Genomic DNA, 144,179 nt, shown 5'->3' on the forward strand with positions numbered 1-144,179 from the left:
AGAATTATTAATATCTTTTTTTTTCTGTACACTGGTCATATAGACTGAGAAGTCTCAGACTACAGGGTGGTTTACCAATCTGTCTGTCTCTCTCACATATAACTTGCAATCTGTCCGTTTCCTTTGCTATGAGGCCCTCCGCTTGCCTTCATCTTGTCAGTATAAGACTGGAGATCAAGTTCTACTCCGGCACTGAGCACTTCACTTCGCGGGGTGCTGTCAGTGTATTGCACTGTACACGTCCGTGCATTTTTGTTACCGTTTCCCCCTGTTTCTCCTCCATCTCCCTGTGAGCCCGAGATCTGCCCATGACAGGACTCGGGCCCGTCCCGGTCTGGTCAGCTGGCGGGGCGTTTCAGGACCTCGACTGATGGCGCGACAGCATGGGTGTCAGATAAGGATCTTGTCCAAACACTGTCTCATGTTGGATTTGTTTTTGTGATGCCTGACCCGCAACACACAAAACATTTTGCACCGGTGGCATTCCTTGCAGTGATACACAATCACAACAAAACTCAGGCTGGAGTTGAATTCCAAATGTTTTCAATATACAGTATACAGTATATGCAGTACATAAACAGTATAAATTATATGTAATCCACACACAATACAAAATGTGGAAACGCGAGGCTTCTATGCTGTGAAAGCATTCTGGTTAGAGGCAGTGTGTAGACCAGTTGCTGAATTTGTTAGAGATATGTTTGCGTCAGACCAGTTGATACATCTGATCCCCTGACCGATCAATTAAAAGTCACAAGGATTGATAATGTGTCATAGCAGGTATAGTCCACCAGCCTTGGGTAGAGCCTGAAGTGGTGGACTACATTTCCCATCAGGTCATCTAGCTAAAGTTTTGCACACCGCACTCACACCACACTGCTTTGTTCGGAGGGCTGAGGTGATTCTGTAACAATACTGATAATTTGCATAGTACTATAATCTCTGTCTAAAGGTATGTATAAACCACATATCTAATGCCTATAATAATACCTATTAAGAATGTTTTGCTTCCCGTAATGTGATATCATTTTTTTCCACAGAGGTCTTAGGTCTCCAAACATTAAATTCACTGTATGCCTTGCAGAACAGCAAAGCTGATTTGGCCCTTGTGTCTCATGTAATAACTGTGTCTGCCTAACTGCCAGATCCTTTATCTTTGTGCTCTGAAACTTGGCATAATGGACTCTGAGGATATGTTTTTCAGTGCCATGACCTCAAATAAAAGTGCATAATACATCAAGAAGTGGCAATAAATTTAAATAACTTAGTGAATCAATTGTGAAATATAAAACTATGCAAAGTTAAAGAAAAGGTCAATGAAAACCATACAATGTAATTCTGTTTGCCATTATTTTAGCCTTTAAAGTTATCTCCTTCTTCTCCAGTGTTTTTATGTGGATAATATACAGTTAGAGTTACCACAAGCAAAAACATGAGTAAAGGGACATTCACAGCAGTATATCAGATGTATGCTCCTCATTGAACTGTTCTGTGGTTTTGTGCAAGACAACAGTTCACACAAATATATTAAGGTCAAACATTTTATATACAGAGCACAAATGCTATTAGCAATTTTTTCCTTTGCTGTTCAAGGATGCAGGTCTTCTTGCTGTGATGTTAGAGTCATTTAGTAATTAATCATGTCCTGATTTAAAAAAGAATACCACTGCTGGTTAAGAAATTTCCCAGGTGGTATCAGTGTCCTCATTTGACAGAATACTTTGCTGTTGCCATGACACTTGCAGATATTATGATTTGCAAAGGTTCTATGTTAGCAAAGCACATACACAAAAATGTATAGTTTAATTTTACACTCATAAATGTTGGTGGCATTTTAAATGGAAACAGATAATAGAATAAATAATTCTCAAGAGACTTTGTGTCAATCAAAGATGCAAACTAGAGTTTTGTGGTGGTTCTCCATCTCCTCATTAACTGAATGATTTCACAATCCCTGAAAGAGTCAACAAAATGTTGCCTTCTGACTGTTCATTAGCAATGTTATGGTCATTTCCTCCAGCTAAGGGGTATATTTGCATACAATAAAGGTCTGTTGCGAGGCAGGCTAAAGAGGCACTAAATGAATGAACAGACTTTTTATAACTGGACTGATTTGTCAGAATGTCCATGTGTAAAACACCAAGTTCACATCAGTTTTCAAGGGTTTTTTCAGTTAGTTGAATACATTTGAGTTTCCCACATGTATCAGAGATGTGGTTATAGCCGAAGAGGTGGGTCACTCTCTGCAGTTAGTGATGGGGCATTATTCTCAGTGGGGGATGAGTAATTACATCACTGGTGGGCCAGCGGGTTGTAGGTTTACCCACAATTAGCATCTGATTTACATCAGGACCATCAAGTGAGGTGAGGTCACTTCCTACACAGCCATTGACCTCTGCTTAACAGTTCAGAGTTGGAGTCTGAAGTGAATCCAGTAGGACAGTGTTTCTCAATCCTACTCCTGGAGGCCCACTGTCCTGCATATCTTCTATCTATCCTTGCTCCAAACACACCTGATTGAAATTAGCGTGCATGCTCTTGATTAAATCAGGTGTGCTCAGCTAATCAAAAGTGCCACTGATGAGTTCAGTCAGGTAGGTAGAGCAGGGAAAGATGGAAAATGTGCAGAGCAGGGGGCCTCCCGGAGTAGGACTGAGAAGCACTGCAGTAGGACCTTTGGCTCCAAATGACAGATATTGCCGTAAATGTATTACGCTGTTGTTGTCTTCATAAGACATCCCTCGTGCATGTTTACAATAAATGTCAGAAAGCCCAAGTAGCCCAGTCTTCCCCAGTCAGAGTAAAGTAGACAGCTGTTACTATACCAGGAAGAGACTAGGATTTAAGCTATGCCACTCCTAACATGAAGAAACTGACAAATAGCTCTGTTTAGGTGAAGGCATGGATGACATACTTTGTTGCAATTAAGTTAGCTGCACTCTTTTTCAAAGTGGGGATTTATGTTTTGGGAACATTGCTAACGAATTGAAGGTTCACACTCTCCACCATGGGCCTGGAATGTGAATTAGTGCACTAGAGCTGGAATTCGGTACCACGCTTGTAGGTTTCACATACTGTGATAAGCCCTGCGTACATTTCAGTAGCCGCTTTGCCTGCTGGTTTAAGATATCAAACCTCTTTCTTCACATAACAACTGTCAGATTAGTAACGAATGCTAAAGCTGTGCATTAGTTTCATATGGTGCCCCCAGCACAAGCCCACATGGGAGAAACACAGTGACACATATGGCATCAGAACGTCCGGATGCAGAGATATCAGCCCTTGCGAGTTTATTACATAATCCATGGACCGGCATGTAAACGAGGCGTTCAGCCAATTAGGGCACACTGCACTAATCTTTCAAGCGAATGATTATCATTTATTATTCGATTCTATGCACAATTACAAAAGAGGGGGCCAGTGAAAAACACATGTTGTATATCTATGTGAAAATTCTCTGCATTTGTATCTAGACAGTGTATTTTAATGAACACTATCGTGCTCATTCTGAACTGGTAGGTGGAATGGGTAATTTCTAGATCATGCGATGAGCACAATGAATACAAATGAATAAATATTTGGTGACCGTGCTGTATACCCAATACATTTACAATTAGCTCTCTGAAGATAATCTCAGTGGCACTTGAGCGGGTTGGTGACACTAGCTCATTGGAAATGCAAACCACCTCACTGGGTCACATTCGAATGGCACATGTACGCCACAGCTAAGGCTTGTCAGTAGAAGCACAGCTATAATTATGACATTCACAACGCGCGGTGGAAGTGTTTAATTTTTTCCGCTAATGCTGTAGAATTCAGATTCACATGTTTACTCTTAGAGTGTCTCAAGCATGTACTGCATAATACCTACAGTCAAGCAGGAAATTTATGTAAATGCATGTAAGGAAACATAATTAATTTACTGCAAACAGCTGCACTGTCTCAAGGAAGCGGATATTTGAAACGGTTCTTGCACAGAAAAATTCTGCAATATTTTCCTCACCCCTCAAAGCGTACAATGAATAATTCTTTTTTTCAGTAACCTTGGGAGCATGGTTCTTTGACAGACAGAAGTTCCTCTTAAAGGGGAGAGCATCTCAAACAGGACTGTGTGGCCCAGACTCGAGTCTTCTGACGGAATGCGACCGCGTTCTCTCAATTCCGGAACAGTGGCCCGAGAGAGACTGTAATCCCATAATCCCCGTTTCTTTTTGCTGTTTACATCAGGGCGCCGAGATGAGGGTCACGGAGGGCCACTCTGCGCTGGTATTCATTCACACCAATTCCAGAGAGGCTTCCTTCACCTAATTATTCAATTAGCAGGATGTTAATGGCTCTCTGCTGACTTTCCACTGACAAAAGATCTAAATGTATTTCTAGACCATGCCAGGGAAAAAGACACGGACTCTCAATGAGAGCATCTGTCAAGTGAGCCAATCATTAAAGCGGCCATAGAAAATACTCTGTATTAAGCTTGTTGCTATGTTGTCGTATGCAGGGCAGAGTACACCATTCATTGAGTCAATCCATTGGCTTGGTTTTAGGTATTTTTTTGTTAAACTTCAAGTAGAATAAACTCTACTCCATGCTTAAGCTTCAGCGTGACATTTAACCAAAATCGGCCGATATATAATTACATTCTCAATAATCCACATCTATAATTTAGAGATAAAAAACAGATATTTGACCTGAGTAGTGACAGTGCCTAGAGAAAGGTAAAGCAGTTATTAAAATAATTTCAAATTTCCCTGTATATCTGCTACTCCTGAGCACCCCCCAAGGAATGGGAGCTCATGAATGCACAACTGCACTCAGGTTTAATATTTCATTCAACACATTTTAGAGCTGATGTGGACTGCTACACGGTGATAGCTCACTGCACAAATGTTAGTATGCCTTGTACTGAAGTAGAGGCTCACAGATTGGCCAAAATATGCAGGGTTTGATGATTTTAAGAGAGGGGAGCCTGGGAAAAACATGATACAGAATTATACACCCTTCATATAAATGTTTCCCTTGTACCAGGTTAGGAGGAGTCCACGAGCGGCACACCACAATCCTCAAGCCTCCCTCTGATTAGCCTGTCTTTACACATGTGGAAGAACGGAATTGGAATGTCAGTATGTTTAGTGTGAGCAATACCCCAATTATGCTGAGGATTTGCAAAGCGCTCTTCCGTGATGTTGGCGCGATCAATTATACTGGGTGTTTTGTTTTATTTCAGGGAACATAAATGGCAGATTGAATCTGGGTTCACATATAGTGGTGTCACAGTACGAACTTTGCCTAATAGAATCGGCCTCTGATTGATTATCATCGTGATGGAAGCCATGCTCTCGCTTTTATCTCACTTTGTCTGTGCTCTGTGTGGTAGTAAGAAAACATTTACAGGCTATTAGTCCTCCTCTGTACATCACCAATAGTGACCCATATAAATGGCAGCGATAACGTGTGTAATTGCTGCAGAAAATCTGAGGCGGCTGATGCTTAAAATGCACGCATGTGCGTGGGTGCACCTGTATTTCAGCACCCGGCTCAGCGCAATAATATTGCGCAGTGCCAGAAAGCATCTGGGTGGTATCTCACTGGCACCAAGGCTGCAGAGCAAGAGTGGAGGAAGACTTGATGAAGTACCGCTTCAGTCAGCAGCATTCCAGTCCGCTTTCATAGCCTAATTTTCCATATATGCACATCTATGGTGTTTATGGATATGTGAACACATCTGCTGTACAAACTGTTTCTGCATACAGCCCAGGTGCAAGAGGCAGCTGTTTCCATAGCAAAATGTCCTACTGAAGTAGGGCATTCATGTACTGTGCCTATATATGTAGAGGCTGCTGTGATGAACCCTGTGATATGTCCTGCACACAGGTCCTCTTGCATTATTATTATAACTTGCTCCAGAATTAAATGTGAGAGCAATGCAGCAGATACACCTTATCCACTGTTTCGTAAATGTCCCTCAGTGTGGCGTAGTCTGTATTTAAAGCCACTGAGGAGGATCATACTGTCCAGGGTCACGGGTCGAAGATCCAGTGTCTGAAGGGACTGCTCCGAGATGCTCTCTGACAAGAACAAGAACCTTTTGTGCCGGCACTGTACCTCTCGAGAGGCGCATCGATTCGCCCCGAGGATCACAGAGGCCACGGCGCGTAGCATTCCTGGACGTCTTCTCCCTGCCCCCGAGGCAGTCGATCAATGGGGTTTCTCACAGGCCAGCCGGGAGATGAATTACCTGCTACTCAGCGGCCGTAAACGGAGGCGGTTGCCTCGGCTCACGGGTTTATTTAGAGAGGGCTTTCTCACAGCGGGACGTCTTGTTATGTTAGGTGCCGTAACGTGGAAGCGGCAAGCACGCGCGGTCTGTAATCGCGTGTTTGTGTTCTGAGGTGGATGAAGTGTTTTAACAGTGTTGTGTTCTACCTGTTGTATACTTGGCCTGAAAGCCAGGCTTTTTCCCAAACCGCTCCAGTTGTTTGATCTAATAACATCTCTTCAAAAAGAAAAGCGCTCGTTGTTGCCGAGCCGCTCCTGTGAGTCTTGGTTGTTTTTCCCTTGTGCCGAGTTGTCTGACTGCGGAATTAATGCCACAGAAACTACTAGCTGGCACAGTTTGTCAGCAGAGACTGTTCCTCCTGCTTTCAGTCAGCAGACAGGAAGCTGATGTGCATTTCATCTCGGGCGTTTGAAGCAAGGCGCACCGCAGCTATGCCGAACATCATCGTCAGTGTTGGGGGGCACGTGCCCCACTCTGTGACAAGACGCTGTTCCAGCTGCAAAGCTAAGCAGCTTAAGTAAAACTGCCTACACGCTGCACTGCATATCACATCTCCCGTTTACATTAATCGCGGGTTTAGAAATGTACAAATGAGGAAAACCCTCAATATGATCCTCGGCCAACCGTCAGCAGTTCCCTCTGCGCATTCACACATTGCATCGGGTCCTTGGACTGGGTAAATCACCGAGGCATTTATCTGGTGTCTCTGGCAAGGTAAAGGTCACTGCATCTCAGTCCACAGAGAAGTTCGGGCTGATTCTGTTTGCACTTTGCAGGTGGTCGGAGGCTGAATGAACAGGGAGACAGGGTCAGAAAGTCCCTCAAACTAGATGAAGAGTTTGTGTGCCCTTTCACAGTGAAAATTTGGTTTTGGCTTGGTTTTTGTTACAGGACATTGTTATGTTGCACAATACACAATAAGTTGCTAAGAATTATTGTTCAAAGTCTGTTGGCACAAAACAGTCCTTTGTAGCACTAAATGTGTCTGTTTAATGGCCAAAGTTCTGTATAAGTGTTGTTTAAGTATACACTGTAACTCACTTACTGTAAGAAAAATTCTCAATTTATATAGTAACATGTATATAGTAACTGTACTGTCTTAATCTTTTCATTCTGTTGCTTTTTGGAGCCCAGCATTTTTGGTGCACTGATATAAGTTTCAGTAAACGTTTTAAGACTTCACCTCAGTTTAAACAGAAGTAATTGTGTCTTAAATATAAATAGCTCTCATAAATACCATTTATATTAAAACACATAAATAAAAACTGTTTTGCATTTTCAGCTCAATACATGTTAGTGGCAAGCACCACAATGAGAAATAAATGATTCATTTATTTCTTTGTATGTTTTTCTAGTAACAATACACAGTGTAAACCTCAAATATGGGTACCATATTATTTACATATTTCTTTCAGAATGCAAAGTTACATGTCAAATGCATGACCAACGAGTTAAATAAACGAGATGTCTGCATTATTATTATTTTCTTAATTACACCAGAACTAAATAGCATGAATATCTGAATATATCCTTGGTGGATGTTTGGAGCATTCGCCATAAAAGCATAACAGTAGCAGCAGACCCTCACAGTAATTGACCGTTACTGTGAGTCTGTCTACGAGCTTATGTGGAGCGGCCCTGATTGGCGTTTGTAAGCCCTGTGCCAAATCCAGCCAGAGGGGGGAGCACTTCTCACTTGGAGCAGCTACTTCCAATCGGCCGCCACAGACTGCGCAGGGCCCCCCCTCTCTATTCCACAGCTTCCCCAGCAACCCCGCTGTCATCGGCAACCGAAGAGAGCGCACTCGCAGCGACACACGGAGCCGCACCGGCGACCGCGCGCGCGCGCTCACGCACCAGCACACACACACGCGCGTACACACACACACACACACACACACAGAGCGAGGATCGCGGTCCCTCAGCGCTCGCACAGACGGCTCCCAGCACAGCAGTGTGGAGGAGCGCGGTATCTGGAGAGGAGAGGCGCATCTGTTTTATCTGCAGCTGAGGAGCCTCTGCCCTGGGGAGATGATCACCATGAACCCAGCCCTGGAGAACAGGACTTAAACTTTGCCCGTCCTCCTTATAAACACGATCGCTGTCCTTTTTTTTTTTTACCCCTTTCTTTTCTGCTACAGCAAACAAGGAGAAATACAGACGGAGACAGATTCTTTTTGTCACCTGAATAATTCCTCTTCTATCTCTATTTTTTTATTTTATTTTTTTTTTAGAGTTATTTATTTATATTTTTTCTTATTATTCCTCTGCTGTTTTCCGCTTGACTGACGCCTGCCATGCCGGGGAAAGTGGCGCTCCTGTTCCTCTACTGTTGGGGGCTCGCCTCCAGCCAGCCCCCTGCGCCCGCGCCGCAGCCCCAGTCGGAAACTTTGGATTTCGGGTTCGTCCCCTTCGGAGTTTACGAGACGATAGCCCATTACGAACCCGGACCTATAGGGATCCTGTTTCACATGGTGCACGCTTTTCTGTACGTGGTTCAGCCCAACCCGTTTCCCACAGGTAGGCTTCCATTGACGTCCGCTCTGTTATGCGAACGCGTTCCGTGTGCTTCTCCCAGGTGTGCCGCTAACCGCTCTCTGGCGAAAGCGCCCCTCGGTGTCTAAGAGACTGCAAAGAAGTGTGGCCAGGCATGCATGCTAAATCTAAACCGAGTCCCCAGAAGACAGGTCGCCGTCCTCGAACCCGTATTGCGGTTCTGATGATGGAGAGACCAATTTGTTCACTGTATTGATCTTGGGGTCTCGCCCATTTAATACGAGCCGTCAATGAGAAGCTGTATATTTTTTACAGCCCATTATAAAATGAGTTGCTTCGCCTGTTGTTGTTGCCCGAGGATGTCTGCAAATCACTTCCAGAAGACCCCGAGAGAGTGACGTGCCTGTAATGTATCGCTATAGGAATAATAACATAAGACTGCAGTTGCAATTAGGCTGGCAGGCGATTGTAGACCGTTATTAATGGAGAATGATTCGACGTTCACACGCTTCTGCTACCGCATGCGAGTTGGGTCCATCCTTCTTTAGTTTCTTTGGGTGCGTAGCAGTTGTCCATTTGAATTAAGGAACATGTGATTTGTTTTGCCTGTGTGGGGAAGGTGTTGTTTTTCATAAGAGAAAAGTGCGGGGGGTCACATTGAAGACGGGAAAAAGGTACAATAGGATTGATTTTAAGTCCGTACCATTTCGGTGGTCATAATCAATTAGAAAATCTCGCGATTAGGCGTGGCCCTCTGAGTCACCAGCTTAATTCGGTAATCCTGTAAACTCCAGTGCCATATGTCGCTGCGCTTTTAGTTTCCCTTTACAGACATGGATGCTATTTGGAAAAATCTAATATTACCAAATAGAAATTAATTTAGAATCTCTTTAGGCAGATAAATTTGCATGATTTCAGTTTTGAGCATTGTAAAGTGATTAAAAAGAACAGGATATATTTGCCTTTGCCAAGTTGCCAAACACCGATCTTACCCTGTTCAATTAGAGTTATTATTTTTATTACATTTCTTTTCAAGGATTTGTAAAATGTTTGAACAAATAATTTCGAAGCAACCTGAAATATGTATAGACGTTGTTGATGTACCACTAAAGATTCCCTGTTCTCTCATTTGAAGGTGGAGGGTCGCATAATGTGGTAGCCGTGTTGTATTTTGTACACTTAATTGACTTGCTCAGGAATAGTGAGGTATTTCGAACAAAGCATGCTATTTATAATCTTCAGATAGTCATCCTTTAGATTCTGGCACTTAAAGGAGATCTGTTTGAAATTCAAAAAAAAGATGACTAGCATAAGACAATCAGATTGCAAGAAGGATAAAATACTTAAAATAATGAATGACAACAGCTACAGTCATAAGGCTCTACTGGATTATAGGATGTGTCTTGCCAATCAAAATTACATTGATACATCACATGATAAACCTGCTACCTTGGATTGAGAGTGCTTGAACACATTTTGCCTAAAGTATTAGAGGCCAAACAGTAGTGATTTGAAACTAGTATTTATCTGATTATGGAAGACACAGGTATTTTCCCTTCACAGTTAATCACCTAGTGTGCAACAGTGTTTTGTGGTGAGGTATATGCATGAAAGTCCAATGTGATGTCAGAAGATGCAGGCACCATTGTTTAGCTATGAACAAAAGTATGCAGCAAGAGATTTTTTCGCTCCCATTGATGTTTGCCATCAAAGACACAGGGACCAACAAAAATGCCCCTATGCCGATTTACATGTCATTTAGGTGACAAATAATTGGACATCACCATGGAGTTACCATTTGAATTGATCATCTGGCCACGCTTATCCTGAAGCAGGTGCACTCTCAAGATAGTGCCTATCATTGACGCTGTTGCAGGGCATGAAATATGCCACACTGCTTCCTCACTGAACACTGTGCAATCTGGGAGTGTTAGCTGGATGGACTGTTTGTTCTGTGGAATCAGCCCTTAACAGGTGCTTCACAGATCTACTGATGCCTATATCATATGTATTGGCTGATCACACCACATAGACACATCTATATAAGAGACAGATTAGTTGATATGCTCAGCGCCTGCTAGGAAATGGTGCCCAAGAACAAATGGATTGCGAAAGGTGTGACATCATTTACAATTGAATATGTAATTTACATACTCAGTCTTATTGGAGGAAACACAGAGATCATTCTGCTACCATTTTTCATAGTAAGACAAGGAAGGTTTTTTTTTTAAATTTATTAAATTCCTTTTATGCCATTTTTACAGTGTTGGAAAACAATGATGTTTATGATGCTTACCCAGCACACCACATTCTTTTCTCAGACAACCTGTTGTTTGTGGTTTTGTCGTGTATAATTTATGTAATTGAGTCTAGTAAAAGCTGTCTTTCTTGGAAATGTGGCATTTGTCCCAGCTGGTCAGATCCGGTATCTTGCACAATACTAATTGTGCATTCAGACATACATAAGTCTGATTTAAGTAATTGTGTTTCAGCTGTAAATGAGGATCCGTAATGACCTGCTTCCTGCAGGTATGTAACTCGGCACCAGCAGGTTAAACTGCAAGCACAATGTGATAGCTGCTGAATGTGCTTTCAAACAGCAGCCTGTGGCTGTTTTGCCGTTTTCTGGAGGCCTCGTGGTTGTTGTGATACACCAGCTAAATCCTACAACAAACTGACCACCAGGAATCTAATCATATTAGTCCATCTATCCTCCAGGTCACTTTTTTTATCAGACAAGAGTCCATTCAGTTTTGAGGCTTCTTGGAGGAGGAGATCCCTGGACAGTTGAGGGCTTGATGGAGCAGTGACCTGAGGCTTTGGGAGCCAGCTACTGGAGTATTTATATCAGTCACTGTGCCTTTAGCTTTTAGCATGCAAAATCAAACTCCTCCTCCCAGTCTGAGCTGTTTAAATGTATTGCCCTCCTGATAGCTATAATGAAGCAAAGATAATTGATCTGGTGTGAGCTATGCACAAAAGGGGGCATTTATGTCATCGATTATATGTGCCAATTACCACAAATGCAGTGGCATCCACTGTTCCCAAGCTACGCATTATATGAGAGAGTTCCTACAAGACAGTACAGCCTCACTGGTTTGGCAACCGTGGTTTGTGTGTTATAAACATATTGATCGCTCCATTATCAGAAACTTGGATCACATGGTTTCCTCATGGATGTCTTAGTAAAGTCTGCTGTGGGTAGAACTACAGATGCTGTTAGATGAAGTGCCCTTACAGTAGAGGGGTCTTGCTTTGCCCCCAGACACTTCATACCATTCCTCTTGAGTTGAAACACTTTAATTGCTACGCAGTACTTTGATGAACTGCAAGCAGGGGTGAGCACTGTATCTGTGGAAGACACCTACATATGTCTCTTTTAGCACTGTCAGATTATCTCTTTACTCTTGGGCTATGTTTGACGTAGGGATGGAGCATCTTACAGGATAGCGTCTCATGGAAACTGCAGGAGTTTTCCTGTTCCTCCTCTCTGGGGATAGAACATGGAGACAGGTGTGATATTGATTCTGTGGACCAGAGTAAATGCAGCAGCTGCAAAGAAATGAAACAGTTGCCTAGGAAACAAAGCCCCAGGCATCCCCAGGTAGATCTGAGAAAAAAAAAAAAGACATCCATGCGATTCCATTATTTGCATTGCTGCGCTGCATTTGAACGGCGCGTTGTATGAAGTTTACACCGAACGAGAGTCAGAAAGGAAGTGCACCTTTCAACTGCTTTCACTGTCCTGAAATCCCACGGCATTGTTTGCCTGGAGGTAAAGCTTTACCTCACAGAAGAGAGCCTGTTGTGCTTCTCTGTGCTCTGATGAACAGAGGAATTCGGTGTCCTTTACAGGGTTTCGTACCACTGCTTCCCTTAATTTGTCCATTAAAGTCATTGTTGGAGCAGGAAGTCACCACACCTGTTGCTAATAGTGTAAATTACTTGCTCATTCAAAGGTAATTCTAAAGACCTGCAGGACTCCAGCCCTCCAGAAGGGCTAGAATCAGCCAACCTGAACCTACAACCTGTTTAGGTATAGAGTTGTCACTGTGTTTGTGCTTCACTGGGCAGGTGTTCAGTGGAGTTTTTCAGGTTTTAGCCATAGTAAGACAATCTGTGATAGGGAGCATTCACCACAGGCAGGTTCATTGGTTCTCCCTGAGGTCTGCCCCTGGGTTCCTCTATGTTCTCCACAGGTGCTCCACACCTACCCTGGGGAGCAAGAGTGTGTGGTGTCCATGGCCCGACACTCCATGTCCAGGGCTTATTATTACAACATATTATACCGTTTGTGGTCTCTCACGTCACCAAACCGCTCCAGCTGAAGATTTATTTTACCTATCTTAGGTATATGACCCATCTTTCCTTATCTGTCTTTCTAACCCCCCCCCCCCTCATAAACAATCTCCTTTCACTGCAATGCAACAGTAGTGCTTCTTTTTCCCAGCATTTCTAGATTGCCCCGGGGTCTACTTCATAAGGCCAAACACATGGACCATGGTCCTTATGCATCAGTACAGAAGGAGTATGAGTTTTTTGACATTTCAAAAACCCAAAAGGAGAAAGAAATGGTCTCCTTTCCACACCTGTAGAGACAATATTTTGCATACAGTCAAACTTTAGACATTTCACATAGTTATCACATGTGGCATTTAAATTTTTTTTCCACATAAACCTAGACAAAAGCATGCCAGAGTGGATGGTGTTGTGTTGTCATAAGACTGCAGATCTCCCACTTCAACAGCTCTGTTAACCTGAGTGCAGATTACAGGATTAGGGGAGATAATGTAAAGTGGGGGACAGGCGACAGTCTCCCAGTCAATCAGACAGTGTCTTCACTCAAGCCCCTTAAGAAACAGGTCAGCTGGTGTATTTCATTAGGCCTGTTGGCTTCATGTAAACCTACAGTGAAGGATGAGTTTGTATTTCCATGATGATGTTTTAACAATTTTATCTGACCTCAAATGATCTGTATCTTTGCTCTCTGTGTGGAGGTAAATACTGTATGTGTCACCTATCTGGAAAGTGAACTGCATCACTGAAACTGAAAGAACTGTCATGTGGAGTCAGAAGATATATACCACAGCAGTGTGCATATGTGTTACCATACAGAGAGGGCTGGGCTGTCCCTAATGCCCTTCTCTCACTTGTAAAATGACTTTTAAAAAGGAAAACAGCTGGTGTGTAAAATACAGGAAGTATTCTTTATGGTCTTAAAAGGGTTAAAGGAAGTGAAAGGAAAGCAGCAATGTGTTCTTAGGCTTTCTTCTATTTCATCATTTTAACCCAAAAATAAACAGTCAGAAACTAAGCAGACACATTAACGCATAACATAGCATCAAGAACATATGGATTAAAAAATTAACACAAGTGTAATTTTGAAGATTAAGGATTCCTTGCTCAGTATTTATTAGTGTCTTAGCAGAAGCCATGGAAACCTAAATGATCCATTTATACAGCTGGATACACTGAAGCAATTCAGATTGTGTATTCTGCTCAAGGGTATAACAGCAGTGCCCCATAAGGGAATTGAACCCTAAAACCTTGAAATCTCAGCTACTTAGCTACACCACACAGCAGATACAAAATAGCACATAAGGTTTCTGTTTGAGGACTTCTTAATGGCACTGGTAGGGAATATTCAATTTTACGCCTCCCAATCTGTAGCTGCTTTTATCTGAATCAGTGATACAGCAGTTTAATTCCTACACACACAACATGTTGAAGGTAGTTCAACCAAACAAGACCACTTTGAGAAGATTACCCACATGGCGATTCCAGCTAATGGGCTGCTTTGGAAAGGCATCCTTCAGAATTGATTCATAATTCCTAGCAAGTGATTGGACAAATGCTGAGAGTTATGGCCGCCGGGTAAATTCGATAAATGTCAAACGCAGTCTGTTTAAATCATGCCAATGAAGTCACTTCAATGCTGAAGCTCTCTAAAGGAAGAGACAGAGTGATCTGCGTGATTCACTTGTCATAAAACCTGGAAACACAGTGATTCATTATATTACCTATGAGAGATATAAACACTTTCTCTGAAATTGGAATTATGGATTATGATCTGAATTGGCTTTGAAAACAGTGTAACACAAAGCTAAGCTGCTCAGTGTTGACAATGAGGGTGAAAGGAAAGTACCAAGAATCTGCTAGGATTTTTTTCAGCAAGGACTTCTGTAAATTACAGTCCTTCTGACAGAGCTCTGGCCCGACACGGTAGCTGGGTGATATTACCCTCCCCCTACCCTGCACAGGACTACAGGTAAACTTGGCAAACAGACTTGAAACCCAAGCAATGCTACACACGGTGCCAATCTGGCTGTTTAGCTAAGTGAGAGATGCCATTTCTCAGAAGTACCCTCAGGTGGGGTTGCCCACCAGTAATGTTACTCCACCAAAGGGGGGTATTATTGGTAGTGTGCTCAGCTGCAATGCAAACATAGACACAGACAACATAGCGACTACGTACAAGAAGTACATTTTGATGAAATCACTATTTTATATTGCTGTTTGTATATTTATTTACTTTTAAATTGAACTCTAGAAGATCACTTCAAAGAATACATAGTATGAAGAAATGTGAAACATATGTATTTAACCTATACTTAACTTACAATGTGAACCCATCGAAGGTACAGTATAGGGTGATTGCATGAGGTGGGTGTAAGTGATGCTATGTTTGCATGCTATCATTGATCATTTATTTACACTCAGGAGTATGAGCTGTTCTACAATTTCGAACAGGATACAAATTTCAGAATAAAAAAGGAATAGATGAAGTCAATCTCCCATCGCTTAGTTTGGCCAAAAGAGACATCCCAAAGGTTACACAGTGCGGAATCCCGTGCCTTATTGCGTGGCTGTGGATCAAAGGCGTTTCTTTACCTTACCTTGCCGTTTCAATGCGAGATTAACGCTCTGTCCGGTCGGCAGCTGCACGCTGCGTGATTGGGAACATTTGCATTAAAAATCCAACTGGTGGCTGTGTGTGTGTCAGCTCGGCATTAGAGGATATTGGACAGAACACCTCCAGGTATTGGATTCCCGGAGGGAGGCAACCGAATCGCTGTTTTGAATAAAACGTCTATTTTTAGAAGAACTAGATTCTTCTTGCAGAAATATGGGTTGGATTTCTCTGGCGAGTGGTATAGAGAGCGAAAGTCAGGGAAAGTAGAAATCGTGAGTCCGTCCTGTAAATGCGTGTTATGCGGCAGTGATTTTTACATGGTGCTGTGCTGTGGCTGGCAGCTTGAATACGACAGATTTAACAAGCGTGTCAGAGTGCCTACTATGGAGACACCAACCACCCTGCCACGATTGATTATTAATTATTTGATGGAAATGCGAAATAGCTCAAATTTAGCACAGTAATGAAAAGGCACTTGGACCCATTCTGAAATTCACATCTTACAAATACAGCAGCCTATCTCGTTATTACAGTAGGCTAATACGGAATTTGCCATTCCACATCACAGTGTGAAATGATGGAGCAAAAAGTCTGTCGCACACCAACCGTTCGTCTGATTGACACTTTCACAGCGTGGAGAAGAGTATAGCAGTTAAACTGGGTTGTCAAGGATAAACACGAACAAGCATGCTCTGCGTGGGCATGTTGACATCAGCAGATCCTTAAGGCTGGTGTCACTAAGCAAGCTTAATGCTGCATATCCATGGTTACATCAACGAACATAGCCATTTGCAGAGAAAGTACATCAGTAATTTAAATGCAAATTAACTACTTGAACTTAAAAGTTGACTTCTAGTCACAGGCATATTAAACTGAGTCTTGTTGAAGCCATTGATAAGTGCTTGTGCTGTAATTAGTCTTAGAAATGCCGTAGCCTATAAAGCTATTCATATCGTTGATGTGCTAAAGAAGGATGAGGGCTTGCATTTCTGGTATTTTTGTGTGATTGTTGTTGTTGTATTATGGTATTTATTAATTATTACTAAATTATTTTTTTGTTGGTTTAAAGAATACAGTGTTTCCGATGAGCCCATTTTTAAACACAACAAAAACAATCTGTGCTATGTGTGCGAACACTACCTGGCTGCAGTTGGACTCCAACCAAGGCAGGAGGTGCCACCCATAGTCAGACATGTTAGTGGCCAGCCATGAACTTTAACCCCTTTTGATTTTAGTCAATATGAGAAAGTGGAGAGAGTTTTTCAATAACCCTACCATACTTTGTGTCACAGAGAACAGAGGGAAGTTTATGAATCTTTGGCTGTGTCAGCCATGTAGTGTGTATTTGCACAAGAAGAAACAAGAAACTTTATACATATTTGGGGATTGAAGTTTGTAGTGCATGTTTGAAACCTGGGACTACATATTACTTTGCTTTGGTGCTTTATCAATTATACAGTAAAACCTGAATAATTTTGGTGATGTCATTGGGTGTGTTCAGTTATTATTAGTTAAAAATGTGTCACATTTTAAGGCACAGAGCAACAGCATGTTTTATAAAAAAAGTTATCCTGTATTAAATTTCCTTTGTCTGAAAAGTGAAAGAAGCTCCTAGAACTTTATAAAAGCTTCAAAATACTTTTTAACACCTGGTATGAAAGGGGTACTGTAAAAACTGAAGACAAAGGGTCATTGACTCCTACAAGTTAGATGATGGCTGTATAAAAACAAAAGAATAACAGAATCTTGACCTTTCCACTATAGTGTCCACTAACTAGAAATAGATTAGGATTAGAGTTAATACCCTCCTTACTAACTACATTGCCAGAAAGGGAACAGAAGAAAACAGACTGTGGGGAAAGTGGTTTAGAAGGAAAACTCTAATTCAATGGCAATAATCAGATTTTACAGAAAGTCATTGGCACTATATGTAAATTACTACCATTCCATCTTGACTGCACAGTGTTTAAAGCAAGAGCAGGGACCTCTTCAGATGCCACAACACAAAGACTAGCAGCTCACACCCATCTAACTACATCTTAGTTACCACAGGACCATAATTTGCGGTTGGATGAAACAAAAATTCATCTTTGAGGACGTGCTCATCAGCAGTATGCTTAGAGCTGAAAAGATGGCGCTAATGTTGAGAAGAATGTCACCTCCTCTGTGAAATATGGAGGCAGGCCTGTTTTGCTTTAGGGCTGATTTACATCTTCTAAGGTGCCCTTTTCAGAATTGAGGGGAAGATGGGTTCAAACTACATTTGGACATTTTTGACCAAAAACCTGGTTCCTCCTGATAAGACGCAGATGCCTGGGCTGTACTTAAAAAATAAAAATGAGAGAAGTCTGTGGTTATAGTGTTGTTGACCTGAAAAATAAGCAGTTTTCTCAGAAAAACTGTTGTATTGCATACTGATTTTTACTGCATGTCGGTATGGTATAGCATTTTTTTTTACCCTCAGCCCAATTATGCCATGGACAGCTCTCAGTCTTCTTCAAACTGGCTTCCACTCCCCTGGTGTTCATTGTTCATGACTGTTTGCTTCAGGTTGTTTTGTCAAGCTCTAAGATCCGTCATTGCGTCTTTGGTTTTGCTCACATTCTGTGATGGGAAAGAGGCATAGCATTCCCCTTCAGAGTCACTTGTCCTCACCGTAATGCAGTAACCAAGTATTAACAGCGTCGTCTGCGGGCGCAACACTTTGTGTGTTTTGATGTTGGATTCTGCAGTCCTCTGTGTGCAGAATGTAGAGCAGCAGGGAGAGGAGAGGAAAATGAGGAGAGCCTGCAGATGACAAAACTTCCTCTGACGTGCCCTCTTTTTCCCCTGTGTGCCAACCGTGCAGAGAAGGCTTCATGAAACGAGCTATGGTCCTACAGGTACCGAAACGGCACCTGGCGCTCTTCTCTGGTGCTTTTTTCCATCTTAGGCTAACACCTAAGTTTAAGTTGAACATACACCTGTGTAACAGAATGGAAACAACATCTGGAGGTTGCCACCCTGTATTTTAGTAAATACAGACTTTAGGTGAACAATTTTTGACTACATGTAAGTTACGTAGCTTAAATGCAGTTACAGAGGTGGCATCACTTGCTGGTGAAGTAGTTACCATGTAGTTACACAGGTGTATGTGCAATTTGATGTAGTTTTGAAATATAATTTTATAATCTAATATATGTGGAGCGTGAAATCAGTCAGAGGTTGAAGTCGAACATGCCTCGAAAGTTTCTAAGCTACATGTTTTACGTGCACACTAAGCCAGTCGTTTTTACATGTCTGCTGTAGAAATGCTCGGTACTGTACTTCCAACCAGACACTTTCCCTGGGATCCCAAAGGGGCGTTGCTCTGCAATAGCCTGCTCACATTGTTTTTATATAACGAGCCCCTGGTCTATGGCTGAGAGACACCAGCAGACAGCAGGCTGCTCCTCTAGAGTCTCTGTAGGAAATGACTAGTAGCGAGATGTGTGATGCGTGATGAGAGAGTCCTCTGTTGTCCTTGAGTGCGGTTTTGCTTGCTGGTCCTCAAGTCCATTGATACGGTAGGCTGATTAGAGAATGTGGATTAGGGTATCTCTCCCTATCAATAGGGGTCTGCTTATTTATAGCGGCTTGGCTGCCATTGTCACTCTGCTAGCCCGGTGTTAGCCTCAATAAGCTGATCAGGGATTCTGCTACTTGCTTGATGCGCACAGCAAATCTTCAGCTTAACACAGACGGCCTGTCTCTGAGCCCCCGACCGCCCCACCCCGTCCCTCCCTGCCCTGTCCCGTCCTGTCCCTCACCACTCTCACGAGATGGCCTATGTCCAACTGACCCCCATCAAGGTTTAACCCCGTTTGTTCAGCCTCTCATCCACGCCTCTATAAACTTCTCTAGACCGCACGGGGCACTTACAGTACAATTCCCTGGAGTCAAGCTGCTTTTGTGGTCCCCTTCCACTCCAGAAAATTCGATGGCGTGTAGGATTCTATGAAATTGTGAAAATACCCATCTGTAACCAAACAGCTGACTGTTAGTCAATAAGAATGTCCAATAAGAATGGCCTCCCGAAGTGTGTTTTTGTGCATATTTTCCACATTCATTGTTTTGTTTCTAGGATGAAGCTCATTCATGGGCGTATGTCTTATTTATATAAATCTGCACAGCAAACATGGTAAGATAATTACTATGCTGTAGACTTTATGATATAAAAAACTATTTTACAAGGTTATAGTAATAGGTTATAGTGATATATATGTAACTTTGCATCGGATTTTTGATGATGTGTAGATTTTTTAGGTCTTTATAAATATTTTTAATGTTTCACTTTTGTCGTTGGTACAAACCAGCAGAAATGTTATAGTACCAAGCCAAGTTGGTATTATTAGATAGTCTGTTGTGTACCCAGTCAAAGCAAGATTTGCACAATTTGAACAAACATTTGAAAGTTTGAAAAATCTGCTCGGTTTTGGCCTTGGCAGCTGAAAACTAGAAGCTAGAAATAATTACTTCAGCCCACATAGCTACAACCAGTACATTAATAAACCTCAATAATGCTACACAAACACTGTGTTTTTCATGCAAGAAATTCATCAAAATGTAAGGACACACAAACTAAGTAGTAGCTACGTGGCTCTGATAGCTAGCTAAGTCGCAACCATCCTTTAGGCTAGAGCTAACTAGCTAGAGCAGTGGTCTTCTTGGAAATATGGTAATGTAATTTGGTCTCTAAACACCGACCCAACAGCCATCAGAGATTCAGGAGCGGGGGTTCTAGGGAACTAATTACTTTCTTCACAGCACAACATGCACACAGGCACGTGACTGATGGTTGTTCCTAGAATCCAGTCTACTCAGGGACAGCAAAATAAACACCTCGGAACCACAGGAGGTGGTGAGGCAGTCCTTTTAATCTTCACAATCCAGGCTAAATCAACACGTTTAGGCCCCACACTTCACACACTGCAAACAACAGATGTGATGGGACAGCAAAGAAGGCAAAGTGGTGCTGCATGTACTTGGCAATTATCTGAAACAGAGGTACGTATAATGGTGTAGTTTAAAACAAGAGGCTACCTATGTACTGGTGTATTTACATGGGTATCTGCATAGAAGCCCCCTAAATTTAAAGTTATTTCGATGTGACTCGGTGTCGGTCACCTCGATGTTGTCACGTATCCAATAAACGTCAGCCTTTTCTGTTGGTTTAATCTTGTTCATTTTCTCGCTCCGAAAATGCATGAGTCACAGAGCACGTAACTACATTCAGTGTGCGGCAAAGTGGGTTCCCACCGCTGCCAGCAATGCTAATCGGCACTGTCTGTTTGAATGTGTCAGGTCTTATCAGTGAGCCGCCCCATCCATTATGGGCCTGCCAATACGTGTGCCTATCTCCAGCATCAATCTTGTTCGGTGACGTTGTGTCTTGGCTAAATCTCTTTGTTATTTTCTTTCTGAGCTTGAGCTTTTGACCCCTTTGCCAACAAGCTCTGACAAAGCTCCCCTCACCCCTTTGTTGAGCTCCGTTTTAAATTTGCAGCTTTACCATACTGTCAGACTCCAGCAGGTGATAATGTGAAGGTCGAGACCCTGAGTGGGTTTCGAGCACATTTCAAGCTGGGTTGTTGAAGTGGGGAAAGAAGTCTCTTTTTGGCTCTTACATGACAAATGGGCTTCAGCGATCAGCGCGCAATTATTTCCAGCTCCACTTTAGGCCAGAGTACTACTCTGAAACTCAAAGCAATTTTCTTCCCTGCCTTTGAAGTGCCAAATTCATGAATCTTGTACTATTTAGGTTGTAAAGGGTTTGGACGTATCGAATTGAACAGGCAGTTAACGCTGGTAATATAAAATGCTTGATTTATCAGTAGGTGACCTGCTGCTCAAGTGCTCCAGGGAAACCAGGCAGACTTAAATGCATCTTTAAAAGCCTTTAAAATATTTATTTTGGTGGAATATTTATTTTTATATGTATTTTAATGATAGGCACATCATTTACCTACAGCTTTTAGCTCATTTGTGCGATTGTCAATGGATCATTCAAGGGCAGTAAACGCGGAGAAGCATAGTAAAAACATTTAACTACCATGGCGAAATAATACAAGTTGCAGTACAAGTCGTTTTGCTACTATGCAGTAGAGTTTATGTGTCAGATATAAATATGTCATTTTTATGGCTCCAAAATTATTTCAGGGGGAAAGACTCAAATGCGAGAAAAGTCCTTTTCCTTTCCTTTGTTCCTTTAGTCAATGTTACCAGATGTCCATGTCAATTGGATGTTTTTCAGGTTATTCATCTGTATGAGTGCATATTTAATTGAAAAAAAATCCACTGAGAAACAGTATAAACATGTAACCCTCTGATTGCAAGTTACTCGTTGCATAAGGACACTGCCACACATGCCTAGATACAACTGAGAATGCAATGGAAAATTTCTAATGTATGGGTGTGGAGCTGTATTTGCTTGATAGTATTCACCTGAGACCTTGCCAGCCAACCACCATCCTCCCACCCTTGGATGCAACCGTCTTATTGGTTTGTCCCTGTAATGTAATGTTGTCGTGGGCTACAGAGTGTTGTGCAGGGAGGGCTAAGAGCATGTCCCCTCCCCCTTTAGCATCAACGCAGCGCTCACCATCTTTTTGTCAGCACGTGCGTGCTGTTCTTCGCGGCGTGGCGTTCAGAAGGCGGCCCGCTGGGGGATACATGAAGCGATGACATTTCCAGCTGTTCTGTCACGCGCCGCGCGCCGTTTCCTGCAGCGACGTCGCGTGGAGCCGCTCTGCCGCGTTCGGAGCGTTCCCTCTTTTGGGAAGGCCTCGCGCTCTGAAACGATACCTTCCCGTTGCTCTCCGTGCTGCGCTCCCACGCGGCGCTTTACGATCAAATGAATCAAACGAATGAAACGCATTAATTACTGTAAAAAAAAAAAAGTAAAACTGCAGGGCTGCAAAATGCTTGGGGGCGTTTCCAAATGGATTTGAGCTTATTTGATATTGGGGAGAGGCTGCGAGAGTGAAAGCGAATGAGGAAGACAGGGAACGGTCTGCCATGCTCACTAAACAGCCACACTACTGGAAACAGGAGGGCTGTCTTGGGAAAAAAACCATGTGAGGTAACGAGGTAGACCAGTAACAGAGTCCATCTGCAAGGTTGATCATGTAGATACCAAAGACATAAGAAGTAATCCAGGCGTCATAATATGGAGAATATATAACCCACTCTTCCCTTGGAGAAAGAATGTCATGTTCTGAAGTCATGTCATGAATGAAGTCGTGTTTTGCATTATGCGCAGTTTTAATAGCCCTTCATTAAACAAACGTAACACCTCATAAGCGCGCCTGTACTAGGTGTACTTCATCACCTCACTCTTACAGAGCATGCTATGTCATTGCAATTTCCCTCATGAAACATTGCATTTGATTTTGAATGGTTTATGAAATAGCCCATAAGGGTGTTATGTAGCCTTATGAGGAGAGGCTTAGGGCCGATTTCACAGAAGTGAAAAGCCTAGTAAGCCTAGCTGAAGACTAAGACATTTCTTATAATGGAAATTTCCAAAGAGATGAATTAGTCTAGGACTAGGCTTAATTCCTGTCTATGAATCTGGCCCTTAATGTATTCCCACAGTGTGAACACCCAAAAGAACTACATAGTAATTTGATTTTTTTCAAATTCTGAGGAATTCTGAGGAAAGATGGTTTAATGTATTGAAAGTTTATTCTTCTTAAGCTTGGCTCTCATTTTGAATAGGATGTGCATGATGAATTTGTATTAGTATTTGAAATTGCACTTCTTTTCACAATGCACAGCGGTGTGATGGTGTGAAACTTTCATTAGCTGTGCATTTGCCTCACACCTTGTCAAAAAGAAGAACGTGATCGCCATCAGAATTCAAATTTGATTCAGCCATGCAGTGTTTGCTCAACCAATATTTCAGCAGGAAAGTGTCCCCTCAGTGTAGGGACCTGTGCATTTGGATAGTCAGTGTTAACATTGAATTACCTGAGAGAAACTCGTAACTCTGTCAGGCCATGTTGACCTGGGTGCAGTTTGTTTCTTGGAAAAAAAAGAGATAATAAAAACGATGATGTGAGTCCTCATATCCCATTCATGCCTGAAACAGACAGGACCGCAGGGAAAGGTTTATTAGTATTTCATAATTCATCTCAGGAAGTATTTGGATGGGACTCCAGAGGTGCGCATTCTCCACTCCTATGCTGTGGGAGGGTTTATTTCGGGTTGAGGAGGTACTCGGCGTAAGGGTCATGTGTTTTATGAGAACACTGGAGTGTATAGCTACTTGTGTAGCTTACAATTTTTCCATTACCCATTTTTACAGCTGGATATTCTCTGAGGTAATTGGGGTTAAATACCTTGTCTAAGGGTACAACAGCAGCGGTTCACCTGGGAATCAAACCAGCAACCTTGGGGTTACCTTACCATTATGCCAAACTGCTGGCCTCACATAAATTCATTTTCTGGACAGGAATGCTGAACAGCATGAACCTGTGATATGCAATAGAAGAGTTTTACTCCACTAATTTCAGTGAAGGACATTTACGGATATTTGGAGAGCACAGTGTTTTTAGGGAGGAATTTAGAGAACACAGCCTCATTGCTAATGTGGTAGTGTCCCCTGCGCGAGGAAGCGCTCTGATGTCCTAAGCCACGACAGGTGGTGACCTGAGTTACCCTGTGCCCGCGGTTGGGGGGGTGGTCTCTTGCTGTGCGTGAGCGCTGGCATCCCCTCGCCCTGCCGCCCGGCAGCTGTTCTGACCTGTCTCAGCCGGGACAGGCTCTCGAACCTGCGTCCTGCTCCTGCCAGCAGCCCTTTCCCCTGAGGGGGCCATCTGAAACCGCCCTAATTTCCCTCTGATAAGGATTGACGTGATTACTGAGGCTCAAAGTAGAAAAGGGAAACTCAGCATGCTCACTGCATGGCTCCACGGTTTATTTAAGACATCTGTGATACTGCTTCAGCTGTACCTGCATCTTCATTTAAATAATGAATATGGTTCTGATGAAGACCTAGGTACAGTTGAAATATAGATATATACTTCTTAAACAAACTTTGGAGCAATATAGTAAGTGTGAGAGTTTTTCTTTGCTACTTTGGTGGAACCCTTCATCATGACCCCTTGTGCATTTGAACTTTTGACTGAGAGGCTGATATTCAGAAGAAGGTAGTATTAAGCTCTGTGAATACAGCCACCTAAGATCTGTAACCTGGTCTTGCTACATTTCCAGGTTCTGTCTATTCTATCTAAATGGTTAATGGTTGTAAATTATTCTGTATTATTTTCATTGAAACACATTTTTTGACAATTACGGGGCCAACTCAAATATTTTGAATCTGCTTGTAAAAAACTAGAGCTTGCAGGACTGGTGAAATACATTGATATAAGCTATGTTTTTCATTTGTTTCAGTCTGATCTAACTGAATATTTTGCTCCTGGAATTACTGTTCACAATTCAAAGCCTTGCACAGCCTTTACATAAACCCACACCAGCAAACCAGAGTTTTTATTATTGGCATAGATTCACAGAATCAAATGCATAAGATTGTGCATTCCAATTAATTCAGAGATCAAATCTGGTCTTTATTTATCCATGAAGAACTGCAGAGGTACTTTGGAGAGCAGTATCTCATGATTCAAAGCGCATGTGAGAAATCAAATATTTGAAAGCACTGGAAGGAAATCATCTTTTTCACACATAGAGCCACTGCCTTCCTTTACTGCCTACTGTATTCTATTCATGGTGCTCCATACACCCACTGCTTAGCTCTTGGTCTCATTGGTTATCACCAATAACCTCTTAAACACGGAAAAATACAAAACTATTCTGCCTGAGTTGAACACTGTGTGTGTGTGGGTGGGGTAGGGGGGGGATTCATCATTAAAGTAAACAATGTAAGGATCAGGAGCAGGAAGTGCTGCTTTGAGCGCTGAAGTGAGAGAACAAACATTTGCTTTGATGAACGAGCACGAGTTTGCTGGCAGACAGAGGGCTCGGCTTCTTTTTCACTCTGCAAGCACGGAGGCCAGGCCAGACATGAAAGGAGGTCAGGGATTGGCCCGCTTGTGCCCCAGTCTCTCAGACACAGGGACCGTGGGAAGGGTTCCAGGACAGACCCCTTCAGTATTAAACGGTACCATGGGCCACTCTCCAAAAATAAAATCATCACTATATTCAACAGAATACTTTTTAAAAAGCTTTGTGTAGTATCAGTGAAGCTTGAATTTGATATAGTTATCGAATCTACCCGGAAGTTGTTGTTATTAATATGTTATTATGAAGTTATCATTATGCTATATTACGGTTATAGGTAGTACCATTTTCTATCAGAAGACAAATTCCATGAAAATTTTTCTTGTGATCTAGACAGCGATTATTTCTGCTGTAAATGTGTGGGATATTCAACCAAACACTTTTGAATGGATTTTATTTTCTCGTTAAAAAGAACCAGCATTTCTATTGGTCTGGTGGTCAGCATAGCTTATAAATACTTTATGGTGATGATTTATGACATGCTTTTAGGATGTGCACTCTGCTTCTGCCTAAGGAACACCTCTGTCTAAGGAACTAAAGTTCAGGGTTGAGTACCCGATGCAAATAATACGGCCAAGCCAGTGGGTTGTCGTTCACATTTTACATTTGCACACGATCATTTCGCAGGTGCTCTTATCCAGAGGGACTTCCTCTCATTTCGCAAAGTCCTGAAATAGGCCCATGGATGCCCTGTTCTTTGATCCAAGGACGCAGTGAATCCTTGAGTGACGTGTGAGCGCTCTTGTGCCAGTTGGAGCTGAAGTGAAAGAACACATGTCACATGACCCCAAAAGGCTCTTGGCTCCTGAAACTGTCCCACCTCAAGGGAGCTGGCTCCTCTCCAGTCACACGACCTAGCGACTAGCGGCTAATTTGCGCTGTCACCTGCAGATAGCTTTCTCTCGCATTTTTGTCATTACTCGGAGCGACAAAGATTGGCTCAGCACTGCCAGCACAGTAATATAAATGTCAGGGGATAGATGAATAGCCAGATCCCTGGAGGGGTCTGTTTGCACTCTCTGTGGGAGGCTCAGCTAGTTTTACGGTTCAGCAAGAACGACAAGTGAAATAGGCATCCATGAGAATATGAAAATATATATTAATTTTTTTCCCCCAGCAAATCCATGTGCCATTATCTATTCATACTCCTCCTCCAGGCTAGCATACAAGTTTATTTGTAGAAATATCAAGTTAGTGATACGTTGGTGTGTCCGGTTGGTCCCTGTTGGCTTGATGTTGTGTCGCTCTCAGTTGGATAGATACAGTTTTCCATCACAGAGTGCTCAGGCTGGGAAGCCTTTGCAGAGACACCAGGATGGTGAAACCAGTGCCAACTCCCAGCGCTGCAAAAGCGGGCTGCTTCCATCTCCTGAATCAGTCGCCATGGCGCTGAGAGGTCCTCCATGTCATTTCTCCACCTCCCCGCCCACTTTCTCAGGAAGGGGATTAGGGCAGAGGAACGCTGGCTTACATGTGGCGTCAGACCTCTGCATCCCTGGCAGGCCTGCGTTAAAGCCCTTGTACCCGGACCAGCTCTGTCCCTCGTCCGGTCTCCCGAGAGACAGTGAGGAGCCAGCAGCCGGGAGGCCACAGAGCCCGTGCTTAGAATGGGCTGAATGCAACCTGCTGTGTCTTTTAGAACTGAGACTCAAATTTCAAATGGCATTCGGCATGCCTCACTTCCCCATGCATTTCATAAAACTCCCTGCCTGTGAATTACGTCTGAGGTGTGACTTTTTTATCTGTGCCCCAGGTGTTTGCTCAGCGGGCAGATAAGTACTCCAAAATTCTGCTCATGTAGAGGTACTGCTAATTCTAGACATGCTCCTGGAAACAACTTCAGACAAAGTATATAGACAAAAAAGACAAAGTATAGGATTGCTTACATATGACTCGTGAATTTAACTTTCAAAGTCTTATTATATATACAGTATATGAATACAATAATAAATATTCAGTCAATCAAATCTTTTTGTTTATAACTATGAATCCTCTGGTTAAGGTTGATGGTAATATGGCAAAGCGTAGTGATAATTTGACATTTTTAATTTCAGTTTTAAATCTCCTGCCTTTTTAATTGAGACAGATATTTAGAAGGCCTACCCAGGTCGTGCATGCATAAACACCTATATGTTGTAATTGTATTCACATACATCATCTGGTGCATGTTTAGGAAAAAATGCACTCATGTATCTGAAGATGTATTTTTTATTCTAGAATTTTAAAATTTATGCTAATTTTTTTGCTTTAGGATGTATCATAGTAATTAGCATGGCAGAATGTTTCTGCTTCTTTGTTACATGGCCCTCCTGGTCTGTGGTGTGATGGAGCTTTGGAGGCTGGGTTTGTGAAGGATCTCAGCTGCGCCATTCGCAGCGCAAGTGCACTCTACCCAATCAGCACTTCCACATGACTGTGTCAGTGCTGAAGCCTGCTGCTCCTCTCCTGCAACAGCTGATACCTACAAATACACACACACACACATACATACACACACAGGCACATGCGCATACACACACACAGGCACACACACACACACACAGGCACACACACACGCTCATCCACACATAAACACACACACGCACACATACTCAGCCACACAATAACACACACACACACACACACACAGTCATCCACACATGAACACACGCACACACACACACGCTCATCCACACATGAATACACACACACACATACTCAGCCACACAATAACATACACACACACACAGTCATCCACACATGAACACACACACACACACACACACTCATCCACACATGAACACACACATAAATACGTGTACACATTCACACACATACACGCACACACACGCGTTCACTCACTCAAACGCACAGACATGAGCACACACTCTTGAGATGACCTGTTTATCTCTCATCCTGCAGCAGTCACCTTAGATTTGAATGGGGATGGTTGCATTTCAGGCTGTGGGTTAATGTGCTGAGTTTGAATGGGGATGGTTGCATTTCCGGCTGTGGGTTAATGTGCTGAGTTTGAATGGGGATGGTTGCATTTCCGGCTGTAGGTTAACGTATGCTGGGTTTGAATGGGGATGGTTGCATTTCAGGCTGTGGGTTAATGTGCTGAGTTTGAATGGGGATGGTTGCATTTCTGGCTGTGGGTTAATGTGCTGAGTTTGAATGGGGATGGTTGCATTTCTGGCTGTAGGTTAACGTATGCTGGGTTTGAATGGGAATTGTTGCATTTCTGGCCGTGGGTTAATGTATGCTGGGTTTGAATGGAGAGGTCGTGGGTGAAAATCCAGAGAGCCTCTTAATGCCGTTTTTATTAGCACAGCGCTGCCGATGCACATGAAAGGAGAACGTGAGCTTTTGTTCCTGCAAGTTTAGTCTGTTTGTCAGGCAGGATTCTGCGCTGCCTGGGTATGGATTCCACGGCTACAGCAGAATCCTCTCCTCTCTGGCTGTTGTAGAGCAGTTTGTCAGTGTAAACACAAATATGTTGTTTCGGCTGAACCTTCTGTTGGAAAGCGCTAACTTGGCTTTGCTCCCTGGTGTTGGAAAAGCGCACTGAAACTGTGTAGCTGTGGACGCTTTTTTCGCCTCGGTTGGACCTGTCTAAATGCGGCGGACAGATTAGATAGACTGACAGTGAACAGACAGACTGGTTCTGTAACACTGACACTATTAACTTTTAGAGCAGTGGTCCATATTGATTCTAGTACCGCTGGTTCACACATTCACTGCTGAAGTGGCATCCACCACACCTATGTTTTATATTCAGATGTTCACCCCAGCTTTATTTCTCAGTAGCTGATCATTGTACACATTTTACACAAAAAAGTCCCCTCACACAGTGGAGTTTGTACGAAATGCTGAGCGAATGAGCAAAACCAAGAGCAGCTCAGATAATGACGGAAGTTTAAAAATAAATCTTATTAGTCACAGATCTCCCTGGGCGTCTCGAATCTGAGCGATATTTGAACGCTGTTTGTGCAACTTTGTGCGCTTGATTAGTTTTACTCGACCCGGTGTTTCCCTGCCTCGGCGTGTGGGGCCCTTTCATGTGTTAATTTGGCGCTGTGTACGAGATTCGGTATCACCCCCAACACCCCCACACGACCCCCCCCCCCCCCCCCCCCCCAAGGCTGTTTCCTCGTGGGGCGTCAGATAGAGATATCGCCGAGAAGCAAAGCGCATTTCCAGCACATTTCTCTCGCTCTCTCTCCCTCACTCTCTCACCGCCTCTGATAGTAATTACAAAGGTAGCAAGCCTGGGAAGGCCTGACAGTGCTAGATTGCGCCCCTTTCTCCATTTCAAATGAAAGGAAAATGAAATCATTAACTGCTCAAAAAAAAAACGTAAGTACTGAGTACTGGCTGGTACTCCTGGCCATATCACTATGTGATGTGCATCATGGTTTCAGTTGCCGCCACCCTCCCAAACTGGGTTCACTGTCTCGCGGCAGCCATTTTAAGGGTGGGAGCACATTTCAGAAAAGGAGCGTTTTTCCTGGAAGCAGAGAGGCAGACAGGCAGAGTATGAACAGAGTTTGAGTCTGTGAGATGGTGTTCTTACTGTAGCCCACCGAGCCCTCTGTGTTTTTCAGGCTTCAATTAATGCCACCAGTTTACATTTCTGTCCCCCACTACTTCCTGCTGCCTGTTTAATGACTAAATAAAGTGATTGGTATTTACACTCTCTTAAGTATTCCTGAAAGGTGTTTGTGATTGGTATGAGAAATGAATGGCAGTTTATATCACTGTTATCAGTTAACAAGGGGACGTTGAATTGGAACTTGCCGTTCATTTGAAGTTTTCAGGGGGAAGGTCGCTCAGCATTTTGAAAGGGTGGAGAGTGTTTACAGATGCTACATGCACCAGGCACCCCCCCATGTAAATGGTTCTTGCAAGGCTGATTCTTAAGTGTTTGGGTTGCACAGCTAATTATTACCACCTAGTTTAATCTGCCATAGAACCAGCCCTGCTGTTTTTCGATGGCCTCCTTTTCCCTCGGAGATACACCCTTCACAATGGAGGAGATGTTGCAGGAGGAAAAGCAACACCACCAGCATGCGTGCTTTCACCTGTGCTAGAGGACTGTGTGCCTCTGCTCCGTGTTTTTCGGCTCGGGCGCGCTCTGTGTGAGAGAGGCGCGTCTGCTGACCTTGCTAACCTCCAATCCTGCGGCACGCACCCTCCAGCGCATTTCACTTACTCAGCAGCGAGACGGGCACCTGGGGGCTGCTCTCTCAGACTGTGGAGCGCTGTGAATGGAGCGTGTGTGTGTGTGTGTGTGTGTGTGCGTGTGTGTGTGAGACAGACAGAGGCGTAGGCTGGTAGCTTCCTTTTTGAGCATTTTTGAGGTCCCGCTGGTGCACCACAGATATGACAGATTTTCAGCGTACGCCCCTCAGCTGATGTAGTGTCTCGCACACAGGCACACACAGACTCAGACACAGCACTGCCCACCATGTCCAAACAGATACACACTCGCTCTTTCACTCTCTTTGGCTCACACAAACACACACATACACATACTCATCCACACATCAACACACACACACACACGCACGCGCACACACACACATGCACACACACACACGCGCATGCATACGCATACACACAGCGTGACACACTGTGTCAAAACAGATACACGCTTTCACACTCTCTCTCTCTCTGTCACACATACAGACACCAAACTGCCCATATGTCCAAACAGACATACATTCTCACACTCTATCTATCTTTGTCTCTCTGTCACAGACACACACACACACACACACACACACAGACAGAGATACAGCACTGCCCATCAAACATCATGTCCAAACAGATACTCTCTCTCTCTCTCTCTCTCTCTCTCTCTCTCTCTCTCTCTCTCTCTCTCTCTCTCTGTCTCACACACACACACACACACACACACTCACACACAGAGCCCCTATTAACAGCCCTCCCCCTGGGAACCGTGTCCCCCTGGGCTGCTCCTCACGTCTTGAGCGAGTCATGGCATCACAAACACCTCGTGCAGGTTGTCATGTCCGGCCAGCTTTCACTGTACATCATCACTAAACACAGAGGCCGCTCTGAAAGGACCAGACAGACACACCCTGCAGAGGACTGGAGTGAGTCTGTCTCACACGCACCTCAGAGTCAATCTGCAGCATCTCAAACCAGCATCACTGCAGTTTTACACTCACCTACACAGTGTGTCTTCACTGCCTCCACCTGGCGTAGCAGAAGCTTCACACCTGCATGGCAAAGAGGACACTGCTTTACCCTGTCACCAAAGGAATGGCATCATTCAGCATCAGTTACAAAAGCTGGCTATCATTTATTGATATGAATTGGTCTACTTTTGTAGTTTTACTCCACCCTCTCTGACTTTTTCTTTCGTATTGTATTTTTTTTGTTTTGTTTTGATTGCTTAGCAGATATTCTTTGCACGGCTTGTAATTTTTTTGTTTCACATGCTTTCCATTTATACGGCTGGTACTTACTGAGCCGCAAAGACATGCTCTCAAGCCCAGTGAGGATTAGCGGGTTAGCATGAGAATATGTGGCATTTCGGTGGCTTGTGGTGCTCTTTGCTACACAGCCGAACCGCATGGAGGAGGGGTTAATTTCCAGATCGTGAGGGTGCCGTGGGAGGCAAGCTGTGTGTCTTGAGTGCTGTGAAACCGTGAGATTTGTTTCTACCTTCACGGACAGTCATTTATGCACCCCGAGTGTGTGGATACATGACAAAACAAGAGGATGTGTTGCACACCGCTTCGATCGGTTGACTGACTGAAGAGGAAGCCTCATATTTTAAATGAATGAGACAGGGGCAGAAATGAGGCTTTGTCTTTTTTGTGCCGTGTAATGTAAGACAAAGAGATGTGTAAACACATTAATTTTGTCTGTGGCTCATGTATTTAGGGCGTGGAGTTTGTGTCTGTTCAGACATGGTGTTTGATTGGCTGTGCTGTGTGTAAGATATGGCACTGATAGTGAAAGTGTGTGTGTGTGTGTGTGTATCTGTGTTTGTGTGAGTATATGTGTCTTTACCGTGTATATGTGCATGTGTTTGATGAGCAGGGGGTATGGAACAGTGTATGGCATATGCTGTAGGCTATAGTGGTGTCTCATTCCTGTGGGGGTGCTGCTTTCACCCCAAGCCCACACACAGCCAGAGTCTCCCCCAGGCCTTGAGCTGATCCTCTCTGCTCCACACCACCCACTGATCACAGAGTTCCGCTAAAATCACACCCAGGTGGTGCAGACCCAGGGCTCCCCAGAGATACCTCTCCCTACCTCCTTGTTTTTCCATGTATCACAAGCTCTGAGATATGCTAGAGCCTGATTATTGTGTTCACACTGAAGCAATGCTGTGGGACCTACTGGTGCCTGTCTCTCTGCCCTTCTGTGTTCCCTCATCAACGCCCTGGCTCTTCACCTCCCTCTCCCTCCATCTATCCTCTTTACTTTTCCTTTTCTATTTCTGTCCTCTCCTCTTCTCCTCCTCTCTAGCTATCCTCTCCTCTTCTCTGCTCCTCTCATTTCTTCTCATCTCTTCTCCTCCCCACCTCACCTCTCCTCTCATTTTTCTGCTCCCTTTCTTCCTCCCCTCTCTGCCCTTCTTCCCTCCTCTCCTTGTTTTGATGTTGATACACCTGATGCTCGTTTTGACGCGTAGCGTAGAAACGGCTTATTTTATTTGCTCCTGGAGCTGTGTACAGCTGGGACATTTCAATAAGGCTGTCTACGTCCCAGATCACAAGACACGGGCAGGATCCGGGGGGGGGGGGAGTATGTCCGAGGGAGCGACAGATGTAAGACCATGCTACGCTAACTCTCCTCTGTGATTTGATTACCGCACGGTTCACTGGCTCCTGGTAAACACGACCGCATTGCACTGACATCCAGTGCGCCTGTTGTAACAAGGAGAAAATCAGCTGAAGTGGCGTATTTTCTCCCTCTCCTTTTTTGAGTTCCTTCTCATAATACCAAATAATAATCAGTTTATTTTAATCCCCCTCTTAATTAAAGGCTCCAATACAATAGCCTCCTCCTTTCATTTTTAATCATTCAATTAATTGCATTTTTAATAGATTATAGCCAATTAGCCATAACATGATTTGTTTTGGGAAATGACATTTGAAAGGTGTGTCAAATCTAGCTATAAGCATTACACAATAAGTGTACCATTGTATTTTTGCGCTTCGATACACAACATTCGTGTAGTTCTCTACACGTCTGCTGTTCCTGCATGACCACATACCCACTGTCTATTTTCACTGGTACTTCGTTTAACCCTAAGGCACCTATGTGGATGTGTGCAGAAATGAAACTCAGTGTTTGGACATACCAGGCATTCATACATCATTGACTAAGAGACGTGGGAAAATGGTTTTGCATGCTTATGTAATTTCCCCAGAAAGCAGAATTAATATTCCAACAAGATACGCTCGCTTTCGTAAGCGAGAATTGCCAGTCAAGTGTAAAACAGTTGAAACAAAACAGCGAAAAAAGCTTAGAAAAGATGAGAACTGTCAGTTGCAGCCTGTGATCTAATAGGGCTTTCCAGCACACTCTGATTTGCTAAGCAGTATGTTACTGTGGGCGGGGTCACTTCAGTGGGCTCAGGTGAGTGGGCTGATGGAGATTCAAACGTTCTCTCAAACAGCCTGTATTTTTTAGAGGTGCACAGTATTTCAAATGCTAACCAGACTTGTGATGTACAGTGTGTGGGATTGCAATGTAACAACAGAAATATCACGATATTCTAACTTAAAGGGTCCACAGACCCTGGCCCCTTCTTTATGTGCAAATTGGGCTTCATGTAGTTGATAAGGTGATCTGAGGGATGGGACACATTTAAAGGACACACCTACAGCTCCTACAACAGGTGTATGTGACGAATTCCCAAACTCCAGTGATTCACGGTCACACCCACTGCTCTTTTCAGGACATAACTGCAGATTAAACCAATATCAGCACCTAAGCACTCTCCATGTAATTGCTGCCTAGTAATACAATTACCTTTTGGTGCTATCTAAGGGAATATTTAATCTTCAAAAAGCTTTTAGCTACGGCAGTAACTAATGAACATTAATGACTAATTCAGCGTCACATTAATTTTTACAACCTGTAACACAACCTTTTAATTGTCCAGCTGTTCCATTTTTTAGTCCTCAAAAAGTAATTCTACATTAATTGCCCCAGTCTATTTTTCATTGGACCTGTATCTAAAATGCATGAATGTAATTGTGTGCACTCCGGGAGGCACTGTTAGCGTCCACTGCACTCCAAGGCAGCACTGTGTGCAGGACGCTGCAGTAATGTATGTTGAATGAGAGAGCCCTGTCGCGGGGTCGGTTACCCTGTCCGTCTCTGCCTGGGGGCTTGAGCTGACGCAGTGGCAGTCAGCGGACTTGGCGGAAGCGCGCGGGGGTGAGGCTCCCCCGGGTGAGACAGGAAGCGGGCGGCGGGTGGGCCCGCTGGGGCAGATGGCGGCTCTGTCACAGGCGCTTAGGTGACGGTGAGCGGAGGTGGCGTGGGACCCTAACATAGGTGAGCCCCCCTCTGGGACAATCCCATTAATGTAATCCAGGCCAGGGGACATGAGTGCGTGAAACACATACTGTACCCGCCGCGGCGTCTATCTGGAAACCACAGCTAGCCCCGCTCTCTGGTACCACCACACCTCCAGGCCGAAAGAGACACGAATCACGTTTGTCAAAAAGGGCCAGCACTCAGATGTGCAAATATACTGTGGAGGCTGTTGAGTATCTATCAGATTTGTGTAAAACTGTGTAAAAACATCAATTTTCATGTAATGCATTAAGGCTGAAAACACACTGAGAATGAGAAACAGATGCTTACTGGGATTTCAGTGTTTAATGTTGCTATGAGTTGCAATTTACATACTAGCATATACATTTTATCAGTATAACTAGGATTAAGGACATAATTATGTGCTTAATATCTATGATTAAACACATAATAATACAATTAATAAATATATAATGAATTATTACTCACATATTTGTTTATTTATTTATATGAACTGCACTAATTGTACCCACGGCCATTTTCACGGTAGTCTCTCTTAATGATACTGTGATAAAAATCTCTGTCACAGCTATCTGTGAGAAAAGCCAGTCACACCCCAAGCATCACAGAGAACAGCAAAGCAAAATAATAATAAAAAAAAAAACTGCTTTCCTTTGCCGCTGTCGTTAAAAAGCGGGCGCAGCTCTGAGGCTGCTGGAGACGAACGCGACAGGACAGCCCGGCGCCGAGCCCCGAGGGAGGCGCAGTCATTTCATACCTGTTACACAACAAGGTAACGGGAATCAAGGCGGGATCAACGGGCACAAAGAAGAATAAGACGAAGCAGCAGCGGGAGGAGGAACCCCGGAGCTGAAAGCATCACGAATCATTCAGAATCACGCCTCCTCTCCGCTCCACTGCGCTGCTGAATAATAGATGGCGGATCTCCGCGCGTGTGCCCGTCACAGGCTCGTCGTTCGGTCACGGCTCTTTATCGGTTGTTTGTTTATTGTGGGTTTTTTTTTTCATCTCAGTTCAGAAATCCCCGCATTGCACCAAGGGGGGAATCCCTCGTACGTGCGCGCTTTCCGCTACCGCCGATGACAGCGCCGGCAGGGGGTCGACGCGGTTCCCGCGTCTCACGACATGGCGGAGCCGCACGCCCCGGAATGGGATTAATTAACCTCACCCGAGAAAGCCGTGTGTGGCTTCAGATCCCGCGCCTCGAAGACTGCTCGTGTCAGCGTGGTGTAACGGCACACGGTAGCTGTGGAAAGCCCTCTCATTCAGTAAACCCCGTTACCGGAGACGTGAACGAGGTCTCCTAAGACTGTGTGGTCTCTTTAAGTTACTCTGTGCCTTCTGGCCCCAGCCTTAATATGTCTGATTCTCTCTCTTGAAATAAATCAATTTTTTTGTTTTTGTAGTCACTTCTGTCCATACTTACTCACTTTCCCTTTTTATAATTCATAGATACCTACAAGAAACTGCTACAAGAAAAACACTGCATCACCACCACACCATAGTAATTCACTGTGCCTGGAGCTACCGTTTTATGCATTTGTCGCAAGAGGCCCTTGCTAAAACTCTGTGGGAGCTCAAGGGCTGTTGAGCTATCTTTGCATTGACCATTTCAGCCACTTTGCAATCAGGAGACTTGCAGAAGTATGCGTGGTTAAGAGATCTTATTATATAAAAGCTAACTACAGGTTTTATTAGGGGCGGGGGTGGCATCTGTACGATGCACTGTATATTGTACAATTAGCCTATATGATTTCAAATTCTGCTGTAGTCACTATTCTCAGTCTTGTGTTCTGTGTGATTTGATCTGCTTGAAATACTGTACATATAACAAAAACAGGGGGCAGTATTTCAGAACGGTCAGCTTACCAGAGGGTTTCAGGTTCATATCCACAATGGGGCTGTATGGTTGTTTTCCCAGGCCAGGATCCTGCCCTGATGTTTTTCCAGTATATATTTGCAGCTATGTAAGTTGGATAATATGTCACAGTAAACCGCCCTGTACACATCTGACTGCTTGGCAAATGAAGTAAATACAGTATTTGCTTTTTATGATGAAATATGGGAGGGGGGGGGGGGGGGTTAGTGTGTGTGGTTAGCATATCTTAAATTGCCATGACCCACTGCCGTGCTGCAATTTGTTTAATGTTATTTGTTTCTTCACCTCTCTTTTTCAGATCTCGTCACCAAAGTGGCCCAGAGCAAATTCACCTCGGTCCAGGCCGAGTATCAGAAGGTAATTGCATGCGCTCGCCGGTGCTAGCCGTGACGGATGCGGTTAGCCGCTGAAATAGTGTCGCTGTTAGGCATAATCAATACCGAGTTAAGAAGGCACCCGCCGCCCATTCCACAACCCAATTAATGGCTATCGGCTTTCAAGGTGAGGCGGTCTCGCTTTCAGTGTGGGATGAATGGTAATGACTGCCGGCTGTGTGTTCCCTGACAGACAAATGGTAAATAACTATTCTGATGAATAACTGGATGTAATTAGCTACTAGCTGCTACTTGCTTCGCTTTTAGAAATAGCGTCAAGGAGACAGCTCTGTAATGGACCACATATTCATTAATATTAAAGGGAACCATTAGTTGTTCCCCGAAGAATGAACCATGCTTGTCACCTCTGTTATCATTTATGATGCACTGTGTATAGCAGGGAGAAAACATTCATTCCCTATTCTCTGTAAATATTCTTTGAAAATTAGAGGAAGAGTTTAGTTGGCAGTATGTGCTGTAAGTATGTGTGTTTGATTAATGCTTGTTACATAAAGCCAACCATTTTCCTTGAATTTAAGAACATTTCTACTTGACCTTTAAAGGAGTGGGCCACAGAAATCTGCACCACAGTAATAAAGCGAAGACACAGTTGTATTGCACTTTGTCCTTTAATTCTGAGTGGAAATTTTAAGCAGCGTTTGTGCATTTTCTTAGACAACATCTTTTCATTGTTTCCACAGTCAGTAGCATTTTAATGTTGTGCAAAAATAGAAATTAAATGTTTTAAACAAAGTGCGGGGAGACGTGCTTTGCAGTTAGATTGATTCTGGTCCTTACGTGCGAACTGTCACACGTGTGAGGATCACAGCCGCAATATGCTTCGATTGAGCATTAACATGCATGTAAGTGTCTGTGCTTTACGAGCCGTCGGTGTCCGTTGGATCTTGCCGTGTACGGGCTTGTCCTCAGTAATGACTCCATGCTCTGTCTTTGTTTTCTGCATGCCGCTTCTTCACTGCATGCGCTCTCCATCTGCTCTGCCATCTTTCAGCCGGAGAACGTTGTTCTGACGCTGCAGGTAAAGTCTCTCTATCTCTCTCCCTCCCTCCCTCTCTCACTCTCTTCACCGCCTCCCCCTCTCTCTCCCTCTTTTTTCTCCCTCTTCCTCCCTCCCCCTCTCCTTCTCTCTCCCTCCCTCTCTGTCTCTCTGTATCTGGTACTCTCTTTCTCTCTCTGGTACTCTCTCCCTCTCTCCCTCTTTGTCTCTGTCTGGTACTCTCTCTTTCTCCCTCTGTTTCTCTCTCCCTCCTTCTCTCTTTCTCCCTCCTCTCCACTGCCTGTAGCTGCTCCCCCTTCACCCCCCTTTGCTGCCCCCTCTGGGATGGGAACTCTGCACTGAGACGGGGGCGTGTCCTGGGAATGGAATGCATTTAGGGGTTCAGGATACGGTTGGGTGTCTTTCAACAGCAATATTTACCAGTCTGCAGTCTTTGTGCCAGTTCAGAGTGCAACGGTTCTGAATGTAACAATTCTGAATGTATGTTCAGAGTACTGAAACAATGCTACAGACTTTGTTTGTGCTCAGAGAACACTAACCACTCTGTGTAAATTAAAAGTAAAGAGCCCTCACTGAACGGGGTTTCCATAGCAGCTCAGCTGCATTGAGCTGTCCAGCCCTGGCTCCTCGGGTTTCCAGGTAGACAGGTTCTGGGGTTGCGCTCGCTGATATGAACAGAGATTGAGTGATTCCCATGATACTGAGGCCACGCTAGGGTGAGCTTTACACAAGCACAGCCTCTGTGCTACATTCTATAGATTCCACACCATTGCTGTAAGTCGAGGGCTTCACATGATCCCAGAGAGGCTCTTGGGATAGCTGAACATCAAAGATTGGCTGTAGCTTTTTGGGAAGACTCTGTATTACATTACATTATATTCATTTAGCAGATGCTCTTATCCAGAGTGACTTCCCGCACAAAAGACAAACGTGTACCCACTTAAGCTGAATGAGCAACAGTGTCAGACCATGTGGAAAAAAAGCATGAATGAACATTCTCAAAATGAAACTCACCAGGTCTCCTGAAAGGGTGAGGACATTGGGTCTAACCTGTGCTCTCCTCTGCTGAAATGTAGGTATTTTTAGACAGTGTGACCAATTAGAGCAGCTCTGATAAGCATCTGATTAGATGGTTTTTATTGGTGGAGCACAGTGTTTCAGGGAGCCTTTGATCTTTTCATATTTAAAAGGATCTTAATGCCATTGTGACAGGTTACATTGATCATGGCTATTACAGGTGCCAGTTCAATCTTTTAAAAGACATTCGTAACATTCCTTCAAAGCTAAGGTACATCGAACTGATGTAAAAAAACTTTTACACCTCACAGAAACATCGACATCAGAAAGACAGGAGAGTACTTAACCATCAATTTCACCACATTCAAAATATATTGTTTGACAGTTTACAAGACTCCCCTGCCGAGTGAAAATGAAATTGGTATAATTTGACATCTAACCCTCATTTTACATTCCGTTTGAACTTTTACTTTTTTTTGATGTGGGCGTGATATTGAGTGAGCTCTTCTCTTTTCTCTGCATTTTCTCTGAAGACTTACAGAGACACATTGATGCATTTGTTTGTTTGTCAGACCCTAAAATGTTTTCTGTGCTGCATAATTTCCTATAAATCACAGCAAGAAGAGCCACGATATTACTAGGGGCACTTGGAGGTTTCAGTCCTGAGTAGAAATTACACCCCTCTTTGATCATCCCTCATCCCCGGTCCTGCAGACAGAAGCCGTGAATCATTTAGAAAGCTTTCTTTAGCCTCCTTCACAAGATCAAGATCTTCCCTCATATTAGTTGATCTGACTTGGTGATATCAGGGTCATTAGCACCACCACGTTTTAGTCTGGGAGCAAATTTCAGCATCATTGCATGTTGTGTGATGCTGGCAGTCTCATCACATTTACTCACAGTTCGTTTTTACTCACAGAAGTTGGCTTTTCACAGAAGCTGACTTTCCCAGATACTTTGTAAATATTATTTGACATATTTGAACATATCTGAATATCTGAAACTACTGATTGCATATTCAAACAACTGGATGTGTTAGTGATTAGTTGAGTGAACTGTACAGTTTATAGTCTGTGAAATTCAAGAGCATGCTTTGTTAATTGGGTGTGGTTTACGACAAGATGTTTCGCTATTTTCTATACTTTGTAAAAGTAGAAAAACTCAGTGAAAGAAACACATTTTTATTTACACAGTAATTTAGCCATAACGATATATTAATTACAAGACAGTGTAATTAACAATTTGTAAAATTTTTGTTGGATTCAAATATGTTAGAATATACTTGAAGATGGTATTTGTATCTCATGCATATATACTGCTTGCTTACACCACACCACAAATATGCCCTTCTTTGTGCATGTTATGTGATTTGTTCTGTTCATGGTAAGCATTACTTGGGTCAGCACAGCTATGAAATTGACATCGGCTTGTTTCATTATTGCATTTATATGGTGGAAAAAAGTGTTGGTATTGAATAATACATGACGCGGCTCAGAAATGTTCCCCTGCAGGCTGCAGTCATGGTCTTTGTTTCACAGATACTGTACAAATAAAGAACACACATCATTAAAGCTGTGTCAGTGCTCCTTAAACATGCAGGAATGCTCAGACTCCTGACCATAAACGATGAGATGGGGTTCCTGGTGTTTGCTTCTCCCTCCATCTGATTCCCCTCTGGGTGGGACCTCTGCACTGAGGCAGGGGCGTGTCCTGGGAATGGAATGTATTTAGGTGTTCAGGATATAGTTGGGTGTCTTTAAACAGCAATCTTTAACAGTCTGTAATCTTTGAGCCAGTTCAGAGCGCACTAACAATTCAGAAAGTACTGAAACAATGCTACACCCATTGCATATACTCAGAGAACACTACCCATAGAACATAGACCATATACTATGAGGTGGGCTTCATCATTGGGGGCCCTTACCCTAACCCTGACTCCTCCCTCTGATTCCAGACCATATACTATGAGATGGGCTTCATCGTGTGCGCGGCGATCGGCCTGCTCTTCGTCTTCCTCGTGCCGCTGGTGGGGCTGTGCTTCTGCATGTGCCGCTGCTGCGACAACTGCGGCGGCGAGATGCACCAGCGGCAGAGGAAGAACGCCGACTGCAAGAGGGCCTTCTTCGCCAGCCTCCTCTTCACCACCTCCCTCTTCATGACGTGAGTTCCCCGCCCAGCGCCCGCGAACGTGAATGATCAGGGAACTGACCTCTCCTGTCAGAAACTGGCACATTGAGTTCACGTCACCTTCTACGAAGTGTCACAAGGTTTTTGTAAAACACACATAATACTTCATAAGCGTGGAAAGGACTGTATAATAGGTGACGCAGAGTTACAGTTCACATGATGCGGTTGGCAGCGAAAAACAAGATGCATCGACCCCTTTTCGATGTCTGAAATACTGCGTCTGTTTATTAATGCTTTATTAATAGCAATGTCAGGTAAACTCAGTTTATGTATGGTTTATGAAGGCCTTATGAGAGTAGACTGGGTACAAAAGGTGACCTGTGTGCTTAATCCACTCCTAACCCACTGGTTGGTAGGTCCAAGAGCAGACACACGATATTTTGTGCGATGGCTTTGTCATTAAGGAAACTGCCTGCGCTTAACTGAGGCAGAGCCATATCCATTGGTTTCGCAGCCAGTCGCGGCCCCTGGGCGTGCTGTTCGGTTTCTCTTGGCAGGTGAGTTTTTATGCCTTTGCTTTGTGTGGCCTGGTGCTCGGCTCCCTTCCCTCAGGCGGGTGATTGAGGGGTCTGAGGCATCTCGGCCTGCTTTGTTAGTGGACTTTAGCAGGCCTTCTGCAGCGGGGTGCTCGCTGCTCAGAGACCCGCAGCGCTTTCCGCAGAGACAGCTCAGAAGCCCGCAAGCCTGCAAGGCCAGAGAATGGCGGTTAATGGAAGGGGGGGGGGTTGGGGGGGGGGGGTCATGCTGCGTGGGATGTGGTGTCTGCATCGCCGGGGCCCTTTACCCGTCAAGAAGACAGAATACCACCTCTCTTTTCTCTTTTCCCCTGCTGAGAAAAAAAAGCTTGCCTGAAACGCTTCAGACATTATCTTTGTAGGTCTGTTGTTTGCACAGAGACAGTATCTGTGGCGGTGCTGAAGGGGCCATTGATTTCACAAAGGAATATAGTAGGTACAAAATTATGAATGAATTATGAATGAATAAACACAAAGGATACATAGAAATTATATTGAACAACTTTTTTTTTTTACAGAACAGTGGTTAAATAGCGGATGACCAAAACCCTTATCCCTATTTATCTACAAAATGACCAGTGAAATCAGAACATTGCATTACCTGTCCACTTTCATCACTGCTTGCTCAGTATGTATTCAGAAACAATTTTTGTGATGACCTACAGCCCTGTAGCCCTGACTGAAGATGAGGGATTGAGTATGCATTGCAGAAGGTGCACTCCCTTTAGTCAGCATAAGAGTACAGTTGGCTCCCTTTGCTGGTGATGCTGGGTGATTAGTTTCACTGACTAATTGTACCTCTTGGTTGTGCCGTAGGAATGAGAGGGTAGAGGTTCAAAACCAAGGAGGGCGCAGTGCTCCCATGCCATATTCATAAAGATGTACAGCACTATTTCCATATAGGCTGTCTAACATGTTGCTCTAAAACTAATTTGACAGACAGGAATGACCCTGCGAATCAATGACTTCAGAGCTCAGCTGTCTCAAAGTTTCTGCCTTGGGCTCCACTTACAGTTCACTGTAGGAATTCTGATTTTAGGATAAAAGATGATGGATGGCTAGAGGCTAAACATTAAAGAGTGGGTATACCTGCACATAGTTTTATTGCCCCCAGCTTTAATTTTCATAGATTTGATCAAGATCCCCAAGATCAAAGTATTGTTTCAATAGACTGTATAGTTGAAGTATTTCACCATTTAATAAACTTTCAAGTAAAAACATTACATTGCATCACATTCATTTAGCAGACGCTCTTATCCAGAGTGACTTCCAGTACAATAGAACATAAGTCTACATACATAAGCAACAGTGCATAATATTATAACTTGTGCAACCTGACCTGACATTACAACAGATTGGAGGCACATTCATATCTATACCATGTCATTTTTTTTTACGGAGTGCCTGTGGAAATTGGTGGATGTGCGAATGTCCTCGTTTATCTTTCAAACACAGTATAACCTCTGTCTATCTCTCATGAGCAACACAGACATTGCAGGGCGTCGACCAGCCCAGTAGTCCAGAGGCTACTGTGATCTGCCACTGTCCTAGTGAGCCCAAGAGAATGGGCCATAACAGTGCTGTACCTTTAGTGACATTTTCTCACTTGATTTTTCACAGCGACTTTGAGTTAACTCAGTTTTGTGCTGATGCTGTGTTTTTTTTTTTTATTCTCTAAGATGTTCCCCCTCGGGCGTGCGTGCTGGCTGAATGAGTAAAAATGACCTAATTAATGTCTTAAAACAACCCTTCCCTCCTCTGCGCAATGCATTTGGGGTGATGGACACGCTCTGGGCCTGGGGGACTCGAGGGGGATTCTGGGTAGTTTAGTGACTGACCCTCTAATGCCACTCCTGTCCTGTGATGAATGACTAACAGAATTTTACCCGTTTGATTTCATGTATGGTAATCATTGCCCCTCAGCGGTCCAAATGAGTACAGTAAAGATTGAGTCTGATTAATGCTATACATAATGCATGTTATGTAAAATGCATATTTCTGCGTCCACGAGGGTTTGGCGAAGAATTCTCCCTCCCACGGTGTGAAAAACAAAGTTTGGGTCGGTATCCACACTTCTGAGCCGCTGATAAGCATAAGAGAACTGATATCTGGTGCCATAAATCAAATCGGCTTTTGAACACCAGCAGTCGGAGACAAGCAAGGAGACAGCAGCCTGTGAACAGCCAGTCTAAAATTAGTTAAACAAGTCTCTCTGTGATGCAACGCCCTTTCCCGTTTGACAGCTGCAGAGGGGAAGGGGAGGGGGGGGGGGAGGGGGGCGGTGGTGGTAATGTACGGTGAGGCTATTTTTGAACATAAAACCCCCCTAATGCTGTGGAAGGCAGCCTTGTACCGCAATGTTGCGCCGCTAGTCGGAATCCTCTTCTGGTGGGAATCCAGAAAAAATATCTCTCTCAGCACAAACCGGCACTGCGTCTCACATCACGCCAGATCGATACTGCACTGGGTGGGGGGTGGTTGGGGGGGGGGGGGGGGGGGGGGCGGTCGCTGACTTCTCTCTCTCACCGTTTTTAGCTGCCACAGTATTAACGACACAGGACTTGAGCCTTCTTGTCCCGGCTTAACGTCTTTTCAGGGATCTTCAAGCGAAGCTCTGAAAAAATGTTCTTTTTCCCTCTGAATCAAAGCACAGGGCAATATGAGGCTGAATTTGATAAACGTGAGGATCGAGAAGCACAACTGAAAGTAAGGGGTGAGGATCATCCACACCTTCACCATAGGAAGTAGGAAGCGGTGTTTGGTTAATAGCCTCTGCCAAAGGTGTCCAGCCTGACCTACAGTGTGAAAGGGCTTTTGTCTGTGCTGTAACAGTATTTTAAAGGACCCAACGCTAACATTTTTGACCATAGCATTGATCTAATTTGTAACACTTTTTTCCTATTCACTCATGGGAGCCCGTTATGATCCCCGGAGATGTCGGGGGCCACTGTTTTATCACTCCAGCCCTGTGCTACCTTTGTTTAAACCAGTGCTTGCGGTGTCAGTGATGCCACACAGCGTGTCCTCACCAGCCCCTGCACCAAGGACCGCGGAACCATCATTATTATTGCATTGTATTCTCTCCACGCCGTCTGCTCGAGTGCTGAATTATGGATTGGTGGATGAATTGCTTAAGGGTGACAGTCTTCTACCATTTAGAGGGGCTCAAAGTGCGTCACCGATGCAATATACTGGATATCCAGTGAGAAAAATGTGAGAATAGCTTTAGTTTTATCACCACGCCACCCATTTTAAAAGCATACTTTTTTCAGTAAACAATTGGACAAAAAATCGGAGTCATAATGTGATTCTGTCAAGCTCATTTCCCTTAATTGTATGTTTGCAAAAAAAGCTTACTTTGTTTCAGGAATGTTTTTACATTAAATTTAGTTAACAGATACTTTTGTCAACAGTGAAGTACATACCTTACAATTTCTACATGTTTAATGAGGCAACTTTGGTTAAGTACCTTGCCAGTGGCCCACCTTGGAATTGAATCAGAAACCTCTGGGTCACAAGTACCACCTTATTGCTGCGCCACACTGCTGCCCCCAAAAAAGAGGTGTTTTCAAATGGTTATGACCATAGTCGCATTTTAAAGTTAAGTGAATTATAACAAAACAGAAGGCTAAGGCTGAAGAGCTGCAGAGCCAAGAGTATACAGTTCATGAAGAATTTTCACAATTTCCTTAAAGGTCACGGCAGTGGTGTGTCAGAAAGCGCTTCTGCACTTCCACAATTCATTTACAGGGGTCATCTGGTGACCCAGCACACGCTGTGCTGTGATTGCACCGACCGGGAGGAACAGTGAGGAAGCGAAACATCTGACCAATCAGGTGGGAGGGGTTAGGGCTGTGGAACAGAGTGGTTTAGTGTGTCTGTCTAAAACAGAGCTCGCTCAAGCATCAACGACACAATGCCCAGAGAAGTGTGGGGCAGACAGATCATCAGCTTGGTGTAGGATCCACCGACATTTATGATGGAATAACATTTGCGTTCACATTATGTTGGTGGGGTGCAGCATGTTACATTCACTCAGCACCAAATAAGGAAAAATGTCTCTAAAAATGTAACTGAAAGGCTACTCAGGAAAATTTACTCGACTGGTGGGGCCACTCTGTAAACTGGATTTAATGTCAGCTGGGCTCAATTATTCAGGTCATGAGTGTTTTTTTTTTTTTTAATTCAATATTGATCTGGATCTGTTATCCATGGATAGACATGTGCCATAAATTCACTATATTAATGTCTATTAATGTCACTATATTAATGTTTTTGTGCAACTAAAAAAAGGCAAATTCAGGGGAGAGCCGCAGTTGTTTAATTCTGTAATGCCCTATAAAAATCAAAGCAGCGATTTGTTCACCGTAATCCGGTGCAGCATCTTGAATTGAATATGTATTCCTGGTCGAAGAGATTAAAGTTCACGAGCCCAAGATGACTCATCCACTGATTAGGACCTTTTCAGCTACATAAACACAGTTTACATTTTTCCCCCACAACTGACTCAGATGTCAAGCCCAGGTCACCAGTCAAGCGGTGGCTCAATCGGCCGTGATTCACCAAGCCATGGTGGAACTAAAGCCAGCTTACACTGCGTTTTTACCAGGACCACGGTAGACAAACACTGCTCTAAAATTAGATAGGAATTGCAAGGCAGCTCAGTTTTCAGCATGAATTATGTCGGCAATGTAATATTCAGTTAAAAACTACTGAAAATAAAATCAGCAGGTGCTCTTTTTCTCCGCTCTCAGAAATGCGGGGATCATAAAGGAAAAGGAAATGAGTTTTTTATGATGTTATGCTCCAAGACACACAGAGCTGTATCATATTTAACAAACCCCATGTAAAGGGTGATTTCTTTGCTCTCAGAAGAAAGGCTGTTCTCTGCATATCAGAGGGAGCATCTGCTTTCATCTGAAAACACTGTAATCACTCCATTTCGCTTATTGCACTCACAGCATATCATTTCAGTCATCTCTCCTTTTACATGCCAGGGAGCTCTTTGCACATCTTCAGAAGAAGTAGGTTGGTAATATTGACTATATTACTTTTTCAGTGTGTTTTTTTTTTATTGGTAAGACATCAGTGAGTCAAGACTGTGTCAATCTTCGCTTTGCCCCCAATCCTCTTGAAGTATGTTTCAGAATTAATTTTGATATTGACAGTCCTCCCTGTCAGCAGTGGGAGAGGGAAAAGAGCTCTTTAGAACAAGTAAAAACTTGTTAAAAACTGTTTCCCAGACTCGCCATTCTGTTTGAAAAATATAAGGACAACCCCTGCAATCTGAGTGTAATTCTTTTTTTTGCTGATGTCACATAAATCTGTTTGTATTGCGCAGCTTCCACAATAAGACTTTGTGACAGTGGTTGTCTGTGACAATCATTCATTATCATCATCTCTCATCACCATGGATAATAGTTCCTCATGTTTCTCTGTGGCAATGACAGTCACGTCCAGTCCTGACAAGCTGCAAGGGAAAGACTCACCTGTTCTGCTCTCATTCTGCAACGTATGTCCCTCCCCAGCACATTACAGGCATTGTCGATTGTTAGTGGGGAAAAACCCAAAGGGGCGCAATGGGAAGGCCTTATTGTGCAAGGAAACCGGACTCTGAGGCACAGCAGAGGTTAGAGGAAGGCTTGTGCTTTTTGTGTGTGGACCGCTTGGAAGAGGGTCTCCGCTTTGGTCTCGCACAATGGAGGGCGCATCTTATGCGCAGCACGGAGAACGAGACAAAGACTCTGATTCAAGAGGCCGCACATCGCTGCTTGAAAAAGCGACCTATATTTTCAGGCGCTGGGAGAGCGTTTGTCTTTTTTCCCCTCTGAGGAACAGGGGAGGGTGCCGACTGATGGACAGATAGTTTTAAGTGAAAGCGTCACTCGTAGTGTTCAGCCGAATGTAGTTTAGTAGGGGATGTACATCTGCACTGTATAGTGTCATCATAAAGCCATATACCCCACCATGCCAGCTTGAGTTTGTATTCATTTTCTTCTTAAGTATCATCTCGTCATCTTGCTCAATACAGTGCAGTCCTACCAGGAATAGCACAGTACTCCATACAAAAACAGGGTTACCTACCAAAATGACAGTTCACGGAAGGTAACAGATATTTTAGGGTGCATTTTCTCTGAGAGTGACTTGCTCACGCACTGCTTTGCATTGCCTAACCATTTGTTCAGATTGATACCGTGCAATGCGTGTCCTCAGATGCTTGTCTTGTGGTCTCCATTTTGAAGGCCACGGTGCACACGTTTATCCACCCGGCTATCATTTCTCAGAGCGGCCCAGCCGGACCGAATCTGACTCAAGGATTACATTTTCCTTTTCGGTACGTTATTGTGCTTTTGCGTGCGCTGTAAAGTCCCTGGCTTGTTCAGGGCGCTGGTGCTGATAGCGCCTGGACAGGCGCGTGAGAAAGAGAGCCTTTCTGAGTGCACCGCAGAGTGGCGAGCGCTCTCCCTGTGATCTTCAAAGCGCCTTTGTGCACCGACGGGGATTGTGCCGACCTCGCTCGGCCGCGCTGACAGCAGGCTCCCAGACAGCCAGAGAGAGAGAAAGAGAGAGAGAGAGAGAGAGAGAGAGACACAGAGGGTCTACAAAGGGCCTTTGTGACATGGCAGCAGGGACTGTCCCCTATTGTGAGGTTCTGCTGCGCATCGAAATGGAGGTCCCACACCGTCCTGTCAACTGCTGGCCACCCCAGTTAGACAGAGACCTTCCCTCGCTATCTGCCTAAAATGCAATTTACCGAGAGATAATGTTAATTGTGTTCTCTAAAGAGGCGAACTTGACCCGGGCAGCCCTTGGGTATTGGCAGAAAAGATTATGTCGGAGCTCAGAGCTGAATCTGACAATTACTAGTTGCTCTGTACTACAAGATTTCTATTATTCAGTGTCATATAAAGAACAATTACTAGCTTACTAATCAAAAGGTAGACATGGATGTTTGATTATAATGCACTCTGTGTCCCATATCCTCTCCCTCCACCCCACATAGTACTGAAAATTTGTGTTGGATTTAGTTAAGGGTTGACTTTTATAGAAACCCTTTTACACTAAACAAGTTACAAATTTGTGTAAAGAAGTTTCTGAATGTTAATTCTTTTCAGCAAGTTGTTGAAGAGTGAACACTTGGAAACACTGCAACACTCCTAATTCCGAGCGCCGGCTGAAACCGGCTAAAGAAGCTCTTCCTAAGCCTATGTGTAGCTTTCAAGAGAATAGGTGACCGTTTCGTACATTTATCTGGCAGAGCTATTTGTTGCCATTCGTTCGTGAGGGCGAGCGCGGAGAGTGAAGGGACCGAGGAGGTGTGTCTGCTCACCCACGCACGGTTCGCCCGGCCTGCTTGGTGTGTAGCGTGTGAGAACGCGTCAGTTTGTAAGCCACTAGTCTCAGTGGGTAAGGCTGCGTGTTTGACGGGTCGGAAACGTCGGGACCGCCCGGCCCTCCGCTCCCGCCGCAAACTCTCCTCCGTTGTCTGACTCAGCTCGCACGCTCGCAGCTGTGGCGTACGTCCGCGCAGTCCCTCCGCTGAGGATGAATAATTCAAAACCGAGCAGAGACGAGAAGAAAAGATACGCCCGTGTCTCTCAGAAAATAACCGGGGAGGGCTGAGATTACAATTAGCATAATACGGTGTGCCAGTGCGATACCAGGAATGAGGAGAGATGGTCCCCCGCTGGCGTAATGCATGTATCTCCATCGCTGTCATTCTATAGTTGTGTGTGGCTAGCGAAGTGCCTTTGTGAACAACGTACTGCATCTGCATCGATTTGCTTCATTGAGTCTGCCACACATGCAGCGTGAGCTGTGCTGAATTACATGCATTTCTGTAGATAAGATGCACTCTGTCACTCTTGGAAAAAGGCCGGCTTGTCATGGGTTATAGGAGGTTCTTAGCATTTTGCCCCATATTCTAGGAGACAATGCACATGGAAATTGTATTGGGCACAGAGCAATCTATAGCCCAAAATCTCTAGAATTTGAAAGCGGTAAAACGTTGCATTAGGTGGGAAATAAACGATGATCTGCAATAATTTTTCCTCCATTCAAATACATGGGCATTGGCTGGTAGAGAAGGCAAGGAAACATTCACTGGTACCTGAGGTTCATTAAATCCCCCTCAATCCCTCTATGTGTCCCTCAGAAAACAAATTACAGTCACAAAAAAGGGGGGTTACCCCCAACTTGGCAACACCGGACAGAGGCCCGTTTGAGTGTGGAGGAATTCATCAGACGCGCAAGCGGGCTGAATAATTTGAGATGGCCACATAACCCAGCCACTGAACCGTAAATCAGTTTGAAAACAACTCCCCATTAATTATGCTTGCTATTCACTGGCAGTTTAACATTGCCCGCCCCACAGGCAGATACATAGTTTGGGATACTGCCATGTGACTTCAGTGGGGCAGGCTATCTATGGTAAACACACAAACCAAAGAAAGTTGGTATTTCCACTGCAATAGTATATTAGAGCTCCTTGTTGTGTAATACTGCACTGTACAAAGACTGTAATGTAGACCCTTTATGGCTGCATAATTGCCAGTGATCTTAGAGTAGCAGTAACTAAAGTGGTATGTCAGGGGTCCTGAGATTAGGCGAGGATTAGCAAGTGTAACCTTGTTAATTAAAATGAGACTTTACCCCAGCCAGACCTACCACAGATTAATACCGCCTCCCAGGAAAAGATCATCATTGAGAGTATGGGATAGCTCTTTTCTCCCAAGAGCTGCATTGTGATTTATTCTGAAAAGGATAATTCATTCCCAATGGCTTTTATCTTCCAGAGTAGTAGTGATAAGGAAACGTCCATTGTGTTGCATACGAATATAATTTGCAGAAGTAGAATCTTATTCATTTGAACTGTCCTCGGAGCACTGTATTGAACAGGCATCCCTGGCAAGAAATAATCACTGTGACATGATTGCTGATGGCATTGTGTTGAATTCTGTAAATCCATGGCCGTCTGACTGCTGAGGACAGCAGGACAAGTGACCATTTCTGCGCTAAGGCAAACACTGCCATCTGTTGGAAAGGAGCAGTACTGCCATGTGCGGAAAAGCAGGGATTTCAGTTATGATTCCTGTGCTGTATGTCAGCCTTCAGCATGAAAGTGAATAGAAGTCAGTCCACAGATATGTGGATGTGAAAGACAGTCAGTATGGCTTCCTTAAATACCCCTACAGACGTTAAAAAGAGGTAAGTCCAAGAGCAGAGTTGACACTACAGTGCACTGTGCTGAGGGATATTGATCGGACCATTTCATGATTATTTAATTAACTCAGTCTGGCCCCCAACTTATGTAGTCCAAATTAGGCCAGACGTCTTGCTATGTGAGTGAAAATGGATTGTCTTGGTCAAGCCTGACTCATCTGTCATTTGTGTTTCCTGCATCCACAGGTTGGGAGTGTTATGTGCCTACGCGGCCAATCAGAACCTCACCACCCAGCTGAAAGGCGTGAGGAAGCTGGTCAACACAAACATGAGGGACCTGCATTTGTTTGCCAACCAAACTCCCGCGGTAAGAGCTGAACAGGATTAGCCTGGGCTTTTGGACTTTTCACTTGGTTATTTTTTTCATTATTCCCCATTTTTATAATAAGGTTTTCTTGCACTTCCGGTGGTTTCAAAGACGGTTTGTCTAGAATATCTTGTGTTGTGTAAAGCAAAGAATAACCACTATTCCTATCTTATGCGTGTATCTGTGCCTCCATGTGTGTGCATCTGTATGTCTGTGTGTAGCGCAGTGTGTGTGTGTGTGTGTGTGTGTGTGTGTGTATGTGTGTGAGGGACATCAGCCCCATTACCTATCTGATGGGTTGCCTGATCCATGTTTGACTCGCTTTTGAAGAAAGAAATGTACATTGAGAAATATACAAGAAATTCACCAAGACCAAAACACTGCAATACTCTCACATATGCTCACACAAAATGTATACTGTGAAACAGCAACACTGCTGCATAAGTAGAGTGTAGATGGGTACTGTTATTACATGCTTCTGTTTGATGCCGGCTTGCTTCTGTTTCAGCAAATCGAGTACCTTGTATCACAGTACTCCACTGCCAAGAGCCAAGTCATCTCTGACCTAAATAGTAAGTACAAGAGCGACACCTGGTGACCTTCACCTTCTCACCTAAACGCCTGCATCTATATCTCCTGGTGGTACAAATACTGAGCTGCCTTTCTAAATGCTTGCATTAATGAGTACCACAGCATAATAATGTATTGATGAAAGATATCACGTTGCTACACTTTAACAGTTTTTGAAATGGGCTTGGCTTTGTCCACTGACCATTGTGTTCTAAACTCCTTTCCTTAACAGACATTGGCCCTTTGCTGGGGGTTAAAATTCACGAGGAGCTGGGAAAAGAAGTGAGACCTGCCCTCGATGGGGCGTTAAATATGGCTGGAGGTACGGAATCTGTTTATCTTATGGATTTTTCCGTTAAGATTTCTCTGCTTCATTATAATTCATGGAATATTCTCTATTCACGCAATTCTTTTCATCATGTTGTATGTCGAAACTGGTTGATTCATCAGCTTAGTTTATTTACTGAATATTGTATTTTTCTTCTCGGCCATTTCGTTTTGTTTGACAAAAATCAGATTATATGGAGATTTCTTTCACATCCTCCTTCATTATTAAGATAGCATAAAACTGTATTTTCTAGCGCAGCAATTCCAGTGAAATTCGAAAGGTTTCCAATCCAACAATGAATGCATTTTCAGTTAGAAGACTTGCAAAGATATGTAAATAAGATCCTACTGTATGGCTGCTTTTTTTTCCAACTCCACTGGAACTGATATATTTTTAGCATCTTGGAAAAAATTGCATCAGGTCTGATGTTGTACTGAATGGTATCTAATTTAGTATTAAAGCAACTAACAACACCTATCTCCAACACTCATACTGAAACACACTCCTCTGATTGGATGAATAGATATGCATTTTGGCAAGGCATGCTGGGAACTCTGCTGCCCCCTCTGTGTATATTCTCCAGAGTGTTGTAATACAAATTGAGCCTTTATGCGAGTTTGTCACACATATCTCTCGTCCCTCGGATCTTGGCTCAGAAGCCGTCTCACACCAAAGCAAACTGCAAAGCTCTTCCTGCTTTCTCTCAGATGGGCCTAGCTGTGCTGTAGGATTAAAGGTTTAAAAAGCAGGAGCAAAAAACGTTGGCAAGGGTTTGAAGTAAATTTTTTTTCCTCCTATAAAAAGAATCACATTGTGACGTGTGAACGCAGCTCCTGTGTGAGAAACGAGGGGTTTCAGTACTCATTCATCACGTGACTGCATGGGTCTGTGGGGTGTGGAGATATAAGCTTTTTCCAGCATCAAAAATAGACGAATCACTCATCCACGGAATATAATGGAGAATGTAACTGGATGTAACTCCAGTGTAACTCAGCCACATAATGTCCATGTACATATTTGTGCTTGGTACATCAAACTAAACCACTTTCCTGGGGTTGATTTTCAGATATATATCTTATTATATGTCTTATTCCAGAAAACAGTGAAATACATGTAAATTTAAAATGCAATGTGTAGGATGCAAAGTAAAATGCTTTGTGGTTTTTCAGACAGCCATAGGTGCCCTTGACAGTATCCTTTCTTTTACCTCCTGCGAAGTCGATCCTTCTCAGGAGGAGGCGTTGCTGTTTTCCTTCACTCTTATGATTTCCTTCATTTCTCCCGCTCCATCCTTTAATTTTGCCTTTGGCTCCAAGTCAATGTGGAAAGGGCTATCAAAGGTAACAGTGGCTGATCCCAGAACAGTGCTCCTCCTTGTGGATCCACCCCGGTGTCACTGTCGTGATTGATCACGTACTGTTCCTTGGCCCTACCAGAGTGGAGTCATTATAGACCCTTGTGACTGTATCCTCAGTGTGGATTGGTTAAAACCCATGGCCTCAGTTCAGACAGGAAATAATATCCATAGAAGTCCCCAAACATCAGTTGGTTTTACCTGCAAACTTGAGCCAGTTTATGGCTTAAGATGAAGCCTAGTACTATGAATTTAACATAGACGCAATGGGTGAACTTGGAATTCACTTGGTGTGAAATTTATCTTAGAGAATGTAACTATGTTGGGTGACTTTTTCTATCTAGTACTGGTGCAGAAATCAGTGCTAGAACCATAGCAGGGATACCATACTCTTGCTTTTCTCATGAACATATGGTTCAGATGCACTCAATTATTCATTTTTTTGTAGACGCACAAGAGAGTTGGCTTGTCCCAATAGACCAATATCATTGCTGTTGACCTCCTGCATTAAGGAATTGCAAAAGGGGTTAATATTGGCAGGCACCTCGCATCCTGAGTCACGTTCTGATAGAACCAGACAATGTGATGTAATGACATTCAGTTAAGAGGTCAAGTGATACAGTGATGCATCTCTTGACTAAAGAAGTCCTGTTAAATCAGTTTTGTTTAAACAAATAAAAAGGACTAAAGTGTGAAACATATATACTTTTACATACCTGATATGCCAGAGTAAGTCTGTTTTGATTGATTGATTTGGTTCACTTTGATCAATATCTGTGGAGCTGTACTGACAGCAGTAGAAAAATGACATTAATTGACAGGGAAGATATATCCGTAACACCCTCTGTAAATATAGATGATGGAGATGGGGATAGTGTCTCCCTGCTTGCAGGGGTTTGTGGGAAGGCTGAGGCTTGGTGGGTCTTGACCAGCAGTGTCCCCCAGAGAAAGTGAAAGAGGGTGTGTGTGTGTACGCATGCCTGTGTGTTTGTGTGTGTGTGTGTGTATGCGTATAGGCGTGTGGTGTATGTGTGTAAATATATATGTGTGTGTGGTGCCTGTGTGTAGACTTGTAAGCATATGTGTGGCAAATTTATGTCTGTACACAACTGAGGTGTCTGTGTATATGTGAATACGTGTGTGTGTGTGTGTGGTGTGCGTGTGTATATATGTATATACGCATGTGTGGTGTATGTATGTATACAGTGTATGTATATATGTGTGTGGTGTATGCAGTATGTGTACATGTGTGTGTGGTGTATGTATGTATACAGTATGTGTATATGTATGTGGTGTGTGTGTGTGTGTATACGTGCATATGTGTGTGGTGTATACAGTATGCGTATATGTGTGTGTGGCGTATAAAGTATGTGTATATGTGTGTGTTGTATGTGTGTGTATGTGTATGTGTGTGTGTGTGGTGTCTGTACATACACAGTATGTCCATATATGAGTGGTACAGCACAGGCAGACCCTAACACTGCCCTCTGTTTGTGCAGCCATGCGGGAGACCAAGGAGGCGCTGGAGAACGTGAGCGTGACCCTGGAGGTCCTGCAGGAGGGCTCCAGCAAGCTGGACTTCAACCTGAGCCTGGTGCGCTCCAGCCTGAACGCCACACTCAACGACCCGGCCTGCGCCGTCGGGTCTGCTGCGCCGGTCTGCGCCAGCATCCGCGAGTCCCTCAGCCAGCTGGGCGTCGGTGCCAACTTCTCCGGGGTACGCCATCCGCCTCCCCTCGCTCACCGCGTTCAGTCCCACCGTACTGTGGCGCCTCCTAACAAGCTGCAGCCTCCGCATAATCCATCTCGCCTTCTCTTCCAGCTGCCTGATGTGAGCGAACAGCTGGCTAAAGTCAACGACGTTCTCAAGACTGACCTCAGCAACATAGTTCAAAAGGTGGGGCTGTGCGTCAACTCTCTTTCAATTTATGAACATGTAGTTTGGTGTGGAGTCCTCCGGAGAGGGTTATCTTTTGTTCCAGCGTCACCACTTTCTAATGTTTTGTACATTAAGCCTCCTTGTTGGCAGGAGCATTAAGTAGACTCTGATATGGTTCCCCTCACATTGTATTAAATGAACTGAATTAAAAATTGTAAATGAATTGTTTACATTTTATATTGAGTCAAACAATTTGCAGTGCCTTGATCAGCCAGCTCCTGGCCAAAACCTTTCTGTAAGGTTCTCCCATCTGGGTAGCTGAATGTCTCTGATTGCAAATGACTCCATTTGTCTAATGCGTCTTCCTTTCTAGGGGTATTCATCATTTAATGACACCCCTGCCATGGTGGTGGCTCAAACAAAGAATGTGGTTACAAGTAAGTGAAAGGCCTTTATGCTCACACCACACTGCTGGCCTGAGCTTTAAGAAGCATGATAAAGGCTCTGTTTCCATCTGTCAGCTGTAAAATCTGTTTGTTGTCACTTATAGCTAAATCTCACATTTAGACCTCAAATCATGTCTGAGATATGTCTGATTGACGCTGAGTTGTCTTCTGCTTTATGTACACACTCTGGATTTTTTGTAATAAAATGTAGCTTTTGATCGGGATATTGTGCAGACACACACACATTTGTGACAGACTAAAACCATTTTCACGTGCCATTTGAAGCTTTGAAGTTTGCAGGCAATTTGTGGCCATCGGTTTTTCACTATTCAAAGAAAAAAGTATGATAATTTCCAAAAATACACTTTGCATGAGGTGATTAGCTCCTGCTACCTTCGCACCTTCTCTACTGTGAGTTAACTGGCACACATGCCCCCTAGTGGTCACGAAGGCCCACCTACACCCTGTGTGTTTCCCATCTGTACAGATATCAAAGACATGTTGGATGGCGTCGGCAAAAATATCACAAACTTCTCCAGGATGTTTCCCGTGGAAGCCTCCCTCTCCAACTTCACTAAGTACATCATTCACACCCAGTCGAAGATCGAGGACTTTTACCCGCAAATTGACCAGATGGACTTCTACAGGTGCTGTCATCAAGTTAACCAGTCTTTTTTACAATGGTCACTGGAGGCTTTGGGCTTGAATGTGTGATTTTCAATCTTAGACCGTTTCATTTTAGTTTAACATGAGGCTTATGGGATTTTTGTGGTGCTGTGTATCAATGCAAGAATCATCACTGTCTCTATGACTCCCCCCGCAGGTGGATATGCTGCATTGCACTCTGCTGCATGGTGGTGCTCATCTTGGCCTTCAACTTCCTCGGCATGCTGTGCGGTATTGGCGGCTACGACAAGCACGCCTCCCCCACCACCCGTGGCTGTGTCTCCAACACAGGGGGCAACCTGCTCATGGCGTGAGTCACCGCTGCCCTGCCCTGCTGCCTTCCACTCTCAAACTCCAGAAAAGGAGAATAAAATAACTGGATCCTCTTTGGACTATTTAATTATCCTTTATAGTAAAACTGTTCAGACATGCAGGGTTTCTGGAAACATCTGATCCATTCATATGTGCAATTTTGGTTCATTTACATTGGAACTTTGCCCTAGGTTTCCAATATGTAAGATTCAAACCCGCAACCCTCTTTGTACAAAGTCAGTTCATTAACTTCATTGCTGCCCTGCTGAAAAGATTACTTTTTCCCTGTGTGTCAGTGGTGTGGGCTTCAGTTTTATCTTCTCCTGGGTACTAATGGGCGTGGTCGTCGCCTCCTTTGTCGTCGGGGGCAACCTGGAGAAGTTGGTCTGTGAGCCCTTCGAGACCCAGCAGCTGTTCAAGGCAAGTTGTCAGGGACGGGCATTCTACATCCACAGTATGGGCATCATGTCTGCATGCGCTCCTTATGTTCCAACACAGTCAAAAAAGCTAATACAAGATGAACATGACTTGACAAGACATTTAATATCATCTTCCTAAATGTTAGAATGCAGAAACCAGAAGGGTCTCGAGGTATGGATGGGTCATTCATGAAGTAAACCCCAGACACTGATTTGAAGTGCCCTTTGTGGAAATAACAATGACCTGGACAACCAACTGCATTCACAGCCTTGTGCTTCTGACTGACAAATGATGTCATGCTTGGCAGGTTGTGGACACTCCATACCTGGTCAATCCGGCCTGGAGGAATTTCATTCCTGGTTTCCTGTACGACAATTCTGAGATTGACCTGACGGTGGAGAACCTTTACAGGTAGACTTGAATATAAAGCAGCTATACAATACACATCCATTTCAGGACGTATGGACTTCCTAAGACCCTGGTGGGGCATTAATTGATCAGACAGGGCAGCTAAAGGATAGGACTGAGGCGCTGAATGTTGACCACAGGCATCTCCCAGTTCCAGTCTGGTTCACTGGGAGGCAGCAGAGGTGCCTAAATGCACAAGATCAAGCACAACAAAATCGGAGCTGTTTTCAGAGCTGTTAGGCTGTGTGTGTATGTGTGCATGTCCACTTAAGTTGTCTTTGTCAGGTTTTTTTTTTTTCTAAGTGTCCTTCATTTGCCTCACAGAAACTGCAAGAAAAACAAAGGCATTTACTCTTCGCTGCATTTGGACAACATCTTCAATGTGACAGCATTCTTAAACTACAGTGTGGTGAGTGTTAGTGCTGCACTGTTTCTCATGCTCCAGTGAGATGGCCACCAGTACACCACTGTATTAAACTGCAGTATCTGGATTCTGGAGTAAATTTAGATTGCAAACACAGACAACAGCAACTTTACCTCACTGTAATTCTAATTCACCACAACTGGTTTCTCAATACAGCTTGAGTACCCTATGGAGAAAATGTGTTCCTGCACAAATAAATAGTACTAGTACTACTACTACTTCTACAATTGACAAGAGGAATACCATAACTTGCAGTCAAGACAGCAAAAGAAAAGTTTTGCTAGTGAGCTCACAGAACTGTACTTTACTTTACTGTTGTATGCCCACACACTTACCTGCCTCTCAGTGTCGGTCCTCAGGTCCCGTGAGTCTGACCTGTCCAAGTCTAAGCACCAGTCATTTACCATCAATTAACTCTGGAAAGCTGAGAAATGCACGAACCACAAGGCATGACACACAATATAGGACTTCTAGCTCACTTTTCCAAACTGTTACTGTGATAGTCTGTAGTCTTCTCCTGCACTAGCTAGAATAATAATCAATAGTTTGTGGATATTAACTAATAAATTGGGCTGTTTGCTGATATCACTGTATATTTCCGGAAATAATGCTAGTTTCGCTGCACCCGTTAACTGAACGGTTGAGTTAGATGCGTCCAAAAAACCACAACAAACAAAACCAACGTTAGAGTTGATGCGCCAAGGACGCGTTTTTCTAGCAGACATGAAATCAGCTTTCCAGCTAACGACAACAGAGTAGCTGTTGCGGTGTGTTTATCTCTTTAGATCCACTTTGTTCCAATATCACCGCGATTTTTGCTAGCGGTTCAGCTCATGCTTCTAAAACGCCGTGACATGCTAGATCGTTGGTGCCCAGCTCACACACCGAGTTCTCACACCCTTTGTGCTGCGCAGCGCCATTGCCGACCACGGACCATGCCAACAGGATGGATTAGTTCTGCCCGCCGGTGAGTGGAGGGTACTCAGCTAAGAAACCCGCTACTGTCCTCTCACTCGCGAGTGCAGGTTTACAGTCCAGAGGGAAAGAAAGGCTTCTCTTTAAGAGCGCCGTCCATAATGCGTACTTTGTATTGATCCGCGCGGTTGCCCCGGCAGCTAAGCCACTTATTTTGAATTTTAAGGCGGCCACACGCAAATTTTTTTTTGTTGCCCCATGGCAACGCTTTACCGTGAAGCCCCGCGGAGAGGAATGTGCGGACCGGAACTCCGTGCCCATTATAGAATGTTTTTATACGCTCTGTTTCAAGTAAGCTTTCAGAGCGTTTTTTTTCCATTTTCTTTCAGTCTGCGGTTCCTCTGCACATACATACATACATTAAATGACATAGCATTGTTTCATTAGCGCAATTAAATAGCAATTCTCTCATGCGTTTCAATACCCATTATTCATTTTCCTCCTTGAATGCGATCCTAATGGACATGGTTGTATGTTATGGCTTTTAAAAAAAACTTTTTTCACTCCTGCAGCCTCCTGACACCTCTTGTTGAAATTTGTGCAGTGGTAGCGGATATCTTGGTGTCCAACATTATCTCTCTGCCAGAAGTGTCAGGTGTAATCGGTCTATCGGGCTGTTTTGTTTCAGTACACGGAGGATGTGTCCCGGGCGTTCAATGACATCAGAGTGGACCTGAGCAGTATAGTCCTGCTGGAGTCAGAGGGGAGGCACAACCTCATCAGCTTCACCAAAACGGGCATTGTGGAGATAAACTACGCCCTCTACACAGATGAGGTGCTCCCCCATCACACACACCTGCTGGCTGCACGGTCAGCTGTGAGACTGAGCCAAGACAGCACCTGCATAATGCCCTGCTGTACTTGGGAACAAGGATTAGTCTCCTGTAAAGGCACTTACTGTACGCAACATGGATCTGTAAAACTCCATCTGAGAGGGAGTACATCTGTGCAGCAGCTGCCCATACATACACATTGGTGGGGGGGGGGGGGGGGGGTTGCCCGTGTGCCAGGTTGGATTATGTTACTGAAAAATATGTAATAATGTTGCTTAACTACATAGCAGCTAATCAGTTTTGTGGTGTTCTTTATATGGTGAGTGAGTGCGTGTGTGTGTGTGTGTGTGTGTGTGTGTGTGTGTGTGTTTGTGTGTGTGTGTGTGTGTGTGTGTGTGAGTGTGTGTGTGTGTGAGAGAGAGAGAGAATGTGTGAGTGTGTGTGTGTGTGTGTGTGTGTTTGTGTGTGTGTGTGTGTGTGTGTGTGTGTGTGTGTGTGAGAGAGAGAGAGAATGTGTGAGTGTGTGTGTGTGTGTGTGTGTGTGTGAGAGAGAGAGAGAGAGTGTGTGTGTGTGTGTACTGCACATATATGTATGATTTAAATGCACTGTGCTGCATGTTGTCATGTACATTTTTGCTCATTTGCAGCTCAGCAAAGCGGTAACAAAGGTGGACTTGCTGTCATTCTCCAATGAACTGGATGCTCAAACTGACAAACTGGTGAGCTCCCTTTGGAAACAAATAAAAAGTTGCTAAAACAAAATAAACTGGATACAGATCTATGTACTCTGTGTCTATTTTGTCAGTTTGAGCGGCAAATTACTTTATTTGATTTATGCCTTATTTGCACTTCAAATTTGGGACACGGCACATGTTTGCTTGTCTTATTAAAGCTGGCTGTAAAACTATGCAGAAGTAAGGTGGTCAGCGGGTCTCTGGAAATGTTTTTAGCGGGCTGGTCTGCTATTGGGGGCATTGGTTGAACAAGCCACCCATTCATCCTGAAATGTTTCATAAAACCCATGAAGAGTCCTCCAACATGTGCTGGCCATAACTGAGAACATTTAAAATGCAGAGGCACAGCTGGTCTGGTCGTGCTGCAGGGACCGATATCTGGCTATCGAGCGGCTCCCGTGCTGAACGCTGCGATTTTTTCGGGGGAGCTGGGTGAAATGGTGGGGGGGGGGGGGGTGTTGATTCTGGGGTAAAAGTGGAGGAGGCACTAGCGGTCAAGATTTGCGATAAAGTAGTTTTGGGGTGTGGTTGGCAGGGGGATAGAGTGGATTTACGGTGAGGTTTGGGGGTAAATTGGTTTTGGTGTGTGGGTTTGGGGTGTAATTGGTGGTGATTGGGGGGGGTGGAGTGGTTTGTGGCTGGGATGTGCAGTAGTTGTGAAATATTCTCCCTGTCCTTCCTCTGTCTGGCAGCCGCGGGGAGCCTTGGAGAGCGCGCTGAGGGGACACGCCAGCAGCATCCGGCAGATCCACAGCCAGCAGGTGGTCCCCATGGAGCAGTCCATGGTAAGTAACTCCCCCCGAATCGGCTCTGGCCCGGCTTGTGACAGCCCCTCATTAGACCGGGGGGAACAGCAGTGGCAGCAGCAGCTCCGAGCGCATTGATCATGACAGACATCACAGTAACCCCTGCGCTCAGAAACCACACGCGCACAGAGCTGTTCAGCCAATCGGCCCGTTCCGACTGTGCGTCTACCTGCATGGGGTCTGGAACAGCTTTTTCATCCATCACCGCAGTCCCCATTTATAGGGTGCAGTGCAGAAGGTTGGCAGGAGCAGAGAGACTGTGGAAGCACACTTACATAACGTTAAGCTAACTTACATAATGTGTGCTCCTATACAGCGCTGACATGCTAACTGCTCCAGTCATAGCGTCCTCTTTTCATAGGTTTTGGAGGTGATTTAAATGCAGGGATTTGAATGGGCAGGGTTCTGGCATACTTTGAAACAGTTGCTTTCCACTCACACTATTAGTTCCAGCTGCATGTTCAGTTGCACTGTAGGCGATGACAGCACCAAGCATGAATAGGCCATGATGCACAGCTAATGTAAACCTTACGTGGCTCTCTGATTGTGAAGGCTGATGTTTCTGCAATGGTTATATGTGACCGCCGCTCCTACGATCACTCTGGACCCACTGCAATAGAAGTCTGTCTTATGCTTTTCTCTTTCGGCTTTCCCTACACTCTCGACCTCGTTTTAAATGGCTGGGAAGAAATATGTTAGAGCAAGGGTAAGCATGCATGTCCAATCCTCATGTTTCGAGTTGTGAAAAAAAAAACATTGTTTTCCAAAGCTTTTGTGCCTGTAAGTCACGTGGGGAACACTTGTTGTGGGTGGGTTTGCCGTGGGTGCTGTGTTTGATCTTTGTCCGTAAAGCTTCAGATGACAGGAGCATGTATTATGACTGCACCACATTAAGAACTGGGCTCCAGCACAACTGTTTGAAAGGCACCTAGGGTTGCTCCCAACATAAACCCAGCGCAAATTCAATTTCCTGCCTTCTAAGGGCCATTCACTTGATGTGTCCTTGATGAAGCTTACTAAAAGCCTTCCCCCCGGGATTCATTTTCGAGACTATTAGCATTCTTTCAGAAAACTCTGAAATCATCCCAAGCCGCAAGCAGATATACAGTATATGGGAAATGGTGAAATGTAATTAAAAGGTAAACTACGAGTAATTAATCAGTGAACAGTCCTAGGTGCTCTTTAAAGCCAGGCGGAGTATCTGTGTTCATGTTCATTATGAAAAACAGCACCACTCTATTTGAACAGCATGTTCACTTGTATTAAATGGGGTGTCTGCAGTCCTGGGCCTTCCTGTTCTGGAGTCTCTTCTTCCTGATAACCTCTCTGGTGACATGATCAGCAGTAGACCATAAACACCGTGAATGAACCAGTACCTGCTCTCATTTTGGAGAGTCTAAATCTGTGATTTAAAGAGACACAAAAGCCCTGCTTGGCTACATACTCTGGGGTCCAGGACTGGGGACATCTTGTGAGCCGATTGATGGTTTTTTTTTCCGTATCTGATGACCAAAAGCTGTGAACATTCAGAACCGGGCTGGCAAACGCCATATTATGTAATACATGCTCTGTGCCTGAAGTAGTTGTAAGCTTTCATCCCTTCCAGTTTGCTCTCATTTTGTATTCAATTGTGTTTTCTTCATACATATGTTGGTTTCTCCTTAAAGAGCACTTTGAACCAGAGCATCCAGCTGCTACAGAAGACTACCTTCGACCTCCCTGTAAGTTAGCAGCCAGCAACCTTTCGTGGCCCCAGGCCTTCCCTGGCGACTGCTTCTCCAGTCTATTTCTGCAACCTGTGTCATTACAGAAGCTAGCTGATTGTTCTGTGCTGCCCCACACTACAGTATATGCCAAAATTTAGCATGGCAGAGTTTTATTTCTGAGATATTGTGAAATCTCATGTTTTTACAGAGTGCCATCTTGTATGTAAAGGAAAATTTAAAAAATTAAAATCATTGTCTTCACACACAATGAGCACTCGTCTGTGATTGGCTGACACATGTCACATACAGCATTGAGATCAATAAGATCCAAAAAGATAGTATGAAGTTAAGAGAAATGTAAGTGGGTGGGTAAAAAGTGCCAACCCTATACCTATACTTGTCTTTTACTGTCTGTACATGATCTTGATCTAGATGTTTATAGAAGGGGACTCATTGTTTAAACTGTGTATTCATATACTATACTTGTGTCTCATTTTTCGCTGCCATTCAGAACAAAGTCAATGATGTGCTGGACACCATTGACGCAGCGCAGTTCCTCATCTCCAAAAATGCAACGCACGTCATCAATCAGGTAACTGCCACTCGGCCTTTTCGCTGAGTCCTGAACAGGAAGTATCCGCAACCCACAGACCACAGCGTGACCATGCCCTGCAGTATGACAGACGGCTGTCTCTTCTCCCTTTCTGCAGGAGACCAACAAGTACAGGCAGAGCATCGTGGGATACTTCAAGCAGTACACAGACTGGGTGAAGAATTCGGTGAGCACTCTGGCCTGTTTGCGGCGGTGGCATTGTCTTCTCCTCCCTGCGTTAGCTCTGTGGCGCGACCGCGTGCATGTGCAGCTGTAATGTGTTGCTGGTATTGTTCCCCTCTTAGCTGGAGATGGATGTGGCTGCTTGCAAGCCCTTCAGCAACATCATGGACACCGCGGAGATCGTGGCCTGCAGCTTTATAGTGGACTCATTGGTAAGCCATAAAGGCTCTTTTGAATCCTGCACGTGGGGTACGGGGTTGGGTGGGGGTGCAGGGGTTTGGGGGGTGCGGCCAGTGGGGAGGGGGTGGAGGAGGAGGGGTTGGGGCTACGCATGTGCTTTTACAGTACGTGTATAGCTGCGCTCAGCATTTTCGACCTCCGCAGACGAACAGGTTCCTCACTGTGGTCCGAACCCCGGGAATGTGGAGCAGGAAGCGGGGTGTTTTTCAAGGCGGGGGCCGGGCAACAGCGGCCGATGTGTGCGGAGGCTCAGAGGGGGTGTGTCGGGGGTATGCTGGGGGGTTGGGGATGCAGAGGTGCAGAATGGAGTGGGGGGCTGGTGAGGGGGGCAGGGGCGAGCCTCAACAGAGCACCATGTGTTAGAGAATCTGTCTTTATCGTCCTCCTCTCGCGCCGGTCCCCAACAGAATTTGGCAGGCGCTCGGAGCGGTTCTTAAAGCCGGGCCGCGAACAGTGGGGTACCCGAAATAAGCACGGAAGAAAAGAGCAGGAATCAAAGTGGGCTTACATAAGACGCAAATGTCCGTCCCGTCTGCTGGGGTGCTCGTTACCGCTGCACTTAGACGGCAGGAAACGGCACACCTCTAATTAGAGGGAACATGTGACCCGCTGCTCAGAGCCGCAGGTTACAAAACAACATAATTGTCCTTGACTTTCAACAGGAAGTCTGCCAGCCAATAGAACCAGCCTCACATTAAAGTCAGGGACGAGTGGGGGAGGGCTATTGATGGTGGTCCAGGGGCATGAGCACAGCGCAAGATAATGTGTTCCAGCCCTTGGACATAATCCAGACTCATAGGACTTTCACTCGGGAGGTCAAAGCCCATTAAGATATGTCTGACAAAGGAAAACCTGAATGAGACCAGTGTTAACCAGTGTGTAAATGTGGTTTGAGACCCCATCCTAATTACAGTACAAGCCAATATCCCCTCAAGGTATCCACCCTGTTTTCATTGTCCAGTAAGAAGCAGGTTCCAATTCCTATCTGTATTGAATTGTGCTGATGAATGATGCCTCATGCATTTGATAACTGTTTGACTTTTCTCCCCAAAGTAAATTTTCCCCCTCTGTGTGTTTCAGAACACGTTCTGGTTTGGACTGGGCTGCTGCGCGTTTTTTCTCATCCCGAGTATAATACTGTCAGTGAAGCTGGCCAAATTCTACCGGAGAATGGACACAGAGGACGTCTACGATGAGTAAGCGCCTTATGCATATTCAAGGAATGCAGCACTGTTTGGTGAACAAAGCAGACTCTCTTGCAAACCTGACCAGCACCGCAAGCAACACGAGTACTGCTTTGCCTCTCCGCTCCCTTACTGATTCTTGTAGATTTCTCTCTCTAGCCTCCTCCCACTGCCTCTTTCCTTTACACTTGTCATTGTTACCTGTAACTCCGCTCCTTTTGCGTTTCATGTATATTGCAACCAGTCCTCTCAGATTGTCCTGTGCTTTTCCTGAATGTACATTGCAGGCCCGGTGCTGTGGGTGCATAGGGGTGCACTGCACTCCGTATATCCCAAAGTCTACATACTATTTATGACTTTTTGTGCACCCCCGTGGATTGCAGTTGCACCCCTCTGTATTTTCTCCTGGCACTGAGCCTGTGTACATGTATGCTCCCTCTGTCTGTCCTGTGTAAGTTCCTTTTAGTAACCAGTAGTAACCAGTATCTCTTTTCTTCCCTGCAGTTCCTCTGTCTCGGGAACGTGGCATTTTACTTTGTGATAACCATTTCTACTGTTTCCATCTCCCCCCCATCCTGTCATTTCCGCCTCAGTCACGCACTTCGCACTTTAAGTAGAGCGGGCCAGAGCAAGGCGCTTTGGCCCGCCCTTTACCCGTCTCACTGTCTTCTCTGTCCTCGCCCGCTCTCGCCCGTCCGCTTTCGGTTTTTTGCGAATGAATGCATAAGTACGCTTCCCTCAGAACCTTGCCGCCAAGTGTCTTGATCAAATCGGAGAACTTGCCGCTGACACGCGGTCAGCTGTCTGTTCAACCCTCTGGTAAATTTCAATACTCGAACATAACGTTAACATTCTCGCTTCTTTGTGTCCTTGTAGCATTGAGACAATACCCATGAAAACGTAAGATTTTTTCCCTCCCGTTTTTGTCTTCCTTTCCTCTTTTTAAATTCCTCTTAATCAATTAAACTGCAGTTTCATAGGCTTTCTACATGAACTACATGCAGTGGATAATTTTGCACACATTTGTTAAAAGCTTTTTTTCGGTGCTGGGTTTTGCTCTATGCTTTGGAATACGTCTTGGGTGAAGGGTCTGGCTTTTCTTTTCGTGCTATAACTTTTATGGGCTTTAAAAAAATCTGTCCCTTGTAAAAAAACTAAGGGCTCTTGTAAAGATAACCTATAAAAGCAAATGTTTATTATAGTCTATGTAATATCGATTTGTATTATAACATGCTAAGATTTGTACTTGGGCTATTTTGTACATATCTGTATCTTTGTACAGTATAACAGTTAGATCATACCCATTTTTTCACAAACATGAACAATTCACTTTGTTGTTTGACAGCACGCCATGTTTCTCACATCATTTTTTATTACATTTTTCTTTCATATGTAATGTTTTGTTTCAGTATGGAAATGGGTAATAATGGTTATCATAATGAACATTTACAAGGTATCCAAAACCCTGTAATGACAAGGTAAAGACCCTCCAGAGCTATTTAACTGCATGCATTTTTATGGACACGGTAGCTGGGACACGGGGCTTTTCGGCGGAGTACTTATAGAGGGAACATAATGAGGTCTGTGGTGAATGCATGCTGAGACGGTCAGCGGGGCTGCGCGCACATCTGGAAGTGAGCAACGAAGTTGCTGCCGCCCCTGCGCCGTATCATTTGTACTGCGCTGTGCACGAGACACGACCCGCATGGCTTGATGGCTTTTGAAGTGCTCCGTGATTAACCCTTTGTATTCTGTGCACAATGCCTGCGCTAGAAGCCGACCCGAGCCCGCGTGCATGCGCGCTTTTGCGTGTGCCTATCTCCGATCTCAAGCGGATAACTGTGGGGTTCGCGCTGGCCTTTTTTTGCAGCATTTTGCACGGATTATATCACGCACGATTGCATGCAAGTTTGGGTCTGTCCTTCACATGTCAGACTATAACAATTAGGTGTGCTCTTCTAACCGCATGCCTCGCGGGCACTTCTTTGTAGAGCGATGATTTAATCACCTGAAACATTGTTATGTAACCTGAGTGCAACTGCTGAGGGCAGATTTCCCACAATGCACAGCAGGGGCTTCCAGACACATGTGAAAAGGGCTCTACCACAACCTCCTTCTGCCACATTTTATAGTGGTCAGTTTTGAATCAGGTGAATCAGTTGTACAAAGCCTGTATGTTGGAAGGCTGCAGGATTACACTACAGGTATTCATTTGAAATAAAATCTCACTGAATATATCTGTAACTGTAACATAGATTTAAAAATCCTGCACAGACAAACAAAAATGAATTTTTCATTTTCCTTCAGTTTAATAAATTACACAGCAGGGGTAAAGCTAAGTCCAAACACTTAGTTCTTTTTGGCACTACTCTAAAAATACATGGAATTGCAAAGTGTAACGATCTGAACACTGATAACGTCTGAACCGTAGGCATTAAGAGTGCCATCTACATGTCAGTAACAGTGTCAGTGTCAGCAGGTAAATCAGCAGGGGTCAGTATCAACAGGTAAATCAGTGTTTTGGACACACCCATTAGTAACAAGGTTAATATTAATAAGGAATGTTGAACAGATGACATCACATAAGTATAACTTTAACTTTAACTTTGTCTGAATGGCAGAATGCAAGGTCATGTCTCAGTTACGTCTTAGTGCTATGCCATTACTTTGGCGATGCCATAAACTCCACAGTTTTAGCTTTGTTGGCAACTCACACTACGATATTAAAAATGAAGATACTAATAAAAATAACTGCACAGGGATAGCAAATTTACATTTAGCCATCAGATGTTCCTCCATCTCATTCATCTGCTAATTTAATGTGCTTCAACAGCACATTATGGCACTAGTTTATAATGCAGGGAGGTGTGGCCTCAGCAAATGATGCACGGTATGTGTGGCATGTCAAATGCTTGCAGCTTTCCAGTCTGAAGTAAGAATGCCCTGGTGGAGGGAGGTTTGTGAGAGTGACCCTGGGTAACCTTGACCGGACTTGTTTTTGCACCACTTAGCGTCCCCTCCTATGACACTATGACTCGCTTCCCGAGGGCCTCGGCGCCGCCCAGGCACGGAGACTGGTGAGGCAGCCCCGGCTTTTACTGGGTCCAGCAAGGTACCGCCGCCAAAGTCCGCTCGGACACCTCCTCAAGCGTCAACGACTTCTTCTTGTCTCTCGCTCTGCTGTTTTTTTTTTTTTCTCCCCACTTTCCATCTGTTGGTCAGCCGCACTGAATCATGGGAGCTCCAATATCCCATGCGCTCTCAGACATGCTGAGGAAGGCCCTTTGTTTCATCCTGTATTACTCACTTCTCTTATCAGCTGCTGAAGTCTCTTACCTCTCACTCAAGCCTTTGTTTTTGCACTTCACTGCCGTTCGCATTTTTGTGGAGTCATTTTTGCCCCTTCCGCAGATAATCCTAACTCCTAACTTTTGTTTAGCTGTCTTTGTTGAAAAAAAAATCATGCTGCAGGTAGGGTGTTCATTGCTTGCTGTTGGAGTCACTAACGAACTGCCAATGTGGAGTCTGGGGTCAGCCATAACAGTGTGGAATTATGGGAGTTCATGTGACCGCTAGGGCTTGCTGTGAATGGGAGCTGAGACAAAGCTATGCAGTAGCCTCTGTCTCCCTCCTTTCTGTTCCTCCTGTAGCATACACACAGCTTCCCAGCTATATCTCCTGTTTTGGAAATAGACTCTTGTCATATTCTTTGCACAGAAGTTCTTTAGCAAATGTTGTGCTACCTTGCTTACCAATCATTATTCATCTGAAGCATATCCTGTATATATTTGGCCAAAAGCCATAATGATAAAATTGTAACATGCAATAATAGTACTTTAACAGAAATGGAAACCAAGCCTTTGGCATTTACAGTAATGGCTTTACTGTGGTGGCTGTTTATTTCACTGGACCTAATGTGACCGTCTTACCTTTTTCAGTGGTATTGAAAACTGGAACTGAAGCACCCTTGGTGAGTTATTTATTGTTTTGAATCTCATAATGTATCATAAAATAAACCACTTAAAAGGCCCATTGGAACTGAAGTTTTTTATGTACTTGTATTTATGGGTATTGTTAACATTATGCATGCAATGCATGAATGCAGAAATTACTCATTCCAGAAACGCAACACACTTCAAAAAACAGATTTTCTCAACATTGCATTGGGTGCAGAAACCACTACAGTGTATGCTTAAAACACTATCTGCCATACATGTACAGCAGCCATGTTGCGTATAGTGCTATTAAAAGATGATTGTTTCGGAAAATGTAAACCAGTTCGGTTGAAAACCTAATTGCCCTTATGAGGACCATTGATTGGGTGTTAACTTTGAGCGTCCAACCAAATGGTGCTTATGTTGAGATACTTTATGTTATTTTGGAAATTTCCACCTGGACATGCCTGCGAAATACTACTTGCGAGGTATACTATTTGGAAATACCTGGAAATGATCTCGTTTTTCTTGGAGAACAGTCTAGTCCATGATGCATGTATTGTTCTGTTCATTAGTTTTGTATTTGTTTGTTTGTTAGAATACTAGGTCCTGTATCTTGGACAAAATGAAGTTCCAGAAAGAGTTTCTCACCAGAGAGGAGGATCTGCTGCTGGGGCAGTATCTCGGAGCCTGTGTTCACCTGCTCATCAATTCCCCTTCCTCTGTCCACTCTCATACTCCACATTCTGTGCATCCTGCCCTTATATTCCACTCAGACAAAGGTACTGATAAGAATACCAAGTCCTAAAAGTCAATTAGATGCTCAATTGATATTCCATTGATTAAACGTGTCAAAATTCGAAGCCAATCTGAGTCGCACTGTCCCTCACCATATGGGCCGAAGTCCGCACTCACGCTTTTAATCATCAATAATCATTTCCGACTAAAATCATTGTACGTGTAAAGTTCCGATTAAAGGAGGCGACACAAAGGTGTAAATTTTGTACACTCGAGAAACTTTGAAAGTTTTATATATTTTTGTTGATATTTGTTTTATAAAACTGTCCGGTTTGTTTGTTTGTTTACTCGTGTGTGCATTTATTGCCGGTTGGAAAGCAGCTGTAGCATTGCCGTAGTCGCTGGTAGTCTCCGGGTGTCGCGGCGGAGGGTGTCGGCGAACATCGCCTGCGACCCTTTTTGCAGACCGCAAATGGCAGCGGACGCAGCTACGCGGCGACGGAGCTCTGTGTTCAGGCAGACGCCTATTCTCGTGCCGTTTCTATATGTGATTGAGAAACACGGGAGGAACGGCCTCTCCTGAGAAATAAGGCAACAAGTGGAAACTGTCCATGTGGGGACCAAGCATGCTGGTAAATAATTGACTGTTGCCTTTTGAATACATGTAACACTCAGAATGACTTCATTTTGGGATAACTTGAGTATATACAGTCGTTGCATGATGAACATAATATCTTGACAGAAATTGTCAGGTAATTTTCCTTCCATGATATGATTTTAAAACCCAGCAGTTTGAATTTATAGATGCATAAAACACTCCTAGTTGTATAATAATGAATGATATCTCAGACCTGATCTATGAGATATACTAACAGCTACAAATGATCGATCAATATATTTGGTATTTTAATAATGGTGAGAAAGAAAAAAAACACTGTTAAAAGCCAAAACATTTCCTTCAGTAGCTCTCAGGTCATTGTCGATCAACTAGGTGCTCACAATAACAATGCAGAATACGTGGCCACATCGTTTTTTGGAAAACCACTGTAGTAATTAGGCAGGTTTGAAACAATGAAAAGGGCAAGCATGTCAGTGAACTAACTGTATCTGAGAGATGTATAAAAAACATTTAGAGGACATGCTGGGTTGCTTGATCATGTTTAACATTCAGTTGTTCTTATACAACAGAAGGCTACTCAAATAAAACCAGTTTTTTTTCAACATGTTCTTGTTTGCTTTATTTCAGTGTCTTGTGTCTTCTTCTTCTTTGTCCATGTTGCCATGTGTAGGGATTATTGCTGATGTACCCTAAGAACTGTAATATATGCCATACACATTCCAATGGGTGCTGAAGACAAGCGCTGAGAACATCAGTTGTGGTTGCTGGAACAGTCGGTGTGATTATGAAGAAGCGTCATACAGCACAGTAGTGCTTGCAATTACTACATGAAATATGAACTAGAGTGTACAAAATGGTAATACATTTTTCATTGTGTTATTCTATGGTGAAGAACACCTTTTTATAAGCAAAATGTGAAATGTTTCATGAAAAGAAATAATTTTATTTGAAAGACCAAGAAAAACATATTTACTGGTGCGCACAAAGAAATTTTTACAAAAAAATACAAAAATTTGTATTTTTGTTTTATGAAATTTAACTTTAAGGAGTATTTGATGGACAGCAAGCCAATGGCACAAACTCCAGTGAAGTACACACACATAATTAGGTGCACAACGGATTACAAAGAACATCATTCAGAATCATTGGAATGCAGGTATTGGAAAGTCTGAGAGTGCTGTGATAGGACAACTGTTATCCAATCATAATGACACTGCAATATTCCCAACAGTTCAGCAATCTGTATCACAGTATCTGCAACAGGGGATATTTCATAGCTAAACATAATATTATCAGCATGAATATAAAATGAAACATTCTACTTCATGAAAACAGCACAAGACGGCTTTTGAATACTTATAATTGTCAGTGTTTCATTGACATATGAAAGCAATGAAAACCTCAGGCAGAGGGAACAAAGGCTCGAGTTTAGTTTTTCCAAATAGTATGGTTTAAATACAATTAGTACTGATACGATAATTTTACTGTTTGGGGGCATACAGAAAGGGCTTAGCAGCAGGTGTTGAAAGTGTATTTGCAGTCAAAATATGACCATGTACAAGGCAGCTTTTGACAAACCACAGGAAAAGGGCTGGGTTTGTTAATAAAGTGCAGCTAAATCTCACAAAAGTCACCACAGTGGATTGCTAGAGTTATATAAATTCATAAAAAGCAGGTTCTTCAAAAGTCTTGCACTTCAAGTCTTGTAAACATCTTGTATTATAACAACCAGAAAAGTACCATTCATTTATAGATAATCAGAAATTGTGATATATATATATATATATATATATATATATATATATATATATTCATTTTGGAAACCACCTGCTTTATGGCCAGCTGTAGCTGGCTGGAATCTACCACAAACAAAATCATTTTGCACCAAGCATGCTCTTACAGGGCCTCGCCTACTAGTAATGATAAATCCAGAGTACATGATATACAGAGTAGGACAAGAAAACAAGAGAAAGCCACGTGAACAATGTTGTACTGGCACAGTGTTCCCCTCACAGAACACTTAAGAGCCAAATTAGCTCAAGCTCTTTTCCATCATTCAGTAACATCACCAAAAAAAAAAAATGTGCCGGTGATGGAAGCATTTTCTATAACTCCTATATATTTCTTTACAGCCGAACGGATAAAGGGATCGGACCCCTCTTAACGAATCGCTTCTGGTGGGCTGTGTGGCGTGATGTCTGGGAGTCCTATGGCCCTTAAGTTATTCAAATGCTTTTTGTGCGTGGACGAGGAGCCCGGGCCCCTCTCTTGGCTCGGCTCCATGAGGCTCCGGCCTTTGATTCCGCCCAGCGAAGCAGACCTGCTTCGGATGTTTACATTAGGGACCCCGCGTCCGTCACAAGGCACCCTTTCTCCTCCTCAAAGGATGGATTGCTAAGTAAATACAGCGGCCGAGAAGTATGCGGCCACCGCCGCTCAAACGCACCTCTCTCTGCATCTTCTCCTATCGCTCACCAGCCGTGTTACGTGTGTGCAGGCGCACCCAGGCAGCAAACTCCCATAATGCCAGCATCTGTTCTTTTTTGCTTCGTGTGCAGTTCCCAGAGCCAGAGCACATGCCCAATATGGTCACTGCATTTTGTTCTCAAAAATTTCATCCTTCCTGTTTTATTTTGAATCTGCATGCAAGGCAAGGGCTCTGATTGTTATTAATTTTTTTTTGTGCACCCCATTGGTATTTCAATTATGGCACATGCATAACTATACAGGACACTCCCCTCTTAACAGCTGGAGCGACTGTTATAAATACTATACAGCGTGTGAATGTTAGACAGGCCTGCTGTTTCCAGTCAATTTGATGCACAATGTCTTCCTTTGCTTCAGCTGTGCTCAAGGCTCTTACATGTTGTGGCCCGTGAGATTATATAATGTGTGGTAAAGTGAGTGTTTCAATGTGAGTTTGCCTTGTGCGGGCACGTTACCCCCCCCCCCCCCCCCCCCCCCCCCCCCCCAATTGATTTCATATGTTCCCCCAGCTCCGCGGACAGTCCCCAGACGGCCATAAATTATAGTCACATTGAGCAGGGGTGGAGGGAGGGAGGGGGGAACAGGGTGGGGGTTTGAGAGGGGGGGGGGGGCTGCCTTCCCTCGTCGCGAAAACGGCGTGCCGCATTACCTGAATGCCCCCTTTGTACTGAGAGGCAATAAATAGTAGGGGGGACCCGCAGCCAGCCCCGTACAGTCAGAGTCTGCTTCACTGCCAAGCCGAGCACCATGAAGGCTCAGGCCAGCGCACTGCTGCTCGTCGCCTGCTGTCTGTGGACAGCCGAGGGGCAGGGCGAGCCCAGCAAGAAGAGCATCTGGGAGGACCCCATCCAGTTCGTCACTAAGACCAAGGACACCTGCACCATGATCGTGACCGGCCAGGGAGACCTCACTAAGCTCCGGGTTTCCTGCAAGAACAAGGACAAGGAGTACTGGTGCGAGTACACCGGCAAGCCGCAGGTGTGCCGCTCCTACAACAACAACCCGCGGCACTACTTCACGCAGATCATGTGGGACCTGCGCAAGCTGCCGAACGCCTGCCAGGGGGCGCGGGTCATTAAGCCCCAGATGTGCAAGAGGGCCGCCGACGACGCGCAGATGGTGTTCCAGACGTCGTGGCCCAGGCTGTTCACCCCGAGACCGGTGAGACCCACGCAGGAGAGGCTGCCGGCCCAGGCGAGACCAGAGACGCCCAAGCCCGAGGCCCCCAAGCCGGAGTCGCCCAAGCCCGAGGTGCCACAACCCGAGGAGCCGAAACCCGAGGCACCGAAGCCCGAGGTGCCAAGACCTGAGGTATCAAAGCCGGAAGCGCCGAGACCCGAGGAGCCGAAACCGGAGGTGCCAAAACAAGAAGTGCCAAAACAGGAGGCGCCAAAACCAGAGGCGGCGAGACCAGAGGCACCAAAACCAGAGGCACCGAAACCCGAGGCACCAAAACCACAACCACCAAGACCCGAGGCACCAAAACCAGAGACAGCGAGACCAGAGGCACCGAAACCCGAGGCACCAAAACCACAACCACCAAGACCTGAGGCACCGAAACCTGAGCCAGCGAGACCAGAGGCACCGAAACCCGAGGCACCAAAACCGGCACCAGCAAAGCCGGCGCCGGCCAAGCCGCAGCCAGCCAAGCCGCAGCCAGCCAAGCCGGAGGCATCAAAGCCAGTGGTGAGAGTCACACCAATCAGAAAGATTATTCCAAAGCCTCCCAAAACAACTCCGAGCAGACCAGCGCAGACCACCGCCAAAGGGGGCGCCAAGAAGATCGCTCAAGAATACTGCTGGCGGTCCATGCAAGGCATCTGCGCATATGTAATTGGCTGGTTCCACAACTAAAAACTGGTAAGGAGGACAACTCTTCTGTTTCTGCCATTTCTATGTACAGAGCCATTTCTTGTTTTAATAATATCTCAATAACTCAAGTTGTTGACCTGCTAAATTCACTTGCTAAAGAGAGATTAATACACAGGCTTGGCGCCAGGAGAAAATACAGAGAGGTGCACAACTGCAATCCATGCAATTGCACGGGATGTAAGGAGACAGTCGGGGTGCAGTGAGGTCCGTTTGGGGATGGAATGCACCCCTAAGCACTCCCATAGCGCTGGCCTTTACTATATGTATATGTAATTATAAGAAGCACTGCATGTGAGTAATTACATACAATGCTAATAACCCTCTATTTGTGAAAAATGTAAAATAGCAAAAAGTTCTTGCTGAATTGCACGCATTCGTGTTCCACACAAACATTCTTACAATTGTGTTGCGTTTTGCAGGTACAGATTCTCTGCAAAGAAGACTTAAAAAGTCGGCTACACGAGTGCTCAGAGTGGTTTTCACAGGAAGAAAAGGATCCATTTGTAGGCGAAAGCGATATCCCAGTGTTTTCTTAGCGTCGGACTGACGACATTGGCGTCAATAAAACATCTTTCCTTTTCACTGTGCATTACTTGTCATCGCGGTGCGTTCCACCACCCCGTGCCATTCTGACTTTCTGTCGCTTTGCATTTCATGTAAATGAAGTGCAGATTTGTTTTCCAAACCAATGGTAACTGAAGACTTTGTGAACACATTGTAGGAGGGGGTACAGCCAGATAGTGTCTACGTACCTTTTTTTACTTTCAAATGAGCCTGGCTCGTACTGGTAGCAAGACAGACTACTCCTTGGCTTTGAGTGTAAAAAGCACTAGGACAGTCCTAAAGCCAAGGAGGTACTGTAGTAGTCCCACATATGGGGGGGGGGGGGGGAGTACAACCAGCGTCAGTTTATACATGTTAGACTACATCGTGAAAAAATGTAGTGAGTGAGGGATGTCTTTGTGTCTTTCCGAGAGTAACAGAGCCATACTGTAAGTTCTACCACTGTTTCACTGTAATTCTGATTCAAATGTAAAATCAATGTATGAATGTAAACTTGTACATGTAATAAATATAGACTGGTTGATTAATTGCCCCCCTTGTTTTGTGTGATTTTGATGTAACCATTTGAAAATGCTACCTCTTCAGATGTTTTACTGGGAATGAAAAAAATAATAAAGGAAGGGTTGCGTTCTGTTCATGATGTGCATCTCATTGAGACATTCCGCTCGAATGCAAACATTCCGCATTCTTTGCAGTGTCTCCAGTGCCCTTTAGGTGGCAATGTTGTATAGCAAAATCAACTCATTGTGAATTTAGGGCGTAAAAGGACAGAAAACGACAAGCGTGTCTGTTCATTTACCACGGTTGGAACCATAAGTTACACCTTATGTATATTTCCTCGGGTAAGAACACGATCATTTGTGCAAGCTGCTACAGTATTCACTACTGAATTCTTTTTTTACACATTTGCTGTCGCATGATTTATTTTAAGATCAGTGAAACAGTGTCTTAAAATGGGTCTGTAAAGTGTAACCAAATAAACAAGAGGTCCTGCCATACACCTGTGGGGCACTAACAAATGATACATTGACTTAAAAAAAGACATGAAGCAGACAATGAGAAAAAACCATCAGTCATACTGAACCCACTTCTCCCATCTATTATTTCATGTTACATAATTAGGCAGTGTCTCTCTCTGAGCTGGCCCACAAGAAATGGTGTGAGACAAATCACTGCCCAGTTTCACAGGTGAAACAGTAATACTAACAGTAGATATGCTCTTAGTCCAATTGCAGACCTTTTGTAAATGGGCTGCAAGCAGTCACATACTAGTACAATATTTAAAAAAAACCTTTAAACACTGCTACCTGATAAGATACTCTTATGTGAGATTTCTGCTGTGTGTGTTGTATGTTAAGGATTTTGGAAGCCATCATATGGAGTACCATCCCAAAGTCCCCAGTCTGCCATTTGAGAGTACATTCATCAACTCAATGCCAAATGTTCTTCAGATATGGAGGGCAACCTCAGTAAATACAGGAGATAAGCTTTGTTAATGAGTTACTATTGTCAATCAATCATCTGAGCCCATCCGGTTTCTGGAGGTCCCCAGCCCTGCAGTACTCACTTGTCCAGCTGAAGCCATTCTGTGAACATAATGCATTTCCTGAAGTGTATTTGTCGAATAGCAATCATTAACAATAACAGAATGGATGTGGATTTAACCTAAGTTTGGCTGAGCTCCACAGTAATCTTTAAACACAGCCCTTCTTTCCATCTAAGGGTTCAAGCAGAAAACTGCTGAATTTAAGGTATCGGCTGTGACTCATTATGCCATAGGAGGGCTTTACTGTACTTACAGGTGAGGGCACTTCTTTGAAGGGGAATCGCGGCAGTGAGCTCCAATAACTACACCTCTGTTTGTGTTACAATTGAAGCTTATGAAATGAAATGGCACCCACACAATTCCATTTGTTTCTTACACAAACACTAAAACACTGTTGATTAGCTTGACAAGCGACCACTCCCCAGCAACTGCACTGCAGGCGAAAACAGTTACTGAAGGTATTAGACAGCGTGGCATTATGCCATTTGTTATCACAGTTCAAATAATCATCCATGTCGTTCTATGCTGGGAGATTGCATGTCCCTACTCAAGTCCTACATGTTATAGAACCTTGCTCCCCAAGTGCACATACTCTATAATGTCCATTTTGACATCATAAAGACAAAGTGGAACTGATTCATCTCATGAAAGAGACGTATTTCCAGCCCACTCCTTCACATCTGAGTCCTACTCCTGGACCCCCCCTGTCCTGCATATCTTCTATCTATCCTTGCTCCAAACACACCTGATGTGTGTGAAATCAGTGATTAGATCAGGTGTGCTCAGCTAATCAAAAGTGCCACTGATGAGTTCAGTCAGGTAGGTAGAGCAAGGATAGACAGAAAATATGCAGGACAGTGGGCCGCCAGGAGTAGGATTGAGAAACACTGGCCTAGATCATTTTCAACACTGATCATGATCATGAAATGAGGGAGAGTGGATCCTTAATACCACACAGTTAGAAATAAAATAAAATAAGATAGAAACAAATAAATTAAATGAATGAATTGAGTGAGTGAATGAATGTACTGTATGTCAGTGTTCCTGATATGTGTAAAGTATTGGTAACACTTCTGAACACTGACAAGAAACTTTTTCACTGATGTCTGTGGAAGGTGGTAGGACAGGACCTAAACATTCTGTGTACTGTTAGACGTCAGAGTAAGAACTCCTCACTCTGCTCACCCACTTCAATCTACTGATATACTGACACCAGCCCATTATAACTTATCTGAAAAGCTGCCCATTGCAGAAATCCACAATGCCAATACCTGATTAAGTAAGACAGAAAAATACACAGAGCGTGTAGCAGAAGCAGCATGGGTCCTCGTCAACAGCAGCCTCAGACGAAAAGCAGAAAACCTGCACACCATTCAGATGTTGACAGAATGTGCAAAACTCAATTAGTCTTGTGGCGAACTTCTGGAGAGTAAAAATGATAAAGCCTCGAGTTCTTGATCGCATAATGGAACGCACCTCTTCCACACCGTGCGCCCTTCTGTTGTCATGGTTACCATTCACCGTACTCTTACGCTTCAGTTGTGTGTTTTGGATACCCCAACGACAGGCGATTAAATAGTTTTTTTTTTAATGACAATTAATGTTTTATGCTATTTATGCTGTGTTGTGCCAATTGTGCATGTATGCCTTCAGCTAGAAATAATGGTTTAGTCGTTAGGTCCAGCCTCCAGCAAACCGAAGATGGTGTTTACTCAACAGAAAAAAAAGTTTCCTGCGAACAATTTGCTCACCTACAATTTCTTCTTTGTGAATTTAATCTGGTTCTGTTACAGGGTTAACGCAGGTCTGTTACTACCATTTCCGTCTGGGAGAGTTTGCAAGGTGAGCAACGAGGCTGGCTGAATCGGCTGTGAACTGGCTGAACCGTGGCATAATGGGCCTATTAGATGCCACACCAGGTTAATAACGGCGTTACGTCGCCCACCCTCTTAACATTCTTTCCGCTGATTAATCCGCCAGTTTAAACTTTTCAAGTGTCTCGACCTTCGCATTGCTGTATGTGCAGTGGAATGTTAAAAAAAAATAGCATTGTGTTGTAAAATCTGGCAATCAGGCGGTAGGTGGGCGTGTAGGGTGAGGTATAAATTCCACGTGCGAGGTCTCCAGGTGTACGGAAACACGGGCGTGTATATGCATTTTCGCTTACAGGTGAGAGGAGGCTAAACTAGCCCATTGATTTGGGTTTCTGATGCGAGTGCGGTGTTCTGACCAGAAGTGATTGTTTCCATTTCATTACTTTCTCTGCTGTATTAAATTAAATTAATTACTTATACTAGGTGTTTGTAACTGTAAACATAACCGATCATTCAAATGGAAAAATATAGTGATGGTAATTAATATTATTGATTCGCAGGTGGTTGTAAAAATTTCAGGGAGACACCATGGCCATCCTTAGCAACATCGCAGTCGTTCTGGTTCTTGTCTGCATCGCTCACCAGGTCTTGGTGACCGACTGTCAACGGGGCCAGGGTAAAAAGGGCAAAAATGACGGTCGGAGAAGCGACAGGGGGAACAAAGAGGGTCCACCAAAGACGCCCCCAGATACACCAGCTGACAACAGCGGACAGAAGACACAAGGTGGAAAGGGGGTTTTTAAGGGGAAGATTTCTCACAAGGACAAGACGCAGTGCACCTGGGTGGCGACCGGAGAGGACACGTTCACCCTTGGCGTTAACTGCAAGAAAGGAAGGGACACTTTTGACTGCGAGTACACGGCAAGACCCGCGACGTGCCCCCGGTATGCGTCCGGTGTCAGAGCCTACTGGAAACAGATTGGCCGCGCTTTGAAGAAGCAGAAAGCTCTGTGCAAGGACCCCGCGGCGCTTGTTAAAGCCGGTATGTGTAGAAATGCCCCAAAGGACGCGCATTTCAAACTTAATAGCGCACTGCTTACGCACCTACAAACCACACAGCCGCCTCCATCATCGGACGGTAAGCAGTGCGGTGACGGTGAAAACACGGTGCAAGAGTACTGCAGCGGTCCTTGGTCAAGTGTCTGTACTTTCTTTTATTCAATGTTTCAAACCGAGGACTGCTGAGCTTGAACGACTCTCTTGTAAATAGGTGTTCCACTTTGGAACTACTTTTCCAGTCATTTCCGCAGTTTCGACTCTGTCTCCCGTTTGTCAGACTTTTCAAGAAGAAAAGGGGATTTTTCCACAGATTGTGAGCGTTTAAATGCAGCTTGTGATGAACGGTATACAGAAGTGCCGTTTTTCAGATACATTAACAGTTTTGTGTACTCTTGTAACCACTTATGTCTTTATGTATTTATATAAGTTGTAAAAAAGTATAAAAGTACATAACTGTATTTATTCGCTTTGTGATGTGTATTATATCATGATTTTTTAAAGCAAAATTATTAGCCAGGTCATTTCACTATAGCACTTGTTTTGTCTGAGCATTTTGTTGTTCATTTCTTGGGTCTTAAACTATCCCTGTAATTTTTCATCTCTTGAAGAAAAAAATGGACACTGGTAGATGCATTGTTTGGTCAGCAACGAATACAAATGAAATTAAAGACGGATTGTCCTTTTCTGACGTTTTTCTCTAAATTGCCACACTTGTATATGTTGAATGCTATTGTTACACACACTCTCATCTTTTGATATATGCTCATATACATACTCATTTGTGGCCCCCCATACACTCTTGCACACTACCCACACCACTACACAAGTCAAACATCCTGACAACCTAAGCAACTGGTGGGCACATAAATACTTCCTGGCTCTCTGTGTTAGTTTGGCTTGAACTGTAGCATTTAAATAGAAATCAGGTCACAGGCAAGATTTTCTGAGAGGCTCGTGTTTGCATTCCTTGGCACAGACCTCCGCAGTTCAAACACGCAGATTACCACTGAACTGCGGCAGTGAGGGTCAGGTGTGATTCTGTGTTTCAGCACCTCCAGATCCTCCAAGAAATGTTAACACCTCATCCTCTGTTGGCTGACAAATACTGTAGCATGGGTGTGGGCATTCAAACAAGGACTACATTTCTTCAGGGGACTGTCAGATTTCATCTCTTATCCACCCAATCTCACACACTATCACTTGAGTGATAAAGTTACAACTATATCAAAGTTTGGGGAGTTTGTCCTAACCTCCATTTGAATCCCAGAAAACTCCTACATTATGTCCTTAAGCCTGAAATGAAGAAGTAAACATTTGTTGGCCATTGTTAAGGTAATACTGCACTTGTGTGAAGTGGCTTGGATGAGGAGGCCCTGATCAGCAGCCAGAACAAACCGCACAGCCATATTTCATCAGCAGCTGCGAAAACCACAGCAGCTTTATTACCTTTGAAATCCGCAAGCTGTGAGACCTAACAGGAGTTAAATGGCCTCAGCTCACACTTTGCTGTATTTGTGTTATCTGTGTCATTTCTAGTTCACTCAGATCTGTCATTAATTTATATTTTAATATATGTTCAGCAATGTGCTGCCGTGGTAATGACCCGTAACCCAAAGCCTGCCAGGTTGATTCCACATGGGCAGGTGGGGGGATGGAGAGGTGCACTGTTGTTGTACCCTTGGGTACAACAATGCAAGGCACTTAACCTGTATTGCCTCAGTAAATATCTAGAGGCGTGTTTCCATTGGAACGGGGCCGGGGTAGTTTTACGGGGCCGGGGCCGGTGGCGCGTGTCTCCATTGGTCAGGGCTGGCCCGCAACGAGAGTTTTCAGGAACGTTTATGGGGCTGAGGCAAGACCCTGCCTTGGGGTAGGTACTAGGCCCCGAAAAAGTGCTGAGTGGGGTGTGGTGTTGACTCAATGCTGATTGGATATGCTGTAGGCGGGCAATGACATTAACGCAACAAGACGTTTTAAATCTCACCAGAAGTGAGTAGCAGCAGTACAGTTTTCAAACAGTTGATTACGTCAATACCAAAGGCCAGTGGGTCCTACTGGGGGTCTTTACTTTCCTAATGGAGACACAACGGCTGAAAGAACCGAGGAGGGGGTCGGCTCTGTAAACGGCCCGGTCCCGTAAAACTACCCCGGCCCCGTTCCAATGGAAACACACCTTAGGTGTATAAATGGGTATCATGTAAAAAATGAAAGCCATATAGTATAGTAGTGGTGGAATTCCATGCAAGTGCCCACACAACCATACAGGCACTATGAGAATGAAGACCATCAGTGTTCAACACCTGGTCTTCAAAGGTCAAGATGTATACCCAACATATTTCATCAATACTGGTAAGTGGAGTAAGTATCTATTAAAGTGTTCAGGGTTCCAACTTCTGCAAACTCTCCACTCTCCATTTGAGCAGAGTCCCTGGGGAATGGGCAATCATTTGTGCGTCAGGTCTCCAGATCACCGCCGCGCAAACGTAGGTACAGACAACAGTATTCTGAAGAGATATCAAATTATGATGTCACATTTGTTTAGAATGCTTTCACCATGACTGATGTTTCCGCTCTATGTATGAACACATGACCTTTAAACTTCAGTGTGGAAGAACCACAAAGTGTGCAGATACTTCCTTTACTTGACAGAGCTGCATACGCATAATGGACAATTCGCATGTTATAAATTCTCTCCCACATGGCTGTGCACATGCATAGTAAAATCTATCAATGTCTCCGACCCCTGAGCCAAAGGTCCACAGCTCCATCATTCCGTCAGTTAAGGGGTTCCTCCTTACTGTTTTCATGCAATAACGGCTTGCTTCATCCCTGATGTTTATATAAGGGGGTCTCTAGATTTTTATCATCCTTTTCCGGCCCAGATGTGCTGCCCAATAACTTTATTACCAGGTTGCTTTGAAAACCTAGATCCATCACTGATTTTTTTTTCTACCACGGGATTTTGTCAGCTGTTTTATGTGGGTGATTTATGTGTTGGAATTCAGTGTTAGCCTTTTTCGAGCGCTGCTTGTATTCGGAACCCATGCCTTTTCTTTGAACATAAGCCTTGCAAGGCTAAAGCCCCCTACTGTACTTTGGTATTAGAGGCTTTGCCCTGACAACTAACATCAATAAAAATGCATTATAATCTGCAACTGCACATGCAGTATAGATTCAGATGTGATGGATCTCGGGGTAAGAACATTAGAGTTTTACCAAAAAACAAGCTCTTCTGTTTGCATGTTTTGAAAAGATATGCTTTTACCACAAATAAATTTAATATTTGTGATTAAATTATAGTTGCCTCCACAGTGGTTCTTTAAATGAAGTCATGATCTACAAGGAGACAACAGATAAAAAATATCAGCATATCATTCAGAGCCTACATATATATGGATCTCCTAATATTATACTGTAACCCTCAAACTATGATTAAAGAGTTTTCTTCTACCTTCTGCTTCATGTCTGTACAAATAGAGGGTATTTTTATGTTCCTGTCTCAACCCTCCTTGTCTAAATGTCAACCATCTGAGGTATTTAGGGTGACTCGGCAGACAACTCAACTATGACCCTGTAACCCAGGCAGGGTCAGTCCTGAAGTCAAATCCCCTGGGACATTTGTTTGAACCCCCCTGTATTTTTATAGTGTATTTCGGAGTAAGGAGTGTTTTTTTTAAATCTTTTCGGTGACAAATTGTTACAAATAAGCATTCATGTTGTCTCATCATTGGGACTTTGTCTGTTCATGCAGAAAAGTGTCCACAGTTATCTGGTTGTAAATTACACCTGTAGCATTCGGTTACCCACGCTTTCGTCCTCACCTGAGCATGTGAGCCTCCACCTGAATGTTAGGCAAGCAGACACATGACCCTCAGAGCTGTCAGGTGAGTGTGCTCAGCGGGGCCTCTCTGGTCACTGAACGCCAGGAGTAGCATGCAGGGAAGGCACCAAAGAGAAGAGAAGCGCGGATCAACGACCAGCTCTGTCGAACATGATTAGTCTGAACCTCTTCTGCTGTGCTGTCTTCCGGCGAATAGAAAGAGGCCACCACCACATGGCCTAGCTCTTCCACCATTCTTTAATATAGAATACAAGAGTGTCCTACAAGGAACTCTAACAACATGTGAACATGTCGCTTTAATTGATACCTTACCATTCACCGTGGAACACTTCAGAGTCAGAACCCTCCAGTGTGTTCATAGATCCATCTATCACCTACCAGGCTGCTGTAACTAGTTTATGGTCAGAGTCCAATGAAAACTCAAGAAGCTGTGGTTTCATTCTATCTTGTTTTATGGCAGGGTACTGTCATTCTAGTTTCAGGTTGTATTATAAAATAAAATGAAAGTTGCAGATGGAGCCATGAAAAATGATGCTTTTATAATAACCCCCCCCCCCCCCCCCCCCCAGACTCCCGTTCACTCCCACATATCCAACAGTATCAGTGACCTTTGCTGCCTCTTGATGTTTCCTGTACTACCCGAGCTCGAGGCGCCCCCAGCAGGTTCAGATCCCTGCTTGCACATACAGTCAAGTCTGCACTCCTGCTTGACATTTCGAGCCCCATGCACCTCTGTGTGTTAAGCAAACAGCCTGTGACTTTGATTAACGGGTGATAATCGCCTGTTTCCGCACCTGTCGGGATTTACACTGAGGCGCCTGTTCATCTGTGGCTTTAGCCACCTAGTGAAGCGCACTCCCTCGGTTCAGGGATTTTTTCCACAGAGACAGGGAGAGAGGGGGAGAGAGAGAGACAGAAAGAGAGAGACAGAGAGAAAGAGACATTCTGTTCCCTCTTATTAAGTTTATAGCCCCTCCAGCCCTACAGATACACTCATGCACCCCATGCCCTAATACAAAACAGACACTTGTGTCCATTGTACAGGAAGTACAAGTACGCTGGGCCTGCTTCCTGTCCCCTGCACCTCCATCTGATGGATGAGAGTATCTGTTTTAGTTTGTGGGAAGGCACGCAATGCCAGTACAGGTATTTTCTTTAATCTCTTGTCAAGTACAGACCAGTATTACTACAGGATGCATTGAGTCTTTAACAGGAATTCAGTAAGAAGCTCTTACATTTTTAACATACTCCTGTTTTACACACTGTTTCAAACAGACTAAAATGATGAGGGTCTTCAATAAATATTAAGGACATAATGGATTTTTACAATTTTAAATATTTTGGTTCATGAATGAATGAAATCCCTTGAGGTGAGACTTCTTGATTTCAGGGAGATGCCATAAAAATGTTGTTAGAGAGCTGGGAGCTGAATTCATTTTTAAACTACAATTTCATCATTTAACTAATTCTACTTAGTGTTGTAAGCCAATAAAATATCACATTAAATGAATAAAACATCAATGAGCATAGCTTTTACAATCATTGTTTGCATATTTAAAGCTAGGTAAAAGAGCATAGAGGATGAAAGTTTATAATATTACCTGTGTATGATAGCGGTTATTTTGACCAATCATACAATAATAATAGTGACATTGATATGTAGAACAATCAATATTTTTCCACACTTCAACATTAGCTGGGATTCCTTTGTGCTATGTTGTGCTGTTTTTAGCAACTCTATTCAGGACAGTTGTCACTGTCCGGGGTTTTTCAAACAGGACAATTCTGAACTCCAAAGCTGGCAGCTGGGGTTATGGGTAGAGGGTCTTATGCCCATCCACATATCTACACTCTGTCTGAATCTGTCATTACTGCACCCCCTACCTGGAAGGCCCCATTGTATTAACTATGAAGAAGTACAGCAGAGAAGCATTGTGCCACAGAATGGCAAAATCAGGGAATACTCATATTGTACTGTAAGAAACATCATACATATCATCATATATAACATCATACATATCATAATCATCATTTGTTTACAGATATTAATGCAGGATACATGTCCTCTCCATTATCTGTAATGAGAGTCATGCAATATGTTTTATGTATTTTTTTAATATAAACAGATCTCAAATCTGCTTCATTCATGCATAACCTATTAAGACATGTTCTAGCCCCTCTGCCAGGTAAAGGCGTATTAGGTTGTCAGAGAGACCGATCGTTTACTCTCAGGTATGCAGCTTCCAGGTAAAACATGTTCTTAAGGGAACCCACGCTGTGTTGGGGGAAGGGCAGTGCGCTTACCATGGGAAACGTGACTGGCGGAAACCAGAGATCATGCCATGCATTAACCAATGGTAAGTCATATACTTCAAATCTCCTGACTTTCAGTGAACACCCTTTTTTATATGTAATTTAATTGACTGGTGCCAGTTTTTTTTTTCCCAGAAGCCTTTGATTGTTGTGGGGTAATTGTGCATGCATGTTTTCCTCTCACTGAAAGCGAGAGCTGGTGCTAATTTGTTTCTAATGCACCCACGTTTGTTTTGGGTCGATCATGTGAAAGTGTCTTTTTCTAACACGGCATCTGCTTTTTTGTGAAGAACTTCATTCTAAAGACTTTCAGGTAGTTTAGCATTTAAAACAGCTGCAATGTTGAGAGCAGCACAGTTTATGAAATATTTCACATCTGCACAATCAGTATCCAGTTGTTAAGTCAGAGCAGATCTGAATCAAATGAATCTTTTTGCAATCTGTACTGCTGATCAATCTGAAGGCAGAAGAAAACAGTGAGTTATTTTGACTGGTTGTGGTTGGTTGCTGAAAATTGGCAATTTGTTGTGGAGCCCCCTAGTGGTGGAGGACAGCATGGTACAAGCTGGCCTGTAGGAAGAGAACAGAGACTATAAGTATGTGAAGCAGTGTGGTTGAGGATGGATTACACCATTACCGGGGGTTTTAATATGATATGGGCCAGAGCTGGCAACCGAGGAGGTGAGGAGAGTGGTGGCGCATGAGGAGGTGGGGACAGAGGAGGCCAATCAGGGTGCAGAGTTCTGGGTGAGATGGATTGGCTGGATGACGCTGGCATGAAGGCCAGCCAAGAGGGATTTCCCATAGCCCAGAACCTGGACAAGAGCCCATATGGAGTAGGTGGTAGGGGTGGGGTAAGAAGGGTGAAGAATGCAGGGATAAGCTTGCAGAGGTGGTCAGTGGTGACCTGAATCTAGTGCATGAAACATGCGTTAATCACAATGCATTAATCAAAGCTGCCCCACTTAACAGACAAAAGCTACAATAAATCAAGCTGAAGACCATGGCACATTGTAAGGAAATGACATATCGGTTCTAATAGGATAAAAACCGTATGGGCTGTTAGAGATATACAAGAGTCAAGGAAATAGAAACAAGCACGTGAAAGGAATGAAAGCAGAAATATAAGAGAGCTGAGGGAAATGCATAAGCATTATTTAAAGACATCTGAAAGGAAAAGGAGTTTTAGACCTGTACACACACATATATATTTTTTTTTCACCACGTTTTTCCGCACTCAAGATTCACATCTTGAAATTTGAAATGAACAGATTGCAAGGCATCGATGTTCAGCCTTACTACGGTGTACAGAAATGAAAGTCCTTTACAAGCCATGTACAGTAATGACCAGATAACAGGGTGCTGTCCACTTCTTATCTATACCCTCACCTGGTCATTACTCACAAGTAGCAGTTCCAGGACTCAGGCTCAAACTCAGAAAGCTGGTCATGTTTGGTGACGTTCACATAGAGACTGCCCTCAATCCAGTCTTATGCAGTCTTGGTGGGACTGGCTCTGAGCACTCTATATTGCTGTCATTCAAGTTTCTAACCAGGCACCATACGGGAAAGGGCTATGGGCCTTCTGAGTCATTGAACAGTTTTCATCTTTTAGCAGTATGTTGCGCAAACAGCATAGCTGCCCAAAACCTGCCAACATGCCCTGCAAACATTTCAAATGGAAGAATAAATTGATGTCCCATTCTTTCATGTCTCATTTATATGTCAGCGCTTGCTTGGGGGATCCTTGCACGAAGCCAAAGTATTTTTGGCGTTTGTTGTGCTCTGTGAGGTCTTTCAGGTGCTCTGTGTGTGTCTGATGGGCTTATTCAATAGGATTTCCCCTCTCCATATCTGATTTGTAGCTAAATTTGAGGTTAGATACTTTTCCCATTTCCCAATTTCATGCTTGAAACGATGCTGTGATGGTCATGCTATATTAAATGTATTATTTATCCATTGATCAGAGCAGATTTCATAATATGACATTGAATGATTGTTAGCTACCTGAAAGTGAGATGTTTAGCAGATAAACCCAGAACTGGTAACCCAGTCTGAACTTCCTAAAAGAAATCATTGTAAAGTATGCCCTTCACCCGTTAAAATAATTGCAGGCCTTTAAATTATATTATTATGTAGTAATCTACTTTGAAGGAAATGTACCTCTATAGCTTATCTGTGAACCAAATGTCACAATCTGCATTATATCGCTTTAATCATTTTTTAGCTCTCTGCGTGGAAAGGCATCATTATGAGAGTCGGTTTGTCTTTGTTCCTTCGCAGCTGGCATCAGTCTTTCCCTGCAATATCGCGCCCCTGGGATGCAGAGAAGTGTAGCTCATTCCTGAATCGTTCGTATTCTGAAAACGTGCATCGGCGGATGAAACAGAACCGCGTTCCCCGTGGCGGTCCCTTCACAGGGATGCGACCCAGCACGCCGGCTGCAAAGCGAGGGTGCCGAAGGTTTTTTATCCTTGCGGGCAAAAGTTTTTTTTTTTTTAAGTATTTTTTCCACCTCCGTGGCTGGAATGTGTCTTGCGACCAAACGTTTTACTACACTGATCCCGTACATCACAAGCGATTGCTGAAATGTTTATATGAAGTTGTGGCGCAGAAGGACTGCCGAGGAAAATGGCCAAGGCTGAAGCACTCTGCTACCACTCTATCTGCCCAGTGCCGGCCAGAAGCAGATGGGCTCCCCCTCTGAGCTGGGTTCTGCTCAAGGTTTCTTCCTGTTAATTGGGGAGTTTTTCCTTGCCACCGTTGCCTTAGGCTTGCTCTCAGGGGGTCTCAGGCCTGGGATCAATGTAAAGCTGCTTTGTGACAACTTGTGTTGTAAAAAGCGCTATACAAATAAAATTGAATTGAATTGAATTGAATTGCTACCCTATGCAGTCGGCAAACGGTCAGTCACATGACCACATTGTGATAACCCATTCATCATCACACTTCAAACTGCCTGTACTCTGTCTCATTAATTTAAGCAAATCTCAGTCTCCTTACAATCCTTCACAGACCACCACATATAGAACCCTAGAGCTCATCCTGATAAAAAAAACACTGGGGTCAGTTTCTCACTTTGAGTTTGCAGTTTGTTACAACAAAAACATCCAGAACTGAGACTTTACTTTTCTAGTCTATGCTGTATTTGACACAAACCTGCTGTATTGAAGCTACTTTGAGGCCTTAAGTTTCAAGGCTGCTACTGTGAAACCTCAGTTTGATACCTCAACCAGAACTGCCCCCATGTCCCTGAAAGCATGCCTCCTATCTGAAAATCAAAGACTGCAGTCCTCTTGTGAAAAGCTGCATTCTTCAAGGTGTGCATAGAGAGATAACACAAGACAAGAACTGATTATTGACTCCTTGGCTAAATATTTATCCTGTTGTAAAAGTTACACACAGCTATAAAAGTTTTGGAGAATCTCAGGAAACATAACATACACAACACTCGATAAGGTCAAATTTTCCTGGTTGAGGACTAACTTTGTGTAGTTCTGACTTTGGAATGAGGAATTGAAGTCATATGGTATGTACATATAGGACGCCTTCGGGTCAGAAGCTTTGTGTCACTGGTTAATAATAGATAATGATTCTAAGACACATTTGCAATCCAATATTTTGCACAGTGCACAATGTAAATATGCCTAATATATACAGTAATGAAATACAATATGATGAGAAAAAATAGATGAGGGGGATGGTACATGCTTCCTGTTGACGTAGACCACACAAATACATGATAAGCATAATGAATTAAAAACAAATTAAATAGTTAATATATAAAATCAATCAAAATGATGAACACATTAAGTCAGAACTAGAGGAAAACTCTGATGTAGCTCTGAACATGTACCTGCCCTATCAGAATAAATATGAGCTGAAAGTCAACTTTACCAAGTGCGTTTTAAAGTGTACTTAAATAAATCGCAACCGCTGGCATGTCCTGGTATTGCTGTTGGACAGAGATCGGGAGTGTTTGATGATGTGGGTGACCACAGTAAGCTCTCAGTTCCTGCTGGAGCAGCTTGAAGTGGGCCAGTGTGGTTTTGCTTGTGAAAACAAACACATGGATATGAAGTATCCTCAAAGTGTGCCTCACCTTGGACACTGTCAGACTCTGGAAAAAGACCAAGGCTCTCTGTGTGTAACACTTCGATTAATGAATCTAGATGACTGAATGGACTGGCGGAACAGTGAAACTGCACATTCGTTGGACATTGATATTTGTTTGGCTGGACAAGACCATAAATCTTCTGCTAATGCCAAGACGAAGGTTTCGTGAGGTTTAATGAGAGTGAGAGTGCCTATGTAACAATGGCCTCTTACAGCGCTCATTAACGCATGCTACATTAAACACACAAACCATGCTTTTGTTTTGTCTCCTCCTCCATAAACTGTGGACCTGACCTCACATGGGCTTAATCACCAGCTCGGGCAAGAGCATAATTAATGCTGGAGTTTACAGCTCTCCGGTATATTTTACAATCTGTTGGCTGTATCAGCTCTGTGAAGGTGATTCTGCATATCTTAATGAACATGTTACGTAAATTCAGCAAAAACGGCTGTTTTCGGTAAAGGACAAGTCAAAGTCAATGTAGTAAAGTACATTAAGTTGAACATTGCTTCAGTGAATATTCTCAGCTCAGTCCTTTGGAACATGCCTTTGTACACCACAGTTCTACACGGCACAGTCACAGTATCTGTGCACAGATCAATACCGCCATACAGAATTCATACTGCAGTCATATAATTTCCACTTGCATAGTCATCCTATTTAGGCCAGAGCCACATGGAGCACTCCCATAAAGAACAAGCTCTCCCAGAAAACTTCAAAGAGAACACTTTCTCAAACAGAACACTCTCACAGAACACTCCCAAGGAGAACATCTTCTCACAAAGAACACTGCCACAAGGAATACTCCCACACAGAACACTCTCTCACAAAACACTGCCACTGTAAATGAAACATTGCTATGAGGGACACTCCCACAAAGAACCCTTTCTCACAGAACCCTCAGACGAGGAACACTCCTACACAGGACATTCACACAAGGAACTCTCCTACACAGAACCCTCAGACGAGGAACACTCCTACACAGGACATTCACACAAGGAACTCTCCTACACAGAACCCTCAGACGAGGAACACTCCTACACAGGACACTCACACAAGGAACTCTCCTACACAGAACCCTCAGACGAGGAACACTCCTACACAGGACATTCACACAAGGAACTCTCCTACACAGAACACTCACACAAGGAACACTCCTACAAAGAACCATCTCTTGTTGAACACTCACACAGAACCCTCTCTGACGGAGCACATTCGCACAGAACCTGCTCTCACAGAACACTCCCCACACAAGATCCCTCTCACGTGCAAATCCATCCAGGATGCTTTGAGGGCGGAGCTTGATGTCATTATTTCTCTGTCGACTGAGGTGGCCTGACTCACCTCACTGCCGCGCGATGCCTCCTATTGGCTGAGGTGTGTGCTGTAATCTATGATAATAAAAAGCCCACAGGAACCCTCACACCATATAGACTTCCAAGTATTCAAGATTTAGAGGCCAATCCTCTGGCTGAAAGCTTTATAAAGAGGCTTACCCTCCAGATTGGCACTCGGATGCTATACACATGACCAGTGTGGATTTAGTGGCTCCACAAGCATTTCATTGTTGGGCACCACCATGCATCAAAATGCTGTGACCGCTCAGTGGAATCAAATGTATAGCATTTCACATTTCATTTCAGGGGATAGAGCAGCATGATACATGTATGTGAGAGGATTGCAGGAGGCAAAACATACAGTGCATGAAGCAGAAGGTATGCAAGGGGCCAAGGGCCTGTGGGCACTATGATTCCTCCGTAATACTGAGGCAGATACTGCTGCAACAGTATTTTAACAAGTGAATAAATACATCAATAAATGTATGATTACGTACTGATTAAAAACATATATTAGTTAATAGGCGATACGCAGAGATATTAAACATGATAATTCAAAGCTGAGATCAACCTGAAACCTGTTGGCATGATGTACAAATTATCTGACAAACTGACACTGATTAGGCTTTGTCACACAGCAGGCTAACCTCACGTGAAGCTGAGGGCCATTTAAATGAAAAGAGGGCCTCTCTATTGCAAGGGTGCAGCAGTCCTGTAGATTTTCTACGTGTCTATTTCACAATCCACAACATTGGTCCTGCCACTGATCTAACTGTACAACGTAAAGGTCTGTATCAAGGAGAGTTCAGAAGTCACGCATGTACTTTCAGACCAGGGTCAGTCAGTCACAGAGTCAATGGTTACTGCATGGAAAACAGATCTTCCCTGTGAGGCAGAATACCGTGCTTGGAGTTAGTGGTAACGTTTTCACCAGCCCAGAGATAGCTCAGTTCTAGACACTCAGAGTGTAGTTATTGGGGTAACCCTTTGTCATACTGGTACCACAGGAGTTACACACAGTGTGAAACCTTGCAGCATTTTGTGACCTTTTGTGAGCATTTCCACCGCTTCCTTCTCTGCATGTGAAAGTAGCGCAAACCACAGAAACAGAACACAACCACAGAAGCAGCAGAAGTAGCTACAGCCTTTCAGCAGGATCTTGCTAAAACATGCTCGGCCTTGTGGTGCACGCCCATAGGAAATTATTAGATAATACAGCACGTGGAGTTGATCATTTGAAAGAATGAGCCATCTGGCACCTCATTACATAACCTGATTGCTGTTCTTCAGAAACAGGGAGTAGAACAGATGCTGTACCAACAAGAACAGCCCCAACTTTCACCTTTGATATTAAATCTGCTGTTGCACCATCGATTCTGGTGTAGATTTTGTAAGCATAAATTACACTACAGGGCATATGACAGTGTCTGGAAGCGATGTCGTTTGATCTGGAACATTTGTTTTTCTCTTTCTAGTGTCATGAAGGATAACTAATATCTGCTCGACTTATAAATGTTTGACTCTTGATATGAGCAGGCCCATGCTCTCATGTAAGGTTGCAATTTAGGTATTCACCTTTGGGAATAAAGGTTAATAAAAGGCTGAAATTTCGAGGTTAAATAGATAAAAGCAACAGCAAATTAGCCTCTCTGACAACAGACACCTACCCCAATAGCATCAGTGCTACCGCACAACTGACTTCCATTTACCTCCTTCACTTAACAGCCTTGGTCACTGACTGCTGTCTTTTGAGGCTAAAAACCTCAGCAACACACTTCTGGTTTGGCATGCTGACTGACCATTTCCACATAAACTGTTCTGAGGATTATTTGTGATGTTTCACATTGGCTTTTTATAATGTATTATGAGGAAGTTGTCAATAAAAAAGGATAGCAACTTGGATATAGCTAGCTGTGTTGCGCATGTCCGGTGAGCTCCAGAGAGGCTTAAATGTGGCCCATAAATTAAAGCATGTTCCCTGTGTGCAGGATAGTTAGATCAGGGCACCAACAAGAGTGGATTTCTATTATTCCAGCTTCTATTCATAGTAATTAGGTCTTTAGCGCCATCTAGTGTACACATTCTCACCATATGATGCAAATAAGACAAATTGTTCAAGCGGGAAATGGTTGCTTCCAGGATGACAGAACAATTAACAAGAATATAATGGCAGTCTGTCCTCATTTTTGAGACAAATCCCCTTCAGGTGTTTAGCTGAAATACGTAATGAGCTTATCTGGTTAATAATTCCACCCCAGCCATTTAGGAATGCAAGAACAAATAATGAAACCTCCCTTAACAGGAAATTCTTAATTGCATTGTAGAGTTACACCTCTGATTCCACAATGCCCTCTACATTCTCAGCCTTGGTTTGCTGAATCAGCTTGGCCTTGTTTGACGAGTAACAGAGCACCATTTCAAGTATTTTTATCAATTCATTTATTATTAATTCAGTGAGAAACTAAACTTTAAAACTTTTTTCAACCACACCCACTCCAACAGGAATTATCAGATGGAATTGCGGACGCATCACGGATTTATCAGATGCATCACTGAAATTATCACAAAATTATTTTTCATTACTGCAGTGAAAGCCAGACTGACATTACACAAAAGAATATGTATTCGTGCGAAAACAAAGCAGAGCTGTCCAAGGTCAGAGCAAAGTGTGCTGCCCTGACGTGACACAGGAAGGGTTAATAAGGTTTGCTGTGGGGCGGAGAGCGGGGCAGGGCACAGTGCAGCTACCCATCGTTGCCCCCACAGAGGTACAGGAGGGCCTTCCGGTAGTCCCCGGTCGTGTCCTCCTGAAAAAGGAAACAGAGGTCCCCAGTTAATGACACGGAGCGGAGACCCCGACACCGATCACAGTGACACAGTGAGGAACCCGAGCATCAGCACAGCGTTGAGACTGGCCCCCACAGGAGGATCCAGCACGCCTACCAACCATTTCCTAATTAGCCTTGTGAGGGCTACCTGTCCCTGGTGTGTCCAGCACTTTCCCTGTGCCTCACTTTTAATTAGTTAAATTCTTTTTTCCATAAGAACGTCTAATGAATTTCAAATTCAATTTAGATATGCGCATTAACTGATGATAGTAAACTAGTGAGGCAGTGTATATTCAGAGAACAGCCCAAGGCATACTTTAATTAAAATATGTAAATATAAAGTTATGCTCTGCTTGGCTGGAACAAGTGAGCGGACTGTCACCTCTGCGCTGAACTGAAAGCCCCAGAGTGTCACACCCACACAGAGGCAGGGGCAGCTGTGTACCTGGATGGTGGTGTACAGCGATTGGCCATACATCCGGAGGAACTCCGCCCGGATGTCCAGCATGTCCACCTCGCTGCGGGACACCATGATCCGGATCAGGGTCTCGTCATCCGTGCCAGCCCCCTGCGCAGGGGACACAGGGGACACAGTGGTCAAGCGCACCTGAGCATACACTGAGCATACCTGAGCCGTTCCTGAGAATGTGTGGCAATATGGCACCCTATCCATTACATTATGTTAATATACCATTATCACTTAGTAGAAGCTCTTATCCGGAGTGACTTACATATGTTACAATTTTTCCGTGTTATCCATTTATACAGCTGGATATTTACTGAGGCAATTCTAGGTTAAGTACTTTGCCCATGGGTGCCACCACAGTGCCCCAGCGGGGAATTGATCCAGCAACCTTTCAGTTACAAGCCCTGCTTCAACCCCAGGAAGCTGGATTTTCCCGCTGAGAGTTCTGAGTTTGAATCCCAGGTGGGCCATTGCTGTTGTACCGTTAAAGCAAAGGCAGCAGTGTAGCATATGCCAAGGAGACAGGCTTAGAAGGCCGAGTCCCAAGTAGGCCACTGTTGTTGCACCCTAAGACAAGCCACTTAACCTGGATTTCCTCAGTAAATATCCAGATGTATAAACAGCTTCAGCTGCATGAATGAATAATAATGGAAAATGCAAGCACCTATGAATGTGGTCCACAGAAATTAAACAACGTAAAGAAGTGGCACTTCAAAGTTTGAGCACCATACTGTTGCTCCAAAGAGAGCATGGATAGTGCTAAGCAGATCCAGTTGAAAAGGACCATATTGTCACCAACGGTCCACGCAGAATGCATACACATGATTTAAAAAGTTATTTTTTGGGGTGTTAATGTTAAAAAATACAGATGTACAGATGTGATAGAATTGGAAAGAGCTTGATGTGAATGAGTATTCTGAATATTGGGCAGATTGTGCTTGAATATTATAAAGGTTCTGTTTTTAGATATTATAAATGTTAGAATGTCTAAAAGGTCCATACCTTCATAGCATCACGGAGGCTTTCAGCAAAATAGGCTGGAACACTCCTAGCGCACTTCACTGTGGAAGAAGAGTGATTTATTTGTTTTACTTTGGACAAATGACAACTTTCCCCTGTCACTTTAAAATATTAAGAGAAGTCAGAAAAATATTGCTATATTTTGAAAATATGCATCAAAGGTGAAAGTTCCTCTTCAATGTCTTCGTGCTCCCTGTCCTAGACTTTCCAGCAAATTTGAGGCATCAAAGGGTTAATCACTCTGATTTCTTACACAACATTAGCATGCGCTGAAATGAAGGGAAATAGGATAAAGGAGCGCATAACAAGTGCACTGGTCCGATCAGAACAGGAACCGCAATCCCCATATAATCTAGACAATCTGTTCCGTCTTCCCTCTCTCTGTAAGACAGCACACCATGCCCACGTATTATAGCTTTTGTCTACCTTTTAACTCTGCAATGTGGAGGAATGTGCTCAAATCAACAACAACAAAAGCACAGTTAATTAACCAAAGTACACTGGGCAAGGAAAAAGCAATTAAGTAATGTATAATCTCATGCATTATTCATGGATATCTGAGTCTGATCACCCAATTATATCTGAATTAACTACCGGTGATTCCAAAATAACGCGTTCCTGGAAACGCTGTCAGACACCGACTGGTCAGGAACTTAATCCATTAATAAGTGGGGGGGGGGGTTATGTTTCTGAACACAAGGCAGATATGTAAACATGTTCACAAAAAGGTTAGATAAATTAAATGATATAAGTGAAATACTCCTCAGGCATCACTGCTAATGAAACTTTTGTGAATTGAGATACACCTGCTCATATAAAGGGCAGCATAAATATTCAGTATTGTGACATGGTCTGCGTGATGGTTCAGAAATAGCTGGACGCAGAACAACAAAACATGGTCTTCCGATCGGCAGTTACTTACAGGTCAAGGGAGGCAGCGCACGTACCCAATGAATAAAATAAATAATCCTTCTTGAGTCATTTCAAATACCGACAGAGCTCACCTACAGCCAGGAGCAACTCCTTCAGACTCCCAGAAGTCTCTCTTTCAAGGCTTTGTTCAATTTCATACCCAGACAGTTTCTTGTAGGCAGCAAAAACTGAAAAACACAGACGACGCAAACAAAAAAAAAATCTTTTACAAAACTTTGAGAGATTGCAATGTAGAAAAGTATTCCAGTTCATGGTAATGTTCCCTAATTTCACAAGGAGAGCAAGCTATTGATTGACAACCATTACTGATTACCAATGCAAATGCTGGCAATTAACAGCATAATTGTTAGCATTAAAAAAAGGTAAGTTAACTTCTTCACAGAGCTTGCATCATCAGATGGCATTTAAATAATTAATTACATTTACGCATTCACACAGTCATGAACGGTTATGATGCCTACCTCTAGAGGGCAAACTCGTATTTTATTTCATAGTTTTTTCCCCCTTTACCGATGAACCTTGGGACTTCACAAAGTTATGTGTTACTAAACGACGTATATCGGCTAACCTCTAACATCCCTGATTGACACGTCTGTATCAGAGATCTGCCGGATTAAAATGCAAGGGTGCGAATGGAGCCAGTGGGGCTGGAGCCAGCTCCTGGAACGAGACATTTCTAGGAACCAACACGAGAGCTCGGCCGCCGGCGGGCAACGCAAGGCCGGCTCGGCGCGCGCCGCGGGAACGCACCTCTCCGCAGGTGCTCGGTGCTTCTGTTGCCCAGGATGGAGATGAATTTGTCCTCGTCCGTGCCGTGCTTCTGCTCCCCGGCAGCAAACAGCTCCTGAGGTGGAACACATTCCGCATTACACTCCGCATAACAAATTTCAGCAGTTGCTTTACTGTGCTGTACACAACATTAAGAATCTTAATTTTACTGTCATACATAATATTATGAGACTGCTGGGCTCCTGCCTCAACAAAAATCCTACATAAGATACAAGAAGACACAATTGTAAATGTTGCCACAAGAGGGCAGCACCTGCAGTACAGTACATTTTTTTGTGAAAATAAAAACTCTACTGTAATATCCCCCCCTCCCCCCAAACACACACACACACACACACACACACGCGCACAAAATATATTAAATTACACTGCATGTATACGGAGTGCACCATTTCATTATACAGCCAGTTCCGTAGCCACTGTCTGTGATGGTTTTGTTTCTCCCCATCATCAAGTATGCTGTAATCATCACACCACTAGAGGGCGATATGTAACCTGACCATTAGAGCTCATGGAGCCATGACAGCCACTGATACCAGTTGCAGCAGTTAGGGGTAAACATTTCCGGGAAGGCAATTGCCCTTTGAGGTTTCAGTGTCTTAAATGGAACACTTGAGTCACGCTCAACATGCTGTTATGTCGTGATCAAGTATCACTATATAATCTGGCATGTTGAAAGGATCCATTTCCTTAATCATCACTTCAGAAATTGGTATTTTTTTATTGACAGTCTCAACTAGCATCAGCCCTAAACATGAAGAGCTCATGTTTACAATAGCTCCAACAGTCCCCTCAGGGATTGACTGCTGTACTGTAATATTATGTAATAGCTTTGAGCTGGAGTATGCTCCCAAGGGTTACTGGTATTACTTTGAAATAACAGTTGAATATAATAATAGCAGGTGAAATTTTTGTAAATAAAGATGTGTATGTGTATGAAGGAATCCCTGTGTTTCCTTGTTTGTGACCTTGAAGCTCTATTCATTTGACCCCTATAACCTTTATGGGACCTCACTATTCCTTCTCTGCCCGGGCAGTGTCAAATTTGCCAAGGTTGGAATAGTGTGTTCACTCAACCTAACATGTTCAAAATAACCCTTTGTAACGGATGTGAATGCAAAGCCACACATGAGAGTTGTATCACTGTGGCCACCGTTCTGGAATATATAAAACTTATATTTACGCTTCTCATTTGAGAAATCTTATTGTGTTCACTGTAGCACTGGGTGTAATATTCTGTGCGTCGGGAGGGTGAAAACCACAACTGTCAATCCAACATAGCGTCAAAGATAAATGAAAGTTCAAGTCACTAACCTTAGCATCTTTCTCAATGGTTCCTTCGTCAACACCTTCCTCCCTATTGGCCTGGATAAAACAAACAGACGAATAAAGTGTCAGCTCGTCAACACATTCAAACAACACCGGCAATGAACTTTCATTCCCTAATCTCTTGAGTGTATGCAGCAGCCACGGTCAACCCCCAAAACAGCCCTAGCCTTCAGATAAGGTTACACAACACTATACCTGAGGGCCATGCCCTTTGCCAGGAGGGGGAGGAGGCCTAATTAGTTTTAAACAAAGCGGTGGGGATTACGTCATTCCAGCACTCTCATTAAAGGGGGAGTGATCTCTTTTCACCTGCAGGAGAATCACCAGCATCCTCTTGAAGTGTCCCGTGGTGTCGCCGCTGACATCCGACTCCAGGCTGTCACGGTACTCTGCGGATCATCGGGGGGGTAAAGTGTAAGCAATTGTCATTAATGGCATCCCATTGACCCAAATGGGCTGCAGCCTTCTTCCCCGTTCCATTAGCTGTAGGTGAGATGGATCGTCTTTGTGACACCCCTGCGATCTATAACCGTCACAGGCAGGTCGGATGGTAATGTCAGACAGAGGCCTTGTGAGGAGTGACAGTTTATCGCTGGAGAGACCAAGCACACTGTGTTCCTTCCTATTCATGATAAACGGTTCCAGTCATGACCTCTTTTCATGGAGATTCAAAGGTGTGTGGGTCTAGGATATATTTGTCTTCTTAATAATTGGCTGTTACAATAAGCCCACACAGATCCATAGTGATCAGAACAAGAGCCAAAGAAGTTATGGTCTCGCTGCTAATGAATATTCATGAGCACACATATTCAGAGAGCTCGGCCTCTCATTTACCACCAACAAACTACCTCTGTTGTGTGCGTATACCCTGAGACAGAGGATACCCTGACAGCTTCAGCCATGCTCACGTTTCTTGTAGGCTTTGATGATGTCCTTGATCTGTTCCTCTGTCCTGGAGGCCAAGATCTCTATAAGAACCTTCTCCTCAGTCCCCGCCCCCTACAAGACAAGAGCAATCGATATCAGAGCTGTCAGTCTGTACTTGCCCCACTAACGGTGAGAAGGTGAGTCCCAAGTCAGGGGAGTTCCCTCACCAGGACCATAACATAAATCAGAATTTAAAATAATTGAACCCTGGTACAGAGCCGAGCAATCACATAACACAAGGACCCGCACTCATGTGTTATGTGAACAAAATTTATTTTCCTCCACATTTTGAGGTGCTCATCTGTTGGCATGACAGATGTACTCAATGCATTAGCTGAAGCAACACTGCAGGTATGACTAATCAAAGCCCAGAGCACTTTGCACCAAATGCCATCAAGAGGTCTAGAAGAGCCTCTCCTTACCTTCATTGCATTTCTTAGTTCAGTCACATCATAAGTAAGAGGAGGAGTCATCAGGGCAACAATGAGTGTTTCAAACTTTCCCCCGAGCTCGGACTGTAACTCCTTTACCAGGTCCTAAGAGAAACAGGGAGACTGCAGTTACATCAGCTCAATTACATTATTATAAACCAAAGACTGAGCCCGCACAGGAACTACGCTGATCTGGATGGGCCAAAAGCCAGCGCACAGCATTGAATGATCCATCCTGTTCATTTAAAGATCAGGAAATCTCCTCTGAGGTGTCTCCGGGTGACATTTTGAGGACGTGCTTCGGTATTGAATCACCAGGTTTAATTAGAGGCATGAAAGTGAGGGGAAGTGAGAATGCTACCAGTTTTTAATAAAAGGAGCAACATTTCAAGCCAACTATGATCTTTCAAACTAAGATTCTTAAGTGGGGTTCCCCATTAGCTGACACTTTTGGTTGGCAAAAACCTGACAGCCAGCTAGAATGACTGTCATTCACCCCTTTATACTCACACACTCTTCCAACCGGACAGCCAACCAGAGCGCCTGTCATTAGCCCTTTGCTGTCACCAGTTCATCTCAGCTGACACCCAACCAGAGACTCTGTCACCACCCTGTCATTATCAGGGGGTCCTCTCACCTTTCCATGACGGCTCTTGTAAGCTGATTTAATCTGCTGCCTCTGGGCGTTGCTGCGAGCCGCCAGGAGCCGCAGAATGGCCTCCTCATCGGTGCCTGCCAACAGAGCATCTCTCGCATCCAGGAGCCAACACTTCACAACATTTTAAAGGGAACCAAGGGCGGCTCTATGAGAAATAAAAACTCAGGAAAAGTGAGTGGTTGTATCAAGCATTTGTAAAGCTAGTGTAAGAGTTCATAAAACTTCATAATGTGTTCTCATGTTAAACACATTAAGAGCTGTTATCCTGAAGTGATGTTGTTGATTAATTTTGCCTTGATGTTGATATTCGGCAATAGTTGAAGGCTGTTGAGAGAGTAATTCAGCGAGAGAGGGGTCTCTAATGGCGATTCTATAAATTCCACATGCTGAAGGAGACTAAACACCTAAAATGAATCTACGGTCTCCCCAAAGGCTTATTTAGTGTAGCACCGTCTCACCTACAATATAACTTACGCACAAAGAAAATATTACACAGGGCAATTGACTTGGTGTGTAGTTGGTACAGTGAACTTCAGCTTCTCAAAGGTACACTTACAAATATTCATGTTTGTCAAGAAAATTTTCAATCCGTTTCAAGCTCCAACTATATGTGCATGTCCCCATGTAGATCCTGCATGATGAACTACTGATGATTCTTAAGGGAACAGCTCGAGGTCATCTTTAATTGAGGCAGAAATCAATAGAAAAGTATTAACACTCTAATATGATTACCTCATTATTCAAAATGAAGGTGAGACTAAGGGAGTGATGGCATCATCAGTTCTTCCTGGTTATTATCAGGGGGATGTCAATCTCCTGACCTCAGACTCTCCTTCATAAACAATTTATCTTTCTTACTCTTCCCAACAAATTGCTTGGTGTTCCATCTGGACCTCCTTATCACCCCCACCCCCCTTACCTACAATAATGACCCACCCCACGTCCCCATCTCATTATGTCCATGGAACAGCTTACCGGGACTCATGGTGGAGCTAGAACCTAATAGTGTTCAAGAACCGGACTGATGCAGTGTTAAATTCTGGACTGTGGGGAAAAATGAATATTTTCATTCAACTGAATTGCCTTTTCTCGACATTACATTGCAACAACTATGCTTAGCTCCACCATCCTTTTTGCCAGTTTATGGAAAAGGTCCTCATTGTCATCCTGTTGATAGTACATTTTTTTGCTCCTTACTTGTTGGTAAAAAAAGGGGGGAATTGAAAATTTTGTTCTCTAACTAAATGGTATTATTGTCAACCCCTTCAGTTAGTCCCTCTCTGAGGCGCACTGCACAGAGGATGCAGATAGAAGATCGAAGACCCTAGGGGCAGGAATGCTACCTAAAGAGCCACAGGTCCTCAGCTCCCGCAGCCCAAGAGCCCGTGACTTGAGCTCTTGACACCAGAAAATCTAAAGACGTCTGGGGAAACCCTGCAGCAAACTGATTCACACTAAAGGTGACAGAGACGGATGTACTCACAGCAGACAATTCATGACGTCTGCCTGTTCTAAAACAGTTCTTCATATGGCAAATAATGACAAACTGTTGAAGAATGCACTTGGATAAAATGTACCAGACATAAAGGAACTTCCTTCACAACAGGGACATCTGTTAAGAACAAACACTAAACAAGTCTTTGGACTGAATATATGACTTAAATATTTATTTATTAACCATTTCAAGGTGGAAGAGATTTGTGACTAAAAGAATGTCACGACATCTCCTATACTTGTTTTTCAATGATACATGAAGTCTGTCACATTAAGGTTAAAATGCAAAGATGCAAATATGATGTAAATATCTTACAAATCCACCTCCGATTGTGGATCTGTGCCAATCAGAGAGCACCAGTGAAGTGTCTAAGAAGTAGTAAGTAGTAAGAAAAACTGCAGTTCACCACCTAAAGGACGTCAAAACCGAAATACCCGTTATGAGGCTTAAAGAAGATGGCCTCTTCTGCGACTGAAATAAATCTGAGACATAAATAAGAAGACTTTCACCCAGGTCTTGCCTGTGGTTGACGCACGTTTGAGAGTACTTACCCAGGCCTTTCATTGCCTTGTGCAGGAGGTCTGCGTCCTGCTTGGCATTGAAATGGACGAATGGCTTCACGCTGCCTCTGTCAGACTGAAGAGAAAAAAAACGTGTTTTTTAAATTTCCCTAATGCAGCATATGACCTCTGTACAGTTCACACTTTCTGATGTTCTTTATACACTATGACATTTCTGAAAAGGGCTCGTCAGAGGCTCCTCAGAGCATATCTGCCTGTTTGAGCTGCAGTGGTACAGGAACGCCATGTTTGTCTTTCCCAGTCACCTTCACCGTTTCCTGAACACCACTGGACCGTCCGCACCAGAAGGACAGACATACATGGGGCAGTATCTTCTTTGGGTCACTGCCATGGAACCACTTTTTTCTATTATAACAAATTGGTGGATGTTCGATAGCACATAGATCTATAGATAAAGAAACCTATGGTCTCAGACAAGCAGAGCATTCACTGTCAGCCTGTAACTGGAGGAAACAGTTTCTGTGCCAGACTCTTCTCGGTTTCCCTAAATCCTATTCCTACAGCCAACATGTAACATGAGAATGAAAAGAAGCAATCTTCTGAACACAATGATTCGGAGATTAGCGCAGATGCTAGACTTGAATAAACACATTTTCTGTTCCCTGCCTCATCTGCATACTTCTCTCAAAATTTTGTTATATTTTTTTGGGTATCTCATAATCTAAAAATAGTGTGGCATTTGTTACATGTGGATACATGGGGGAAGTTGATGTTCTGTAACATGGCAGCTCTGTCGATCTGGTCATCTCATCAACCCCATTTTTTCAACCCCCTCACTGTAAAGCAAATCTTTGTATGAGATGAAAAACACTTTGTGAATGCTAATAATTAATATTACTAAAGTTTTAAATGAGACTTAGAAAAATGAATATTCCTTCTCTCAATTATCAATCAATCAGTGATCTCAGCTGGTACATAACAAAACAGTGCATATCTATTAACTTCAAGAAACCAGTACAACACAATTTTTCTGACAGATATAATTTTGGCTAAGTATTAGCACTTGTAGTCACAGTAGTGTCAGTTACACTGTTGGCTTGCTCAATGGGAATTCAAACTTGAGTTTTAACTATACAGGCAAAAGTAAAGTATATGACCCCATTACAAATTTTGCTCATTGTTCTCTTGTGCATTTAAAAATACTGGGTGTTGGTACAATAATTATTGTAAATTTTTTTAAATTATTAAAATTAAGTATTACACCTATAGATAGCCATGGATACTCTAAACCTACTACAACACAAAACCTGTATTGTGTAACTTGGACCTTGCATGTTTTTGAAACTGAGTCCCTGGTATCAGGAATCTGACTAAAAGTCAATATTACCATGTTATATTGTCAATAAAAGGTGTTTTCATCTTTCAGAGTGAAAACTACTAATGTTAATCTGTTACGTTGTATATAAACTACACTGTTAACAGTATTTTCAATGTCATAACACTGCAAACGCAATATGCAAATATGCAAATATGTCCATGATATCTATAAATGGGCTGAAAAAAGTAATTAAACAATTTAAGAACCCCAGCATCGTGAGACAGCAGACTCTGATACAGAAGTGACAAACTGATGGATATGAATATAATATTATTATAATATGATTAGAATATATGGTCTATAATCTCTATCTCTCTCCAATCTCTGCCAATACTGTGTGTTTAGAATAAAGGGAATGCGCAGTTTACCGCGACACCTGATGAAACATAAACCGCCGCATCTGTGCACAATGTTACCCTGCTACCGGTAACCGGAAACCTCATAAATTAGACCTTCTCGTACCGGAGTGAATGGATGACAGAAGTAAGCTCTTAGCACCGTGAAATTAATCTACTCTCAGAGCTGCAACTCAGTACTGCGCCAAACATTTCTCTCAATTACAGCGTACCCCTGTACATTGGCTCCAGTCGCAGGAGAATATTGGTTCACTCGCTAAGAATGGACCACTAGGATATTTCTAATCATATTAATGCATCTAGTGTAATATGACTTGGGCTTTAAAAGACAGATAAGTGGATACACTATACTTCACTGAGATCAAGATTCCGTTTAATGTGTTATGCTGGCTGGGAGCACTATTGGCGGATGATATTTTTCTGAGCTTGGGGAGTAGAAAACTGCCAGTTACTTCAAAGATTCCAGATATTCAGGTTTTAAGACCCCTCTTCGGGGAGGGATGAGAACAGATAAATCGAGTAGCTTCAAATGAGTTTCAGAAAACTTATTTCAAATACGAACAAAGCGGCTGTGCTTACCCACTGTCACGATGACCACATTTAGGACTGCTCAAAGTCTCTGGAATGAGCACGCTATAATCTGCAGTCAATCCTCCCTCGAGGGACTATCACTGTCCACACAATCCAATGAAAAGGAGCGACATCAGCCGCTACTCGATCCGATGAGCGAACAAGAACATCTCAGCAATGCCAGAACCTACTTCACCCATCATTACAAGGTACCAGAGTTGGACATCTCACCGCTATATAAATTACGTTTTGGTAAACAGACACGTCCAGTTAAGGAAGTCATAAAACACTGAAATCAGACAGCCCTAAATATGCAGGCATGAATAATAATTTTAGGGATACACACTTAATGGATCTTGGGATATTGATTAAATGTTTCTGGCATCAGTTTGATTGTTTAATCATTCAGGACTGACTGTGATACGCTAAGCGACTTTCACTGTTGCATAGGTAGGCCTACTACACCACCTTATCAGTTAGCGAGGTGACGGGGCACTGCCGATTAGGTGATTTCACCTGTTGAAGGTAAAACCTGGCAAAAAAAAAAAAAAAAAAACGACAGCCACCGAGAAGAACCATAATGCCACGCCTATCGAGAGTGCAATGCTTTAGTGCCTGTGTGTTAGGGATAAGGCAGTGCACGGTCACTTGGCTGTTGGGGTATTCACAGCCTGCAGTTTTAAATGTTACAGCAAAACGGTAAATCCATGATAGGGCATGATATGAGAGAACACAAGCTGGCACGTCTGCATTTATGCTTAAACAGAATGTTTGTACTGATGTTCTGAATATTTGAAGCCATTTAGTAACTAAGTAAAATTTCACCATAAAAATAGTTATAAACAATCGCATTATTCGCCGCGGTCAAGCAACTGGCCAAACAATATGTTTTCACTGGAAACAATGTATTGGGTTTCTTATTCTAATACTTAACATATCATCTACGTCAGAGTAGCCAATATAATCACCATCCACTATCCAATACATTAATGTACTCACAAGAAGATTCCTTTCATCGTATTGTTTGTTCAAGTTTACCTGACACATCTCTTGCAGTACTGACCCTCGTTCTCGCTGTTTTTCCTCGTTTCTTTTTTACAGTGAATCGGTGTTTCCATGACTGTTTTCTAAGACCTCTTATTTTAAAACGGGACTGAACAGATAACTTATATTGATGAATGGGAGCTGGTGGAGCCTATTACTTTATCAGGAGACAAAAAAAAAAAAAAAAAAACATTCACAATCAAGCAAGAATATGGGAACCGTTTAGATTTACGTTTTACAGCGAGTGATTTACGATTCGCTGGTTCACTGGGATGTCACGCAGGTTAATTTATTGTAAGTGGTTAGTACTTGCAGCTGACAGCCTCTAAATTGCGGCGTTCAAAAACAGGGCCCAATTCAACTAGGCATATTCAATCCATTCCATCTCGCCATCAACTTTTTTCTTCAACCAGATCCAATCTGCAAACTTTAAAGCTCCGAATGTACTTTTAGTAAATAAAAAGAGAACATGATTAATTTCAATATTTCGTTAAGGGGACAAAAATTAAACATTCTGCACTCATATTTCCTCTCTGAGAGCATCTCCAAAAATAACCTCTACATGCGCGTTACACGCAAGGACAATTGTCTTCATCATGTGCATTCTACTGTTAAGGCTCCATTCCCAGGTCCACGTTTATATCCGATGAGGAGGACCTCGTTGGTCTTGACAGCAGTTGCCTTGCTTCTCAGAGCTGTAAGCACCTGTATGAGGGAAAATGACGGACGCATGGCTGGCAGCCATCATGAGGCGCTTAGCCAGCTTAAAGAAGTCCCTTGGCGGTTCTGTCATTGACTAGACGTTCCCCTAGGGGAACACCCGGCTATGGCAGGACAAGATACAAAGCCACAAGGAATGTATGGATACTGCATATACTGTACTTTCATTGAATTGGTGACTTCTTTTTAACTCACTCAGTTTTACATAATCATGGTGGTTGTGGCCTTCATTTTATATATTTACGGTTTTGGTTTATTATTGACAAATCGAGACTCAGATATTCCAGGTAATAAAACTCCTCTTCAACTTTCTGCGTCTGATCCAATCACCTGAGTTACAATCACATACGGTTTCGATGGATAACACTGTAAAATCAAGAGAATATTAATGATATTATGTGCGTAAATGTCGGGCTCTACTACCTACGCCGCTTGCCATTCTGTCATTGGTGGTTGAAACGTTGTCCGCCTTTGCACATACAAAAGGTCATTTAGGTTCATTTTCATGAATAAATGTTGAATAAGCTTACCATTGAAACGTATTGTGTTGTGCAACAAGTAGGCTACAGTGTTGGTGACAGCTGGAAAAGGAAAAAGACGGCGTTAGAACTGTGAGTTATAAGAGAAACAATATAATTATATTTACTTTTTTTAGATGGCAAAAAGTGATTAGTCAGTGAAATTCCTGTCTTTCAGAAATCAATGTAAATACCTAAATTTAAAAAAATCAAAATATAAATACGTTTTCTATAAAATATTTTATAAATATGTCTTGATATCTTAGCTTAGCTGTATGAGTATGCAGAAGGTACGCATGCGTACACATAATGATGAAACTAGGCTGTTTAAAATACACATTTTGGCAGGTAGCAGTGTGCTGCGTTTCCATGTGCGCTCAGGAAATTCACATCTTCTCCTAAAATACAAGATATTTTTTTCTTGAACTTTGTACGTGAAGCAATTTCTTACAACAGATTGGAATTAACTTACCAAGAGGCTGTCTGCGTAATGCTCTCAACCTTCTGTGACAGTCTTGAGACTGATGCGCAGTTCAACTCCGTCAGGTTCGTAGTTTGCCCTTCTCTTCACCACGCCCCGATGTGAAAATAGCCTACCGTATGCGAACTGATGTGACGACTGAGAAAGGTCGTCTAAAGTGTCAGTGCAGGTTGTCTTTTGTCGCCGTTTTATTGTGTAAGGTTATTGTGTAGGTTAAATACGCGCAGAGCCTCCCGGGGCGACGAACTATACGTAACTTTTTTAACTTGAGGATTACAACCTGACACAATATCAATGTGGTATTTGCACAGAAGGCGTGAGTCTTTGCATTGTAGCCAATGCTGTTGTGGGTTTATATTATTCTGTTATGTTTTGACAGTCCATTATTTTTTATGGTTGTGACATCAATTTTCCATGTGCAACAGTGCAATATCGAAAGAATGCAATATCGTAAGTGATTAAAACATGTGTGCACATGTTTGTAAAAAAAAAAAAACAAGAAAACTATTTTTTATAGAAAATTTTAAAGTCATTGACAGACTGTTTCCCCGTGTCCACTCCCTTTCTGTTACTGTGCAGATGTTTATGGTTTTGTGTAAAATATCCATGCATAAATAAGAAAACAGTTTATCTAGTTATTTACGGTGTAGTCTTACTGATCACTGACTTATCAAATTTCGTTACCGTAGCAAAATTAAACATAGCGCAAGTTCATATAACACAATAGCTAACAACAGATAATGCAGCGAAAGACAGACCGTGCAGCTGGCCTGAGTTGTGACATGCGAGGTGTGCAATCTGTCTGGTAACTTGAGTTCAGTTTACAGCGTTCAAAACCACGCAATAACAATTTGGAAGTGGATCTGGATGATTATCGACTGTTTGACATAGATGGCAGAGTTTCTCCTTGCCTGCGCAAGCCATGTCACAAACATTTATTTTGCTCCTAGATCGTCCACAACAGTGTATGTCAGAGCGATATTTAATAATGTAACTCAATACTTCAATTTTTAATTAATTATTAATATTATTCTGTATATTTATTCGCATTAGCTAGCCAGTGGTGGCAGCACGGGCATGTTGGAGATTTCAGAATGCTGTGTCTTCCTTGTCCTTGGTCCATGGCAGACCCTTCATAAAGTAATGCATGTAACACAATGAGTGTTGCTGGTGCACAGTAGGTAATGTACAAAGAAAACACAAGTGAGCTTTGAATGCCAATTGCATATAATAAGGGTGAGGTTGGTTAGACCTAGATCTAACCAACCTGAAGGATGAAGATGAAGGATGAAGGATGATTGTACAAACTGCAGGGAAGCCATGATTGCTGAAGAGTTTGAAAGATGCCCTCCAAAGGAATCAAGGACTTAACACTGCTCATGTGCTGCACACTTATTTAACTTAATGAACTTAATATGCTACATTCAGACCTACTTATTGGAAATGCAAACACTATGTAGTGAGTCACTTATAAAAAAGTGAATACTTACGAATTCTTAACACCCACACAATATGGTTAATGGTAGCTATTTTTAGAAAGAGCTATTTAGCAAAGGCTTGAGATCTTTATAAACCTATATCTTCCTCCCCTGTTATTTCTGTCCATGATAACATATATCATCCCCTGTTCGAGCTTGTGTGTGTGACGACACACAGAACGATGGACCTCACGAAATGGGCCAAGCTGGGTCCCGGCATGGTATCAAACAGGTCCATTAATGGAAAAAGGGGCGTGAGAGGGCTCTGAGGAGGGAGCCTGTTGCTTCTACTTAAAGCCAGCCTGAAGTTCATCGGAAGTTCACAACATGCTGTATTTTTTCCGCTTGCTCTCAGACTCCAGAACTAATCAATAGCAAGACTATTATTTACAATCTCCACATCATTCAGGCTAGGCCAGTATTCCCTGTGCTGGAGACCGCTCTTCTGGTGATTAATGGTTGGAACCTGTATACCGCAATGGTTTAGCCCACTTAAAGGATGCACTTGCTCCTTCTTCATGGTGGAGCCTTGCAGAAGCACAGTAAGACACACATCCGTAGATGAATATTGCTTCAGGGGATTATCGCAGCTTTTCCGTACACATCAATACTCTTACTTGTACTGTAGCAGTCAGGGCTCAGACGCAGCTCAGGGCTATGTAACACTGCACCACAGAGACAGGATATTTTTCATGAACTATCATGAAAGTAAGGTTGACATTTTCCAATTGTCTAAATAAACGCTACCTTATAAGAAACAGTTACCCAGAGTATCTTTAATAAATTATTTAGGTATGTTATTCTTTGATGTACACGGTGTATATTGCATCATAATCATATGTATGAGACCCATATGCCACTGCACTCTTTTAACGAATCATATGTACTTCATAATAGGTTTTGGTATTTAATAATTCCTTTGGAGATTATGTGTGCTTCTTATGTCTCTGTATCACACATGAAACCTAATAATAGAGGAACAGAGGTAAAGACTGTTGTTTTTAGTTGCAATCACAGCTTTACCAAAAATCCCTCAAAAACCTGAGAGATAGTTTTATAGTGTTATAATTTCTCAGTTTCTCAATTGTGTAATTCTTGCAAAAGCTGTAGTCCTACATAAATACAATTATACAAACATTTGCAATGATTTTTTTCTATTATTTTCACATTTTTCAACCACAGAATAAATCAATTGGCATTCATGTTCATAGGAACGTCTTTGTTGGTTTGATGTTCATTTCCATAATCATGTGTGCAAATGCACATTCATGTGCACCTATTTCACCACTGGACCCAAGTTTGTTGTTAGACCCAATTGCCCGACACTGAGGAGGTGATCAAACATGTTTTGGGTTGGAGTCGGGACACCAAATTTTCAGTGTTGTCGTGTTTTTGCCAGGCAGCCGCAACTACATACATCCTCTTGCCAAATCCTGTGGATGAGAAACACAGAACATGGGAGAGGTGACATCATGCATCCTCGGTGAGCCCTATAGAAGATCAGCCGGTGACAGCGCTCCTCTGCCACCTCGTTATAATTCTTCCACACCATGCGAATAGCATGAGAAGCATTTGTCTGCTTTATTCCATGGGCCTCAGGCACAGCGGGGCCTGACACTTAAATGACCAATCAGACGAGGAAAATGCAGGTCATGAACCTGTAACAGCGCTGTGAACAATGCTCGGAGAAAACCGGGTGCTGTCAGCGTGCGTTTAGAAAGCGAGAGAGATAAATGCTTTGGAAGAACCCACTGAAAAGCCTCAGTAGCCTCAGGTGTATCCGCATTTAACAGTTAATCAAGTTATCAGGACATTAGATCCAGGCAATGTCAGTCAGCTGTGGTGTGAGAGAGCCATTGATCTGCAGTTTCTGTGCCTGTTAGATTCAATGAAAGTTCATCTAATCCTATGCGTGCCAACCCAACTGGTGAAGCAGCAAACGGTAAAAGCCCATTGTAGAGCACAACACCATTCCATGACACATGAACCAACAAAAAATGTTCATCATCTCGGTTGTAGCTCAACTCTATACATGTATAAAAAGATGCACTTCAATGGCTAAGGATACCTTGCTGGTCTTTTTGCCCTCTGCTGGTAAGATGTTGTTACTGCCACTCACAGCCCATAACTCAATGACTCTGGGAAGAACAGGACTAATTAAAGGGGCGCTTCCTCCAGACAGTAAAAAAACTGAAGATGATGACCATGAGCCATTATTGATTAGTTTTATGTTTGTATACAGCTTTATTGTTAAACAAAGATCATAAAGAAAGGCATGTATTGAGCAAAAAACTTGTTCAAAATAGAGGCTTCTTAGAATGCGAGATGCTGACATCCAGAAGCCAATCTGTCAGCGGTGTTCTATGTGAGGCTAATGTTCATGCACTAGGCACAGGGTACAATAAGAGCGATGTTTTACCCAGGGGTCTCATTCAAACTCACAAGCTGACGTGCAGCTGAGCTATCAATTACCCGACGCACTGTACAGATCAAACAAGATTTTTCACACGAGACATTTCCTCAATATTCTCCATCAGGAACAGCATAATTGCCTCCACATGCACAACCCCTTTAAGAGTACCATAAAATGCTACAAAAATTCCACTTTGATGTTGCTGTATTTTATAATACACAAAAGGTAAAACCGGTTTACCATGCATTCTATGGTTGGTATTACCGACTCCTGATATTAGACATATGTAAGAAGATACCTTAGAAGCATATACAAGAGCTTTGGCACATATTTACAACCACTTATGAATATTTTTGTGTTACTGAACACAAAAGAATGATCACATGTTCATCAGCAAGTTTTGCATGTTAAAACAGTGACATTTTGAACAGTCATACATATTTAAGAGGAATAGTTAACACAACAGTCAACAGATTTGAAAGACACATTTCACATTTCATAGGCAGAAAGTCTGGTTTGGTATAGTCCTGCACACTGTTTTTGAATGAAGGACAGGCACATTCACAAAAGCTGCAATAGTTCCATCTAATGGTACAAGTGTTTCACAACTAGAAGTAAAAGACATCCTTTCTCCAGTTACCTGACAGGTAGGTCATATATATCGTACCAAAAACACAACGAGCAGATTATTCAACGTTATTGAAACAGACCCATGAAGGGCTGTGTCTGAGCTCCCTCAAAGCAAAAGCGATTACCCTGGTCACTGTGTGAGCCACGGCGTGTCCAGAGACCACAGTGCTTCTCTTCCAGTCCTCAGGAGGGGATGGTTGGAGCTGGACCATGGGGTGGGGGGGACGGCCCGTGAGTCCCAACCCACCCCAACCCACCCAGGACGGCACCTCAGAGCGCGTGCTCCCGGACCCGTCCCAGGGGCTCCCTGACGGAGCGCCCGGGCTGCAGGGACGAGTTCCCCACGGAGTTGCGCAGCTGCCTGATGAGGGCCCAGAGCAGCAGCACCATCAGCAGCAGCATAGCGGAGAACATCCCCAGGTAGATGCACAGGTTCAGGCCCCAGCTGGCGGCCAGCGGCAGCGAGGTGGACGCCACCAGGAACCTCCGCGGGGAGGGCATGCCCCCGCCAGCCGCCCTCCCCCCCCGCCCCCCCCCCCTTCCGCACCGTGGAGAGGGAATCAAATCAGCTAGTCAGCGGGGGGACGTCCCGGGGCTGCTCTGTCCAAAACCCCCCATCAGGAAGCTGGCCGACTCGCCCTCGGAGGTCCCCTTCACAAAATACCTGCTTCTCTTTTGGAGATGGCAAGAGATAAGAAGACTGGCGGCGTTCATTTACGTGGAGGGCGGAGGCAGGAGCTGGCTTGTGCTGTTTGTTGGAGTCTTTGTGCTCGCAGTCTTCTCTCGCTGTGAGCTGATAAATGCATAGCCAGATTCCCCATTCATCAGCGCGCCCGCGCTTGCACACCTCCCCTCCTCCCATTGGCTACGCGGGCTCACACCGCTCTGCCATCACACAAACAAAAGAACAGCATGCCTCTGTTGGAAAGAGAGACATTCCGGCGGTGCATCAGGTAATCACGCGTTGAGCCATTGCACCCGAACGCGCGGAAAGCGGTCATTTCAGTTTAAACCTTGATCTGATAGGCTCTTAATTTCCAACAATCAGAGTGTGCATTAAGACGTGAACCCCCTGTAAACACGGCTCTCTCTGCGATTCTGCTGATGCCTTTACTTCAGTTCACACTCATTTAAATTACGGAGATTGTGTTCAATTAGGCAAACTTAAAGACAAACAAAGCGCCTGACATCCTGGAGGTAAACCTCTGGATTCTAATGGAAGCGCATTATCATGTAAATACAGATTTGCAATGCAATTACAAATTTCACACTGAATACAAAGTGCAAGTCATTTTCGAGGCCAAAGACTGCAGTAATTTCAAAAGCGGGAGTGTGGCTCTGTGATCAATATCACCTCCCTTGTGAGATTCCCCTGGGTCCTGCTTACCCCCTGGCATGTACAAGCTTTTCAGAATGTATGAAACATAGGTGACTATATAAATGTGGTTTCTGCTGCTCAGGTCCCGGTGTACTGCATCTACAAGCGTGGCTACAAGCACATATTCAGAAGGAATCACTCATTTTATACAGGGCTCCTCACAAAAGAGGGGGAAATGATCCTGTGATCATCTTGCGTAGACCACATGGTCACTAGGTGCAATCTTCTATAAGATAGCACAAACTGAGAATGCATTCTTGAGAGCTGACAGGTGCGCTTACACGATCACTGGCTGAGTTCAAATAGCCCCCTCTGTTGGCACGATAGGAACCACACATCCATCGCTTACTTCTTTCCCCCGACTACCTGCGATTTCCACTGTCATTTAGCAGACTCTTATCCAGTGTCTAACGAGTACGATCTGCCCCAGTGCCGGCACCCAACAATTCAGCGTATTGGCAAATATTTAAAATGCCAACTGCGGTTCATTCCCATATATTGCAGGATGCCTCTTTATAGTAAAAGTTTGCTAATCCTGCCATACTTAGCTTTCGTTTAACCGGGTTAAACGGTAACGATGTTAGGTGGCAATGGCAAATTGTCTCATGAAGCCGATGCTACTTTACGCAATACACACATTTCTGCAAAAATGCATTCGAGATAAAAAAAAACAAACAAGTATGCATACGGTCACTTTAGTCTTTAGCCATGCACGTAAGGTTTTACATGAAAAAATGACCCCCATTCACACTTGCAAACTTCATACGGAACGATACCTTTTGTTGCCTACTGACCGCCAAAGGTGTAAAAGCAAATGTAAATTACCATGTGGCTCTTGCCGGAGTCTTTTGGGACGGGAGGTTTTCTCTGTGTCCCAATGACCTCTCGGAACGAAATGATTTCCTGCTCTCCATCAACATTTGATTTGGCCGACTTTCTTCATGTCGATCAATGCACTGTATACCGTCATGCGTGAAAGTGTCATCACTGCACGACTCCATAAAACAGTAACTAAGACGTCCTTTCTACACAAGTTAACTTGGAGCTTGTCAGTGGGATCAAATGATTAAAGAAATGAAAATATCAAAGACCTGCATTTAATCTGCGATATTTATTTTTCTCTTCTTGATTGACTCAATATTTAGGCTTCACTCGTCAAATTTCATGCTTCCGAACACAGCTGGAATTTGGGGAAAAGAGAAACCACTATAAAATTCGTCTGACAGCAAAAAAAGGAACTTTTTGAAGAATATCAGAAGACAAAAAAGGCTACGTAACTCAACGTTTCATAGCTAGTTAATCCCCCATAGAAAATATAATATATAATACATATAATATAATAATCCACAAATGACCTGTAAAATGATTTTTAATTTGGAAACTTAACCTAAAGTAGCAGTAGCTGCCTTTCTGGTTTTCGGAACTGCCTGTTCGCAGTTTGAGGACCAAGGCCGAGGTGTAACTGAGGAGTGATGAAGACTTCAATTATCAACAGCTTTAGTATTACCGCTTTCCGGGTTGCTGCATTTTTACACAAGCGTCTCATCCACGACTGTAACGCCTTGAGATTTAGGTCACCGTGAAACGAAGAGGTTTGGGGTAGTCACCGCTAGATTACTGTGCGTTTGTCGCCGTCATCTCATATGGATCAAGTGAGAAATCGGCTTTTACTTCGCTCAAACCATTTTCTGCCTGTAGTGCAACGTGGAGACTCATGACTGAATCTTGCATGTCCCCGTGCAAGAGTCTTTAAGCGGCTTACAAAGTACAAGTGATGCTCGGCAGTGACGAGTTTAGTCTCTCAAGCGTACCCCGAGCAACTCTGCTCAGGCAGAGAAGCCAAACCAATACACAAACGCAATTAAATGGGTGGGAAGTACAGTGGCATCTTTATTACAAAAGATAGCGGACAGCCACATTTACAGCTTCCAGTAGCACACAACGACCCTCAAGACACGTTCAAGCAACCCCATGGAAGGGAAAGACAAACAGGGAATTTAAAACGATGCTTGATTAACTAGGTTTATAAACATCTGGTCGCATCAAGCAGGAAAAAAAATCCCATGAGGATGGGGCACGTATAAAATGCACATTTAAAAAAAAAAAAAAAGCAAATTTCACCCATTCCTCCCCCCTAAAGACGTTAGGCTATGGTCTCAATTATTGAAATTCTGTGGTGATGCGGGGCTTTTCATTACAAAAATAACTGTATATAAAAACCTACAAAACGCTCTTTGCATTTTATTACAAAGGAAATCAGTTCAGGAACAGTTTCTCTGGTGGCTCAATGAGGGAGACTTCGTGGTACCTGAAAAATAAAAAGAGTGAAGGGTTTACAATACTGGAGTTGCCATCAGAAAATTGAAACTGATGCAGATTCACATAAGGTTCAAATTTTGCTTACAGATGTCAACCCAAACTCACGCCTGTTTAACTACACTGTTGCTAACAATGAAAAGTTTTGCCATTTGATTCCACAGGCTGAGGAGGCCTTCATTCATGGCTGAAAAGCCACCATTTTAGAAAGGAGGCCAGTTCCTTAAGACAAATTGGACCAAGGCTATCCTACATACTACAAATATTTTGCATATATTCATGGTTAACCACTTAACCATGTTCATACACCTACTGCAGTCAAATGTCTCAAACACCAACCTATTGCACAGACTGAGAATTAAATGCATTTTTTAAATTTAGCTGCAACTATGAAACCGTTTTACATCCGAGCTGAAGTTCAGTTCACCTCCAAAGAATCCTTTTGAAGCAACATGAGGAATCTTTCTAGAAGAAACTTGTGGTTCCAAGTACACTGGTGCTTGTCGGGCCACGAGACCCACTTCTGCAAATCATGTTCATCGACATGACGGCTACTTACTTTGAGCCCTTGTACTTCTCACGCACTGACTGCTGGGAGTGCCGGGCGGCGTTGAGGTAGGTTTCGTGCAGGTCTGTGACGCACGGCATGAGATCCTCGAGGCTGTAGCCCGTCACATCCACCAGAGCCCGGGACTACAGAGGCAGATAGGGGAGGGGGTGAGATCAGCACACAGCTCCAACATGGACAGGGGCCCTGTGCAATGTGATTGGTGCCAGTCTGGAATTTGGGTTGGGGTGAAGCCAACACACACTTCAACTCAATCAGTGTCACAAAACCGTTTTGATTCGCTTTAGACCCACACAGTAGCTAACCTGTACTTCTTCAGGGCGAAAGCACAGAGAGCAACGTATAGCTGTACAAGGAAAATGCAAGTGTTAAAGAAAACATCTTATAAACCATTCAAACGGATTAGCTTCAGAGTGCTTAAACCCCTTGGGATTGATTACCAGGCTTGGTGAACGTTTGTGTTTAGGTAGCGTATGCGCCATGTGGCATTTTTATTTTACTGACCATATTTTTTGGATAACCATCATGCTTGTCACAAAATTTCCAAGACATTACACATACATTTTATGAACCATGATGCTGAATACTGGTTTCAAGGTTTAGAAATGGTCAAATCGTCATCACTTTAAAAGACTTGGGAAATGTATGGGAAATCATACATAATTAACACTTCATAAAATTGAAAACGGTCCCTTACCCATGAGCCCCTTGTAAGTGTATAGTTGGCCAACACAAAGGCAGCTGCTGCTGTTTGGGATGGAAGATATTTCAGGAAAGGGTCTGAGTCCACCAAACTCAGCTCCCCAAGGAACTGCAGAGAAAGAATATGGAGACTGAGCATACTACTCATGGGAACCGGCCTTTGTTTAGTTGCTTTGCAAGCGGCAAACAAAAAGTTCACTTCGCAAACAAATGCTCAAATGGGTTAGGCAAAAGCCGAGTGTGAACGCACCATTGACAAGCTCTCAACCTTGCTGTCGACAGGCTGGTGCAAGAAGTACTGGGTGAGAAACTGGTTGATGGTCGGAGCGGCGAGATCAAACGACAGGACTTTGAGGATGAGGTGCTCCATCCTTAACACCTGCTTCTTTGTGTAGGTGTCATCGGTGATGTAGACGAACTCTGCCACCTCTGGGGCATAGATCTCTTCAAATTTCCTGCATTTGAAAAAAAAAAAAAAAAAATGATGCTTTTGGTGTACTGCTCATTTATTCTCTATATGCACATTTTCATAATGAAAATACATTCCTAGACACATTCTGTCAACTATTAATCCATTCAAAGAAACGTCATGCATTATTCATAAAACACTGCTTGTATAGGACGTCTGCCTCAATGGCATGAGGAGACACTTACGAAGCCAGCAGCATGGCTGCGGTCCCGACCAGCTGCAGTTTGCCTCTCAATACAGACATGGAGGACAGGAAGCGGTCGATGTAGTTGACCGCCAGGTAGAGCGTCTCATTCTGGAGCTTGTACTCCTCCCCGACCTCGACCAGCCAGTCGACCAGGATGGCCCGCATGCTGTTCGTGATATCTGGCTGCTTTTTCATGTAGCCAGCTTTTGGCCTGCACTTTAACTGAGGGGGGAAAGGAGAATGGTGTGAGGTGACAGGGGTCAGAGAGCAGCATCACATGATCATTTGGCAACATCGTTTTCCTCCTCACCTCCATCTCCCTCAAGTATGTGTGGATTTCAGCAGCATAATCAGTTACTTCGTTCGTGTTTACTGGCTTCTCTTCGGCATCAACTATGGACATATCCATGGGAGAATCTGAAGAAATTAAAAATTTGGGCCATTTATAGTGTGTCAACATTACAGATGGATTCCTTTGCTGAGGCAAACCTGCTACCTGCTGAGTGACATGTTATTGCGGGAAGCTTAAAAGGGACGGTTAAACAACCATAAAGACAAAATGTACACCTACAAGAGTGAAATACTTACCAAAACCTGCATCCATTGATATGTCGATAGTGGAGAGAGGCTGTCTTAGGCGCGTTACGGATGGATGCAATGCAAGGGCATTCTCTGAAGGGGACTTGGTTTTAGACACTTGCTTCTTAGTGCAAGCGCCATCGGGCTCGTCCATATGGATCTGGAAAGCAGGCTGTTTGCTTCCCGCTCTCTCAGCAAAACCTTTGCCAGAGTCTTCATTCTTGCAGGACAGCACTTGAGAGGACGTACCCTGTGAATGAAAATGTCAGACGGTGCACCAGTTACGACATCTAATGTTAGTTTAACACGCAACAATGATAGTCACCACATGGCAAGTTGCGCGAAAACTTCGTTAGCAACGTGGCTCCGGATTTGGGACGCTTGCTTCACATCCTGTGCACTTCTGTGATCGTTTTAGATCACAAGTAACATAAGTTAGTTAAGTTGGGTAGTTATCCAACTATTTGAAAACCTACCAATAGAGCAGGTTAGCCATTTCTTAGCCAGCCAACTTGCTCACCAGGTAGGCCAAGATACTGATGTGCCAGCCGAACTGGATAACGTTAGCAAGACGACAGGCCAGCTAGCTAACGTTAGTCAAGTTGACTGGCTCGGTAGATAACTAGCTGGGTAGTAAGAAGCGACTTGTTAGTCGTTGTTAAACTGGCATGATATCGCATATTTCGGTTAGTAAACTAGTGATATTTATCCACGTTTCGCATCATTTGAGAGATACCAGTAGATATCTAGATTGCTCTAGTTTGTTTCCTTTGCTAGCAAGTTAAAATTAGCAAATGTTATCGTAGCTGGACCAAGGAGATGGAATGTCTGGGCGGCCACCGGAAGATCAAAATGGCGGACCGTTTAGAATTATCCTGGACATTTAAAACATACAGGTGCCCGCATTTTGGGGAAGATGGCCAATTTGTCATCTAAATATTTATCACTGAACTATCTTGCTAAATATCGAGCTAGTGTTAGGACTTACATGCATTTCGTTTTGTTAATCTAAACGACAAGCTAGCAAGTCAGAAATAATGACACCAACCTGTTTTGCGCCGCGCTGCAAGTGTGGTCTGCTCCGTTGGTTATTCTGCAAGACTCCTAAGACAGTCCTGTTGGATGGTTTGGGGTTTATATTCTCTTGATTTTCAACTCCACTTTTTGCTGCAACTCTCAACCTCGAAAGCACGTTTTCTTGATTGGGATAGTCTGCCGCTGAAATATCAGTTACTCCTCCTTGTGCTCGATTGGATGCCATTATGCCGGTACACTAAAATAGCAAGGTTTCAAATGTAAATTTAAAATAAAACAAATTGCGATCTACCAGATCTGCAGGCTGATTATGCGCCAAATATCAGTTGTGACGTTTAAAACTGGAAAATAAAAGCAAAGCAAGGTAGCTAGCTACCATTCGAGCTATCTAAACTAAATATTCAATGGCATGCTAGCTAACAAGCTGGCTGCGATGAAAATTATCAAGCGAATCTAAAAGCACATAGCTGGCTGGCTATATTTTTCAGGCAGCTGCCATCGCATTCAGCGTGCCATATTGATCTTCTTGATAAAGGCGGAATATGAAGAATCCCCGATGTCTCCCTTTCTTGATTAAAACCTCACTGGCTTAGCTTTGTTTCTCTTTAGTGGCTCAGACGGCGAAGCTATGCGATAGTTTCTCAGTTCAAGTAGCCCGCGACTATTGAAATCGACCAATCCAATGGTTGCTAGTCGTTACGTCATCACGCTACGGCAGCCGACAGGCCCAGAATTGATCTTTTTGAACACAAACCGTTGAGAATGCAGCGTTTGGCTTTGTGTGTCTTCAGGCGGGATTTGGGAGATGAGTACAAATGGGTGTCATGATTTATGTTGGAAAAATACACTGTTTAGGCGCAAAAGTAATTCTAAACTGAACGAGCGAAAACATCAGAATTGTAATGACATTTGGTTAATATTTTAAATAAAATATATATTCTAAAAAGCAAGAAATTCTCAGCTGTGCATGTGGTTTTTGACAACTTGGCAGTTACTTTACCACAGTTATTCAACCCATGCTGTAGCTATAAATAGTAAAGAGGACAATCAATGTCTGAGAGTGATCTAAATTGTGTGTTTGCATAGCAGGCAGTCTCATTCAGGGTAACTGTAATATCTTGTATTTTACACATCCTAGAGCAATGTTAGATTTTGTGGTGTAATTCATGTTGCACACAGCCTGTTAGCATTGTTGATCCAAAGATCCAGGCCTACCATTTTGTGTAATCCCTCCCAAACAACTCCACATTAGTACCTGTAAGTGATACAGTACCTGTAAGTGATACAGGATCATGCAGTTTTCATAAAAGTTTGTATGCAGCACAGGATAATAGTTTAATGTAGTGGCCAAGGTGGAAACACATTGTCCCCTCAATACTGAGAATATAGGGGTTTCACCAGGCTCCCACTGGGGAGTTAGGAGGACCAAATGGTTAAATTTCTTTGAGCTACTATGCAGATTGAATTATGCAATGCAATTTTAACAAATAGGGAGAAGAAAAAAACACGCATTTTGAACAAATAATAAGGCAAAGATGTGAGAATAAGCTAACAACAGGCAAGATCATGAAGAACTGCTCCATTTATTGCACTATAAAATATTTGAACATAAATATATTTTATCTAGCTAATAATGTACATAACATTACCAAAAGGAACAATTATTATGTATTCATATTATAATACACAAAGTACTTGCACCATGCCATTAGGTATAACACAGTATAAACTCGATATGAAGACATGAAATATTCTATCTTGGAAAATGTGTAAAAATTGACTAATGAGCAATGCTGTGTATTTACCTTCAAATACAAACACACACACACACACACAACATTAATGTTAAATTTCATACAAAGTACAGAAAATGAAAGGGGTATTACTGTCTAATCAATATTAGTGTACTACAAAAAGACCACAGATTACTTTCCCATAAATGCTACCCCTCATTAAAAAAATTCATTAAAGAATTCAGATCATAGTTGTCCAAAATTTCTAGTAGCTGTGAAACTTTGGTTTTCACATTCTGTCCCTTGAACTTGAATTTGTCGATGAAGAGATCTGTAATCATGCCTGCAAGAGACAGCACATTTATGTTAGGGATACAAGTTTTTTAGATGACCTGCCATCTATCACTTTTTTAAGAGACTGGAAAAAAATATTTCTAATGGGTGCACATTCACAATAAATAAAATGCATTGCAAAAAGTAACATAAATAACTGCACTGTCCAATCAAATGTGGAGTGTGTGGCTCCTTGCAGATGATTTGAGACTGAGAACACCATACCATACAGCCGTTCCAGATGTGCGGGCTGTTTCTTGTACTCCTCAAGAAGTTGGGCGGACTCTTCAAGAATACTGCGGTATTCGGGAATCAGGAAGTCGGTGTTTCCTTCGTGAACCTGCAATTCCTGCACACCGAACAAAAATGCACACAGTACAGTCTAAAACAAAAAACATATGCCTTAAAAATGAAACAATAAAAAAGGTTGGTGTCAATCCAGGTTGGTTTTATTGTTGCAAATTGTTTTTTTTTTTATTGTTAGAAATTTACACATACATTGAAATACAGACTGCATCTTTGCAAAAGTGACTGGTAAATACATGCATGTATTCCGTGGATTGCTTTCCTTTGTACTCACTTTTAAAGCGTCGATCAGCTGAACCTTTTTAGCAAGAAGCAGCTGGTACTCCAGTTTGGGATGAATCATTTTCAGAGTGTGGCTGACAGATTCTTCATTGATATCTGTAAGGGGGGCAAAACAAAGGAGTGGATATTTTAAGGAGCAAGAATGTTTTCAAAGATTTCTGTGAGCGCCACTTATTGCGAATGAGAACCTACCGTAGGAGATGTTGAGGTTGATTTTTCTTTTGGTTGCCTCTTTGGAAAGAACATCCTTCAGAATGGAAATTGTAGAGATGTTGTCGGATTTGAAGTGGCCTTCCCCTTTGCTATAAAAAAACAAGAAACAGATTAGTCTCTAAGCGCTACATTCAAGTTACCCAATATCACTGTTGACTGAAAAATAGTTAAAGCTAAATGCGTGACAGTTACTTGCACAGAATAACTTATTTTTAGACGCTTAGAATAAGGTAGATGCCTTTTTCTCATCTTCAGCCTATGCATAGCTTCTGTAACCTCACCTGTAGTTGGTTTCGAGCTGTGTGCCAAGAAAAGTGTTCTGAAAGTAAAAAGTGACAGTCTCCCCAGCGGGAGTCTTCTCAGGAACCTCTGGCAGACAGAACACGACCCATGAATGGATCTCTGCCAAGCTGAACTGGCCAACCAAACTCAAAGTGTTCATAGGCCTATACAGAGGACAGAGACAAATGCAAATGTCAAGGTCAAACAGAAGTGTGTGTGAATGTCTCAACCCTGCCATTGTTGATTGTTTTCTGACCCAGTGGTACAGGGAATGTTGCCTCAATGCAGACATGGACTCAGTTATGCAGCTTGTTCAGAAACGTGAGGGTACGCGAGGACGTTATATCAGACCCAGAGAATCAGACTGGACGTTAATGTTTTGAAAATGTTCTGTCTCCTGCATGAGACGGCAAAGACTGTCTTGTTCAGACAGAATATTTTTTCCAAACAAACGTAGTTCCCTTGTCAAGTGAATACAGACCCAGACTCAAAATGGACTGCACCGTAACACACTGCAGTATTAACAATACGCCTTAAGTGAATGCCTGTCTATGACTTGTTGCTAATTGCCCTTGTCATGCGTGTGACATCTGCTAAAAATTCCTATGGTAAAATTAGAATTGTTGCTAATTGGCCATGTCCTACATGTGACTGGTAAAAACTCCTATGGTGAACTTACAATTGAATTTATGTTATTGGAATTCATTCAACAATTTAAAGATGGAATCTAGCAGTGCTGACAGCAACAGGCCTTACCTGTCTTGGTCGATCGAGTGAACCCTTTGGTGGAGAGACAAAGGCTTAATCTGATACTGTCGAACCTGGCAGGTTTTGGGCTGCAGGCGGGGTGTGATGTAGGCCTGCAGTGTTCCATACTGACCCTCTATGGATCGCACCTAAAGGAGGGTGGACTAATTAACACAGTATGCGTACTTTGGCCACAGATACAATAGTTTCTCCTAACTCATTAAGTAGTAAAATGTCATTGGATTAACGTAATGGGGCTGAACAGGAAAGCTGGTCAAAACATTATTACAGACCATATGAGCAAAAAGCAAAAACAAAGGCAAAACTGTGGGAGAAAAACTATAAAACTAAAAAGTATAGTATAGTTCTACTGGTTGTGAATTAACTGGATGTTGATAATACGTATACGCATATAACTTTATGCACTAATACAACTTCATGTTCCTTGAAAAATATATGGAGTGCTTACTTGCTCCAAAGCAGTAGCCTTCTCGGAATCAATAATTACTAAATTACTTAAGATTCTTCTGTGGCCCCTCAGTACTGTTGACATAAGAACTGTACATAAAATGTACAACACTTAAATTTTTTTTTGATATGCATTCCATACCTTAAGCTCCAGTCTTGTAGTATTTGCTTGACATCTATAGGTAGCAAGAAGGAAATTGCCATTTGGTTGCTGTAAAGAAAATGTACAAAATAGCTATTTAACATTCCATTCAGTCTGACCAATATTATATTATGAAAATCTACATTCAGCCCGATTCCTATGAATTAAAGCATCTCTTGCATTCACTTATACATCTATCCACCAGTGGATGCAATAAATTTTAGTACTTTTATGAAAAATTCACCTCTGAATCACACTCGCTGAAGCTCACAACAGCTGAATTTTTATCCACGTCCAGCAAGTCGATTGGGACATCACTCTAGAGCAGTTTGAAAACATAGTTCACAAAGAGTATTCCATTGACACAATGTCAGAAAAACATATTTCCTGAAATAATAGATAATGACAAAATTTTTGTGGTATACAATATGTTCAGCTTAAAACAGCACAATGACCTTTGTTAAACCTTAAAACCATTTTGGTATGCATCATTTCATTAAAAAAAAAAAAAACGACAGTCCATAATCAACCATCAGTCTTCTGTGATAATCACACATTTGCACTTCTTCTAACCTCTCACTTGAGACGACCAATCAGCAGTCTCTCTCACCTGGAGGAGCAGGTTGTCGATGGCGGTCTGCACCTCCAGGGTGAGGCTGTAGCTGGCATCGTCCTGACAGAGGGTCAGCTTGTCGTTGACGCTGAAGACGGGCACAGCGGAGACAGCTGTGCTGGACTGAGAGGTCTGCTGGTACTTCTCCCTCTCCTGAAGGACCTTCAGCTGCAGCTGCTCCAGCTCCGCCCTGGAGGAAAGGGAGACAGTGCTATCACCCAGCAACAGCATGCAGAAACTGACCCTTAAAAAGATCTGTGGTGACGAACACCATTATTTCAAATGCCATTACCCAAGAAATTACCAGAAAAGATGATAGATCTTTCAAGTACAAATGTGTAAAATTGTCTCCTAATTGCTACACAAAAATAGTATTCCACAGAAATTCTTTCTGCCAAATAATAACATCCATAACAAAACTAAAAGCATATTATGCACTGTATGTGTGTGAAGTACCATTAGTCCAGTTACAGTACAGAGTTCATATAGATGTCTACCAGAGTACCTGAGAGCAGCAACTTTGTTCTGAGTCTCCTGACTCATCTTCATTTCCTCTCCTGGCCCCGCCTCTTCCTGCTGAGGTTCAGTGGTGAGTCCAGTCACCCAGCCTGGGCGTCAGACAAACACATTTCAACCGATTTCTCGCCTCCAGCATGCTCTGCAGACCTTAATGTGCAGAGCTGAGGTTAACATGCATGTTATACTGTGAGTCATGTTCAGTGCATTACCTGTGTAAGTTGCTGTTAGAACCTCATCGTAATTCTCCTTTCCGACGCAGCCTCCCTGGATGGATGTAACGCTCTCTGACAGTACCTTGAACAGGAAGGTAAAGGGTAAGAAAACAATAAACATAATACATTTTTTAAAACTATGATTCATTATGTATATAATATGCATTCATCACCATAAAGTCAGAGATGGCTGAAACAATCTTTGTTGAACAGGATGTCTTTTTTTTCTTTGCATAGTTTCTTATTCTGTTGAAGCATATTTGCAAAGCTTCCTATACACAACAATACAATTCATGTCCCCTGCTTTGATCGGCAGTTGTGTCAGCTTCATGGGCATTGTTCAGAATGTTGCTTAAACAGTGTCTCAAGTGCATGCCAGGAGGCACTGCTGCAGGACGGAACTGGACTCTGTCTCAGGAACTCACGTGCTCAAAGCGCAGGGTAGGCTCGCCGGAGCTGTCCAGCCCGTACACCTCCACAGTCCCATCATCCCTGCCAACAAGGATCTCTCTCACCCCGTCGCCCAGAATGTCAAAGGTATCAATGCACAGGATGCCTAGGGCGCAGGGACCACAGCAGGATTTGAGGTTACGACCATGGATTTGCAAGAACCTGTGTATTCTTTGAGTCCAACATTTCACATGCTCAATGTGTTATGACACAGTACAATATAATGCCATATTTCCTTTTTCAGATCAATCAACAGTCAGTTCAATGTGTATGCCATAAATGCTACAGCAGTTTATTGTGCTATAATCATGGCCAGTAAAAGTATTTCTTATTTTATTTTGCCACAACGTGTGACAGACGACAAAAATTTGACTGTGCTATAAGTAAAGATAAATAAAGATATTAACCCACGTTAATAATTAACCCCGAATTAACACTCATAACCCACACCTCCTTTTTTCTTCTCATTGTCAAGCTCCCATTTCTGAACTGGAGAAGATTCTGCGATCTTAAAGAGCCCCAGTTTCCCATCCGCTGTGCCATAGAGAACCTCTCCTCCCGCACCACCTACAGAAAGAGGGCTTTGTTAACAACTCTGTCTGACAGAGAAACATTTTGAAATGCACACTTTACACACCTCATTAAATGGTATTGATTATCCAATGCTGCACACAAAAGAAGGATGTCAGGAACTCCAAACGCCTTTACTGTACATACACACATATGTATGAGATGCTACTACTCATTTTCTTGTCATGAAGCACAACATATCAAATGTGAGTACAAATGCAGTGATCTTTCGAGGAGTGGGCCTTCTCCACCGTGAGATTTTAACAAAAGAAGTCAGTTCAGAAGCAGTGAGATTGAAACATACCTCCATCTCTGTTGTTTAACTCTAAAACAGATGGAGGACCAGAAACTTCAACTTCATACATGAGCTCAGACCCCTATAGGACAACAAATTCACACAAGTCAACAATGTCCCTCTATCCCATCCATAACAGAGGCAAAAAGTATGTGATGTATTCAATTTATGGTTTAGTAACAAGAATGAACAAAGGTACTCTGCCATATTTGACATTGAAATAAAACGTTGATTATAATAACATTTATTTGCATATGTTATGTCTACCATAAACATTTTGGTGAGGTCAGGTTTAAGTTAAGTCAAAAGGCTTGACTTGAGAGACAGGAAGCAAGAGACAAATAAGTGGAGAGACAAGGAGTGGAGAGAGAGTGAGAGAGAGAGAAAGGCAGAAAGAGACAGAGAGATACAGAGAAAGGGGAGGGGGTAGTACCTGCAGCACTCTGAGAACGCGATCCTGACACGCCAGTACAGGTACAACACGCCCGGAGCTCTCCGCAGGCAGGCAGACGATGTCATTGATTTTGTCCCCTGAAAGGTAGTAATCTTGATCCTTGCAGTCACAATAGTGGTTGTAGATGTAACTCGCACACACAAAAAGGTCTGCTCCTGAAACATACCTTTGAAGAAAATAAATAAGATACAAAAATATATATTATATACACAAAGCAGTATATGCTACACAGGTTTACTGAAAAAAGAAAAATATACAGCTTGTAGCCAGCAGTTGTTCAAAGGGTATGCGGAACATACGAATATGGTACATACATGGCTTTGATGCTCTCGGCCAGATTGGCTTCAAACGACAGGAACTGTTTGCCTTTTTTGGTGTATCCCTTGACCTCAGAACCAGCCGCAATGAAAATCTTCTCCTGGGGAGTTCCCAGTGCCCCTCCCAGATCCAGTCTGGAGATCTTCTGTCCAGGCAGAGTCTTAAAGACGGGCTGGAGGACACAGAGCCAGGGACAGTGTGAACAAGGGGACACTTGACTCCTGCCATGTGAGGGATGGCGTCACTTCCACACCCACAACCACAATTACTTCAGTGCTACAAGTCTGAAATACAGATTCTGAATTATGATGTGGCTTCTACACAGGGATCAGTGTGAGATTACCAGAGGTGGACAGACATCAGTACATCTCTGACAGAGATGTATGGTATTACTATATTGGATTTTACTTACAACTGCCTCCCCCTTTTTCATTCCAAAGCAGGTGACAACTCCATCCTGATCAGCCACAGCAACCTAGAAAGGATAAAACATGGTATAAAAGAAAGTAAAAAATTTGAGCATTTTTCACAAAAGACCTGACTGAATATTACAATGCTTTCATCACTCAATGGCTTTCTTTGTGTAATCCCAAAATTATGATTATCTGATGATTATCTGATTATTTATTATTATTATAAATATTAATATCATAAATATCAATCATGTGAATTAGTATATTATCATGTCAACAGCAACTGACAACTGACATTTTATTCAAACATTTTAAATATTACATACTTCTTCTGAGCTGATTTATATTTCTGATCTGTACCTTTTGAGTGGCTTTCCGTCCTATTGCAGGAAGAAGCCTCATTGTTTTCTGAGACGTTACCCCAACCTGCATTGACAGAATATTAGCAGAATATTAGATTAGTATTAATGTACTTAACGTAATTAATGTACAGTATCACAATAATTTCGCTAACATTAACATCATCAAATCTAAAAAACGAATCCATTAACATTTTAACACTCTTGTATTCTCCACATTGTGAAGAGTTTGGGATGAAGCAAGCGACTCGCTTTAAGTAGCTAACAGCTAGCTAGCTACATTATTAAAGACAGAACAAGCAAGTCGTAATTTAGCTAATATCACCAAACTAGCCAGATGGTAACAGCAATATAAACCCCTTTTCTAAGATGATAAATTATCTAGCTATACTCTAGGTAACTAATCAGATGGCTCAAGAGATAGGCAGTTATTTAGCTAGCTTTACAAAGCTATATGTTAACTATCTATCACAAAAGTGCTTCATGGCTATTAACAGGACAGTAAGCTAGCAAATTTAGATATTCATTTGCTAAATAACGTTAGGTATGACAGCTAGTTGACTGTTCATTGCTGAATTTTGAAAGACCCCCTTGTGATAGGTAGCTAGCTAACGTTATCTAGCTAGGGTTGTTCTTAAGCCATTTAGCTAACTTAGCCAGCTATTGGATTAAGAAACTATACGACAGGGTATGCTAAAAATAAAGTTAGCCTCCTTACTAGCAAAGGAAAGTCATCGCAACTAACGTGAGCTAGCTGGCTAACCACTTACCTGCAGATAATCAACACGGTTTAGATTGAGTTCCATCTTCTGCTCTGAACAGTTCACGGTGGATAGAAAGAAATATGTGTAGGTGTTGATCAACACAATGCTTCCCTGACTAGATGACCGCTTGGACTGTAGTAATGAATGTAGATGTAGCAAATGTAACTAATGTGACACTGATTACCTATGCATATAGCTCGAGTGTGGAACGTTAGCTACCTAGCTAGACTAGCTAACAAGATGTCACAGCACTAGCTAGCTAGGTGAGAAATGCAGTCCACAGTGTGCATGTTAAAGTTTTAAAAGTATGCAGCTAGCAACCATACCAGTTACCATACATTTCCATGTCATGCACCTTGCTAAGTACCGAACTAAACCTTAAACCCCATCTGGTCCGCTGATCTCACTGCAGCGTGCAGGATGATACCTCGTTTCCATGGAGAGGAACGCAAGTAACAACGTGAAAGGCGATTGGATGATGAAAACGGTTCGGGGTGCGTATTTGGATTGGTTAAGAAAATATCCGCTGCTGAAACGCCACAACCGGCCCCCATGCGGTCGTTATGTGAACAGCGCATACAGTGATGCAATCAATCTGATCTCTACATTAAAGATAAGGAAATTGTAATGTATAACTATTGTTTTGCAAAAAATGACAATGAAACCATTGGAATATTAGACCACGAAGGGTCCCATCATAGAGGTCATTTTTCTATATAGGTAATTTTCTATGTACAACATAGGTATCACAGACAAGTTGCTTTGTTCATTCTCAATGGCCAGAGGTCCTTAAATTATAATATAATTTTAACTGTACATATATGCTTTGATATATAGTGTGCATTTATGACTCTGTAGCAGCCAAATCACAAATGTTCACATTAAATGTGATGTTCAAAAATATGCTGATTTAACCAAGTATTAACGAGCTTGTCCAAACATAAACCTGTCCCTGAGAGGACCAATAGTAACAGTGTCATCTAAATGACATCACACAAACCTACTAAGCAAATTTAACATGCAACAGAAAGTGACAAGGACCAAAAACTGAGACCAGTTTATTCCCGCATTGGTGGAGTACCAAGTAAAACCCATTTACAACACATTTCGCTTTAGGCACAAAAAACAAGTGAAAAAGTCCTTATGTCAAACTCAATTTCTTTAATTCATCTTATGCTCATTGTTGACTGATGATTGACTGATGATGACTTCACAGGAACAATAAAAAGCAATTTCACATTGAGAATCAAGTATAATCAATCAAATATAAATGATCAATAATATATGCATTCATTTTATTTGATTTTCTGTAGAAAGGTTACACAACTTAATTGAATAATGGAAATGACAAAATGTAAGACTTCAAGGAGAACAACAATAATAATTTAAAAAGAACATTTCACACATCAGCCCATGCAGCCATGCCGACAAACCACAGAGGTAGCCCAACAGAGTAGCTAATAAATAAAGAACCAACGAATAAAGTTATCATACCCAGCAGGAACTTTCACCCTACACACCTGGATCCTCCCAACCCATCACCCCAAGAACAAAGGAACAGGAATAAGTCTTGTTCTATCTGTGTGGCAAATGTTGCCATTTCACATATTTAAAAAAAACACAACATTGGCTAGAGTTTACATTAACATTCTTTCATGACATGAATACTACTGCAAGATAAACTATGATAAATTTTGGACATTTAGGATTCATATTTTATTTACATTACTGTTTACTCTTTGCCATCGTTCCTTCTTTGTATTGTTCAAAGCTCCCCTCCCCCACCCAGAGTGGTTCCTGGACCGCTATTTGAAAAACCCTGTCTGAGTTTTACAACATGTACATTTTTTTCCGATTTTGACATACATAGTTGTCAATGGCTAAACTAAAAACATAAAATGACAAATGATGGCATTCCCACAATGAATATACCACTAATTCCTTGTTAAGCAAAGGTTAAGGTTTCACATTAGTACTGATTTGTGTGAGTTTGTATCTTGCAGATCTCAAGATATTCATATATATGAGATGACAACTGAGTCATGGCAGTACAAAACATCTTTTCTCAATTTCTATAAAGAGCATTGTTGAAATCTTGTCCATTAAACCTCAATTAAGGGAAATATTTTAAACAACTGCTATCGAGAATGAGCAGACTTAAAACAGGGGACCTCCTAATATTCATATTCACAATATATTTGATAATTTGACAAATTTCAGATAAAAGGCATTGTAAGTGTAAATGTGTGACTATCCAGGTACTGAGACAATTTGGTTTAATTAGACACCACATACAATGCTTCACCTACCTTGTGAGAAAACAACTGAACATAAAATGGATATACTGCAATGAAAGCTTCCAAACTGTATACATGTAGTGTGTGTACATTTTAGTGCACACTATTGGTGATTCACAAGCTAAATCCAAGGTTCTTTTGCACCTTGATAAGTACAGTGTAATAATACACAAATAAACTGATTGTTGGAACCGTGCACCTGAAACAACTGTAAATTACCTTAATGCCAAACTCTGGAAGAAAAATTACTTGAGTGGTTGGTTGGCAAAAACAACACAAAGCGAAAACCCCACAAAGACACCCCTGTCAACGCTTGGTGGACTTGTCTCTGTGGTGTCGAACCTCAAACGCTTGTAAGGGTTGCTGAGCGCTGCCAGTGTAGGATGTGTAGTATTAATGATAGGGGGGGGTGGGTTCAAAATGGTGGGCAGTCTGGTCAAGGTTCTCAGCGCACGGTGAGGTCGAGGCCTCACACTCTAGCGCATGGATAGGCAGCCTTTGGAAACCCTGGGGGGAAACGGCCGGCTGGGCTTTCCCTGTTGCTGGTCAGTCCCTCTGGGGCGACTCCCGCGTGGCGTGGGCCCCCTCCCCCGGGTGGGGAGAGCTCACACCCCCGTGGGGGCCAGGCGGCTGATGAAGGCGATGCTGTTGAGACACATCCTCCTGAAGAAGGCCGGGCACGACGGCTTCATGATGAGGTGCTCCACGAGGACCCGCAGCTCGGTGAACAGAGTGCTGGGGGATGGAAGGAGGAGGATGTGGTGGTGGTGAGGACGAATGCATAACCAGAACATCAATTACAGTGTCTCTGTGACTGGCCGGGGCATGCTTGGTATGGCCAACCAAACTGTTTCTGGGTTTCCTTTTGATATACCCAGACACCTTCCATTACAGACTTACATAGTAATTCACAATGTCATTGATGAATTGTGCATTTTCAACTCTACCAGGTCCTACTGCACTGTACAAACTCCAATTATTAACACCAATTAACAAAGCTTAAAAACACCCAACTGTGCTAGTGAGTGTACAGTTTGCCCAGATTACGTTAGTAAGTGTGGACAAAGACAACAAAAAGTGTATCTGTGTGTACATGGCCTTTGCGGAATGGAGCTGGTGCCATACACCGGAGCACTATTTGAGCTCTTACCGGCAGTAGGGGTTTCTCCGGGAGGTGTAGCGGAGGGTGAGGAACCGGTAGTAAATGAATGGCTGCAGCAGGCTTCCTTGACCGCTGTAAATAAGAGACAGGGGAGTGTGACTGCCGTGGACTGGGATATCGCACCCTTTACAGCACGAACATGATCTACTGGACCTGGAGGGCCGCAAGGTCTGCTGCATTCGGTGCTGCTTCACCTATTAACTGATTAAAGAACAGATTTCGATTTTTTTCTGGTTAACTCTCAAAACAAACTTGCGTATTAGAAGAAAACTGACTCTATCAGAATCGATTCCATGACTTCAATCAGTTTAACTGTAGTCCGTTCGTTAAGAGTAGGTTCAGTCTGATGCGACCAGTGTGAATGAATGGATGGCAAATATTCCCCAACCGCCCCCCCCAAAATGGACATACTACCAGACTATTTCCAAATCTTTCAAACCATTTCCATGGTCTAGATAGTGCCTCCTTCTCTGGAAATTAGACAAGAGTCAACTCTGTCGATTCATACAATGCAACTCCGTAGTCCAGAGATCCTCCATCCCTCACTAAGCGTAGAGGAGCAGGCAAATGACGCACCTGAAGAGCAGGAACACTGTGGCTGGCATGAGGAATATCTCATTGCACGCGATGAACTTCAGGATGTTCTGCTGGTTGGCCGTAAGCTTGTCAAGTAAGTTCCTCACAAAACCCAAGCTGTTGGGACCCATTGTCTACAGGAGAGCGTGAGAACACCTCATATGAGTCACTGGAAAATGGGCATGCAAAAGGCATGCAGTTTGCAGGCTGGTTTGATCTACTTTTACATTTGAAAAGGTTAAAAAAAGTCACAGTCTGCTATAGCCTGAAAAGGGTACATAAATAACACCCTACCTCAATGCCTGTAACTGTTTATTAGAAAATACCCAGTAACTCAAAAAAAAATCCTGTCAGACCTTAGAATTATGACATCTGCTAACTTGTCACCTGACACTAATCACAAACCTAGACAGGTCTAGGCTGAAAGCTGGAACGTCTTCACAATAATTCACTATCACCTACTTGTATATTAGCAATGCCGTTGGCAAATAGTTGTGCATCAGGTTCAAATGCAAATTCAAAGCATTTTCAAACCTGGTGCTACCAGGCTACTCCCATTAGGAAAAATGAACAAACTGTAGTGTAACAGAATGGTACTGACAGAAGCACCAGTTTTATCATTTCAAGTATTAAAGAAGAAGAGACTTACATCGAGGACCTTCTTGGTGTAGGTGTTGGCATGGAGCAGGGAGAAAAGGAACACAGGGAAGATACCCACTAAAAGCTGTGGTTAAGAAAAAAATGAACTCAAAATGGACTGAAGCCCCTTAAGGCCTACATTTCCCAAAATGCCTGGTTTTTTCATCACTGGTTAAAGGTTCCCTACTGTTTGCAGAAAATTAAGTTTACATACTTAAAAACCGTCATCATAATGTAAAAACACACAGATTTCCACAGAGAATGTCAGGTGGTCATATGACCACAGAGTTCATTTTGTGAGTTTAAACTGTTGGGATTACTCATGTTGAAAACTGACAGCTCAACAGCTCAAATGTACATCACAAGCTCCAGAGTTTAAATTTAGCCATTTTCACTCTATCAAATACATTATTTTGGTAACATTTCCATCTTGAAGGAGGATATCTCTCTCTCTTCAGAAACTATCCTAAAACCTTGTGAAGTATTTATTATTCATTATATGGTAGCAAACACTGCACTTTCATTTACCATTAAGCCTCAAGAGGCAGAAGAATCTCTGCACTGAGTACAATGCTGGTAAGGCTTCTACATTTTTTCAATGACTTCTCATTGCTGTGGACATGACAGTTAAGATGACACAAACCTACACTGAGGTGACCTCTCAAAACCTAACAAATCAACAAGGCAAGAGCTACTGAGATTTTGCCAACTTGTTGCTTCTAATTACAACTTAAATGCAGTCATGCTGACAGGACTATAGCTGATTTTGCTTTGGTCTCGGTCTGAGACTCTCAGAGAGGATACTGGTGATGGGGTAGGAGTTGACCAGGATGAGGGAGTAGAGCAGGTAGTGGCAGCTGTCCTCCTGCAGGGCCTGGGAGAGGAAGGCTCGGCTCAGCTGAAAGTGCGGGAGCCGCTGGTGCAGCCGCAGGGCGCTGGTCAGGGCGTTGGCCAGCAAGGCACGCTGGTAAAAATTCGCAGCCTCCAGCAGCCTGGAAGAGACGGCAAAGAGCCAAACGTATCAGAAACAAACAGGGCATCCATCCATAAGGCCAGTTTCATTAGACCAGGCTGCACACTTTAAATGAGGTTTTTTAGGGCTCTTTTTGATAGCTTACTGCCAGGTAGAGAAGATGCTGATGGGAATTGAAGTTCAGAAGCACTAAGGCAGAGCTTTTCTATTTATTTTTTAATAAGACTTAATACTAGATTTTTTTTTCCAGAGAGATCTTACAAACTTGGCTAAACTGAAAAGCCTTTAAAATTTTCTGCAAAAACATATTCAACAGAATATGCCGCTGTCTTTGATATACTGTAAATGTAGGACAGGCACTGGTCATGTATTCTGAAGTATTCCTGGATAACAGGCTTCCATCAGACACTGTGTGTCCCCAAACAAATGACTGTCCAACAGAGAGCTCCCTGCAGAGTTCTGTCTACCGCACGGATCTCCGCTCTTTGAGAACCACAGCGTGACCTGTTATTTCCATTCAACAAAATCCTTTCACAAACAGTCAGGCTTAGTTTGTCTGAATGACCGTGGACGGAATGGGTGTGACATCACACTATGACTGGTGTTGTGTTTCTACGCTTCAGTCATATGACCAAGCTGACACGGTCAAGGTTCACAGATGCACCGATTTCTGCAATTGCACAATTTCTGCACAGACTGTACAATTGTGCAATTTCTACATATTAGCATGTCACTGCTGCTTCTCACTGCCATCTAATTTACAAAATTAAATGAATCACTACGGTGCTCAATGGAAATAAAAGAAGGACACTGACAAAAAATTATAAACTTATAAATTCCAAATTGAAAATACATCCGTGGAGTGTTCTATACTAAAAAAAAAAAATTAAAATGTGAGGTACACATGATGGTGCTGTACTTACCCCAGCAGGGGAAGAATGAACAGCACAGAGCAGTAGACCGTGAAGAGGCGAGAGAGCCACATCGCTGTTTCCACCTTGTTGCTCAGCATAAATTGCTGTTACACAAATAGAAACACAAATCATGATTACTATTATTATTAGTTTCAAATTTTACCAGTGGTCTTTCTATTTTACTCTAGACAAAAAAGAAACCTGGACTCAAATAATGCAACTTGATTTCTTTTTCCCCCATTTTGACAGAGCTTGGTAATGGAGCTTGGTAACTATGGGGCATAACTTACTGAATACACAAAAAAAGACACTGAAAGCATCCCCTCCAACCTTCTCTCAGAGGCATATGGAAGGTCATGGTGTGTCTTAGGGGGATGGAAATTGTGCTATCTGTACAACCCTCGTGAAAAGGGTGTGCATCTGTGGTAAACTGCGTGGTCGATCTCGGCAGCATAAAACACCCTACCCACTTCCATCTGCTCACTGATCCGCGCCGTGATTACCTGTCAGCTGCGGCCAATCAGAGCAGAGGGCACATAGCAATGACAGGGAGCGTTTCAGAATGCGAGCACCCCCCCTGCCACAAAACATAAAGGCACTCACCACCGGCCCTGTCTGGGGAGGGGGGCTCCTGCTCCCTGTGTCTGCCATCTCTCCAAACCTGCGTCACCCTGGAGGAAAACCCACCTGAAGAATCAGCACCAACACACTGTATGTAGCTAGCCTGTGTACACTCAGAACCTCAATACAATGAACTCTGTTAGTAAGACGTAAGTAGTTAGTCACATAGTCTACATCCACAGCTTAAATAAAAACGCTTAAAATAATATGCAGACAACAATATTCGCACTCGTACTTAGATTAAGCTCTATGAAGTCAAGCATTCTAGTCCAGAACATTAAGAGGATTAAGTATAACTGCAGTGGCTGATGTCAGAGTTAAATGAGAGGCAGAGTGTGGAATCAGCTGACATGTAGAGGAATAAAACGAACTGGATCTCAAAGGGTCAAACTTATGATTTCACCACAGATTCTCTCCACTTGAAAATCAGGCAATAAAGCACTGGACAGACCCTTGTACAGATACATACATTTAAACAAATACTGTCTTGTTTGACCCTCTACCCAGTTATAGTAGACATGAATCTCTAAGTGACATTTTGATTCATTCATTCATGGTTCTTGATGGGACGTCTTTGACCATACAGTGACCAGACAGTAAAAACAACCTGACCTGGCAGGTTATTCACAATTAATGTCACCTTGCAGGTATCACTTAAGACTGCAGATTATGTCGGGAATCAATTTGAACATTTTTTTCAATCTAGTCTGCTAAGGATAGATACCTCCATAACCAGTACCTTCCTAAACAGCTCAAGATAGCTAGCCGCTTCCCGTCAGTATCATGTAAGACGTAAGATGTAAGATAGACAATTAGCTAACGTTAGCTACAACGTTTATCTAGTTAAGTGGATAGAACGACTGCAAAGAGACCTTCCCAGCCTGTTAGCTAACAAACCGCAGTAGATGAATGCCTTTTCTTCCAACTAACCATCTAAGTCAGCTTGCTATGCAGCAAGTTGGCCCTAACTATCTAGCTGTGACATCCGTAAATACTTAAAAATTCATAGCTGACGAGCTAACAAGCTGCTAGCTGGCTTACTGACTAAAAGGTGTCGCGAACTAACATTAGGCTATATCGCCATGAGTCGATGGTCTTCGCCTTCTAACAATTCCCGAACAATCAGGAATGTTCCAGAACTAGCTATGTGCTGGCTATTGATGGACATATCTACGTTTCGATGGCTGTCGATGTCAATGGGCACACATTACTATAACTGAAAGGAAAGTAGGAAACTGAACCGTTCAAAACCTACCTATGACTGTGTCGGATTCTTGTTGTGCAGATGTCAAATCTGCTGAAGTATGCACCTTGATAGCCTGCCGGCTAACTGTCACACCGGCAAACAGCAAAGTAGACTTGGCTAGTGCTACCCCCCTGTAGCTTGCTGGCTAAACGCGTCTACTAGTCACGTGTTACAGCAGCTAAACGTTATCGCGATATTTCGTTGGTCATGCAGTATTTCCTGTCCCCCATGAAGGTGATTGGTTAAAATGGTACCTCCTTCTCTTCCTCTCTTACAACACTCCCTAGCGAAATTTTTCAACGCGAAAAGTCGCAATGCGAAAAGCGACTGCAACATTCATTTAGAATGCATACTGTGTAAGGTTTGTATATGTTTTATTGTTAACATTTTCAGAATTAGCCAACTCGGTCAGGGCTACATTATTACAATGGAAATGAAATATAATGCCTTATAAATCCTAATATTTTATATTACAATCTGCTAAATTAGCCAAACAGCTGAAGACCAAATTATTACTATAAAATTAAATATAATGGTTCATGACGTTGTAAATTTGTTTGAAACTTTGCTATGAAAACAGTGAATTGTGTCTTGTATAATGTGAATACTGAAACATATCTCATTTGAATTGCAATTTTAATTGAAAAAAAAAAAAAACAGTATGAAATAGAATTAAACATCCATACCTCACTACTCTATGTTTTCACAATGATGTAATAATACATAATATAATTTGTGGAGGTGTGATATGGTGTACATTGAAATTCTCAAAGGACAATCCTGAAAGGATCACATGCACAGCTATGACTATACATTCAGGTCTGGCCCAGAAAAGGGTGGAGGGATTAAGTGGGTGTTTCTACTCTTAAGCATATCTGTTTCTTCTCACAAACAAACTGTCCTCCTTAAACAAGTATAACCTAATGGATACCAGTACATAGCTGTTACAGTTCAACTAATACCTTTGGTTTATGGCCTGAATGTGGATCAGAAAGCCAGAGAACAGGCCAGTCAGTTTGCTGAGCTCTGTTCAAGCAATCCAGCTGAGTAAAGAAATAGCATGAAAAAATCAACCCAAAAAGGATGTTCAGAGAAAAAAGCAGAGTGCGTTGAACACGTGAACATTGCAAAAACGGCACTAGAGCAAAACGGTGGCTTATGTTCCGATGATTGCATGTTCATTTTTGCGAGAACAAAACAAAAGCCAGTCAAGCGTGGCAAGGCAGAGGAACTGACCTGCCACTTACTGGCACGCTCATGTATGGGTTTTACATTAATGAGCCACAGAGGGGCGCCAAAAAGCCTACATTGCTGGTGTTACCAGATAGATGACTTCCCATTTTACCTCACATGTGTTAAATTCTAAGAAATCCTTTATTTTTCTTTTTCTGTCGTTTTTATAGCAACATATTCATCATTTTTTTTTTACATTTAATTAAAACGTAATCTCAATATCACATTTATTCACAGTCTTCACTCTGAAGACTGTTTACAGCAGAGCTACCAATAGAGGGGAAAGTAGTTAACTCTAAACGCCATAAAGGCCCTCAATTTAGTTTTACGAATTTTCATCCCAAACAAATGCTGCAAAGCCTACTACATTGTTCAACAGAGTTCCGCATTACAGACACAATCTTCAATCACTCACTTTGCGTGTGCAGACGGAAAAGAACAATCGCCTGACGCGCAGGTTGTGATGACAGCGCTTTCGCCAGGGGGCGCATTATGCATTGTAACTCCATTAATCGAGGAAGGCAGCGGTTGAAGGTAATTAGTTTATGTATCATATTAGATCACAACGTATTTTAAAACAATATAGAAAGCTTTAATGTTAGATATATCTGTTTAAGTGATTGACGGGAGTTCATGTAATGCTGTTACTTCAAGTTGGTACAGCATCATCTGAAAATGTAGGCTGTGTAAGCAAATCTAATTATTTCGTTGCAAAACCTAATTAGCCATTTTTAAAAAAGTTAACGCCAGCGCCTGAGACGGTTTTTGTTTAATAATCCTATTACTGACGACTCATCGTGTATAAAATGGTGGAGAGGGATACAAAGTTTTCACTTGTGGAAGTGAATCTCTGTGACAGACACGGCAAAACACCCGACTCTGTGATAGGCTACCAAGCGGATATAAAATAACACTTACATTCATCTTCACTGTAAGTATGGACTGTCATGATTTTCTTTCACTGTCTCTGACTCTACAATACGGTAGCTTATTTTGCGTCTTTCCGATTTACATTCTCCTCAATTTGCAGTACAAGACGGCTTTTTAGAGCGCGGCAATGCACAGCCTGCTGTTGGTGGAGTCACCTTTGAAGACCTAACTGCTCAGAGTCGCAGCTATTAGCTTTGCGCTGGAAATATGACAAGGGTGCGTCTGCATGCTGAAACGATCACCTCTTGCGGCGAAGTCGCATGTTAGTATAAACTGTTCTTAGAAGAAATAACACTGGAAAAACGCTGACCCTTTTAACATTGAAATTTTTTCAGGTTGTTCAGTATTTTTCCTTATCTTTCAGATCCTTTACAATTCAGGATAGCAGCTATGAAAAGCAGTAGAAGGTGTTTACGCAATGGACACAAAATGAATGGCTCTGTAGAGGCCAATATTAACATAATAAACAATAAGTCTATGTCGCAATTAAGATTAATCCCTAGTATGTATCAAGTTTATGTCAATAATAACATTAAAAAAGGTTTGCAGACAGATTTTTAAACTCTATTGTTTGTGTTTTACTACTTAAAATATACCATGCTCCTTCTGTTAACAATAAAATAGTAATACAATAACATCAATGGCATATTATTATTATTGGTTCGAAATGAATAAATAATTCGAAATAATAATAATAATAAAAATAATAATAATAATAATAATAATAATGCATATGAATTCGACTGTTTAAATGTAGGGCAGAGTGCCATTCTTAAGAGATAATGGTGGAGTGTTAAATCACAGAAACAAAAACGTTACTAGGGTTATATTCCATATCAGATAGCTTACTGTGTTGAACTGCATGGTGTTGGTTTATTGCCTTACTTAATCAGACAGCTGGTATTTTAAAAAATAAAACCAGGTGATCGCTTAATTATTAATATGTTTTTATTAATATAAGTGATACATTTTCATTCCTTGTTGGAGTAAAATAGGTACAAATTACCGGTATTTTTTTAAAATTACCATGGTGATCGCATGAAACATTTACCTTTCACTCTTCTTTCCGATAGACTTCTCCTTCATTTCGAAACTGATCTGCCAACTATAGACCCACACTTTTTTTTATAAGAAACCGCATTGAAAATGTAGAACGAAACAAAAGAAAACGAGTGACAAGTGAACTCAAAGACATAAAAAGAGAAGAACCAAAGACTGGCTCAATAGACATTCGGTTGTAATCGGAAAAGAAGGCAGTATTCTTCCTCCAGCTGTATCGGAATAAAGGACTTAAACAAACACGGTGTAGAATGGGGTGAAACAAATGAAAATCGAGACAAACGAAAAACCTGTTTGAAAAGGGAAAGGCGGACACGGTGATGGCGAGATTATCTTCACTATACTGAAACTGTTGCTCAAGTAATAAATGCGGAGATCTTGAAAGTTTCACCCAAAAAAAAAGCCAGCATTCGTTTTAATCATTCTTTTCGTTTTTAATCATTCTTTTTGCCCTCTCTCTTTATCGCCCAAGAAGGAAAAATGATGGGTTTGGTCACGAAGACATTAGCCTAATTCTCATTTGATGTCAGGCAGACTCCGTAGCCTATTTAATGTATTTTTATTTTTGCCCTTACTCTTAAACTTTAGTTTTAGTTGAAACCGAAACGTATAACAAAAAAGTTCTTTATTGAGAGCTTAAAGACATTTGTCCTTGTGCTTTAAGGTATGGGAGTAGGCCTCGATTTCCAGTTTTGATAGGCTACTTGCATAGCATCTTGAGTTCGTTATGGAACGAACAGACCATTTTCAGAATAGCAGACTTGCTTAAATACGTATCTCAAAGATAAGGACAATGATCCCTGACGTCTTATGGAACCTAGCCTATGGTGTTAAATGAAGGATTTTTCATTCTTTTTCATATAACTTCAATAATGGTGAATAGTAAGGCGATGGAAACTGCATATCTACAGGCGAACTTTCTCCTTCCCCCGAAAGCCAAGATAATTAAATGGAGCGATGAGATAAAATTAACGGATTAGGAACGTAACATGAAAATAACAGAGGAGAATAACACATTTGTTTCGATGTTCGCTATGTTGCCACAGCTGAATAGGCTAATGACAAGAGCAACAAGGTGGTTGCCATCACAATACGCAATACACAATACGTGAGCGTATGCGCACACGTTTGACAACTTAATATTTCTATAAACCTGCCTACATTTCTACAGCCTCATCCGTCAGTTCCTTGTTTTCTTTTTTCGAGAGGTAAGAGTCATTTGGTACGCCTACCATTTATGCACGGTCGTATATAGGCTACACTCGAATTATATTCAAGCGATTTTTAAGATCAGTAGGCTATTTATGTGCTTGTTAAGGGTGAACCGAGCAGAAACGGATCGATCAAAAAATTTGAGGCTGTGAAATTAACATGAAATGAGCTCTACCATTTATTTCCAAACATATACAGTTGGAAGGATTGTCAGCATCTCCAGGTTCAACAGGACGGCGTAGGCTATATTCTCATTAATGGTTGACAGACGGGGTTGAGTGTGGCAGTTTGATGAAGCGTCTGTTTCTGGCGTCGAACCTCACGTGCATCAAATTCTAAACTTCAAATCGCCCCCTCTTTCGTCGTATGATGAAAGTTCCAGCTCTTCAAGTTTGCTGTTCTTGTTGCCTGTGAATTCCTTCATTTTTCTAAAAGAAAATTCACATTTGCTGCTACAAAATACTTATTTGACAACGGAGAAAATAGCCCAATCGTAGCTCAATATTCTAAACTGGACGATTATGTTATTAGTCGAAAAATTTGCCTGGGCAGATTAATTTTACGGACATGGGTTTATAACATTGCAAACTGACAGGAAGCCCTCTTGGAAGGACAGTTGCAATGTGCAATTTCTCTCAGAGTCGAAGTGTAGGCTACCCATTTACTCTTTTATATGTAACGATTATCTCGCTACTTTATCCTACCTACATTAACGTAAATAATTATCGGAGAGATAATCACTCCTTGTTAACCACCATTTTAGATAAATAAATTATTAGGTAACACGCGACTCTAGACACCAGGTAATCCGGGGTACAGCGTGACATGGGGATATTAGAATAATAATATTCAATTAATAATTAATACGAATTTAAACAGTTTCATCATCCTGCTTTCAAAAGCATATTGCCCCCCGAAGAGCTTAAGGTGAAGATCATAACCATCGTTATTGCTTTATCAAACACAATCAGGAAATTAATTAATCAAGCACTAAACGATCAAGCGCGCTGATCGCTCTAAAGTAGGGCTAATGGATGGTATTACGATTTGCCGATATTATTTTCTGTCATTCAGGGTAACAAATTGAACATTTATTGCATATATATTAAAAATTATACACTCATCGCGCGGCCTTTTTTATTGAAGCGCCGCGAAAGGCGAAGCCTCAGTGGATTCATATTTCTGCTTGTTATTTCTGCCTGAAAAAAAAAAGATTCGAAAATTGCTTCAAATAACCTCTAAACTGATTCGAAAAAGAATCCATGACATGCTTTAAGAGTTTAGTTGTAAATCCGTATGCGCGTTTCAAAGAGAGTGGTTCGCCTTTTTTGATCTGCCGAAAGAAAGAAAGCGAACAGTTCGTCTCTGTTATTCTTATGGGTTACCTCATTTCCTAATTCGGTAGAAAATCAACTTCATATACTGGTATGGTTGGCTTCATAAACATAACCGTTAGAGAGTTACAATGCATTTATTGTAGGATTGTCCCGCTCTCAAAATAGAACTGGGTCCGGGCGGGTCTGCAAAGAGATGCTGGCTTTGTCTCCATATGCGGAGATGGATGGCCGATGTCACGCAGATGATTAGTTTGCACTATTAAATTGTCA

General features: G+C 43.0%; 7 protein-coding genes across 8 annotated transcripts; 3 read left to right on the top strand and 4 right to left on the bottom strand.

Annotated features, from left to right (window-relative positions):
• Positions 1 to 8,492: 8,492 nt before the first annotated feature.
• Positions 8,493 to 71,637, top strand: prom1a (prominin 1a). The gene is made up of 29 exons (XM_036551275.1): positions 8,493 to 8,797; positions 37,436 to 37,494; positions 38,524 to 38,550; positions 41,501 to 41,706; positions 51,657 to 51,777; positions 52,286 to 52,349; positions 52,580 to 52,669; positions 55,529 to 55,746; positions 55,852 to 55,926; positions 56,282 to 56,345; positions 56,842 to 57,001; positions 57,178 to 57,330; positions 57,629 to 57,752; positions 58,060 to 58,163; positions 58,485 to 58,569; positions 60,188 to 60,334; positions 60,980 to 61,051; positions 61,759 to 61,851; positions 62,561 to 62,578; positions 63,540 to 63,593; positions 64,090 to 64,170; positions 64,289 to 64,357; positions 64,476 to 64,565; positions 65,674 to 65,789; positions 66,654 to 66,677; positions 67,187 to 67,255; positions 68,789 to 68,889; positions 69,716 to 69,747; positions 70,311 to 71,637. The coding sequence occupies exons 1-27, from the start codon at positions 8,575 to 8,577 to the stop codon at positions 68,856 to 68,858; spliced, it is 2,676 nt and encodes an 891-aa protein (XP_036407168.1). The 5' UTR covers positions 8,493 to 8,574; the 3' UTR covers positions 68,859 to 68,889; positions 69,716 to 69,747; positions 70,311 to 71,637.
• A 2,649-nt stretch (positions 71,638 to 74,286) lies between these two features.
• Positions 74,287 to 76,224, top strand: LOC118793650 (protein PELPK1-like). The gene is made up of 2 exons (XM_036551880.1): positions 74,287 to 75,416; positions 75,848 to 76,224. The coding sequence occupies exon 1, from the start codon at positions 74,304 to 74,306 to the stop codon at positions 75,408 to 75,410; it is 1,107 nt and encodes a 368-aa protein (XP_036407773.1). The 5' UTR covers positions 74,287 to 74,303; the 3' UTR covers positions 75,411 to 75,416; positions 75,848 to 76,224.
• A 3,454-nt stretch (positions 76,225 to 79,678) lies between these two features.
• LOC118792923 (fibroblast growth factor-binding protein 1-like) lies at positions 79,679 to 80,597 on the top strand. Its single transcript, XM_036550770.1, has 2 exons — positions 79,679 to 79,707; positions 79,913 to 80,597. The coding sequence occupies exon 2, from the start codon at positions 79,941 to 79,943 to the stop codon at positions 80,595 to 80,597; it is 657 nt and encodes a 218-aa protein (XP_036406663.1). The 5' UTR covers positions 79,679 to 79,707; positions 79,913 to 79,940.
• A 14,165-nt stretch (positions 80,598 to 94,762) lies between these two features.
• Positions 94,763 to 104,198, bottom strand: anxa5a (annexin A5a). Its single transcript, XM_036551881.1, has 12 exons — positions 104,172 to 104,198; positions 103,446 to 103,530; positions 101,379 to 101,473; positions 100,733 to 100,846; positions 100,292 to 100,382; positions 99,693 to 99,772; positions 99,369 to 99,419; positions 98,016 to 98,109; positions 97,337 to 97,432; positions 96,315 to 96,373; positions 95,292 to 95,414; positions 94,763 to 94,825 (listed from the first exon to the last, which is right to left on the bottom strand). The coding sequence occupies exons 1-12, from the start codon at positions 104,196 to 104,198 to the stop codon at positions 94,763 to 94,765; spliced, it is 978 nt and encodes a 325-aa protein (XP_036407774.1).
• A 12,370-nt stretch (positions 104,199 to 116,568) lies between these two features.
• On the bottom strand, positions 116,569 to 120,733 carry ccna2 (cyclin A2). Its single transcript, XM_036551534.1, has 8 exons — positions 120,251 to 120,733; positions 119,212 to 119,452; positions 118,934 to 119,040; positions 118,622 to 118,845; positions 118,218 to 118,422; positions 117,963 to 118,076; positions 117,257 to 117,390; positions 116,569 to 116,689 (listed from the first exon to the last, which is right to left on the bottom strand). Exons 1-8 carry the CDS (start codon positions 120,461 to 120,463, stop codon positions 116,638 to 116,640), a joined length of 1,290 nt encoding a protein of 429 aa, XP_036407427.1. The 5' UTR covers positions 120,464 to 120,733; the 3' UTR covers positions 116,569 to 116,637.
• A 1,446-nt stretch (positions 120,734 to 122,179) lies between these two features.
• On the bottom strand, positions 122,180 to 129,752 carry bbs7 (Bardet-Biedl syndrome 7). The gene is made up of 19 exons (XM_036551679.1): positions 129,717 to 129,752; positions 128,948 to 129,013; positions 128,587 to 128,649; positions 128,171 to 128,346; positions 127,836 to 128,022; positions 127,412 to 127,484; positions 126,988 to 127,104; positions 126,513 to 126,643; positions 126,085 to 126,169; positions 125,862 to 125,964; positions 125,354 to 125,546; positions 124,988 to 125,062; positions 124,744 to 124,812; positions 124,143 to 124,282; positions 123,386 to 123,550; positions 123,084 to 123,193; positions 122,884 to 122,987; positions 122,529 to 122,652; positions 122,180 to 122,313 (listed from the first exon to the last, which is right to left on the bottom strand). The coding sequence occupies exons 1-19, from the start codon at positions 129,750 to 129,752 to the stop codon at positions 122,180 to 122,182; spliced, it is 2,151 nt and encodes a 716-aa protein (XP_036407572.1).
• A 1,705-nt stretch (positions 129,753 to 131,457) lies between these two features.
• On the bottom strand, positions 131,458 to 138,298 carry tmem33 (transmembrane protein 33). Of its 2 annotated transcripts, none has more exons than XM_036551470.1 (8): positions 138,148 to 138,298; positions 136,875 to 136,942; positions 136,281 to 136,375; positions 135,189 to 135,376; positions 134,395 to 134,462; positions 133,746 to 133,879; positions 133,158 to 133,241; positions 131,458 to 132,742 (listed from the first exon to the last, which is right to left on the bottom strand). In XM_036551470.1, exons 2-8 carry the CDS (start codon positions 136,920 to 136,922, stop codon positions 132,613 to 132,615), a joined length of 747 nt encoding a protein of 248 aa, XP_036407363.1. In that variant the 5' UTR covers positions 136,923 to 136,942; positions 138,148 to 138,298; the 3' UTR covers positions 131,458 to 132,612. The 2 variants fall into 2 exon arrangements, with proteins under 2 accessions (XP_036407363.1, XP_036407364.1); XM_036551471.1 differs by having other exon boundaries at positions 136,875 to 136,958.
• Positions 138,299 to 144,179: the final 5,881 nt, after the last annotated feature.

This window comes from Megalops cyprinoides, chromosome 18 (assembly GCF_013368585.1).
Source record: "Megalops cyprinoides isolate fMegCyp1 chromosome 18, fMegCyp1.pri, whole genome shotgun sequence".
NCBI classification, from domain to species: Eukaryota; Metazoa; Chordata; class Actinopteri; order Elopiformes; family Megalopidae; genus Megalops; species Megalops cyprinoides.

Coding starts and splice junctions, on each gene's coding strand:
- LOC118792923 (XM_036550770.1), top strand. CDS start 79,941: ATGGCCATCCTTAGCAACATCGCAGTCGTTCTGGTTCTTGTCTGCATC.
- anxa5a (XM_036551881.1), bottom strand. CDS start 104,198: ATGTTACAGAACATCAACTTCCCCCAT. Junction 97,433..98,015: donor CACCGAGCACCTGCGGAGAG/GTGCGTTCCCGC, acceptor TGTGTTTTTCAG/TTTTTGCTGCCTACAAGAAA. Junction 94,826..95,291: donor CGCTGTACACCACCATCCAG/GTACACAGCTGC, acceptor TTCCTTTTTCAG/GAGGACACGACCGGGGACTA.
- LOC118793650 (XM_036551880.1), top strand. CDS start 74,304: ATGAAGGCTCAGGCCAGCGCACTGCTGCTCGTCGCCTGCTGTCTGTGG.
- prom1a (XM_036551275.1), top strand. CDS start 8,575: ATGCCGGGGAAAGTGGCGCTCCTGTTCCTCTACTGTTGGGGGCTCGCC. Junction 52,350..52,579: donor AGTCATCTCTGACCTAAATA/GTAAGTACAAGA, acceptor TTTCCTTAACAG/ACATTGGCCCTTTGCTGGGG. Junction 55,747..55,851: donor TCGGTGCCAACTTCTCCGGG/GTACGCCATCCG, acceptor CTTCTCTTCCAG/CTGCCTGATGTGAGCGAACA.
- ccna2 (XM_036551534.1), bottom strand. CDS start 120,463: ATGGCATCCAATCGAGCACAAGGAGGAGTAACTGATATTTCAGCGGCA. Junction 118,423..118,621: donor GCAGCCATGCTGCTGGCTTC/GTAAGTGTCTCC, acceptor TTTCAAATGCAG/GAAATTTGAAGAGATCTATG. Junction 118,077..118,217: donor AGGTTGAGAGCTTGTCAATG/GTGCGTTCACAC, acceptor CTTTCTCTGCAG/TTCCTTGGGGAGCTGAGTTT.
- tmem33 (XM_036551470.1), bottom strand. CDS start 136,922: ATGGCAGACACAGGGAGCAGGAGCCCCCCTCCCCAGACAGGGCCGGTG. Junction 133,880..134,394: donor ACACCAAGAAGGTCCTCGAT/GTAAGTCTCTTC, acceptor GCTCTCCTGTAG/ACAATGGGTCCCAACAGCTT. Junction 132,743..133,157: donor CGGAGAAACCCCTACTGCCG/GTAAGAGCTCAA, acceptor TCCATCCCCCAG/CACTCTGTTCACCGAGCTGC.
- bbs7 (XM_036551679.1), bottom strand. CDS start 129,752: ATGGAACTCAATCTAAACCGTGTTGATTATCTGCAG. Junction 127,485..127,835: donor GCGTTCTCAGAGTGCTGCAG/GTACTACCCCCT, acceptor GTTGTCCTATAG/GGGTCTGAGCTCATGTATGA. Junction 122,653..122,883: donor AGCTGATCGACGCTTTAAAA/GTGAGTACAAAG, acceptor TTCGGTGTGCAG/GAATTGCAGGTTCACGAAGG.